Source organism: Castor canadensis, chromosome 5, assembly GCF_047511655.1.
Source record: "Castor canadensis chromosome 5, mCasCan1.hap1v2, whole genome shotgun sequence".
NCBI classification, from domain to species: domain Eukaryota; kingdom Metazoa; phylum Chordata; class Mammalia; order Rodentia; family Castoridae; genus Castor; species Castor canadensis.
In genome coordinates, this window is record NC_133390.1 from 16284543 (window position 1) to 16428721 (window position 144179).

Here is a 144179-nt window from a genome sequence, read left to right on the forward strand (position 1 = left end):
GCTTTCACAGTCTATCTCCTGCTCCAGTCTCAACTGTATTCTACAAATGTCTTACGCTTTTCCATACCTCAATGGATCAATTATCTCCTGTTTCTCAAATTTTCTTTTTCATTTCCCCTTAATATTTTTGTTAATTAATTCACCATTCAACTCTATAACTGGATGAAATGAGCAAATACTTTCTAAGACTTTAAAATATCTTTAGTTTGCTCTACATATAGATCACAGATACAAAATTACAGGTTGCATTTAATTTCCCAAGAAGTTAAGGCTCCATTTTCTTCTAATTTCAGAAAGGACAAATGTAATGATTAACACCACATTGATGATCTTTCATCTGCAGGTATCTCTTTTTGCTAACTTTTCTAAGAGGTTGCTAAAGTCCTTTTACTTCAAGTCTTCTGTTTGCTTCCTAGTCAGGTAAATCTCTTGCACTGAAATTCTTTCATAAGTTTTCCCCTTCCATTTCATTTAGGCTCTTTGTAATCCTTTGCTTTATTTTTGATTTGTTGTTTTGTTTAGTTTTAGTTTAAGTTTTAGTTTTTATGGCAGCCTTCACATTTTCTTCTATTTGTTGTTAAAAGCTACTATATTTGTGATTCGACTCCATGTGCTCTGGATATATTTGATTGGTATGGGGTAAAAATGTGAATCAAAAAGGATTATTGAGTTCCTGGGATTTTTAAACACAGTACTTGAAAAATGTCTAAAACTATTTTATTTCCAGAGACTGAGTTTTAAGTTGTTTGATGTAATGTTCACACTTATCACTATGCAGTGCAAATTATGACGAGAAGTAATGTCTCCGTCTTCATCTATATCTGTATGAAATCAGTATCTCTGTGAAATGAAGATCCATGTGCATATCTACAGCAGTCAGTTTCGGTGGCAGTATTGTCCTCAGTTCAAACTGAGATATCTCAACCAAGTGACTATTCTGGCATGCAGAGGGAAGAGGCCAGGAATGTGATAAGCAGCTTTCAGGTCAGTTCTTCCAACCAAGAATTATCTAGCTCCCAATGTTGCCAAATTCCAGAAACCCATATCTAGAGAGATTCCTTATGAAAATGAAGTCTCGATTATTTTCTACACTTAAGTATTATTCACTTCTTTATTATTGTTTTCTAAAAATACCTCAATGTTATTAAAACCCACTTCTATTTCTGTTAAACTAACTTAGTTTATCTTGGTTCACCTGAACTGAGAATATAGGAACTAATAATGACATTTATGTAAGCATTTTAGTCTTAAACAGCAGCACGTTAGGCTGGGGTTGTAGCTAAATAGAGCACATACCCAACATGTGAAAGGCCTGGATTTTATCTCCAGCACCACAAATTAAGTAAGTAGAATAATGATAGATAGATAGATAAATAGATAGATAGATGATAAGTAGATAGGTAAAGATAGAATGATAGATAGAATGATGTATGATAGATTGATAAAATGATAGATGATAGAATGATAGATGATAGATAGATAGAGGCAAGTATCTTAATGACATTGTTCTTTTTAAATTGTCATACATGCTTATATGTGAGATTTTACCTATTTTTGCTGGTATTGAGAAATTAGTATTGAAAAAGACTTCTCTGAAGGCTCTCTGGTATTGTGATTTCTGTTTTCAACTTTGGGCATTCTAATATTTTTCTTCAAGGCATGAAAAGAATATTTTTAAAAAGTAAATAAATAGTGAACAAACCTAAAAATAAAGCTGAGTATAAAACTTATAAATATGAAACTCTTTCATTTCATGACTTAATGATTATCAGCAGCCAAAAGGTGTTCTGAATGAGAAAATAATGTTTGATTTTTCAGCCAATATTTTTCCTAAAATGGTATTTCTGAAATCTGCATTTCTCAAGTAAGTAACAAACCTTCTCTAAAATTAATAAATATGGGATGCTCTTACTGTCTGAGAAGGATGCACAGATGAGTAGATGTGAGTATGAGGGGTGGGAAAGACTTACATATTAATAGGTAGAATAGTGTTGTGCCCTGTAAGATTGAAAAACAAATACACAACTACTCTTCTAAAGTTTACCAAGGCATTTCTCTATGTTTTTTTTAAATTTTCAGCTAAAATTTTAGAACATAATATCTACAAATTAACTATTTCTTAATTTGAACAAGCAACTCACTTTGGTATAAATTTGTAATGTTCATATGCAGCATGCAACGCTCAGGCTTTACAAATCTCAGAGCGATGCCTGCCTTTCTTCTCCTTTGTACTTCTACTCCTGCTTTGAGTGAAGATATGGCTTCCATGGTTCAGTTATTGAACCATCATTTCACTACCTAGGATTGTTCTTGATATTAACAGCAAGACAATTTGTTTCTATCCCATGAGACTATTCATTGCCTGCTAATGAAGCACTCTGACTTTTCTCCAGTTTTTTATTAGTCTTTTCATGGGTTGAATTAATTTCTATGTGCTTTCAATGATACACTCTGGCCACTACAGAACACCTGGGTGTCGTTGTACTTTCATGAGATTCTTCAATTTGCTTCCATGAGGACATCTTCATTTAGTCATAGAAATGGGAAAGGGGGGCAAATGCTTCACCCATACGCTCACCATACGGCCAGGTATGGTGGCACATGCTTTTAATTCCTAGCTGGAGGCTGGCCCTGGGCAAAAAGCAGAGGTGACTTATTCTTTAATAAAACTCAGAAACTCATAATTAATAATTCATAAAGTAGTAATTTTAAAGTAATGATACTTTATGAATTGTGTAAAGGAAACTGATAAGTGAAAATTTTATCAAAAAGAAATAGATCCTTTCATCAAATCCATTTAGAATTACTGACTCTCTATTCCAGGATTTCGTCCTGTCACCTACCTTTGATAGTTGCAAGTGCTTACACATTATTGATTCCATTTCCTTAACATACATACATTTATTTTCCCTTATTACTAGAGAAATCTCAACTTTTCATTCTCTGCTTCACTTCCAACTATGTCTTTGTACCTCTTCTACCTTTTCTTTCACTGAGAGCCAAGTAATAAAAATGTAACCTATGCGTATTATTTTACCTTTTGTATTCCTGTTTAGCTCATCCCACGTTGCAACTTGCCTTTCTTCCCAATAACCTCTCTAAATCTGGAATAATTAGCTCCATGAGAACCCCCTTTGTGTCAACCCAAGTTCATATCGAACTTGGTCTCTTAGGCATGAAACAGCACACACTGCTTTGCAATCTGTTTCTTAGTTCCTTTCAGTTACATCATGCTTATTTTCCTTTCATATTTCTAATCTATTCTGCTCTTTTTGCTGTTCTATTGTTTTCTGGCACTGATATCTCTCCTCAGTGATTGATTATGTCATTTCACCAAACTTTGTCTTAGGAATTTCCTTGTTCTCAATTTTTATACTTTGCCTAAACAATTTCTTCCATGTTAGTTGTTTGAACTACTATTTACTTCAATTTTAACATTGAATTACCTCAAAATATTTTCATTTCATTGGAAGTGAGGCCCAAGCAGTAGAGTACCTGCTTTGCAAATGACAGTACCACAAAAATAAACTTCATTTCACTAATCAAATTGTCTAAGGCCAAAATCATTTCCATCATTCTGTTTTCATTCATTCATATACTCATTCAACAATTAATTGCTTAGCATCTTCTATATGTCAGATAGGTGTTATGAAATGAGCTATGAACAAAAAGTCAAAGTCCCAGTTCCAATAGAGTATGATAAAGAAGATTGCAGAAGGCACACATCTGAAAGTGAATAATTTGTGTTAATCAGTTTTTGGTCACTGTGACAAATGACTGAGAGTACAACTTAGGTGGAAAATTTATTTTGGCTTATGGTTTAGAGTTTTCAGTCCATGGTCGCTTGCTCTGTTGCTGTAGAGCTGTAGTGAGATAGAACCTCATGGTAGAGGAGCATGGTATAGCAAAGTTGTTCACCTCATGGTGGCCAATAATCAGAGAGAATGAGACAGGAAAAGCCCAGAGGCAAGATATGCACCCAAGCATGCCACCAGTGAAGAACTTCTAACAAGGCCCCATCTCTTAAAGTTTTCACCACCTCCCCAAATAGCACCACCAAACAGGGACCAAGCATTGAATACATTAGCCTGTGAGGGATATTTCAGATTCAAACCATAACGGGTTAAGAAGAAAGAAAGAAATCAGTGCTTAGATGAACTAGAAACCAATTTTAGAAACACTGTTACCATTTGAGTAAGGCAAATTCTGAGAATTTCTATTTTTGGCAAAAAGGAAGATACTAATGAATGCACTGATATATTTTTTCCTGTGAAATGAGAAGAGTTTATTTAGGGTAGATTAAAGAAAATTTGGAAGAGGAAAAACTGCTAATTAATGAACATTTTATTGTAATTATTGTGGTTAAAAGAACCCAAGAAATATGTAATAAGTGAAGGAATACATGAAATAGAGTGCTGTTTTATTTTTATTTTATTCTTAAGATGTGTGAAGCAATGAACTTGACTTAATGAATAAGTGGATGATTGGTAGGAAAACTATGGAGATTCTGGAGAGAAAAAATAGTAGGAGCAGTGTTCATGAGTAGGCAAGAGTGAATGGGGTCTAACACACAAGTGGTGTGATCAGCTATAGAAAGGTATATGAAACACTCCTTCACAGGACTAGGGGAGAATACCAAAATGGACTCAGATATATTAAGTGTTTCAGTTCATTTTTCTGTTGCAATAACAGGATACCCTGAGATTGGGTGAATTTATAAAGAAAATATATGCATTTAATTCACAGTCTGTAGAAATTCCACTTTGGCTGCATTTAGTAATGGTAGATGACATCATATATATAAAGGCATGCAAGAGTATTTTCTTGCAACTCTATGGTTATGACTTGCTCTAGACCTATGATAAGGTATGAGCACTGGAGTTAGAGTGAAGAAAGGTGATTAAAGTAGAGATGTCAAGGAACCAAGGAGCTCAGAGAGTAGAAGGATTTTCTAAGTTAACATTGATTACAAAGAACTACAAAATGAGACATGCTGAAAAGCTTGAAAATAAACCAAATGAAGAAATCATCATGAAATAAGCCTTCCATGTGAGACAAATAATCATAAACACTTACAGCAAGGAGCTGCAGTTGGTGGTATAACTGATGATATAAATTTTCAGAGTTTTAGAGGAAGAAGGAAGTGACAAATGGATGGAAGACATTATCAAGAACAAATAGGAAATTTACTTACCTCCATGTCTACTATTATATGACTATGCAAGAAAAATGCATAATTCTAAGTAAAACAGTTCCATAAGAAGGGGGAAGATGAAGATTTTACTTAGATCCAAAAGTGAAAGGAATGTTTGATTAAAAGAACAAAAGAACTTTCCCTCAATAACACATCAGGAGGGCTGATGGTTTCAGATACGAAAAGTACATTTCTGTGCATAAGGTGGTGATTTCAGGTAACGTGGAATCTAGGACACAAGCTTTTTATATTACTGATATAAATAGAAAAATAGGGTGTGATGGATTATTCCTTTAGACTTTTAGAGGGATTGTGGAAATTAAACTGTATTAGCAGATAGGAAATAGAAGGGTATAGCTGGAATTGCCCATAGGTCTGGGACTTTTCCCACCTAAACTAATGCATAAAATAAAATGAATGAATAAATCCCTGCCCTCTTTGCCTTTCCTACAAGTAGATTTCTAACAGCTTGAGATATGAATTGATGTCTTTGTAAACCATCTATATTCCTCCACATTAAAACACCATTCTATAACTGCAGTCTACAACAACAAATTTACATTTTAAAATCACTAGAAGAGTTTGCAGTTTCACAACACATAGAATGATAGTGCTTGAGACGTTAGAAGTGCTAATTACCCTGATTTGGTCATTACCCATTGTATTTATTGAGAAAATTATAATTCTGTACCACCCAAATAAGTGCAAATAATATATAAATTACAAATATTTGGCACCCATTTCTGCATCACCATCCTCGACCATGTGTTCAATCTCTAAGCCTACGTCCCTCTGTTTATCACTTTGGCTTCATCTTCCTCTTCTCTTAGCATCTTGTTCTCCCCCTAAGCCATTCACCTTCATAGTTCTAAAAACAAATTATACTAACATTAAAAATCTGTTGATCTCACCCTCAAGTTTGAAATTCATATTAATTAAAAATCTGAACACTTTTCACAGTAGTTGTGGCATTTTATGATCTGGCATATAACTTTCATTCAAATGAATCATTTTTAAGATCAACTTTTGTTATTTCTCTGACTCACATCTGTACATACTCCAACTTCTTGCAATCCTCTCTGTCTCTCTCTCTCTGTCTCTGTCTCTCTCTCTCTCTCTCTCTCTCTCTCTCTTTCTCTCTCTCATTTCCTATGTAGCTGAATGCAATTCAAACATTTATTCTCAAGTGGGGTCCCTGCTTATTCAAACACAGATTAGCTGCCTTCCCAATGTCATTTTGTGGTTCTCTAAGACAAAAAAAATTCTATTTCTTTTTTAATTTCCCACTGAAATATCTTAATTAGACAGTATAATCCATTAGGAAATATCCCAGTTTTTTTTTTTTTTTTTTGTGGTACTGGGGTTTGAACTCAGGGCCCACACCTTGAGCCACTCCACCAGCCCTTTTTTTTGTGATGTGTTTTTTTTTTTTAGATAGGACTCATGAACTATTTGCCCATACTGGATTCAAACTCTGATCCTCCTGATCTCTGCCTCTTGAGTAGCTAGGATTACAGGCGTGAGCCACCGGTGCCTGGCATCCTTTTTTTTCCCCTTTGTTTTTAATTAATTTTTACTTACTTATTTTTTTGAGAAGTGGTCTTGCTATATAGTACAGGCTGGACTTGAACCAGCAAGTGCCTCTGCCTTCCAAGTGCTGGATTGTACACATGTGCCATCACACAAAGCCCATGGCCTTTATTCTTTTATTTTCTATCTCAAAAACAATGACCTTCTATTAGAGACTTTCAGTATGTATTTTTATGTGCACAAAGTTACACAAAGAACAAGATAACTTTAAACACCGTTATGTATTTCACTTAAATATGGTCCTTTTTTGTTCAGAAGTAATAGGTCAAGGAGTGCAAAAGCAATCTCTAAAGGATTTATTAGAGATTTATGGTGAACATTAAAATTAAAAAGGTAGATCCACTGTTGAAAAATGGAAATAAATATCTTTTCACTATTGATACAAATTTTCAACTGATTCCTACCCCACCATTATCAATATGGGAGGGAGACTTGTCTCGATTGATAAATTCTGATTCTTTTTTTCCTTGTGATCATTGGATCTGCCAATCCAATTTGGGTAAAGCAGAACATGATAAGTATTTTGATTTATACTGTTGGAATCTTAGCAAATTGACAAGTTTACTGCCAAGTGGATATCCTAAAACTAAACAATCTGTTTTGTGTAATGGAATTATATTCTTTCCTGGTTTTTCTTCTATATTTTAAGAAAATCAAACAGGTATGTGTGTGTGTGTGTGTGTGTGTGTTAAAGGGAATTTTCTATGAATTGTTACAAAGTGTCCTTGGTAACTGAAAGTACAGAACTTTTTATCTTCCAGTATTTGATGTCCTTCACTGATTGAATGAGCTATTTGGTAAAATATAGAAACTCATAAGAATATGAAGTGTATTTACAATTCAGGTTTAGGTTACATATCATTCGATGATTTCATGTTGTTGACATTCTCATTATAGTAGTTATGATTGTAACCACCAGCTAAAGTGGTACATGACTATAATCTTAACACTTGACAGGCTGAGGCAGGAGGGTTGTGAGTTCCAAGTCAGCCTGGCTACATAGCAAAACCCAGTCTTAATTTCTTAAAATTTAAATAAAAGTAAATATAGAATAGACTATTGGTTTCACCAAATTATTTTTAAACTTGTACAGTAGTGAGTTTGGCTGGAGAGACTATTGTTGGGGCCACTTATGAAGCTGGTGAGAAAGATGTGTGGGTCTTAACTAGCACATATATGTGATCTATATTAGAATAGGTAATGCTTTAAGTTGGTGGAACTAATTGGAGAACAGAAACAGTAATCAACAATTTAAGATATGTGAACCAAAGTTTTATTAAAAATGTTCATATTCATTTAGATCATAAAACTTAAAAGCAAATTGATACTTTATTTGTAGTAAAACAGTTATACATATTAGCTTCTAAATATTTTTAAACAATTTTAATGGGTTATCATAGGAGAAATCTCTAAGATGATTTTGTGTACCTTTTTTGAAAGTTCTTACTAGTTACAGTTATGAATTTTAGTATAGACTGAGTCAAAATTGGAGTTTTTCTTTTTTTTAGTAACTTGGTTTGTTTGAATGTAATTTAGTGTAAAATCAGACTACAGAACTTTTTCTCTCTATAAAAGAATATTGTTTATAACTTGACCTTGCCCTGCCTATGAACTACTTCCCTATTTCAGCTCATAAATATTTGTAGCAGCAACCTACTTAAAGGAAAGCTCAAACTTCATGACAATGGCAGGTTGCCAACGTCACATGCAAGCTACGTTTGTTACAATAGGATAAATGCTAAGTGACATATGAACACTGGGTTTAAGTCACACTTAATTTTTTAACTTCATATGGACAGCAATATTCAGAAGTTTCCTTCAAATTTATTTACTTATCATGCTAGTGCTTGGAAAAAAGTCAAAAAGTGATCTTAACCAATAAAAATCTTTTCCATCCAAATGTAGGAAGAAAATAGCTATCTAATAGGTGAAGCCAAAGTTCTTAATCCTAACTCTCCTGACACACCCATAGGCCAAGGTTTTGCTGACCTCTGATCTGCACATATAAAATACACATTTTCCTAATTTCCTTTTGGAAAATATATTCAATGGCCCTATTATTATCAAATGAAGTTTAGCATGTTACTTATTTAAAACTGAACATATAAAGAAAGGAAAACTTGTTCATAGATTCATGAAATTTATATTCACAGGATTTCACATTTATTTAAGAATTCTACTTACAATAAAGGTTATATAACATTTCTTTTGGTTCTTTGAATAATGCAAGGTAGCCCAAATTAGCATAATAAATCTTAATCAATAACATGAATATATTTTAGAGTTAATTTTAAATGTTTCATGTCTATTCATTTGACTGTCTTGAAATTTTAACATGCATGACAAATTCTGTCAACACTTTTATTTAGTGAACTTGTATAAAATTGAAACAATGAAAATGCACTTAAAGCATGTACTGTCTTTTATTTTCTCTATTATGTTTACCATCAAAACTGCAAAATTAAAAAGAAAGTGATTACAGCTCTAGCTCCAAGTAAACAACTTGGATATTGTCTCCACCCTTATAATCAGAAAAAAAAAAAAAGGCCAAACTGAAAACTAATGACTTTTGCTGCAATCATAGAAAACTAAGTTACAAGGAACACTACCATCCTGAAATCTGAAGAGACAGCAGATCTAAGTCACTGCTGAGATTTCTTAATCTAGGGCAGAAGCTACAGCAGTAGTAAGGACACTTGAATGGTATTGATGATTAATCACTGGAGGCTGGCTTTGGGCTCACTTGAGAGTGAGAGACTCCTGCAAGCCTCAGATGGGGGAGCACTACACTTTCATAGGTTCAACATCCAGTCACCCCACCAAGTATTTAGAATAAAAATTCAATAAATAGCTGCATGTGGCTTGGGGAGGCAGAGGGGAAGGAGCAACGAATGCAGCAAGCAATAAATTCTTGAAAACAAACCACTACGGAATATGAAAAAAGATTTTCGCGGAGATTTATCCAGCAGAGTGGGAAGGATATTTGCCCTCCTCCAGCATTCCTGTGTCACCTAAGAGGGAAATAAAAACTCAGAAACATTTGTGAAGATAACAATCTCAATGAAATGCTAAGATTTAATTAGAATATTGCAGAACACTCCCTCCTTCCCCCCATTCCAACAGGACTCTAGATTAATAAAGTGGATTACAGAGGGAAGTGCTGCAGGTCAAAACTCCTTAAGAAGAGTTCCCGGCAAGTCCTAGAGAAAATAAGAACACTGAATCAAAGTCTCTGGAGCAGTCTGAAGCTTCCACAATCTACACCTATCACAAATACTAAGTGAAATCCAGCTTCTAACCAGATTAACACAAACCATTGCCCTGAATGTCTGTTTACTGCCACTCATGTCATACTGTGCATCAAGTGGAAATCTCAACACAAAAATGGAATGCATGATAAAAGACAACAAAAACATATTAGAAAGACAGAACAAATATCAGGAACAGAAACAGACATGATACAATTGTTGAAAATATCAAACAAGGAATTAAAAATAGGTAGATTTAACACATTACATACTCTAATGAAAGAAATGGCAACGTGGAAGAACAGATAGGTAATGGAAGCACTAAGAAACATGCAGAAAAGAATTGAAAGGAATTGCAAGAAACAATGCAGCACAGATGATAAATGGCTTTGATCATTTCATTGGTAGACATAGCTAAAGAAACAATCAGTGAACTGGAATATATGACCTTAGAAACTACCCAAAACGAAGTGCAAGGAAATAACAGGAATGTGAGGGGAAAAAAAGGAGAAGGAGGAGGAAGAAAAGAGAAGGAAGAAGACAGAATATCTAAGAATTATGGGAGAATCTCAAAAGGCATAATATGTACATAATTAGGTTATCAAAAGAAACTTACATAGAAATATATAAGATATAAATGAACAAGAATTTTCTAAAATTAAGGGCAAACACTAAAAAACACAGATTAAGAAAGTTAAGAGAATTTAAAGCTAGAAAAAATTCAAAATATACATGTATACATAAAGTACTCAAGCTATAGAAGACCAAGACAAAGATAAAATCCTAAAAGAAACCAGAGGAAAATAACCTGACCATAGAGGAACAAGAATAAGAATTACATTGTATTTTTTATCAGAAACCATGAAAGGAGGGTCTGGGATGAAGTATTTTGTGTATTTAAAAACAGAGGTAACTACTTAGAATTCTTTATTGACCAAAATTATACATCAGAAATAAAAGATAGGAGTCTGGTGGAGTGACTCAGGTGGTAGAGCGCCTGCCTAGCAAGTGTAAGGCTCTGAGTTCAAACTCTGTACTGCCAAAAGAGAAAAAATAATAAAGGTAAAGATTTTCTCAAAAAGACAATAAACAGCAAATTCGTAATTATTAGCCTTGCCCAAGAAAAACGCCAAAAGAAAGCTATTCAAAGGGAATGAAATGTGTATATAGACCTTACACCTTCAAAAGTTAACTAACAATGTATTGGATACCTAAAGTTAAATTGAAAACTGTAAAACTCCTAGAAAAATACACAGGAAAACTCTATATAGCCTTGGGGATTTTTGGATGAAATTTTAGATACAACATCAAATACACCATCCATCAGAGGAAAGCTAGATAAGTTACATCTCACCAAAGTAGAAAAAAAGTTATGCCCTGAGACTGTTAAATGAAAATACAAGTCATAGCATATGGGAATATATTTATAAAATATATTGTAGTAAAGGACTTTTATTCAAAATGTTCAGTGAATACTTAGCATCAACAATAAAAATGAATAACAATATAAAATAGAACACATAATGCACAATCATTTCATCAAAGAAAATATATAAATGCCAAGTCAGTATACAAAAAAATGATCTACATCATTTGTCATAAGGGAAATGCAAATGAAAATAATGAGATGAGACAACAGGCCTTATAAAGACCAAAAATCTTAAAAAATTTGACCATTATATTTGATGACAAGGAAATGGAGCAATAGTAACTCATTAATTGCTGACAGGACTGTAAAACACTATACTATACTCACTTTGGAAGACAATTTACCTAAAGAGCTAAACACAATCTTACCAAGTGATTCAGCAACATCATCTACAAATTTCCTGACTGACTTGAAAATATCTCCACAAAAATAACTGTAGAAGCGTCATTCATAAGCAAAAAAACCTGATAGTAACCATGAAACCTTTTAACAGAACAATGAATAAAAATTTCGTATGCTTCTGTACAATGGAATAGTATTTAGTAATAACAAGAAATGAGCAAATGTGTTATTCAAACTTGGAAAGAAGCAATAGCTATTAAATGCATATTGCTAAGTGAAAGAAGCCAGTCTGAAAAAGGCTACACAGACTGCAAGACTCCAATTTTATGGGAGTTTAGAAAATGTAATAAAGACAATAAAAAGGTCAATGGTTGGTGGGATTCAATGGGAGGTTGGTAGCAGGTGATGGTAGCTAAAGCACAAAGAAGATCTCAGAGCCATCTAAATATTCTACGTGGTACTCTAATGTCAATACATAGCACTATGCACTTGTTAAGTTCATAAAACTTAACTGTGCAAGAGTAAAAATTAACATTCACAAATTTTAAAAACAATTCAGGAAAGCAGGGGAACATGGTAAGGAACACAAAATGTGTCTGAATAAGGTACAAGAAGAGGGAAGGTGCTGAAATAAGCAACTTTAGAAATGGGTGAATTTTATAAGATTAAAGGCAAAAGGAAGTGTGCATCTCTACTATAATCTAATTGATCAAGTTTGTTTCCCACTGAGGTACGCATTAACGATTATGGGACTTTGAAACCTGTGGAAGTCATTTTAAGACAGGGAAGTCATTTAAGAATAATGGAATGGATGAACCAAACCAGTGCACACTGTATGGAGTTATGGAAATGTCACAACAAAATTCCCTACACAACCACTGTATACTAATAAAAATGCTTAAAAAGTAAATAAATGTAAAAAGAAACAATTATGACACCACTATACATGCATAGTGGAATTGGACAACTGAAATAATGGGTGGGAACAGGGGCATCCAGGTTCTCACTGTTGGAGTGAGGAGTAACAAATAACCAAACAGAGAGGACTGGAATGCACCAGACTCGCATCAGCACCAAACTCATGGACTTAAAGGGTTACATGTAGAAATGATGATGAAAATGTCACTGTGACAGGTGCTCTCAAAAATTTCTAGAGCTCTGGGAAAGGAGGCGGCTTCATAAATCACACAATGCTCTTAATGTTCCAAGGGCAGGGTCCCAGAAGTAAATGGAGAACACTCTTTTACAATTCGTGCTTTATGTGTTTGAATTAGTAAGTCTCCAGTGAGCACCACCTACTTACACAAAAAAAGTGTGCTGCCAAAGTTAATGAGGCCTGGAATATTTGTATTCCATATGTTTTTAAGATTTTCTTAACTAAAGGGTACTAAAGAAAAAAATATTATCTAATTAGAGACTTTTTTTTAAATTAAGATGTTTGTTGTATTATTTCAGTGAAAAAAAGCATCTTGATGAGAATCCTTATGTATAAATAATTCTGCTTTTGTAGTAATGTTGTCTTACTCAAACTCCCAATAAAAAAAAATACGATCTCTTTGTCTTAAATGAGAGAGAGGGGATGAGAGAAGAAGTTAACTTGGACATGATTTAGCAAGTTTATTTCACTCAAATTAAAATAACTGAATATATGGACAATGTCTGAGATCCAAAATACTATGTGTGAAGTGTTCAAGGGGATGTCATTTCGTAAAAAGTTCCTTTAAAAGTGAAACTTGTTGCTAACAAGTAAAAAGGGGCCCATAGTTTTACTACTCTGTTGCCAGATGAAAATACAACCACTTGAAAAATATAGACGTAACCACAAAAATTAATATAAGCATATGTACATAGAGTATTCTAGAGGCAAAATATATATTGCTTAACTTTATAAGGTACTTTCTTAAAACTCCAAAGTTATTATAAGGAAGGAAGTTTGTGAATCAACCTAGAGTTTCTTAAATCTAAAATGTCCCTTTTTATATTCATCTTCCCGGCACAGCAAAGAAGGGGCAATTCCAGTGGAGGGCACATTTTCTGGCATGACAGAAAGATTTCTACATAAATGAGTCTTAGAAGCTAGTAGATACCTGCATTGAAACGATTTGAGAAAACTGCCTGAATTTCCCCTGTTGTATGTGACCTCAGACCAGAGATGTATTGAGTGCTGAAATTTTGTAGGCACTCAGTAATTTCTCATGTAAATATAAACAAAATAGCAACCTTCCATCACAGTTATTGTGTGCTGAGTATCTGTTAATTTTTGTTGCTTTTATTGTTCTCACTCCACGGATGTTTCTTTATATTATATGAGTTTCTTTATTTTGAAAATAGGAGGAGAATTTTTGTTGATTTAACTTATTAGCTTGACTATGACCCCTGTTTGTATCAGATTTTTTTTCCCAATGAATGGTAATTATGGAAAGTTTCATGAAACTTACAGACTTTCTGGAAACTAATTAGCTGTAGCCACAATTTCTATATTTTCATAACCAGTGGCTGGATACTTTTTGTTTGATATTATTGTTTGGATGGAAAATTATGCAAAGAATATCAAATGCTTCTTTCTTTTGCTTAAAGGACTGCCAGATATTAAGCAATAGTTAGGATGTATTTCCTTGGGGTTAGAAAACACACTCATGCTCAAGTAATCATTACCACAAAAGGAAGAATACTAGCTTGATCACACCCTTTAAGTAAACACATCCAAAACTCAAACATATTTTAGAAAAGCACATCTGTTCTGGAGGTGATACTTTTGTCCTCCTTGTACTATTGCCATAAGCAGAAGCTAAGCATTTATAGCTATTTTAAGTGTTCAATTTTATAGAAACATTCATTGGAGAGGTACCTGGAATGACATATTTTCTAAATACATTTGAAAAATAAGTTTCCATCATATCATAGCTGGGCAAAGATTTCCAAAATTTGGAAACTCAAATCCCTCAGTAGAGGCCATCAAAAGTTTATCCAAGTAAGAAATTGTTGAATTGGCTGAATCACCCTTTTACCTTCATGGAACAATAATTTAGAAAGAAAACTCCTTGAATATTTCAAGGTATTTTGAAAGATATTTTTCCTTGGGAAATTATTTTAAACTCTGAAAAGAAAATCAAGCTTAGTACACTGTCTCATATACCCTACGAGGAATGGTATTGTAACCAATGTTATCCTTTTCCCTACTCTCTGAGGCTTTCGAAATGGATTCCAGGTCTCCTAATACATTGTATTTCTTCATTGAAAACTCAGAAAGAACCTTGACCTTCCTAAGGATATATCACATATCAACTATACAAGAGAAGAGCACTGAAAATAACTCCATGGCTTGTATGTCCATCAAAAGATTATGTAGAAGTTCTGAAAATAAGAAAAAGCTCCAGCAAGAGGATCCTTCAGTAACGAGTGATCACAAGAAAACCATCACCGTGGCTTACAGGGTGGCCATCTGTGTGTACTGGAGTTTACAAGATGATGACGTATGGACGAGTGTAAGCCTGTTCTCTGGGCTTCCAAAACTGTTCTCATATTGGTGTTTATGAAATGGTCAGAAAATGGTCTCTCTTCTTAACAACTGCTCCCACACCATGGAGAAATTGAAATGTAGTTATTATAGTATTTCCTAGAACACATGGTAGTTTACATAGTGTTTTAAAAAAGAGCATCATGTGCTTTGAAACACTAGAGGACTTTTAACCTCTGTGCCAGAGACTCAATGACACATGTACTTAGAAGCATGACTTTCTTATCAGTGTGAACTGGTTGATGAGTTAGTCATGGAACAAAAATAAGCCCCAAGCACATGGGGAAACAGATCCAGAGAAGAATACTGTGAAAGCAATTGAAGAATTCAGTGTGTGTAAAGTAGGACAGGGTTTGTGAAGGAGCTACCCATGTTACGCAAGTGAGTGCTAATATTGTATCAAAACATGGTTGACAAGTATTTTTTCTGAGCTTTTGTTTTAACAGATCAATAGGTAGAAATATGGAATTGTAAGGAATATGGAATGGTAAGTCAATGAATGAGAAAGTGTTAACCAATGACAAATTCTATATATAAAGAAAAAATGAACCGGAGTGAAGTATCTCTGAATAGGCAAGAGTGTACATTATATCAGGTAGACAATAGAACTCCTAGGAATTAACAACTAAAACCAATCTGAGGGACAATAAGGTGTCAATCAACCTCAATCATTAAAATCACATTTCCCAAAGGAGGAATGAGGTATTGTTATTGTTACGAGCTTGGTTTATTCAAGAAGCAGCAAGGACAGTGCTAGAAAAAAGTGGCACAGAAAAGTGAAAGTGCTATTTCAAAATAGTTGTGAAAAATTGAGAGCTTTGGCAGTTGTCTTACCAGGGTGCATGTAAAAATCAACAACCAGCCTCTCACCACGTCCACTACTACCAAAATTAGATATATCTAAAATTAAAACTAATGAGCTGGATTCAAAGTTATGAAGCAGAGAACAAAAAAGGAAGAAAATAAGTAATTATTTTTGTAAAAGAAGTTTGAAATTTATTCCATTAACCTAAAATTACTATCTAGGTTGTTCAGAATCTTGATTAAAGTAAAATCTTAGTTTTTCTAATTTTCACATTTTTAAATTTAATTCAAAGATATTTTTTGAAGACTTATTATTTCAAGATAAGAAGAACTGAGTATCAGAATCCTGGAAAAGTGAATCAGAACAGACCTTGGATCTGAACCTTCATGTTATAGGGTGGATTCAAATTTTTCACTTCATTGAGGATTGAACAGACTCCAGAAAACTAAATTATTTTAACCACAGTTATAAATCATCTCTGAATACACAAGAATGTCAAGTGTACTTGGGAAAGTGTACTTGCTGCAAAGTGCTTAAGAAGACACATTTCTAAATATGAATTATATCCAGAAGTGCTACCTTGACTGTTTAGGTGAGATTCATCTACCAAGATGACCAGAAAGAGGACCTATTGGACATTGAAACACATAGTAAAATTGTTAGCTGACACTTATGCAAATAACTTCATATTTATTTACCTTTATTACACAGCTATTTAAATAATTTATCCTAGAAATGTGGTCTTTATGTATTTATTGAAAAGAAGACTGCCTTTTTTATAAAATAAGTATATGTCTCTTAGTCCCCTAGAAACATGAAAAATGGCTGAACATATCCTTCCAAAAAAAGAAAAATTGCTCAGAAAATTCTGGGCTTGTTCTATGTAATATTTTTGGTGATAGAAAGTACTATTAAATTTGTAAAGGAGAGTATCAATTGAATTTTTAGCATTGTAATGGCTAGTCTCTGGTAAATGACCTGAAATCAGTACTTCTGGTCACTATTTAAGTCCTTTTCCATACATTCTTTACTGTCTTTAAATCTTTATTATAAAATCCCCAGAATCCCATACCTCATTTTTTTTCACTCACTTCTTTGAGGCTTATCTCTAATTTTCACTTATTATTGTTCTATTCCAAGTGCTTGAATGGCTTACTGACATCTTCCATGACTCTGCATTTAGAATCTCTGTCCTCACAAATTGAGCCAAACGTTGATTGCATCATCAGTGTTTTTAAAAATGTATTTCATTGCACAATTCCTTTTAAGATTTCCAATTTTGGTATATCTAAAGTAAAATAAGTTCTGGCCCATTTATCCTGAAAATTCTATCAATTAGTGGATTCAGGAATGTAGTGAGCCAAATGGCCTCCTATAGATGTCCACTCCCTAACCTTGTGAATATGGTATATTAATGGCAGAGATGTATTTGTAGATATAACGAGCAACAACTAAACAGGGACATTTTCCTGCTTGATGCAGGTAGGCCAGTTATAATCACATGAGTCCTTAAAAGCAGAGATGAGTTGAAATCACAGATTCCAAATACGAAAAGGAATTGACACACCGTTTATATCTCTGAGATAATGAGCTTAGATGCAAAGATCACATTGAGGCTTCTAGAAGCTGTGTGCATCCTCCCATTTGACATCAGTGAGGAAACTGGGACCTTGAATACGTAATTATGCACAATGAACTGAATTCTGCCTACAACCAAAATGAGCTTGGGAGCAGATTCTCTTCCAGAGTTTCTAAATAAATATCATGGACTGTTAGCACCTTGATCTTGGCCTTGTGAAATCCACAGTATAGGATCCAGTAGAGCTCAACTGGACTGCCAAGCTACAAACTGGTGAGACGGTTAATTTGTGTTGTTTAAAACTATAAGAGGACAGGGTACAGTGGCACAAGCCTGTAATTGTAGGCTCTCAGGTGGTGGAGATTATGAAGATCACTCTCTGAGGTCAGTGAGACTCCATTTCAACCAGTTATATGGGGAGCCTAAATATGGTCTGTGCATAAAGTGAGACTCATCTCAAAAATAGCCAACACTAAAGGGGCAGGCAGAGTGGCTCAAGTGGTAGTGAGCCTGCCTAGTAAGTGCAAGGCCCTGAGTTCAACCCCCAGTAATGTCAGAAGGAAAACAAAGCAAAAACTCTAAGTGATAATTTATCATAGCACTAAAAGACATAAAAAGACTACTGTTTCTAATCATTCTCATTATTAAAAAGATTATCTAGAGATGAGAGGTGCTAAAACCATTAGTCCAGAGTGGAGGCTTTTCGCTATGTGTACTCAGAAGAATGTTAATGAATGTTGAAAGGAAAAGAAGTTTAATGAGAACCTGAGTATTGTTTAGAAGTTGTTTATATTTAGAGCAAATGTCAACAGCAGTTTTTAGTGGCTAAAGTGTCTGGAAAAGATTTCCATCAAATCCAGCAATTACTTTACTCTCATTAAGAACAATCATGGTGAAGCCATGTAACCTAAACCTCCACCTTGGTTCAGCAGAAATTAGTCACTGCCAGTGGATTTCAATTCTTAAATTCCAACAAAAAAAATGTTAACTACTCAGCTAACACACTTTTTTCCAAGTAAAAGAATAAGTATTTTATTTCAACCTAAAATTCTACTACAATGCATCAGTCTCCTTTTCAGAACTCCAAAGATTATAATAAAATAAAAGCTTAAATAATATTTAATACTTCATTATTCCAAAGAACTTTTCATTTCAACTTCCTGTTTTCCTAACGTTTAGTCAGTTTCTAACTTGAGACTATCTCTCTTTTAACCATTTGTGAAACAACTGTATGATACCACTCCAATCTGTTAAAGGAAAAAAAATCCCAAAGTCAACTGTGTCACTCAGCTTTCCCTTGCTGTGACCAAATACCCAAGAAAAATAACTTAAAGGAGGAAAGGTTTATATGGGCTCACAGTTTCAGAGATTTCAGTCCATGGTTCACTAGCTCCATTGACTTGGGTAGTAGACGGTGTGGCACAGAAGATTGATATCTTCCTGTGGCCAGGAAGCAGACAGTGTGGTGGGGAAGAGGCTGGGGACAAGATATACCCTTCAATCGATTTTCTGCAACTAGGCTCTACCCCCTAAAATTTCCACCACTTCCTCATAGTGCTGCCAATGGGGGAACAAGCCTTCTGTACAGGAATCATTAGGGGCCATTCCAAATCCAGGTGATAACATAATGTTCAATTATTTTTAAACGTTAGGGTGATATTTACAAACAAGAACAATAAAAGAATTTTGTCATCAAATAAGATGACTTATAGAAAACTGTTTTGATATCCCATCAATGCCTAAATTACCATGTCCCTTTATACAAAATTTTCCTTTCCTATCACAAGTGAAAATTATTCTAATTAGGCAGTTATTCCTTTATGCATTTTTCAAGTAACTTGTTCTTCTATTGCAATGTCTCTGAAATAAAGCAGATCATTAAACATATTAATAAATGCCTCATTATTTAGTGTATGAAAACATATACAACATGAATCTTTTAACATAAAATCTATAGACTTTCTGTATTATAACAGAATATCATTGAATTACAGGTAGTCAAAAAGTGAATAAACAATTCTATATTTTCATATATTGATAACAATAATTTCTATATGTATTTTTGCTTCCTAAATGGTTCTAATTCTTGTTTAAGAAATATATATTAATATATATATATGTATACTGAAATTAATTGTGTTATATTGTCTATAACTTACTGAGTGATTATATAACTTTTCACTTATTTGTTCATTCATGCATTCAGTGTAGTAGCCACTATTCTAAATTCTGAGGATGTACTAGAGTGAAAATATGACAAAAAGTACTATCTTGTTTGAAGTCTCATTACAATTGTCAAGGAGAATCTAATGAGTGTCTAACAAGATGACATATGCATATTTCTATATTCTTGACCTTCACTCATTCAATTATGGCACTTGTTATATGTAAATCTTTAAAAGGTAAAATTGAAGTCCCAATTCTCCTTTAAAATTGTCATTAAAAAAACCCTAAAATAAATAGATTAGCATACATGACTAGATATATCATAAGAACTTTTGCAAATGCCACAATGTACCCCCAGTACAACAAAACTTTAAAAAAAGAAAGGAAAAAAAAACATATATGAAAGCTAGCACAAGTATGTTAGGAACAACTTGAAAACTGCTTAACTTGAGTAAGCAAATATTTTTTCTTTCCCATTTTTCAGCCAGAAAATGAGGGACAGGCAAATGTTAAGTCACTTGCTTGAGGTCATTCAATGAAATTCAGTTGAGTCTGAGCTCCAACTCACATGTTCCCGATTCCCTGCAGTTGGGCCACAAGTTCATAGCTGCTGGCTCACAGCATCTTCCAGAACAAACCAGGAGTTTTCCTGTAAGCCCTAGAGAGTTTTAGGATGCCACATCAACTTAAGTGCCCTCAGAAAGCAGGCTGCAAGGAAGGTCAGCAACTGTGCGTTCTTACTGCTTTAACCTTTCCACCCACATTGAGGAAATTCATGTCCAGGTACGTCTTGCCAAAAGAAAGAAACAAGAAAGATAACTCAGAGGAAAATAGTGTGACCTAGTAGACATAGAGGAAAACTCAGAGAGCACAAAGCCTGGGAAAATTAACTTTTTTTCTACAGTAGAAATCATGAAATAAACTTTAGCATTCCTGGCAGTAGTTTGCTGAAAATATTTTTGCTTTTTCACATATCCCAAATGAAAAAGTACTAAACTCCAAGTGAAAATTAGAGCCAGGCCAGTCAATGACTGTGACTCCAGACACCAACAGGCTGAAAGCACTATATACTTAAACAGTTAAGTCTGGAAGTTTGAGGACAAATCAACTTGGATCCAGGTAGAGCTAAATCAAATCCAAATACTCTGGCACACAAAATGCTGTGTTTCCTCCCTTGATGAATTGTGGTGCACTTGGGTGGGCTTAGAAGCTGGAGAGGAAAACAAAATTAAATGCTTTTGAATCAACTCAAGCAGTTGGATCGCTGAGGGTAGTGATATTCAGAACCTACACTAAAGAAGATAAAAAGTTAGCAAAATATAAAAAAATCTGTAAATAAAAGGCATATTCAGGTTCTGATGATATGACTCAGAGGTAGAGGGTCTGTGCAGCAAGCATAAATAAACCAAAATTACAACAAAATAAACATACTCAAAGGACTTGGTTCTGCAAGGAGAAGGGACTCTCCATGGAGGTCACTGAGCTGCTTCCATGGCACTAAAAGAAGTGGAACAGGCATTCATTTCCAATGAGAGAAGTAGTTCTTTAATGTGCACCAACTCCTAGCCCTTACTTTGGCTGTCAGGTAGACATCTGACATATACAGCTCCACTTAACAAATATTTAAGTGTTGAACTATTTCAATTGGAAGTGTGTCTTCCCATCCTCATACAATTTACATGTAAGTTGTATTAGTAAACTGGAGTTAGATAAGATGATATAAATCACCTCTCTCAAGAGAGTTGAGACAATGGTAGCTACAGAATTGGTATATCAGACCTGGGAAGGGTGGTGCACACTTGTGATTCCAGCACTTGGGATGCTGAAGCAAGAGGCTCACAGTTTAAGGCCTGTTTCAACTACAGAGCGAGACCATGTCTCAAAGGGAAAAATTAAAAAAAAAAAAAAAGAATTGCTATATCAGAGATTCAGAGTTGTTGATTGGTGTTAGGAGGTGTTGGCCAGGTTTCCTTTAAGCTATCTATAAAGTGACTTCAAGTGCTCCACAGAGATTTAAGTTTACTTTGGGTAATTGAGTGAGGATGTAAGAAGAGTGGTAAACATTCCTGAGTTTCTCTGAGCTTATCACTGAATATATTCAATCATTTTACTCATTCACTTGGTGAAATAGAGTAGCTTTATTATATTTTATTACTTAAAATATTTATTTTATTACTTAAAATTAGTCCTTCTGTAAATTATATTGACAGGGAGGGAAATTATCATTTATCAAATTGTATCACATATTTCTCTTTTCTTCTAGAGAAACAGAAATTTTGCTTTTTAAGACAGCTAACATAATCTGACTGAAAATCCAGAAGTCATCATTCATTCATTCATCTATGTTCACTCAGCAAGTTGAATTACTGCTTTTTGCTCCATTTCTCACCACACATATTACTTAAGTCATGATGACTGATTACAAATGACATCTGATCCATCTTTAGGATTCTGGGTCCTGTCACTATAAACCATCTTGTCCTGATAATTGTCCTAACACATTCATCTCATCCTTAAATCTCTCTACCTAGAAAAGTTACGTAATCATGATTGAATGAATTGAATCTAAACTCTTCCTCCTGGCAGTGATCTACCAAAGCATGTTGTCCCTTGACTATGCACTTTCACGCTTTAGTGGAGGCTCACTCATTCTTTCACATCAACCTGGACTGTGTTATACTAGACTGCCTCTGTCCCTCCTTTTAGCCCTTCTATCATATTTTTTTTCTTTTTACCTCTCTATTTTCTTTCTTCCATTCTCTCTGTATCTGTCTCCCCCATGCCCCATCTGTCTCTCTCTCTCTGCCTGGGTTGCTTCCTCTTTTCCTCTTCTTTCTTCCCTTCCATCCTTTTTTTGTCCTCTTCTCCTAATCAATCCCAGTGTCATTCTTTCCCTCACTCCCTCTTTCTCTCCTTCATTCCTTTCTTCCTTCCTCCTTCCTTCCTGTCTTTCTTCCTTCCTTCATCCTTGTCCTTTCTTCTGTCCATCTCTCTCTCCCTCCATTGTTGCATTTTTGTCTTCCTGATGGTTCACCTCAAGTTCTAAGTCATCTTAACCAAGCTTAATATCAAACATTCTGATTGAAATGAAGGAAAAAATAACTAATACTTCCAACTGATTTCTACGTTTTTGGCTTAGTAAACATCAAAAAGCTCAGTGTCCCTCTCAGTTGGAGTGCGGTACTATTATAACTAACAAGAGAGTTCATCATGTAGAAGATAACTTGGTAGTAATGACTGAAAGAAAACGCACATGGCTCATTCAAAAGCAATTCCATTCTTAGCAATTTGTTCTACAAATTCAAGTACATATTTGTGTATATATAAGTGTGTGTGCATGTGTCCATATAGATACATATATGTATACACATATATACTCATAACACTCATGAATGCAACAGAGAACATAATAGTTTTTCATTGAATTTGTGTGTGTGTGTTTGTGTTCTAGCAATTTTCCATAAAAACAACTACCTAAATTAATTAACATCACACGTGGAATGTTATCCACATAAATAAGTATGATGTATTTATTTGTTCAAAGAATTAAGTAAAATTACCTTGACTAAGATTAAATAAGACTTTTATCAGTAAAAAATCTTTAGATAATGACGTAGAAAGCTGCTGGTGATAATTGGAATAAAAGAAAAAAAAGACAAGTTTCCAAAATTATATGTATGCACAATTTGTGTAATAAAAATGCACAAACTGAAAGTATGTACTTAATGTTACTTTTACAGGTCTTTTCTGAAATTGGACATGAGAAACTGGAAATATTGCCAATAAGGAAGTTAATTGGGTCAAGACTAAGAAGAAACCTTTTCATTAAATGCTCTTTTGAAATTATGAAGTTCAAAAACTTATTTTTCAACAAAAAGTGTTGACTAAATATTACCACTGTTTTTCTCGTCATAACCGTAAGTTTCAATCACTTAAAATAAATGTGTTTTTCATTACTGAGCACTAAATGTGGTTTCAGTATGATGGTGACCAAAGAGTAGTTCAGCAACTTGTTTCAAATTGCAAGAGCTACACATTTTAATGTCTGGAAAGGTTTCTAGACAACTTAAGGGATTTTCAGTGTGGCTGTAGCTCAGACAGGATGTGGCATGCAGTCTGATGGCAGACTTTTCAAGTTTCATGGACCATTGTGTGTGTATCCAGGAATCTACCTCATGTCAGAGAATATTTCTTAATGTTGGTAATTTTATTTTTGAGAATGACTGAATACTGAAGACACATCAGTACCTCTGAAAATCCCCCAAACCCATAATGCTTATAGTTTCCAAAAGAAATAAAAGTAAGCATTGCAACCAATAGTGACAGCGTCTGCTATTGCATCTGTTATGATTATAGTTGTAAAAGGCAATACATATTTTTGTTAATTGCAGATTGCATGTACAGCTAAAAATTATTTCTAGATATGAAGGGAAAAACCTGATATTTGCAATAGCTATTTTTTTATTTTTAAATATACTGTGAAACAAAAATATTTGTGGAAATAAAAATGTGAATTATGTTTATTTATATTTTATATATTTTAAACATGCACTCTTTCAAGAAAAATCTTTTTGATTTCAATTTCCCATTTGGACTGAAAGATCCATCTTACATTTTTAATCCCTCTAGCAAACTTTAGCAATATGTATTCCTTTGCTTGGCATCATAGAAACACTGGGAATAGTTACTGAATACTAACCAAACCACAAAATTCTACAGTCGATGGCAAAAAGAAATTAACTCATAGAAACCCCAATATGTCATGGGTTTGTATACAATTTCTGATGAATAGCTCATGCTCTTATACACGAGTTTCATTGCAGTAAGTCTGAATGCAAAGGTACATCCGTGCAGTGAAACAGGACATGACCTTTTATTTTAGTTGGGAGGGACACTTAAACTACTTACTTTTTTATTTCATTAGAGTTGAAATGGAAAATACAGGAAATATGAAATAATAAGAAATATCTTGATAAAATGTGTCTATAAGATGCTGTCACAAAAGTACAAACATTAAGATTAAACATTTTCTGTGAGTCTAATGATTTTATCGCAAATTGCTCTCTCTATTGTGGCTTGCTGGCTAGTGTTGAGAATAGTTTTAAAGATCTGTAAGGACATGTGTCTGTCTCCTATTTCTTGTGACTAGTTTTCTTTTTCTTTTTGTCTAGGCTGAGAAACATAAAATGTGGAATATCATAATTGCTTCCTTTCACTTTGTTTTTGTGGTACTGAGTATTGAGTTCAGGGCCTCATACTTGCTAGGCAGGTGCTCTACCATCAGCTCTTTTGCCGTTAGTTTGTTTTTCAGATAGCCTGCATTTTCACTTTTTTTTTTTTTTTTGCTGTGCTGGGTGGGGGTACATTGTGGCAATTACAAAAGTTCTTACAATGTATTAAATATAACATGTTTGAATTCACCCCCTCCATAATTCTGCTTTATCCTCCCACCCATTCCTGGAACAGTTTCAACAAGTATCATTTTTCCATTTATGTACATGTGTACACAGTATTTGTACCATATTCATCCTCCCACACCCTTTCCCCACCTCCTGCCCCCTCCCACTGGTACCAACCCCCCTCCACATGACCTATTTTGTCCTCCTGTTCTGTGATTTTGTAAAGGAAAAAAATGACATTTTTGTTTGTTTAAGATGGTTCTACAAGGAGTTTCCTTGTGACACTCTATAGATATATGTGTGTGTGTGTGTGTGTGTGTGTGTGTGTGTGTATTATAACCCAAATTTGTTCATCTCTTCTATTTTTCCTCTTTCTACTTTAGTCCCCTTCTTATGGTGGCTTCAAAAGGTTTAAAAATTGTATATTTATTCTTGTAAAGGAGTACATCAACCATATTCACCTTCTTAACGCCCTTCTTTTACCATCCCACAATCTTAATGTGGCCTCCCCTTAGCATGACCTGTTTTTCATAATACTGTTATATTTGTGTTAGGTCTATATTCCACATATGAAAGAGAACATGTGGCTTCTGGCCTTCTGAAACTGGCTAACTTTATGTAAAATGATGTTCTCCCTAAATAAAATTCCACTGGATATAAATACCACATTTTCTTAATCCATTCATCAGTAGTGGGGCATCTTGGTTGTTTCCATAGCTTAGCTATTGTGAATAGTGCTGCAATAAACATGGGTGCTCAGGTGCCTTTATTTTAATCTGACTTACATTCATTCAGGGATATCCCAAGTAGTGAAATTGCTGGATCATATGGCAGTTCTATTTTTGTTTTTTTTGAGGAGCTTTCATATTGTTTTTCATAGTAACTGTACTAATTTTCATGCCCAGCAGCTGTGTCTGAGCACTGTATTCCCTGCTCTTCCCTGCACTAGCTTTAAAGTTTCAGATCTGATGATTAAGGTCCTTAATCCACTTTGAGTTGATACTTGTACACAGTGACCAACATGGATCTAACTTCAGTTTTCTGTAAGAAGATATCCAGTTGTCTCAGCAATATTTATTAAAGAGATTGTCATTTGTTCCTTATATGTTTTTGGTGCTTTTGTAGAAAATCAGGTGGGAGTAGCTGTGTGGATTCATATCTGGATCTTCTGTACCACTGGTTTTCTATTTGTTTTTGTGCCAGTACCATGCTGTTTTTATTGGTATAGCTCTGCAGTATAGTTTGAAGTCAGGTATTGGGATACCTCTAGTGTTGCTCTTTTTGCTCAGTATTGCCTTGGCTGATTGTGGTCTTTTGTGCTCCCAAATGAATTTTAGGTTGATTTTTCAGTCTCTGTGATGAATGTCATTGGAGCTCTGATGGGGATTGCATTGCAAACGTAGATTGCTTTTGGTAATATAGCCATTTTCCCAATATTGATTCTGCCAACCCAATTTTATTGATTTTAACTATACTTCTGATTTCAAGGATAATTAAGAATTTCTGAAAATAAACACTACCAAATAACATTGCTTTTAGAATCAAAAAATAATCCATGCTTTTAAAATGTAAACACGTTGTACGTTTTAGAAAAGTGGTGACATTTGAGAATCTTTGCGTGCAGTAGACAGTACAATCGTAAGACAAAGCATGTTTGGGTACCTCTTCAAATTTCATGCTGCAACTGAAATCATGCACTTAGGAACTGGGATTATTTCCCACCAGTGTTGAGATTCCCCTTCATTACCCTCTTCTTTAAACAACTTAAAAAATGTTAACTACTGAAAAAGAACTAACTAGTGTATATTTAATTCTCACAGGTGTATTTAAAGGCAATTTATTACTTTAACTATTTCCACAGACAGGGTCCTTAGCCTTGGTGCTGATCGCCTGTGCAAAACACTTGCCATCACTAGTACTGTCTCATTCTAACTTTTGGGACCAGCTGTGCCATCAACACTAGAGCATTACCTCCCTGTTATCTCCTCTTTCTCCCATAAACTGAAATTTGATGCCTTGCGTCTGATACCACAGAGCTCCAACCTTGGTCATGATCCTTTATTGCCCTCTTCATGGCTGTGGCCTTGCTCTGAGGCTCAGAAGCCCAGTTCCCCAGAGCTGAATCTCCATTTCTTATAGAGTAAGTTGACTGACACCAGATACCACTTTATCCAAATCTCTCTGGAATGGCCTGGTCCTCAATGGAAGAGACTAAAAGAGAATTTGAAAGAAACTTAACCGGGAGGTTGCTGACTATTTCACTAAGAGTCTCAGGATTATTCTGTGACTATGGTGCATCCCACAGTATTAGTAGAATTGAGATTTCTGACAGAGCCAGATATTTTGTCCAATTTGAAAATGCAGTAATTTAGGAGGCATTGTTCAAATCCAATAGCTATTGTATTGTCTCTTTTTTCCCTCTAGTACATTAAAAATGAATTCAAAATCTTAGGAATACACACATATAAAAATCAAAAAGACATGGGATCTTTGATTTAGGAAATGAAATTGATTATGAAAGTTATATGCTTCCTGTTATTCACAGCAGAAATATCAGAAAGCCAAGATGACCAAAACTTGTAGAAGAATTTTCAGATTTATATGTTGATTACTGAACCACCCTTGTGGATTAATTTATTTTATTTATAGTTCAAGTGTCTTTGTTTTAATAACATGAACTCATCTCTGGTGGAAATAACATTTAAGAAATATTTGCAGTTACTAAATAAGCAAAGTGAATAGCCATCACTCTTGAAATTGATCTTATTAAACTGTGAACATTTCTGTAGAATATAATTCACAAAACAAGTGAAATATTAACAATGAAAATAAATTTTAGCTTAGCAGAACTATCATTTGAAGATAAGCAGAAATGTAAGCTTTATGTGTCTGCATTTGATAGAACTAAAAGATGGGTTCTTTTCTGCAGAAAAGATCGCTTCAGTAGGAGTGATCCAATCCTTTGCTTGTCCAGGTGTGAAAACTAGCCTGCCCTGAGACTTGGGTAGAAAATAGCTCTACCAAATCATGAGACATAAGAGTAAATCCATGTTATTGCCTGAGGTGATAGTAGATGTTAACTGGACAAACAGCATGTCAACTAAAACCTCTCCACTAAGAAATGAATTAAAACCAAACATATTCAAAATGAGATTGCAAACATGCTAATGATGGTGAAATATAATTACTCTCTATGGATTCATGCCAAAAATAGAGTGACTGAAAGTTCAGTCATATTCAGTGAAGCTATAGGTGCTATGTATTATTTATATTTTTAAACTGAAAGCCAACTGAATTCTTCATGCTGTGGTGTTAAAACACACTATTTCAGAAACTTTTTCAAAGAAAATTACAGGAACAACACATTCATATATATAAACAGATATAAAGGATACCATAAACGATGTTTTAAAACAATTTTGTATTAAAGTTTTCAGAACTTCAAGGCTGGTTGCACTTGTGTGTGTTTTTGTTTAACTTGTAGAATAGGACTTATAGACCGAAGCAAAATATAAACCCTCAAGGCTGAAGACATTTATACAGTTTACATATATGTTCTAATTTTATAAATTATATATATTCATACATGAACATGTATATGTTTGCAGCATTAAAGTTATGTTTTAAAAAGATAGATTGACTATCGAAGCCAAGTGTTGGGACAAAGAGGAGTTCACAGAACTGACTTTGTTGAAAACTTTGAGGTGTTAAAGCTTCCATGACGTCCTGCCATGAACATGCATCATTAAAGATGTGTCACAGACCTAAGAGTTTCACTTTGAGTGACTCACAATTATATGCTTCAAAGTAGAGACACATACTCATTAAATAAATCTAAATTCCACCTCTAATTTTATATGAAAAAGGAATGTGCAAAACACCACATAACTAGTACTTCTTTATACAGATGACTCACAATAAGGCTAAGTAAAATACCATTTCTAAGTCTTGTGAATCAGTAGGTGAAACTTTCAGATATGACATTTTCTGTATAAGAATGGCAAATACAGGAGCCAGACAATAGACCATATTTTCCCTAGTGGAAGTCGTAAACATAATTACATCAGAGATGTACTGTGTGAGTCATAACAGAAATACTTAGTTTCGTGTCATTAAAAACATTTGTATAAGATTTTAAGTACTTCTAAAAATAGGCAAACATTTTCATTGAAGTACATAAAGCTTTTGAACTGGATTGTCTTCTTAATAACTGAGGTGCTTCAATATGTAATTTTCATGCATAAATTAAAGGCCTAAACAATACATAGTGAAAAACATGTGGAATGTACAAAAACAGAATTTTGCAAGGAGTAACAAATAGTATTTTTGTTATTGCAGTTGCATGAGTTGCACATTTTGTAAGAAAATACAACTAATCAAAGAAAAAAAATGAAATATCTTCCTGACAACTACAGACAGACATAGAGAAGGCTACCATTTCAATACCTGTGTTCAAATTTTACCAATTTATTTTACATATCAGCTCTACTTCCATAGCCATCATATGTTAGAAAATGACTTTCCTTCGTATTCCAAGGGGAAAAGAGATGTTATAATCTATAGTCTGCCTCTATTTCTGTTTTTCACTTCTACAGTCAGCTCTGTAGTACAATTACTGCTTCAGGAAAAGAAATGCCCCTAGGAAAATTCAACCCTAATTTGTGTAATTTTGGCTTCCATCTAACTGAGATTATCTTTGTGCTTTTAATATTTTTCCTTCCCATGGCTCAATTCTTATAATAATCAACATGCTCAAAATAATTCCAAATGAAAAAGTAAAAATCTACTAAGTAACTCTTCTATTAACCTTACCTCTACATCATATCTTAGTCTTTCCTTCCCCATTTCTTTCCATCACAAACTAATTTCATGAAGGAATTCAGAATCAGATTTATGCATTCAGTCCCAGGAAGCAGTGGCTTAGATTGGTTTCAACCTGCAGCAACCACCTAGATGGACTACAAAGTTCATCTCATGACCTTGAGTAGCTGAGAACTGTGCTATCTGTGATCAAAACACAAGAAAGGTGAGCAAAGCATGCAAATCCTGAGGGCAAACTTGCCAAGCAGGCCCCAGTGATGTTCCATTCTGGGAGTACTCTCCATTAGGAGGGATTGATTGGGAAAGAGGAAAAGACCCTCTACCCAAACTCATGCTTATGTTTTTGTTCTCATAAGCCATTGAGCCTTCCCACTAAAGCTGAAGTCAGTCAAAGTTTTGGCTTTTGTAAAGAAATATCTAACTTTGTTGGAAGATAATTTTTAGAGGATTTTTCACCTTGAATCCTCCAATAAAAGTTTCCTAAAAAGCTTTGCCCAAGGATGATCAAATAAAACACAGAAGATGAGAATATTTCCTTTCCTGGAGATATTTTAGAACAATGTTTCCTTCCTCTTTCATCAGGAGAACTGCCTCCATTATAGGGCAATAAGCCTAGAATTTCCTTCTTTCTCTTCCTTAGAGATTTGCTTACTTTTCAGGGTAGTGAGTAATCTCTTTCTGGAAGGAAAACTGTCAGGTCATCAGCAGCTCTGACAAAAGGGTAGATTTTCCTAATAATGGGGTGTCAGGACTGTAGTGCAACCCACTGCATGCCCAGATGAACATGCCGTTATCATCTGTGTCACCGTGAGGTGGTTTGGGGTGCGAGAAACTGAATCAAGATACTACTATAGCTATGCAAACAATAAATCATCTTTGTCATAGGCCCAGGGTTTTGCAGTCTTTGGTCAGGATATGTATGTGCTATAATGGGAAGCTAGTGCATTAATGTGCAACTATGGTCAAATCTGAGTCCCTTCAAAGTTTTTGACTTAACAATTCATCTGAGGAGCCCAATTTCCTCTCTCATAAGGATAGTTTGCAAATTCCAAATGGCAACTGTTGCCACTTTAGGTATACTCATGGGAAAAGATGAAAAATATTTTATTTTAAAAGGCTGACTGTTTCTTAAAAGTTGGTGATAAATTTATTTTTTTCAATATTTTAAAAAATCATAATATTTTTACACTCTTTACAATTTTTCAATATCTTATGAGCCACAGTATATTTTACTGGCCACCTGGAAGCCAAAAGATCTCTGAGGATGAATCGTTAGAAACTACCACAAAAGTCTTTGGAGAAGAGGTGAGTGTGGAAAATACCCATTTAACACATGAAGTTGTGCGTGTCTTTCCTCACCACTCTTCACAAGAGCTACAAGAAAACCAATGATAAACCAACATTAATGGCTGGGGTATTTAACAGAAACATCTTCACAATTCCAGGTTTGTATCAGTGATTAAATCCTTCAAAACAAGAAACAAGAGAAGTAAATTCCAATAATGGTTTATGGTTTCAAGAATAAATGATATTAAATAAAAATTTTGAAGACTCATTCTGTTAAAGATGAAATTACTGAGAGTGAAAGTTACTATAAATTTGGTTTTAAAGTTTAACATAAAAATAATTTTAGTATTGAAGACAGCACTATTATATATTTTGAAAGTAAGGTTATTCTAAAAACGATATCTATTAAATTAAGAGCATAAATAATTTGAATTTTGTAACAGTGTATTTATAATTTTTAATATGTCATAATAATTTATGAAATTGTAATAGTTAAACTGAGGGTGAACTTCTTGGCTTGGTGAAAATTTATAAATATTACTCAAAGTTGATAAATAGTTTACATGTTCTTCAAGTAACTAATGTACAATACTTTTGTGAAATACTGATTTTAGAAAAGACAAACTGAGAATGCAGTAGGTACTTTGTATCTATCAGCAAATGCTTTGGAACATGCACTGAAGTCAATTGTATATGTTCATATACAAGTTTCCTCAACTTTGGTTGCATGGAAATTCAAAATTTGGTACCAAATAATTTTGAAAACTTTACACAAAATATTCCACAAATGAAGAACCAAAATACTTCATCTGACAGGAAATTGAAGTTAGTTTTTAAAGATATAAGGTAAGATGATATTGACTTTTATCTCTAAAATTATGGGACATAATTGAACAATGTAAATTATGAGAGTTCAAAATGCATTGAGAAAAGGATCTAAGAATTGTATTTGTTAACTAGATATTCTTTTGTGTTCTGCTGCAGTTTGCAGAAACTCAGTTCATGGGAAAGACTTATGATGGAGCTCTTAGTGCTGATTGGATATATTTATATTCTATACTGCCATAGAATGAAACTGAGAATTTCTAGCATTTTAACAGCATCAAATAAACATATATAAGATAGAAACATGCTCCTACTTGAATTTATTATGGTAAGCATATAATTCATAACTGTATCCTAGTATGTTACAAAATTGAAACAAAAGCACATCTTGACTTTTTTTTTCTTTTTCTTTTTTTTTTTTTTCTTTTGGTAGTGGTACTGGGGTTTGAACTCAGGGGTTCACGCTTGTGAGATATGCATTCCTTCACTTGAGCCATGCTTCCAGCCCTTTTTGCTTTTGGTTACCTTTGGCATAAGGTATTGATTTTTGCTCAGGCCAGCGTGAACCACAATCCTCTTAATTTAGGTTTTCCACTGTAGCTGGGTTGACAGGCACACACCACTATGCCCCAGCTCTGATTGAGATAAGATGGTCTCAAATTGCAATCCTTTCAATCTCAGTCTCCCAAGTAGTTAGGATTAAAGTTGTGAACCACAAGCACTTAGTCTTCTTCCTTTTTGACATGGTCAATACTATAAATCTTATATAAAACATACTAATATTTTATATATTGTCATAGTAACAACATAAAAAAATGTTGTAAAAAAAAAGAGTGAAATGAAGGAAAAATTTTATGATGAATCTTATATTTTGAAATATTTGTTGAGGAGGACTTAAAGGCAGGAAAGACTACCATCTGATGAAGTATTTTGAGGGCTGGAGGTGTGGCTCAAATGGTAGAATGACTTCCCAGGAAGAGCTTCACACCCCAATGGCACAAAAAATTATATATAGTATATAATATGTAATATATGAAAATTATTGGGGCTCACAATAAGTCTTTTAATAAATAAATAGTAGAATTGAAAATATCCTCAATCTACCAAATTTTTCTAGAGAGAAGTTTTATTAAATCAAAATATTAGCATCTGCAGAGAATAGTCATTTTAAAGTGACTTTGTAAAGCGAAACTTTGATGACAATTGTGGAAAAATTGATAAATTTATTATAGTCTTTAAATCATAATTCAAAATAGGAAAAAACTTCAAAAAGTACTAGTGAGCTGGTATTTTGAGAGAGCTCCTTCTAAGTCAAATACATTTATGAATATGTGTAGGCACCAAGGATATTTATTCTGATTATATTAGTTTATTTTTAAATGTTCAATTAATGTGTATATTTTGAGGAAAAAGATTTCTTTTTGTCAGTGCTTTAGAAAACAAACATATTTCTAATACAAAAATCAATTTGCTTGTCAAAATTTTTAAAAATTACCTAACTTTAATGATTTTTAATATGCCCTATTACTCTCCTGAGTATCCAATATGAGCAGTGTATTTTATGGTCACCAAACTGCTGTCTAGTAACTTCATCTATACTACCTTAGGAGTCTGATTTCAAGTCTATCTCTGAGGAGAACTTTCCTCTGCTTCTTGTTATAAACCTACATTCAAAGGGGGAAAAAATCTGCCTTGAACAAAAGATTCTGTGGCCAATACTACCTTCCTAAAAATGATTAGTTACTATAAAATGTTCTTGATAGAAATTCCTTTAAAAATCATAACCTCTAATTCCATCTTTCATGCTGATACTCAACTTCCTAACATGCTGAAAAGACCATCACACACACACACACACACACTCTCATGAATTAGTGCAAATTCACTCATGGAGCCTCATCTATCTCTGTCTCTCCCTTCCTTCTCCCTCACTCTGTTTTTCTTCATTGTCTTCCCAAAATGATGTTCCTTTGCACAATTTATGATGATGTTTCAACCTCCCTTTCTCCTAACTCCATCTGGCAACCTCTTTTTAACTTTTCAGTTCCCATCTGTGCAGTAAAGCTTCTCTTTTCTTCTCTAAACCACATCCTCTGTCAATACATTATGCTTTTCCAACACTCTTGTGTCTCTCCTGTGCCTTGAGATGTCTGACACAGAGCACTGAAGTTGGTATTAGTAGATTGGGTGGATCGTATCTTTAGTACAATTTAAATATATATCATACGTTTGATAATGCACAATGCAGTTTGACCAAGATAAAAGTCATTTTATTTAAATAATTGTTACAATACCTGTTTTACATTTACCTTGCAAGTTATTGTACAAAGTTCAAATTCTATGCTTACTTGTTAGATATAAGATTGATATCCATTTTTGATAAAATATTAGGAAAATCCTGATGTGAGAGTTAGATTCTAATTGTCAGTTATGCAAACTTACTTTTTCTTTAAGGCATGAATTCTGACTAAAATCTTATTTAGAAATGATCTCTTTATTTTCTACATTTAAGTCTTCATTTATTAAAAGTCTATTATTATATGTTATTATAGGAGAATATTATCACAATCAAAACCACATTCCTTTTGACAATAGGTAATTTCTCATAGACTCTCTGAGTATGGAAATGATGGAACATAAAATTTTAAATGCTTAGCCTGTGTTAATGATTCAACAGAGTATTCATTGGAGCAAAACCACTTTGGAAGTCATTCCTGAAAAATTAGCTCATCTTTGAAATAATGACTCATTACTGAAGAAGTCCCAGTGTTTTAGGAGGGAGAGTTGATACAAAAATGTGGTAAGAATGGTTTGGGGAACAAGGAAAGGAAAAATACTGTCACTCTACTAAAGAGCAGCTTTGGGAGGTGGTATTCCTGAGTATGTTGTCACTTGGCACAATCCCTGTACCCCCTCCCACACATAATCTTTTTAAATTTATTTTTTGATGAGCCATATTGAACCATTTGGAGAAACTAGTACATTTTCCCAGAGGTGGGCATAGTCTAACTGTAGAAAAACGCAATCAGATTTAAAAATTCATGTTTATGTTCTGTAGTCAGGTAATTTCACCCAAACAAGGTGAATCCCTTGTGCAAAAGTTGGAGCTTGCCATTAAAGCAAGGTAGGCACTGCAATGACAAAACTTTAGATCAATAGTCTCCTACAGCATGTGAAATCATTGCAGTTGGGTTGGAATGGCCTTGATTGGCTCCTTCAGTTGTATGGGGATGTCTATTTTTAAGTACATTCATTTCTTTATAAAATAATAGCACACATAATTCTCAAAATTACTAATTGTGAAATGTTCCATTTTCAAGCAATAATAAAGAAGGAATAATGGGGGGTTTATAATAAATACTTTAAGGAATATAATTAGCCTTTCATTATAAAAAAGCCTATGTTAAAATTTTTTGTTTAAAAACTTAAGAGCTTTAGGGAAATTGGGATTAAATACATGTAGGTTTTTATCAGTTGTCCATCTCATTTTCTTTATAGACATGGGGTAGAGGGAAAAATACAAAAATTTAATAAGTTACACAAAATCACCAGATTTTAAGATGATTTGCTCAGATTAGAATAGGTAGGTAAGGGCTAGACTGTTCCTTTGCCAACTGGACAGAAGCAACAGCAGCTGTGAATAAAACACTTATTCACATACTTGAGGTTCTGTCACTCATTCTTCAACAATGTCAAGTTTTTCACTCATGTAGCTTATTTTGGTTTGTTGTTGTTTGTATCCAGGAGACAATTTAACTCCCTGGTGAAATATTCTAAATATACAGAGACTTCATCATATAGAGTAAGGGAAGTCAGTATATACAAATAAAAGAAACAGCAATCATTCAATAGAACCAACAAGTTTAATTATTTTATAGATGATAACTCATTGTATCTGAAGAATAATATCTAAAATCTCAAAGAGCTTTAGGGGGAAAATTGTATAGCTGCCTACAGTTGAAAACAGTTAAGCTGCCTAAGCTGTAAGATGATGGAACAAATCAAAATAAAATGAAGAATTTCAAATCAACAAATTAATTATTTATAATTTTTTCAGTGTGGATTAGAGGATTATAGAGAAATTAGGAGACATAAAGAGAAGCCAAACTAGTTAAGAGAGTTAGTGTAATCTTACAAATCCTGTCAAATTATGACCATATATTGATTTCAATCTTAAGATCTGGTTTAAAACTTTGAATTCTATACTGATGATCATGGAAAACATGAAATTCAATTTGTTACTAAATTAACAATGTTATCTTTTAATCTTTAGATTATGGTAAAACTACATTACTTTACACTCATCACATAAGAGATAAATTTAGTTATTAATGCTGAACTTGATGCTATCAAAAATAACAATAAATGTACATCAAAATGTATAGCACCTCCAGAATTCTAATGACCAACAACACATGAGTTAAAATTCTAATAGGTTGATGGGAGAATAATTCATTAAGGAACTAGATTTAAAGAATTCCTTTTAAAACTTGGGCATGTAACTATGAAAAGATTATATCATTTACCTTTTGTTACATAATTCACTGTACTTAACAGCCATAAATGCTCTGTTCTTTGAAAGTATCTTGTGAAGATGTTGACAAACCCAGAAATAAGGAATTGCTGTTAGCTTTCTGGTAAAAAGGTAAAACAAGCATGGAGTGAGGCAAAGATGACTTTGGCATCAAGCTTCTTCCTCTTTTTGTCCCTTTTCTATGAACGTTCCAAGTTCCCACTTAGTTATGGTAGCTTAATGACATTTTCTGAAACTGCTTTGAAATCTACCATTGTATTCTATATTAGTTTCTTGTGTTTGCCATAACAAAGTACAACAAACTAAGTGACTTAAAGGAACAGAAATTTATTTTTTCACAGTTTTGTAGGGCAGAAATCTGAATTCAAGGTGTTCCCAAAAGTCACTTTCTCCCAAAGGCTCTAGAAGAGACTAGCTTCTTGCTTCTTCCAGCTTCTAGGGGCTCTGAACATACTTTGTTTTATGGGACAATAACTCCAATCTCTGCCTCTATCTTCAGGGTTCTTTATCCCTGTGTCCCTTCTGCTTCTAAAAAGGACACTGATCTATGAATTTAGGGCCCAACTAAGTCTAGAATGATTTTATTTCAAGATCCTTAGCAAATTATAATGGAAAAGACCCTTTTACCAAGTAGAATCATATTCTGAGTTTCTAGATGAGTTCAAATTTTGGAAAGCAGGACTCAACTTACTATGTGCTATTAATTTTTCCCTTCTCAGTTAATTCAGCAGAATTCACAGGCTACCATGTGTAGCTCCAAGCCTTTGTGGAAAGCTAACATCTACCTTTGGTAAAACTACATAAAGGTATTATTTTTACTTTTTTATATTTTAGGGGGAAAAGGCTTACATTTATTTCATCTCATACCACTGTACGAATATTAAGCTGATGTTCTGGATTCCAGATCCCAAGAATTCCTGTTGTCAGAAGGAATGTGCCAATTGGCAGGCCTGTATAATTGAAGATCCCAATGTAACAGCCGCAACTTGATGTCTACCTCTGACAAAAGAGAGGTTGAAGAACACAAATTTTAGCTACTTCCAAGGTAAACTAAAGGAGGCAATTAACATAATTGGACATGGAAACTTGCTCCTCCTGTCATCAAATAAACGAGCATTCTATCTGCTTGGGCCCCTGAACATGCGTTTGATGGAAGAGTGTTGAGTCAAAAAAATAGAGCCTAAAGCCAAGTTTATATAGTCACACATTAGGAATGTGTGAAATGTCAGGTCAGGAAAGGTTGAAGGGGAAAAAATAATCATCTGAAAGATGTTGTGTTACAGAGCTACCTGGAAGACAGACGTAGACTACCTGTACTTGAGCATTAGTATGTCCTCCTCCAAAGCTTTACTGCTGTGTTGCTGCAGCACCATATCAAGTTATTTACACATACTAGATTACTAATCCATGTAAAAACCTCATGAAATGGGTACTATTATTACCTCCAATTTACAGGTGAATAAATTGAGAATTTACAAAGAAAGAATTTAAGTAAATCATTTAAGTTTACTCAGATATTAAGTTTGGAATAGGGATTTAAACTCAAGTGATCTAAATAGAAATTTCCGGTTTTTTCAATTGATATTTTCTCTGATAATGTGGATTAGTTGACATTTGAAAAGAAGGTTAGAATCAGTAACGCCACCACCACAAGAGCACATGTAACACAGAACAGAACTAAGGATACAAGGAAAAACTAAATATTCTAAGGATAGGGAAAGGAAAATATAATATGAACTTGGAACATCATCTAATACAATAAAGTCAAAAGAAAACAGCTCATGTCAAAGGAATCCAGTTAACAGCAAGTGAAAAACAGAAACGAGCGGTAGAAAGGAAGATCTGATGATGTTTAAGGATTTGATTTCTGGTTTCCCTAAGCTGAGCTTCTGTTTTGTCCTCCTTATACTTTTCTTTGTGACCTATGTAATCAGATATTTGGGTGAAAACTAGAAACCTTCGTTTGCATAAGTTTAGCTTATCATTTGCTTATTTCCATTAACATGAATGCATGCCTTAGACAACACTGAATATATGTCAGAGATACTGTCATGCCTCATCCTCGGTTGCAGCAATGGAACCAAATTTGAGTTTTATTCAATTGAAGTCATATGAGGAGAGTGTAAATTCTTAATCTACCAGATTATTTGTTCAGATTAGCAGATATACATAGGTTCTCATCAAGAAAACCAAGCACACTTTCTTTAGAGTATCTAAAGTTCAACTTCAGTTATGTTATAAAAAGAGGTATGATATATTCTCATCTTTTTTCTCCTATGCCAAGCACATTCCTAAATTTCTTTGTGTAGACATAATTTCTGATAAAAATAATACAATAGTCGATACAAGTCTGAATTAGTTTTTGAATATTTTAACTTTAATTAAGCCCATATAGACATAATTTTTTAATCATGACTTAGATTAGGAGAAAAGTTTAAGTGAATGTCAGTGAGTTGATTAATTTAAATATCTAAACTGGTAAAAATCTCTTTCAAGAACGTAAAGTGAAGCCAGACATAGAAGAAAGCTATAAACTCATAATAATCTCACAGGTGTACTTCTCTCTATATTCATTCAAATTAACCGTGACCAGCACAGAGTCATTTCCGTCAACTAGAAATTGAAGACTTCCTTCTAGCTTTATGGTCATGGCCCAATGACTCCCAGACAAATTCTCATACAAATTTTATTCTTGGTTCTCTCACATTATCTAAGGACTATAATCTTTTCTTCAGCCCCTGGAACTTTGAAATTTCCATTTCCTTTTGAGGTTCAGAACACACATACATAGATTGTGGAATATTGAAATACACTATGTCACATTTACCTCCAAAGCTTCCTGTATACATCACGTCTCTATTCTGCCTTATTCTGTTGTTGATATTCAACTTTCTATAATTCCAGAACTTCCCAGCCAATCATTATTCAACCAAAATAGAATGTTCTGGAATCTTCTTTCTGCCACCAATAACCTTTTTACATTCATCACAAAATTTACTCGCTGGGCACATATAAATAAACGAAAAAATATATAAACTATAAAAAAATTTACTCACTGACCAGGAAAATTAGAGTATCTAATGTATAGCTTAATTCAACTTAATTTGTGTTATTTTTTTCACAAATTAGGATATTAATTTTATTTAAACTAATGTGATATATATGTTACTCATCTATAGCTATTCACATAGTAAAAAAGTAAATTGCAATTGCTGAAATCAGTGGTCCTCAAACTTGACTGAACATCAGAAATATCTGGAGAATTTTCAATACTATCAATACCTATATAACCCCCTCCAATAGATATTCTGCTCTAATTGATCTAATGTACAGACTTTACATCCTGCTTCTTATAAAAACACCCCTGGTGATTTTTTAAAATTTTAATTTACTTATTTTTATTAGTACTAATAGTTGTACAGGGAGTTTCATTGTGACATTTCTATATATGTGTACAATGTACTCAGGTTTGGTTCCTGCCCTCCATTATGCTCCCTTTTCCCCTTCCCCTTTCCTAAAATGGCTTCCATGGGTTTCAATGTTCCATATTCACACATGTGTGGAAAATATATCAACCATATTCACCCTCCTTATTGTGTAAGTATATCTCTTCAAGTGGGATTTCTAACCAATAACCTTATAGGGATTTTTGTTCATTTAAGGGGTTTCTGTAGCTCCTCAAAGTAATTTAGGAAGCTGCATCTCCTGACAGCATAGAAGATGAGCTGTTCTGGAACTTTCCTTCTTTTTCTTCCCCATTTAATTTTCCCCTTTGAGATTGATGCCAAACTAGTCAATACTATGGTTAAGACTACAACATTAAACTTTCCCATAATTCCAGTGCTGTGTGTGATATTAAGATCTGGGTTATATATGAATATGAGTTTCCAGGAGAGTATAGATGTACTTGCATCGATCTTTGCCTCTCTTATGTCTGATTGTCTCCAGGATTCAAATTTGGTCCAAGGCAAAGAAGGCATAAGGAAAATTTTGTATTATGAAAGGAGACTTACATGAGTTTTTCCTCACTGTTCCAATAATCAAAGTTGCCTACACAGGAAAAAATTATTTTGTAAAAATTCATTCATTTGTCTAGAAAATATTTACTAAACACCTACTATGAAGTCCATATATAAATCACTAGGAACACAATAAAGATAAAACTCCTGGATAGAGAAAGTTTTTGGTCCAGGAGTGAAGGGTAGCAACAGGGAAGGAGAAAGCAACCAGTCAAGAAATAAGAACTTAAATAAAATTATGATGCATATTAGATGAAGAAATTATATGGGGAGTTGTTATTTGAGGAGAGTGGAGGCTTCTTTGAGAGGTTGGTGTTTATAGTGAGAATTTAAAGGTAAACATGGGGCAGAGAAGTTAATGCTGAAGAGGGGGAAAATCTAGGCAGAGGAAATAAAGGTGTTTTAGATTCAGAATTCTATGTAAGTGTGGTCATTAAATGAAATAATTAAAAACAAAAGTGATACAAATAAGCCATTACAACAACTTCAGAACCCTTAAATCAAAGGTTTGCATTTTATCCTAAGAAGAATTAGAAAGAACTCATTTTTATAAGAATATAAAAACAATTCTATCAAAATAAAACAGGATGTAGAGAGGATATTATTTATTTATTTCTCATTTGCTCAAATCTCACCTTCTCAAAGAGACATATTCTGATTCCTCTATTTAGTATGGTCACCTGTCCCCATCTTCATCCCTGCCCTTCACAATCACCCTTTCTCCACTGCAATTTTATTTTGCCTTCCACCTGTCATTTCATTTACTCATCATGTGTGTTGCCTGGTTTCTGTCTCTGCTCATGAGGACAAGCACCATGAAGGTAAAGCACTGTGCAGTGTTTGTGGCTGTCTTGTACTAGTTTCTTAGAGCCGCATCTCGTATATAGGAGAATGTGTGTTCAAGAATTATTGACTCAAGATGTGAACTTCCCTTAGCTGAATTATGTATGAAATCTTTTTCTGTAATCAAAAATTCACACTACACTGTTTAAACTTAATTAAATAGCACATAAAATAAATTGTCTCTTTTTCCTGGGAACTTGGTAATGAATAACCTCAACATTATTTATTTAGCTCTGTAGTAGACATGGTCACATTCTCAGCAGAAAAGTCATGAACAAAACATTCTCATCCAAGAAGATATTTTCTTTAGATCCGACTCAGGAGGGACAGTATTAGCAAGGCCGTGTGTGCAAGATTTTTCTGGGCCTGTTCTCATACATATCCATTCACATTCCATAGCATGGACTTCTCATTTATAGGAGGTGAATTTTAAGTTCACAAATATGTAGCTAAGCTCAATTGGCCTGTACATTCTATTGCAGAGATCCAAAAAATTTTTAACTCCTGAGATAACAGATCTATTGGTGCCTGGAAAGTGGCAAGCTTCTCTTCTAAAAGAGCATGGCCATGTATCTCTAGAGGGTTTAAGATGCTGACCAGTAGAGGGCGGCTGTAACTCTTGAAAATAGCCTTCATGTTTTAGCCATCAACTCACACTGCTCTCTAACTTATAGTTACTATTATTGCCATCAGCGTATTCTTTCCCTCATCTGGTATTACTTATACAAATATAAGTAACATATACGAAATAAAATAAGGAAACACTGATATTGCCATTACTCAGAGATAGCATGACCATTGTTATGTCTAATTGTATTCCATATTACTATATATGAATAAAATGGGACCATGAGTAAAAACTATTTAATTATGTTTTTTAAAAATAGAATAAATACACAAGATGAATCTGGAGTTGTAACTTGAAGTGTAAGACGTGCCCAAATTAAGGGAAAAAAGTGATGCTGATGGTGTATATACCAAAGGAACAGAGGAAACAAAGAGTTCAAGATTTCCACAGCTGGAACAAGTTGGGCAATAATAACAAAGTAGTAGTAGAGCATACTCCAAGTTAGAAAATAAATATTAAAGTTCATATGGATATAAAAGCATGAATAAATAATAGAGAATAAATAAATCTGCTTTATAGAATTCCAAATAACCAAAATAACTCCAGTTCCTCAAGTGTGGGCTATGAATAATACTAACCTTCTGAAGAGTATGGAAAGAGTAACAGAGTAACTTTACAGTGGAAAACCTTCATACCACCTTACCTAGGTGGTCAATTTCTGGATCAATAATTCACATTGATGGGATATACCCTTGGCAAGTCGTGATGAAAGCAGCCCTTTACTTCTGTGATATTCCTCTAAGAACTCTATAATCTGGAGGAAATAAAGACCTGAAAAGGCTGAAGGCTATTTTAAAAACAGGCTCAGCTACATTTATTGATCCGTGAAGTGTGTGGCAAGAGAGGCACGATGGTTGAAGTTGATGAGAGTTGACAACAGGCACGGACACACATGCATATGTTGGCTGCAGTTATGCAATTGTTAGTTTCCATGGGAGTGACTGCTAAAACCATTTGATGGATAGAGTATTCAAATATCCTTGGAGATCACCTGAGTCAAAACAAAAGGAGACTATCTAGAAAATTTGGTTTTGCTATCTTTTAAGTGGAAAATATTATCAGATTTTGAATTAGAAAAACTTAGAATCAAAATCTAACTCTGCTGTTATAACTTTGGCCAAGAAAAAGAATGTGCAAAGTATAATAATACCTAAGTTGGTCAGTCATAATGAGAGTTGACGACTTTGTAGAGAGACTGAAGAAATTGTGATGTCTGTCACACACTGGGACCAGAGAATTCATTATAATAATTACAGTTGTCAAGGACAGCAGACAAAAGCTGTTACCTGGTTTCCCATTAATAGCATGATGAAAGATAACTTATATCTCCACATAACACTTGCACCATGGAGCAATAGCTAAATGTCATTACCAAATTTAATAATTCTAATTTTAATTCTCTGGTTACTAAAATGTTCCTGATCAAAAAAAAGCAGAGACTAGCAACAGTAGTCCCTAGCTTAGGTTATCCAGGTAGGACCAATGTAGTCAGAAAGTGTTTTAAATTTGAAAGGAGATTCAAGACTCGATATTAGAGTGATACAATGTGTGACTGACTTCAGAGGTCACTGCTGACTCTGAAGATGGAAGGATGTCATGGGCCAAGGCATGTGAGCATACCCTAAAACCTGGAAGAGCCAAGAAAATGATTTCCTTCCCAGAATCTCCAGAAAGGATCATAGTCCTGTTGACAGGTCAGTTTTAATCCAATCAGATGTCCACTTCTGACTTCTACAACTGTAAGGTAATAAACATGTTGGCTTAAGGCAGTAAGTTTGGAGTAATACAGTTCAACACAAATAGGAAAGTAACATACTGGTGGTCTTTGTGACCTCATAATGAAGTATTCTAGTCCTCAAATCAATATAGAGCTTCTCTGTGCTGTTTTGCACATAACAAATAAAGTTATTGCATAATTGCATTGCAGTTATTAAATATGCACAGACACAGAATCTTTAATTGAAGTACTCTGGTACATCCTACTTAGTGTGTGAGAAGTTAAGGGGCAATTGATTTCCATTATTAAAATAGCATATTTCCTGTACTGTATTGTTCAATGCTATTTTTGTGTCCAGCTTTTATAAGATTCTGAACCAATATAGTTATTTTGTTATTAGCAAAATCCTTCCTTTTTCTCTGTGAATAACTTCTACTATCTATAACACTCAGATCAGGTCTAGCCTACTCCAAGCAACATCCCCTTGCCACATATGGCTGGTGTAGTTGTCGTATATATTTTACCATCATTCCTCTCATACTGTTCCTTCATTCTCTCTATTGCAAGTAAATCTCTTTGTGGAAATTATCTACATTTTTCTTGTGTTTATATCAACTTAATGATTCTCAGTGCTATCTTTGTGGATGGTACTCAGTAGTGTGTCAGTCAAACAGAATTGTGAATGCATGAGTGATTATCCTTCTCTTGAATTTCCTTAGAACTCTGGGCCAAAAAAGAAAGAAAAAAATCTCTTCTCTAGTCTTTCCTTTTCATGTGAAGGCTGTTCCCTTATCTTACACAAAAAAAGCAATACTAATTCTAAAGTATTTTTCTCTACTTTTAATTTCTATTTAACTAAATTCTCTTTAACCAAATTCTCATTATCAAGCTTAAAAGAGTTTTCACATTCAGTTCTCTCTTTATGTCATGAACTTAGCTCTCATACTTTTGTAAAGTTGCCTTCTTCTATGGTGAATTAGTTTACTAAAGTTTCAATAACAGAAAAAAACAAAAACTGTGTGACTTAAACAAGAGACTTACTGCCTTTCAGTTCTGAAGGCTAGAAGTCTGAGACCAAGATATCAGAAGATCTGTTTTCTTCTAAAGCCTCTATCCTTAGCTTATAGGTACCTGCCTTCACATTGTGTCCCTATCTATGTGCTTGGTCTTTCCTTTGTGCACACATACACTCTTGGTGTCTGTTTTTGGGTCCAAACTTAACTCTTCTAAGTATACAAGTTGGATTGGATTAAGGTCCATTTCAAGAGCTTTATTTAACCTTAATTCTCTTGTTGACCTTATCTCCAAATATACTCACATTCTGAGGTACTGGGGGATTAGAATTTCAACATGTGTATTGGTGTGGGGAAGGGGCAGTTCAGTCCACAATATGAACAATTGGTCCATACGAAAGTGCATTAGTGACCCCATATTGTCCACATACTGATAGTAGGTATTGCAATTTCTGACAAGAATTATTGGTGTCTTGAAAAATCAAACATTCTCTTCTCCATGGAACATTTTTTATTTCTTTTATCCATGTTTTCTTTGTCACTTCCAGATACTCTAAGCCCCTGTCCTCTATCTTTCCTATATCAATTTCCTAAAAACTTATCCAAACATTTTCTTCCCTATTTTGTGTATGCTAATGAATGCTAACTTTCAATATCAGCTCTCACCTGTCTTCAGCACTTTATTTATATATTTAAATATCTCCCAAATGTCTATTGCTAAACACAGATTATTCAAAATAAAATGCACTATACTTACTTCTTGTTCTTGCACTTTCTTTTACATCCTTATTTGCATGCATGAAGCATCCATTTGCCCATAAGTCCAGACTAGACATATCAGTATTTTCCTAAATTCTTGATTTCAATTCCTACCTCCTGTCCTTACCTCTGACTTGTGCTTTTCTATCCCTTCACATTTTATTAAGTCACATAAAAACTCTTCAACTGAAGACATTCATTGTTTGTGTCCTAAAATACTATAATACCCTTTTATCTAGCTGTTTGGCTTTGGTCTCACCTGTTCCCAAACCCTATGACTGATTCATCAGTTATGTTTTTTCATGATGATATTTCCAAAATTATGGTCATGTTACCTGGAGGCTTGAAATTCATTCATTTTCCCCAAAGTTTTCAGGTTAAGATTTTGGTATTTATTGTAAATTCTCTCATGGTCTGGCTTTTTACTAAGTCTCCAACATCATATCCATCCACCCCACTAATATCCCTCATCAGCAAACCAAACCACCTAACAGTCCACATGTGTTTCATTTGTTTGTGGTTTTATAGCTTTTCTCCCTTGAAAATGAAATTTCCTGCCTACTTTACCTGCTACTACTTACTTCATCCTTAGCTTCCAACAATCAGATTATTCATTTCTTCATTCAGGAGACTTTTCTTGCTTTCCACATTAGACTTAGATGTCTGTCTTCCATCTTCCATAATGACCTATTTATTTTTCTAACATTGTGTTTATTTCACTTAACCTTGGCACTGATCTTTAAGGATTTCTCCTTCTACCAGAAAAGATAGGAGTCATATTTCATTTGTTTATTTGATTTATTATCTTCTTTTAGTATTCTTGATACTTGGAATGGTATTTAGAAATAATTAAGTCTTATTAAGTAGGTGGGTGTCTGGTGGAAACTGCTGAGCTGTAGCAAGAAAGATTAGTGAAAAAGGCATGAGAATACAAACAGGATACTCTTTAAGAAGGTAATACAGTAGCTCAGAGAAAGTTCAAGTTAAAACAAGATCAGCCATGCTTACCTCACAAGATTTGTGTGCTTGAATGTGTTTGTGTGTGTGTATATGTGTGTTCAAGTATCTAATGAGATAATGAATTTGGAAATGCACCAAAAGGGTTTTGCAAAGTATCAGCCAGATGTTGGCTTTTGTTCTGCTACTGCTATTGTTTCTAGAGTTATGTGGGTAGAAATGCGAGATATCGCTGAAGTGAAGATCAACTTTGAATGCCAATAATAAAAAGAAATTGTAGTTAGAGTATAAATGAATTTATCTTTTCTGAATATCTTTTGCAAGCTTTTATATAGTTACTCATTACTATCTAATAAATCAATCATTCATAAACACAAACACTGGGGAATAATCTTTTTTTTGGAATGTCAGAAAAAAAGAAAATTGTAAGTAAACCACAGTTTAGGGAGTCTTCTTAGTCATAATGTGAAGAGGATAACATGGTATACTCCTCTCCATACTCTATCTCCCTATTTAGAAGACATCTGCTCTTCTATTTGGAAATTAATTCCCCAGTTTTAGGTTTATAGATTAAAAGCATAAATTCAGAGGACAGAAATTTTTGAGGGAGATATTAAGAGTTACATGCATATCTTTGATATTTATTTCACAGTTACTACATGACAAGCAGTATGTGCCAAATACTATTCTAAACACTTTAAAATCTCTATGTCTTCAGGGTTCCCAATAACTCTTGTGATGTAGGTTTTGCTATTGTAACAGGTACTTAAAAGCTGCTTTTCTTCAAAAGCACTTATTCCTATTGCCTTCCATCAGAGAATTCTCCTGACATCTTTCAATCTCATAAGGAAGGAGCCAACTAACATGACACCCTATTTCAATAGACACGGAGGCAAAAGAAATTGACCGTGGGGAGAATGTTAAAGGGTCAAACATCTGAATACGGCTAGTTACAGTTTTATAACTAAATCACTTCACTAGCCAGCTAAATTTCCCAATTGCTCAAGTCTCATTTTTTCCTTTCCTTCTTTCCCTCCCCTGTTTCTCCTCCCCTATGCTGAGAAATTCAAGACTAATGTTCTTGCAGTCACCTACTGAGCCACCACTTGCTGTTCTATCATGCCCCTTACCTCTAGAGGAAATCTTTTGTTTTCCTTATCCCAGTTGGAATGGAGCTTGGGAGACTTCAGTTTTGGTAACACTATTCCATCCTAAAAGTGAAGAGGCTGAGACATGAGGTCACATTGATTATAAACATTGGAGTTAGGGTTTGAATCCTGCCTTTGATTATTGAGCATAAGACTTTCCCTAGATAACTTTTCTTTATTTCTATGAGTGATGATGCTCTCAATTTTCTATTTCTAACTCCACACACATTTCTACACAGCCTGGAAATAAATATAGTGGCACCGAGGGAAATTTTAGTAAATAATTGTCTCTGCATTAGGCTCATTCCTGAATTTCAGTTACTAAATGTCAACTTAGCTAGTAGAACTAACAACAGTTAGATGGAAAGCAATATGGAAGAATTCAACATCTTTTCATGAAATTTTGCAAGCAAAAGAGTGCTATACATTTTAAACTATGGAACATGGTAGAGAGTTTTTATTGAAAAAGTGAGATCGAGTTAAAATAATTAGAATCTGAATTTTCTCTATAAAAAATTTCTAGCAAAGACAATAATACATGTAATAAATAGAAACAAATTGTTGATTTACTCTACAACATGCATGGATCTAAAGGCATTTTTGGGTTTTTGGGGGTGCTGGAGTTTGAACTCAGGGCCTCATATTTGCTATGTTCTACAGCTTAAGCCACAACTCTAGTTCTTTTTGCTTTGGTTATTTTGGAGATAGGGTCTCACTTTCACCCCAGTTCAACCTGGACCAAGATCTTCCTATGTTAGGCTTTCTACCACTGGTGGGATGACAGGTGTACACCACAATACTCAGCTTTTCTCCATTGAAATGGGGTGTCACCACATTTTTTCCTGGAGTGTCCTTGAACCATGATCCTCCTATCTCAGCCTCCAAAGTAGCTAGGATTACAGGAGTAAGATAATGGCATCAAGCCTTAAATGCACTTGTTAAGTGAAAATGTAGCTAGACCCAAACATCTGTATATTTCATGAATCTGTTTACATGAACTTTTGGGAAAGAGAGAGAGAAAGAAAATAAGAGATTGATCCTGGTTTTAAGGTTTGAGAAACAGGGAAGAATTGACTGGCATGGTGGTACATGCCTGTAACCCCAAGAGAAGGTGGGAGGCAGTAGGATAACAACTTCCAGTGTTGTCAGAGGGTTCACTGCAGCTATCTTGACTCTTGTGTCCTACAAGAGAAGACTTTGGGCAAGACATGAAACATAGTGAAAGTACAGTTTATTAGAATAGAAAAGGCACTTTCAGAGTTGAAAGTGGGTGGTCTCCAAAAGAGAGGTGGAAAATGACCACTATATGCAATTTGGCCTGGGTTTTTATTTAATTTTAGGACCTTGGAGTGTCACTTCCCACTCCAACACCAGACTACAGGGAGATATTGACAAAAACTGTGGAAGAATGAAGATTCTATGTCTCAAGAATCACTCTGCACATGTGATTACCTATGACCACTTCCTGAAAACTCCCAGGAATGAGGGGAGAATTTAAAAGTACAATGAAATTATGACATAGCAATGGGCAAGATGCATCTCCCCGTAAAAGTAGTCCACTGTAACCAGATTACATTAGAGCTTTTATTTCTTCACTTGGAACCAGGTGCAGGAAGCCATAAATGATGCTAGACATTCCAGAAGAGCATGGTTAATTTTGAAGAAGATCTAGCCATTTCAGTCCTTAACAGTTCATACCAGGCCTTCTTCCAATGATCTTACTGGGAGTTTCATAGGTGTTTCACAAGGCCTTGGAGCCAGAAGCTTAGGTCTAGAGAAGTTTCACTTGTAGCATGTAAGGAAGACAGAGAGTGAGGAACAGGATTGTCAGCATACACACCAAACCAAAGGTTCTCCATATTAGGATTCCCTTTGCATATCTGCATCGCTCATGTCTAACTGCTACCTCACAAGGCCAACCCTGGTCAAGTTAGTGAGACCCCATCTCAAGAAAATATAAACAAAGGTGGGCTGGGAAGAGGTGCACATAGCTCAGTTGGGAGAGCACTTCCCTAGTACACATGAAGACCTGGGTTCAGTCCATAGTACTGAAAAGAATTGACTATTAAATGGTATCATAAGAGGTTTTTGGGGATGATGCAACACTTCTGCATGGAAGTGGCTACATGCATCTACCCATCAAATACACTGTGATACCACAAAGAGTAACTATTACGTAGTTTAAACACACCACTCATCATATGGAGATTGGAAGCAGTTTGTCAGAAATAAATCTAGCAGTAGGAGAAAAGAGTTACATTATTACACTGAAGAGCACAGGGAAGAAGGGAACTATTCTCTGCAACTTTGGAAAACTGCATTTTCACTAAATATTATAAAGTTAATGACAAATGGACTATGCACCATCACTGTATTCTAACTGAAAACAGATTGCCAATAGTTAAATCACGTTGTTGAAAAATAACAACGTGAATACCTCATCAATAATGATAGGTAGGTTTCTTAAGAAGTTATAAATTAAAAAAAGAATAGAACAAATTCTCTGGTGTTGGAGTGAAGTGTGTGTGTGTGTGTGTGTGTGTGTGTGTATGTGTTGGCAAAGAAGGGAAAGGATTGAGGAGGGTTCTCCAATTAAGAAGAGAAGGAAGAAGAAATACTCCACTCAGCTCTCAGCTTTGCAGTTTCCATACAAATCACAGGAACTTAAAATCAGCAATGAAAAGCTTTTTTATGGGTTTTACAAAAAAAAAAAAAAACAAAGAAAATTCACAAACAGAAGTTTAGCAAAGATTTATTTAGCTAAACAGGATTAGAAAATGTAAAAAGTAACCCCTGACATATCCCATCCCCATCCCAGCTGCTTCAATGCAGGAGGTGGAGAAAAGATATTCCAGATGACAGTTCTTATACTTTCTGACCTTGGGTGTCCATCTTGAATCCTCATCTAGACATGTAGTAATGTCATTTAGCAGCCCCTAATCATTTTTCTAAGTTTGCAAGCATGGAGACAGTGGGTTTAGAAGGGGTCTATGGCCCAAAACATGACTAAGATGAGTTTTATTATTACTCAAAGCATGGGGTCAAAGGTGTAGTGTTTAGTGAAAACATTTTCCAGATAGGCATTTTATTCAGTGTCTCCTTATTCATTCAAGGAGAATGTAACTTAGTTAACATCTAAAAGAAAGCTTGCTATTTGCAGCCTCAGTTCCTGGTTCTCATTTATTTCCTGAATCTGACCTTTTTAATAATTTTAAATTAATTTTAATTTCCCTGTCACCTCATTTATCTATCCTGCCTCATGTGTATGTGGATAGATAGATGACAGACGGATAGATGACAGAGAGACAGATAAACAGATATAGATATGTGTGTATACATGTATTAATGCACAGGAACCTATTTCCTGCCTCTAGCATATTACTAAATATTACTAAAAGCAGTGACACTGCACTTTGTAACCAATGAGCACACATAGCACCCTGTGCTTGGTCTCCAAATATTATTCTTCAATAAAAGGAATCAAGAATTCTTGGAATGATATGATTCTGGAGTTGGGTATGCAAAAATGTAAAAGAAGTGTGGAATATCTTACAGTGTTCAAAGTTAAGCAAGCCTTCAAAACAGACAAATAAACAAACAAAAAGATGAGAACATGTTGCACAAATATAGGAGTTAAACTGAAAAAGCTGACTTCATAGAGTTCTGTTGTTGATGTAATAATAAAATATACTTCAAAGAATAAAGCAACCATGCATGATATCATTCTGATACTAGAATATAGAGTAAGTAATAAGGGAGAAGGACACCTTTTCAGATAAAATAATTATAACAAATAAAATCACAAGAAATGATGGAAATAGGAAATTGCTTTTAACAAAACAACATAATTACAGATAAGACACACTCATGAATGCTGAAATTACTGGGAAAACATTTAAGTTGAAAGGAGATACTTGCATAGAAAATCAAATTGTCTCCCAATCTCAATGCAAATAGTTAGACAATACCAAGGGAAATTCAGTTCTTTCAATTGCAAAAAATTAGTAGACCTCATTTTAACGAAGTAATTAAGATAAATTGTTTTAATTAACCATGTGTCACCAGTAATACATGTTACTATATATCCACTAATATGATACAGAGAGAAAAGCACAGCATCTTCATAATATCACTATCAATAGTGCATTACCAGTATAATCAGGATTAAACACCAGGCAGGTGCAAACTGAGAAACATCCCATAAAATAACTGACTAACATAATCAAAAGTGTTAAGGTCATGAAAGACAAAGGAAGAGTGAGGGACTGTCACAGACTGAAAGAGCATAAAAGGCATGTAAATAAATCCAATGTGGGATGCTAGATTGGAACTCTTAAACGAAAAAGGATGTTAGTAGAAAAGCTGGTGCAATTTGAATGATCATTTAATTAATATAAATATGCCAAAGGTATGTTCTAACATTTGTTTTATGATTATGAAAGATGTTAACATAAGCAGAAGCTGGATGAAAGTTACACGAGACTTCTTTTTGCTGGTTTTGTAATTTACTTGTAAATAGAAAGCTATCTGAAAATAAAAAGTTAAAATATTAACCCCAAATGATTGATGTTTTAATTTTTTCATCTTTGAAAGCACAGAGATATTTCAAAGACCTATGTAATAATGTCTTGAAGATTAATAGAATATTTATTAACTACATTAAATATAAACTGGGCTCCCAAATTATGTAATAAAAGTATTCTGAAATTTCTCTTGTAACCTCTAAGTTAAAGACCACAGAAGTAACAATAAATGATAAAATGAATACTGACAATGTAAAAATGTACTGTTAGTAATATATTCAACTAACCTTGAAAGTGACATTCAGAATTCTTCTTTCCCATGAATTTTGTACTTAGAAAACACTTACATTACAATGAGGCCAGGGGTAGGGAGAAGAGCTCATTTTCAAGGGTCTAATAAAAAAGTTACCTGTGAATTACATCTGGTTTCATTCTGAGATTGGGGATATTTGAATTCACTGTATTAGTTAGAATGGCGATTTTCTCACATTTGTGTAAGAGAAAATGTTTTTAGTAATAAGTAACACACTGTTGCAGACATAGTTAACAGTTTTATGGAAGTGTTCTTTATTAAGGTGTTGCCCTATTAAAAATGGTGTTTTAAGATTTACCCAGATCACTATTTAGTTACATCATGAGACAAACACAAAAGTAAAACTTTCATCTATTCAGAATGTTTTCCTGAGCAAAATTAGTATATAAGGAAGCACTACGACAGAAGTTTACAATAATAGATAACAGACAAATACTAGAGAAGAATGGTACAAAATAGTGGTTCTTAATTTTTGGGTGGGTCAAAATCCATTAAAAATTCTGATGAACAGTATGGATCATCTGATTTCTTTTTAGCCCCAATTACACAAGATTTAGCTCACCAAAATTTCAACATTCAAAAAATTTCATAAACACACATCCTTATAACTAAGCTGAAAAATGCGTGGTATAAAGAAAGTTAATATGGCTTTAAAATATTAATTCACTTTTGGGGGTAGGCTTGATGGTAGTGAAAAAATTGTCTGAGAGAGGAGAGGACTGCTCTATTTCTTTCTTGGCTGACACTTCAAGTGGTTAAGGGTACCATAATTGCCCTCTTTAGCTATGCCCTGTGGAGACTTGCATTATCCAATAGGCCTTTGTATGTCTGTGTTTTTGAATGTGGTAGCCACTAGGTACTGGTGGCCATTGAGCATTTGAAATATGGTTACTGCAACTGAGGAACTGAGTTTTTAATTTTACAAGTTTAACTAGCCACGTAGGGCTGGTGGAGTGGCTCAAATGGTAGAGCACCTGTCTAGCAGCAAGAATCCCTGAGTTCATACCTCAGTACTGCCAAAAAAAAATTAAATAGCCATGTAAATTCAGGTGTTATAATCTCCCTCAGGCTATTCTTATTGCTGTGTTCCTGGTGAACATTTTCTGCATATAGCAATACTTTCCCTTCCACACAGGGAGTTAATAAGGATGTGTTAGGCCAGTTTGAAGGAGGGGTAGGTATAGACTTAGCAGATCCTGCAATGGTTCCTACCTCTAGTTGGTGCTTCCCATCATGAACAGTGGGGTCCAGTAGACCAAATGATGCCCAGCAACTTTTCAGGCATGCAAAATGAAGACTATTGCATGGATGTCAGACTCTTGGTTCTTTTTTTAAGAGGAGGCTATGACTTTCGGTATGGGGCTAAAAAAAGAGGCAAATGAACCTAGTATAGTAACCTTTTAATGTAGTATCAGCATCTACTTTTTTGTGATAGATTTGTGATATATTTGGATATAAAATCTTTATTGTGTTTGAAATTATTATTAAAAATGCAGTGAACTTTAAAAAAAATTTAAAAATAAAATAAAGTATGAATTCAGAACTTTGTAAATTTTTTGTATAAAATATTCAACTCTGAGTTCTACATTGTTTTAGCATGTTATCTCAATAATCTGAATGGTGGTTCAGCTGTTTGAGCTGGCAAGATGAACGTTTTATTTTCATAAGTGTTCAAATTTGCAACATAGTGTTTAACATGGAGATTGGCTATCACTAATATAATAGAATCACTATTTTTTTTGAGTGCTTCTCAGGCACTCTACCACGTGAGCCACTCCGCCAGCCAGAGTGGGTCTCTCAAAGTATTTGCTTGAGCTGGCTTTGAACCATGATCCTCTGAATCTCTGCCCTTGAATAGCTAAGATTACAGGCATGAGCTATGACACCTGGCTAGAATTACTTTCTGAATAAGGACATGTGTCATATTTTTTGTGTTTAATGGGTTTTCCATTTAAATCTTTAGATTTTTAGTGTGTTTCTAAAACTTATTGACCATACATGAACATTTTAACTCCAAGTCTGAGAAAAAAGGGTATTAGGCATATGATAGGCTTTTTACATTTCTCTATTTTGTGTCCACATCACTTGAAGGTGTATCTTTTTCACACAGATACCTAATATTCATGTAAGATCAAAACATGGCATTAGTTCAAGTCTTTTTTGTGACTTGGTTACATTTAATATTATCATAGTAACTATGTCCACTGACAGTTGAGTACATTAAATAGATTTTTTTATAGAGTATGTGCTCAACAGCAAAATGAGGCTCCAAGCCAGGTTTTTCAGTGTATTGTAACATACTTGTTGACATTTGGCTGTACAACATACACAGACAAGGCAAGCCACACATTTGGCAAATATTCTTAAGATCTAATTTTAGCAGGCACTTCAGCATAATTTGGCTTATGATCAGGTTTTCTTTAGATTAGAAACATGATATATGTTCTGTGTTTTACTTTATATCCCGAAGAAGGTAGCTAAAAAATACACTATATTTTGCCATGACAGCCAAGGATATTATTAATATTAATATCATGAACAATTTCAGATAACAAAACAAATACTTTTCCTTTAATATTCTTCAGTATCTACTTACTATCAAGCCTCTAAAGTATACCTCAATATAGGAATTCTAAAATAAGTTACATATTTATTAGATCCTGTGGTCTGCTGGTGAATAATAAAAGTACAATAAACTGAGAAACAAACAAAATCTTTAAGAATAGTCTTTCTATAGCAATTAAACACTACAAGTAAACTTCCAGTTTTGAAAACAATAATCTCTTAATGGTAGACAGCATGCAATTGCATAGCTTTTATTTTATAGTTAAATAATAATAAGAAGAAATAAGATTGGCTTGGTTCTTTAAAGCTGCCATCTTTATATTTAAATAGGAAAATACAGTGTAACACTTTGAGTTTCTTTTATAAACCAATGTCGTCCATATCTTGAGCATTTTGAAGGTTTTATCTAGTTGAAAACCAGACATCGTTTTTTGTCTCTTTATTTTTCACAAACAAAACCCCTTTTACTTACTCTCCTGATGACCTAATGTAACGGCTTAGTAGGGAAACAGGTCCATTTCTAATCTTTAATTCTAAAAATTATTAGCCAGAGATGAGTCACATGCCTTCCATCTTATTAAAGATCCCCTGGTAACTTACTACTATATTTGGAATACACATTTTCAGATAAGACATGGGATGACAGATTTGAACGTGTAGCCTGTCCTTTAAAAGGTAAATATAGCCAAGAGTGAAGTAATTTGGCCACAGTTGTAGAATGAGCAAAAGAATTTTAGGGTCTATTTTTTAAAATAGGGCAATACTGAAAGTATAACAGTAATTGATGAGGAAAGTAGAGTGCCCTTTAATAAGCATAAATCACACTAATTATTAAAGCTGAATCAGACAGGAGGTGAATGACATCATTATTCATGGCTCTAGTGAACAACTAAATATGAAAGTTTAAAGAAATTGTGGAAATAAAATTATTCAACAAGACAAAAGATATATTGTTCAATCCAGCTGATGATTTGTCCTTTCAAACAATTAAAAGTGTAGCAAAGCAAGATTTTTGAGTAAAATATTTATTTTTGATTATCAAAGTTTTCTCAAAAATTCAAAATTCATAAGACTAAGATGATATTGTCCATTATCAAGGAACACATTAATTCTTCCTTGAATGTAGATGTTAATTATTAATAAATAATTGAAGATTATTTGCCCCTCATTAGTGATTAGCCTGTTTTACATAGCACATGCTTCATGGGTAGTGGTGGTTTAGTTTATAGTCCATTGTGTATTGTATTTCCCAGTGGAAAAACTTGAAGATGACAAGATTGTCTTAAACTGTACAAGTTAGAAAGAAAACAAATTGGCTCAAAGACTGAGTAAAGTGATAGTGAGAGTATTGCCTATACTCTCTCTTCAACAAAATTAGAGATAAGGGCAAAATAGTTTATGCTGGGAATTGAGGGGGTAGGGGGAGAGGGAGGGGGTGGAGTGGGTGGTAAGGGTGGGAGTGGGGGCAGGGGGGGAGAAATGACCCAAGCCTTGTATGCACATATGAATAATAAAACAATTAAAAAAAAAAGAAAAATGGATTGTGCTCTGCTCATACTTGACCCACAGACCTGCTCCAATTGTTCTATTTTCAAGTTATCTAGGCTGACCTAAAGTTTAAATACATTTTTAAGCTTAATTAAATGAAACACTTAAATTAAACAAGCATTTAATACTTAGTTGGAAGTTGGAAAACAGATACCATGAAATCCCTAGGTATAAAGAAAAATCAGACAACATTTGCTAGTCCCATTTCCTTGTCACATGGGATATATGTGTTTATAAAGACTCAAATCTTTAAATAAGTAAATGCCTCCAAAATGATTTTTTGACTTTTGCACAGTATTGCTGATCAGTAGACAGGACTGGAGATGCTTACAGAGCTAAAAAAAAAAAGTGATAGTTTAAAAACTATGTCCTGATGGGGACTTTTTTTAACTATATGCATTTGAAAGTGGCCATGCTGAAAATAAATACCCTAGGATAAAAACCAACCAGGGCAAAGTTGATATCAACATGTAAACATTCCAGCTCATAAATCTAAACAGCCACTGTGCATGAGTGGGAGTAAATTGTTACACAGTCGTAATCTAAACATAATGTGCTTTGTTCTGATCCTTCTGGTTAGCACTCATTTCTTTGACTTAGAGAGGTCTTTGCAGCTTTCACTACACCACCATAGGATCCTTTCAAACAGAGCCAATAGCTGAGAAGAAAGGAGCTGAAGGGTCAACAAAGCTGAGAGGATAAGCAAAATGAACTTTAGCAGTGAAAACAATACCTTGGTCTTATTTTCTATTTATGTTTTATATTTTATAATTGAAGAGACGGATGGAAAAATTCAGAACTAGGATACAGAAGTTCAAATTTTTAATTGAAAGAATTATCTTACTCTACTTTTAACCTCTTTTAGGTGAATAAATTGCCCTCAACAACCAGAAGAAAATTTGATTTTCTAGCACAACCCTAGGTGTGTCATTCCTACACATTAAGTTATACCAGGATAATCAGAATGTCAGTCTGCTAGTTCTTTCTCCAACCACTTCCTCACCTCCTTCCTTGTCTTCTCCCCTCTCTTTGCCTTCATTATTCTGTGAAGAACAGGGTTGACATTTACTCTTATAATCCCAGCTTTATTAGTTTGTTTATTTAATCATAGTGGTTCTAAAATCCACATCTGCTTTGAGATAATAATTTTTCATAATTGCTGTAAACTGTCTGAACATACTTGGAGGGAAATAAATGTCTTTAATGTAGTTCTATCCATGCAGTATAAGTAAGGAAAGACTTCAAATCTCTATTCCTCATGATTAAAAGGATGGAATATGAAAGGAAATACCAATTCCTGACAAATGCATACTGTTAGCATCAAATGCCACCCCCCCACACACATATTAATATGTCGTTGATAAGTTTAGGATGAGCTTAGATGAGTTAATTGACCAAGTAAAGATATAATCCTTTACTAAAATAGAAGACTTGATGTAGAAACCAATGTTCTAACTAATAAATATTCTAAGATGACTAGCCAAATATATTTATAAGACAGTGAAATAAAATAGGAATCACACAAACATATACCCTTATCATTCATCCTGATTATGACTATTGGAAACATATTAGCGCTTTGTTACTAAAAATCAAGTGTGGTGGTATATTTTTACATCAAACAGATTAAAAGATTAGAATATTTAAAGTCTCTAAAACTATTTGAATTTTCTTTAAATTTTTTGAAATTTTGAAATATTTGCACTCACTTGAACGTGATTCACACTTATTTTGCTTCCTTTCATTATCTGCTATATATTATATCAAATCTCTTCAAAATGAGTTCAAATGAGTTCAAAAGTGTGTGACTTTGAGTCACTTTCAATTACAAATATGTCTTTTTAAAATATAATTTCTGTTGGTCTTCAGGGTTCTAAACTCCCAATCTAATCCAAAATGCCAAGCTTATATCTAACTCAAGACACCTTCTCTCCCCTTTTGAGACCTAATCTGTAATAGGAGAACTCTTTGTGGACGTAGTTTTGGTTCTCTGTTTGTTTTGTTGTCTATTTCTTTTCCTTTTAACCTATGGAAACTTTTGAACTGAGAGAAAAAGAAAGTATTTAGAAAAAGAAGGTGGCAGTGTCTGTAGATCTTCCTTCATTCAATGCTTTGGAGTGTGATAAGCACTTAAATGTTCTCTGTTCCAAGGGCTATGTTGTTGGAATCTTCAGAATTTCTACTATAAGTATATCCACACTGAAAGTCCCTAAGACTATCTGTTACTGTTTTATATACTACATATTTATAGCTCCTCCTTCCAGATGGAGGCAGCTCAGGAAGCTAACCCTCTTTGGTAGGACCACTTAAAGATAGCTCAAGGAAAATTATTTTTCATGTCATCTTCTTGACCAGGGAAAGCCCATAGTTTCATGCCAGAGTTTGTGGGGTTGGTCCTGTACTTAACCATTGAGGAAATGTCCCTTGGTGTTGTGCAGCAGGGTGACTCTGCTTGTCATTATAAACACTGGAAATGCAGACAACTTCTTGTCATTTTAAGAAGCTCCAACAATCTCCCACCTTGACTGTAGGGAGAAGGAAGTAAACATAGTTAAATTAGTGAATAATTTAGATTGTCTTTGTGGGATGTGGTACCTTAGTTATAATTTAGCAAGTACTGCGTGCAAATGTCTACCTATACATCTCTTCACAATATTGGTGTGGTTCTCCAATATTCTCATGACTTTGATACTTCCATCAAAACTCTTATATTTTGAGAAAAAGAGTAAGTGACTCATTTGCATTCATCTACTTTTATAAGTCAACTTTATCATTTTGTATAGTCAAGTTTTATAGCATGCACATGTTTTATTTAAATCCACTTCATGATTTTAAGCTAATTCCTCAAATATGCCTCCATTAATTACAATGTTCACTTCAGGTTTTAAGCAATGCAGTTTCTCAGATTTGTGAAGTTTCTTTTGATTCTTAAATTGCAGTTTTGAGAATTATAAACTGGTATGGTTTTCATAAACTTGCTTTTTTCTATATCTAGTTAGTTGACATTTGGATTTTATCCAATAGGTCTATTAATGTGGAAAATAGGATAAAAATTTTAATGTTACAAGTGCTGTTAGTTGCAGATAAAATATTAAGTAAAAATAACAACAACTGAAGAATGTTTTTTCTTCCTGTAGGAGTAACTTGAGAAAAGGAAGCAGTAGAAAGGCAACTCAGTTGTCTACATAGAATCCGGAATTCAGGCTTCTCCCTCCCATCCCCTTTTCTTAAAGGTTTTACTTGGTGCTCAAAAAACAAGTATAAATTCATTTTACATTATATCTTGCAATATGCTTACTATGGTTTGAATGCGTCCTCCAAATGTTCATGTGTTGTAAACTCAATGCCTTTGTTAGCTTTGCACTGCTGTAATGCAGCACTTGAGATACTTAACTTATAAAGGGAAAGGTTGAGGCAGGGGTGTAGCTCAGGGGAAGAGGAAGAGTGTTTGCTATAAGGGAGAAAAAGAAGAGAAGGGGAGAGAGAGAGAGAGGGAGAGGAAGAGAGAGAGAGAGAGAGAGAGAGAGAGAGAGAGAGAGAGAGAGAGAAAGAGAGAGAAATTGAGAAATTGTTTATATGGGTCCCCATTTTTTGCAGGTTCCAGTCCAAGATCGTGAGGATTCACTGCTTTGGGCCTCTAGTTGGTGTACTGAATGGCAATAGTGATGAGAATATGGCAGAGCAAACTGCTCCCATTTTAACCAGGAAGCCAAAAAAGAGAAGGGAAGGGGTTGGAATCCCTCCATCCCCTTTGGGATTACCCTCATAATCCCCTCTTAAAGTCCACAGCACATTCTAATAGCACCAACCTGGGGACTAAGCCCTTAACACATGGACCTTTGGGGAACATTCAACATCCAAATAGTAAACAATTCCCTAGTTCATATGTTTTTTGTAATTGGAGGAAAAGACTTTGAGATGTAATTAGAGTTAGAGGAGGTTATGAAGTGGGGGCCCTATGATGGGGTCAGTGGCTTTGAAAGAAGAGAAAGAGACTCACACTTGTATTTTTCACCATATGATGCCTTCTGCCACATTTTGATGCATCAAAAAGGCAATTTTGGATTTCCAAGTCTCTGAAGCTGTACATAAATTCCTTCTGTTTATAAATGACCCAGTCTGTCGTATTCTGGTGTAATAACATAAAATAGACTAGGGGAATGACCTAAAGTATTTGCTTGTCTTTCAGAAAACTGATTTGCTAGCACGGCTAGATAAGAAAATCCTCTATAAAACAAAACAGCTGATTTTGCTTTTTTTTCTTTGGAATGAGATAAAAGAAATATTCACACTTCTGTCTTTGGCATATCCAGAATAATACTGTGTGACAAACAGGTCACAGCCAATTTAACCGTGCTCCTTACTGTTATTGTATATCAACTAGCCAAGTAATTACATGGGGAAACCAGGCTGGAATTAGATGAACTGAAGTGTTGAAGTAAGGACAGGTAACTAACTGACAGGAAGAAACAGAAAAGTACCCTGGTGATTAAATGTACTTCACATATCATAATTCAGAAGACAAAGTTAAACATGCATCAAGATCAAAACACTACAGATCCACTGGTATCCCAAAGTCTAGTTCTTTAAAATATGTTATCCCCTCTTATAAGGAATGTGCCTTTGCATCTGTTTAAGTCTATTTTCCATTGCTATACCAAAATATTTGAGTCTGACTATAAAGACTATTGATTTATTTAGCTCAGTTTTGAGGGCTGAAAAGTTCAAGATGAGGCTGCCTGATCAATTTGACTTGGGGGGAGGGCACTAATGGTATATGACATCATGATGGGAGCTATTTGTTGGAGAGATCACATAGTGAAACAGGAACCCAGAGACCTGGGAAGGTCCATGCTCACTCACTTTTTTATAACAACACTTTCATAAGAACTAGCTAGGCTCCCATGAGGACTGTAAAAATTCCTTTGTAGGGCAGTGCCCAGTGAAAAAAATCATGTTACACTAGGCCTCACATTCTAAAGAATCAACATTACTTCCCAACATCTCCATACTGAGGGTATACCTTCAAATACATGAACCCATCAGGGCCACACTTCAATCATATTTATACTCCAACAGCATCTAATTTAAACAGCAACATTTAAAAATAATTCACTTACTATTTCTCTCAAAACAAACATCTTTCTCTTAGGGGGATATGATAAAAGCTGAAACATACATTTCACTGTTCATTAATCAGGAAAAAAAACAGAGCTACTCATTTTCTTACTCATTTTTGACAATTACACATGATTTCAAAATAAGTTCAAATCACAAAGGGTTCCTACTCTCCTCCTTTGTGAACTGAAGGTCAATGTATTCCCAGGTTGGATTATTAGCTTTCTTGCTCCTTGTGTAATATTTATCATGATAGAAGATTCAACTTTCCTTAAATGCAGATTGACATTTCACCTGCCTCATTAATTTACTTGACAAGTAATTTTTAAAATATTCTTAAGCATAGACAATTGATATTGTATGCAGTTTTCAAGGCCAAACTTGAACACTGCATCCTTTCAGAACAATTTCCCCTGTCTTCTCTCTGCTTGCATTTCTACTTGATATTACAACCTAAGGCAAAAATTACATTTCAGTGAGAGTAAATCAGCTTATACCAACCACATCAGCAGTATTCTATTAAGCAACACAGTAAACATATTCTGATTTGCCTGCCTGTCTAACATAACCCATTCTCTATTCCAAGCCAAATACATTCTCTCTCTTGAAATTTTTATGTAACTAACACAGTTGATTACCCAGAAGAGCTGAATTTGAGTATTATAGAATTAAGGGTTGATGTTACAGGCTACCTCCGTAGGATCTGAGACTCAAAGAGGCAATAGGATCACAATCTGTGGCAGCAACTTCATGATTTCCATATCCTTTATTTTTAATCTAGGCAGTCTTAGCATGAGAGAACTAACTTGCCTGTGCTCTTAGTACTCTTAGGAATCCTATAATTCCATTGAGGAGCAGTTGACCCTTCCTTGCATTTATTCCCCCAGCTCTAGAGATGGGCCTCTTTGTACACTGCCAAAGATGTCCTCTGGATGTCGTTTTGCCCTTAAAATTATCTTTCAATTGAAATACCTGTGTAAAATAAAATATTTCAATCTTTTCAGACTTGTTAAAAATAAAGCCCTCAGTCTTATGTTTAGACTAATACTTAATCATGTTTTCTTTTAACTCAACAATGGTTTACTGTCTTATTTTGAATTCTTAGGTCTTTCTACAATTCATTTGTGACTTATATATAAGATATGATACATGTAGAATGATCAAGCCATGATAATTAATATACCTGTCACTTCAAACACTTATTTCTTTGTAGAGAGTACTGTTCAAATCCATGCATTTAGCTGCTATCAAGTATACAATGTATTATTATTAACTGTAGTCATCACACTCTGCAGTAGTGATTTATTGGACAGGAGAAAGAAAGAAAACTAGAAGATCATGTAGCAAGAGCCTTAGATTACACTGATGCTCTGAGACAGTTTTCCATGGACAATTGGAGAACCCAATTACAAAGATTGCCAGTCAGAGGCAGAAAAGGTCAGGCTCAGGTACAGTTCTCTGCACAACCATTAGCTGGGTTGGTAAAGCAGCTTAAGCAGGTTCTTGCAGTCCAAAAAGTCCATCAACTAACCACACTCCTCTTGAAGAGAAATGTGAGCAACACAAGTTTATGAACACACCACTTACACAAAATTGTACACAGCAAGGGAATACTAGAAAATGAATATCTCTGAAATGATCAGGTCAAAAACCAGAATTTTACCAGTATCTTAGAAGAGCTTATGTCAGCACGATCATATGAACACTACTCCTTTTATTCTTCCCTACTGTCCTGACTTTCAGCCCAATATGCTAGTAAGAGCTGTTCTGGAACTTTTTATATCAAATCACTATGTGTGGACTTCTGTGTTGGCTGTTTTTACTCAACATTATGTTTGTGAGATTCAAGTGAAACAGAATATTGATATGAACAAATTGCTGTGAAAAAATATTTTCAATAACTCAATGCACATATGCCCATATCTTTCATTGGAACTATTTAGTGGAATTGCTAAGACCTAAGGAATGTATGTTGTAAGTTGTAGGTAATATCAAAATATGTTCCAAAGGAATTGTGTGCCAGCTACTTTTCTCTGGCAATGTGTAGCAGTTGCTTTATATCTTTAACAATTTGGTGAGTGAATAGTGGTATCTGTCTGTGGGTTTTAATCATAGTATTAAGAAGATAGATATTTTATATAGCTATCTTATAGTTTTTTTCTTAGTCTTTGATTATTTCAATCTTTTCAGACTTGTTAAAAAAGAAAGCCCTCAGTCTTATGTTTAAACTAATACTTAATCATGTTTTCTTTTTAATGCAAACAATGATTTACTATCTTATTTTGAATTCTTATGTCTTTCTACAATTCATTTGCTGCACAGAAAACCTTTAAATTTTCCCCTAACCAGTTTTACCACATTATTCTTGAAAATACAGTTTGTCCCTCTTAAAAGTTCTTATGTAAGCTAGCTTCAATTTCAAAGCTATTTGCAGTTTCAATGATACATCTATGGTTCATTGTTATGCAATTTTTCTTTATTATAGTTTTGAAATATACTTTAATATTTAATGTTGTCATATAAGTAGTATTTGCTATATAAAGTCATACAATCCAAATGTCATTATTTTATGACCACTTAAAGTAATTGTAAACTCCTTTACTTTTCAATTATTTCATAGTGCTCATTCATTTCATAGTGTTCATTCTGTGCCTCATATTTCTATATTGATTCTGTGCTTCATACTTTGGAAGTACATTAAAACCTATTTTGAAAAGTACTTTAATACTAAATCTTGACATGCACACATTTCTAACAATATTCTTGTCTCTCTTTCTTTCTTTCCTCCCTATATTTCTGCTTTCCTCCCTCCCTCCCTCCTTCCCTCCCTTCCTTTCTCCTCCTTCCTTTCCCTTCCCTCCCTCCCTCCTTCCTTCCTTCCTTCCTCCCTTCCTTCTTTCCATTATAAGGCTATAATTATTACTTTAATTTGTTGTAAATGCTTATCCTGTGTTTTTCTTATTGAATAGTTTTCTCTATATAATAGTAGATTTTCACTGTCTTAAATTTTCCAACCTTTTCTGCTGAGATTTAAGCTCCTCCTTTGCTCTTCTTGGCATATATTTAACATAGAAAACAAACTAGGCAACCAAAATGTAGTTCTTTAATGCTTTGGATGGTGCCCTCAAGGCAAAATATTATTAGAAGAAATTATACTAATTGTTAAAATTTACTAAGTTATTGCTGTGTACTAGACACTGCAATAACTGCTTTACACCGACCCATTATTTTATTCATCATGCTCAAGAACATTTCTCTGGCTGGCCCTGTTTTCAGATGCAGAAAATTAAGTATGGGAAAATTAATTATTTTTACAGGGATCAAATAGGTTAATTGCCTTTCTATGGATCATAAAAAACTTGGAAATTTTGTATTTCAAAACTAAGTAGACTTGGATAGTCTGCATATTTTTAGTCAGTCCACTAAGTGTTCATTTTGTGCTTAAAAACATGCACAGAGCACAGATCGAACTAATGATAAATCCCTAATGATAAAGTATGAAAAAGTACTAGAAGAAAGTTAGCTAAACTTGACTTAAAAAAAATAAAACAGGAAAAAAGAGGAAAGATTAAGTTTTAATCTTTAATCAGTTGAGATCAGTTGAGAATGAATGGAAATCTATCTATGTATTTAAAATGTGATCATCAGTTTGCTTTTTGATCTGAGCTCTCAGATGGAAAAGAAAGTCAATAATAATCATAAGAAATTGATGCACAGTTTTAATATTATGTCCCAAATAATCTGGCAGAAGAAGAAAGACAGGATGATACATAAGTACTTTAGAACTATTATTCTCAACATTTTTTATCTTAAAACTTTTGAGAGAGAAAAATGCTGTCCTTTTAGAACTTTCAGAAGTACTCTAAACCATAATTCTTAAGGTGAGATTAGAAAAAAAAAAAGAAAAACAATTTAAAAAGAGTGAGATCTATGAGAACTGGGAAATAGCTAGCTGGATTAATGTGGACACAATGTAGGAGAAAATATTCCCTTACTGGATTTGAGGGGCTATTGAAATGGTGCACATTTTCTTTTCAAGAACTGTGGCTGTCAAAATGTACCCTCACCCAGCACAACAGTAAAAAACAATGAATCTTGGTTGTCAAAGTACCTGAATAGAAGCTGATATTGAGTAGGAGCAAGAAAGTAACACAGAAGGCAAGGTTTGGGTAAATAATTGTTTCAGTAACCTTTGTTCAAGATTTTTAGGATTTTGTAGTGAAGACATTTCCCTATATACGACCCTTATTTTTTTCTTTGTGATTCTTTTTTCTTTAGGAAAAATTACACTGCAAATACTGTCCATGTTTTTATATATGGAAGCATGACCTTCCATATGTAAGGTGGGTAATGGCTATTACCTTCTTCAATGAATTGATTTGCATCAAGGCAAAGGAATGCAGACACCATATGGAATTCAACTCCATTTCAGCCCCAGTTACCTCTTTAGTTAGTGATTAAATGGTATTCTGCCAACAACACTCCATGAAAGAGGCCATGTGATACTGGTTCAATTTTCCAGCTGTTTCCCAATTGAAAGGAAAGCTAGATCTTATTGGATGTTATAAAAAGTTTCTATAATTGTTCTTTGTGCTGATATTTCCTTGGGCTCTTCTGAAATTATGTTTCTAAAGGTAAAACATACATATTTAATCAGAATATCTGTAAAAATTGATTTCAACCAAGTTCTGAAATTCTTCAAAAAGAAATAAACATATATTGCATAGAATCAAACATTCATTGTATAAAATGCAGAGCAAAATTTGGATTTTATCTCTTTTTATCATTAAACATATATACATATACATATACAATTGTAAATTGTACAAAGGATTATGAGTGAATATCAAAAGAAATGACTCCCTCCTTCCTAGATTACCAATGACTCAGTTAAGGCAAATTCAAGACATAAAGCATGGCACTCAAGTTCATTTGTGTAAAAATAGGTTCCAAAAGGCAGCTGAGTTACTTGTAGCTGTCTGAATTTACCTGGAATGTGATATGTACTTATGTCAACCTTAACTTTTCCAAGTTGAGAAAAGTCATTGAACCAATGGCTTTTTGACAATTTGATTTAAGAAAATCTCTCTATGATATTTAGAGAAAGCTGAAATTGTTCATCCAGAAAATACTTGGAGGGAGAAATGAGCATAGTTGCCAGTAATATTTTAAAGGTAAATAAGAGTTATCTGTGCAAATAACAGAAGAAAAATGACTATAAAATGTTCTTAAATATTTCCAACCTTCAGTATTCAAAAAATTAGGGATAGTTTAGTTTTGCTATAAATATGATTACAGATTAGGTACATTAATGAGAGATACAAACTAAGTTCACAAACACAATGAACCATAAACATTATAATAATTTCCCTTATCTTGTAGTGTAAGCTTTAGGCACTTCTGGCACAAAATCCTCTGTGAGGAACTACTGACTTTGTCTAAAAGGGAAAACAAAAATTTACCCCTCCTGTCAAAGTTCTTTTCTAATGAGAATTATATATGTTCAAAACAAAAAAACAAAACCACTTTATAGTTTCAAATATTATCTTTATGGGGCACAGTTTGTTTCAATGTACTGCTACTTAGCTTTCCTAAATAGGAAGGGAGGAGAAAAGTTTTAGAGCTCTGTTCTAAGCAACTTCTTCATGATTCTTCTCCATTAAAAAATAACACAATGACTCTTATTTGCCCATCAGAGTAAGTGCATGCCTGCTCACCTTAGCATTTAAGATTCTACAGCATGATCTCCTACTACTGCTACTGCTATGAATATTAATTAGCAGTGAGCAAGTGCCTTAAACTTATTATCACATATGATCTTACTGGCACCACTCTCAGATAAGTTCTGTTATCATTCCTATTTTATAGGCATCAGAGGCCCAAATAGGTTGAGAAAGATAGTGGATCATAACCTAGTGAATGACAAAGACAATTGGAATCCAGATACAGTTGGGATTTGTTTCACTATGACTCTGCCTTTTTTTCATGCTGCTGCATCTCATTGCCAAATGTCAGCAACATCTCCGGGAATGCCCTCATTTTTTGTCTTTGCAAATGGTTTCACTATCTACCACTGTGAAGATGTTTCTCATCTCACTCTAACAATCATTTGGACAAGGTTTGCTTTATTCATGTCCAAAATTATTTGGGCTATAATTCACATCATACTGCAATAAGAATTGGCCTAAACACTTATTAACTGATTAAGAAATGAAGATGGTTAGCTGTATATCACTACCAAGGGTCCAGCTTCTTTGGCACTTTCACACCATCACCCTTCTTAGGATGTCAGTGATGTCTCTGCTTCTTCTTCAACTTAATCAACTTTGTCCATGGGGACATGTAGTGTATTCTAGACTTTTGGTAGTTCTTAAATTTGAAGTTGATTTATTTTCTCCATTGAGAAAAAGGAAGTATTCCATCTTGACTATATTCCTACCAATCCTTCTTAGTATCCATCTGTATGCTAAACTTTACCATTTTCTAATCATTCCATCTTTACCTTAAAATTCACAGGCCCACTGACTTCCTTGACAATTTGACTAATTCCTTATTTTTTTGTATCACACTGTTTTCATTTACTTTTCTTCTGTTGCTCCCCAAACATGGTGGAAGGGCCTGACAGCTGTCAGTCAAGCAGCTGACATGCTATGTCTGACAGCATTAGTCACTGAAGAGGAAAAATATTAAGAAGTGCTTACAACAATGACCTACATGACATTAACATTATCTTCCAGTGAACTTTATCTAATGATGCTTAACCTTTAGCCGTATAGCCTTGGAGAAGGTTGGGTCCTATTGAGCAGTCTCATAAACACTTCAAGGTAGCCAAAAATGAAGCACGCTACTTGGTCAGGCTAATGTATTGTATTCCTTCTTTAATATTTTAAAGAAATATTTAAAGTACAAAGACATCAGTGCAAATGAAGGGGGAAAATAAAACTGATATGTCAGGAAGGAATATCAGAAAGCGCAGAAAGCTTCAGCCTTCATCTGGTTAGCTTCAGTTGCCCATAGTCTTCCTAAAACAAACTGCCATTTGGATGATTTGTACACGTACATCATTGTTAGATTTTCTCATTACTATGACCTGAGCAAAACAACTTAAGGGAGCAAGGGTTTATTTTAGCTTAGGATTTCAGAAGTTTCAGTCCATCATGGCTGGCTCCATTATTTCTGGGCCTGTGATGAGGTAGAACATCATGGTGGCAGGATCATGTGGAGGAAGAGTTTGTCTTATGTCAGACACACAACAGAGTGCAGGAAGGGATGGGGAATTATAGATACCTTCAAAGTTCCTCCCCTAGTAATCTACTTCCTTCAAGTAGGTCCTACTTCCAAAATTTTCCCAATCCTTTTCAAAATATCACCACCAGTTGAGGACCAATCATGCAATCCATGAGTCTGGAAGGTACATTTCATGTTCAAACTCTAACAACACCTCTGTTTTCCCACTGTTTAGTGTGAAAATAATAAGTTATAGCAATTCCTTCTTTTAGGGATTACTGACATCACCAGTAATGCAATCTCTTCTACAAAGGATGAAAAAAGTATAGGATTATTTTATATTTGGTTGCTACAACTTCACTGAATATGATAATTTATTGCTTATTTTCTATCATTTCTTTTCTGTTATGTGCCATGTTTGTTCTCAGAGTCTTGGACTTGGATAATTTATGTGATATTATTTTCTGGAAAAGCATCTGAACTCATAAAACCAGAAAAATGCAAATCTGTTTCATTTTTCTTGGTTATCCAAACTATTTATTTCTTTTACTCCTCTGGTACAATTATTTGACCCCTAAGTTTGTAACACAAGAGATGTTGGCGGGGTATATACACAGTGACGTCATCCTCTAAGATCTGAGACATATGTTATCTCTCCCCAGTTGAAAACATTATATATTGCCAGAGGAAGATTGAGTGTGCTGGATTTCCCAAGTATGAGTTTTTATTTTCTCTCATGTTCTTCTGGTGGTTGGATTATGACAGAAGAGCTTCTTGTATTCTCATGCGGCATTGGGTAGACATCATAGATTTATAAGGTGTTGAAGTGGATACAACTGACATTTTTTTTTTTCATTTCACGATGAAGACAGTATAACTAAAGAATGTCTTTCCAAGTGCTCATAAACTGGTAACATGTGACACAATGCTGTCCCTTTCACTTACTTGTATCTATATAATTGTAGTAGAAAACAGTAATTTAATAACTAAGTTTAGTAAAGTCATTTTTTATACTTTATACACTTTTCTTAGTTTGCAATGAAGTCTCAGAGATGTAAGAATTGCACATACAAATCATCAAAATCCAAATTTTCTCTTACTGTATGTATATTGCCCCTAAGCATACCTTGAGATGTGTAACTGGATGGATATTTTAGACTTATTGGCCATTTCTCTCTGTTACCACTGAGCCAATGTTTTAAGGAGTTGTAGGTGATTTGCACTAACCTTAAGCTATTTCTACACAATCAACTTATGTGTGCAATGCTGTGGTTTGAATGTGTCTCCCAAAGTTCATGTGTTGCAAACAAAACCCCTGATTCAACACTGTTGAGTCAGTGTTGAAAGGTAGGATGTTTGCAAGGTGATTAGGTCATGAGGCTCTGCCCTCCTGTGTGGATTTATGTCATGATCACACAAGTAGGTTTGTTGTAAAAGTGAATTTGGCTCTTCTCCTCTTTTGGTGTTTTGCCTTTCCACTTTCTGCCATGGGAGAGTGCAGAACAAAGACCTTGAGAGTATGTGACCTTGGATGTCACAGTTTTCAGAGCTGGAGGAAATAAGTCTCTGTTCTTTACAAATTACCTACTCCATGCGATTACAGAAACACAAAGTGAAATAACACATGCATTTAGTCACTATACCTAAGCATCAGGTAGAATATTTTGGCTTTTTAAAAAACATTTTAAATATTTTATGAAGACTCAAATACTGATTAATCATTTCTGTTTATATGGTTGATGATGCTAGCATCTTTTAAAAGATTATATAACTATGGTCATATGAGGAGTAGAATAAAGCTACTTTGATGTACTTATTGGTGCCCACCTTTTACCTTGATTGCTTCCTATGTAATGATCTGTTCTCATCTATTCTTACAATATTGCCACATCTTATCTTCATAACCCAACTGACCCTATGACAGAGGAAATCTGATGATATGACAGCTCTGCAAAGCTTTTTCATGGCTGCAGAGGGCCTTCTAGATAAAAGCTGGATTCTTACCAAGACCTGAGATATGTGGGGATGGTGGAGTGGCTCACATGGTACAACACTTGCTTAGCAAGTGTTAATGAGGACATGGAGAAAATGGGATCCTACCCATGTGGTTGGTGGGAATATAAATTAGTACAGCCTTTGTAGAAAGCAATGCTCCCCAGAACTAAATGCTATTAAACAAAAGTTCATTATAATATGCTTATAGATGGTATGGGTCAGGAATTCAGACAAGGCAGACCAAAGATGACATTTTCATTTCCAGAATGATTGGGGATCCTATTGTGGTAGACTGAAATAGCTGAGGCTGGAAATATCTAGAGTCTTTCTCACTCAACTGTCAACCACATGTACTGTGATATTTGAAGCCTGGGTTCACCTGGACCCTTTGACCACAGCACTCATGTGCAGTTTCTCCTGTGTACCCTCTTACTTCATAGCAGACTCAGGGTATAGTGACACTGCCAGCCTGCATTTCAGTGAATGAAACAGAAGCCAATTGCCTTTGACTACCAAGCCTTAAATCATGTAGTGTCATTTCTGCCAAACCTTCTAGATTGAAGAGCTAAGGACACAGATGCCACCTGCAGGCAGCAGTGCTTGTTAATGTGCAGCTGTGTTGCTGAATACTCACATGCTTCTAGACAACAGTTTCAGAAGGTATCACTTGTGATGAAATTGGCACTCCATGGCTAGAGTAGTATTTTTGTTCTGTGGCATATGTTCATGCTGTCTGGAGGCAAAATAAATACTAACACACAGGTTTGCTGGTAGAATCAAATGACATCATTTAACTAAAAGCACTTTGTGCTTGGACATAGCACATTAAATGGGAATAGTTCTTTCAACTAAACAATACAACTCTCTTTTTAAAAATGAATGTTATTTATGATCAAAGATAATGACCTAATTCAAGTGTTCAAATATCCAAGCCATCATTGAATTCATATTCAAATTAAGCTGATTGTGATATCTAAGACTACTTGACTTTGCATATTTTCTTTGTAGATTTGAAAGATCTCACTGCAGACCAAACTCACTGAAAAATTAGTTCTTTCACTTCAATTTTCAATTAGACTTTTACTTGAAATGAAATAAATTTCTGCATCATAGAAAGCAAGGAATGGGCACACAGACTATCTTAACTCCATTAAAGTGTGGTTTTTATTAGTTAACTGCTTGTTTCTGAGGTTGAGTATGACTGAACCAAATAGATTCTTGATTTATATTTAGGTTGTATGCATTGGTGACAAAGTATTTTCTTTGTCATGGCTAGAACATTGTAAAGTCTTCATTCCAAATTGGAAATTGGTTGAAGTTTACAGGATGAATTTAGCATGTATATATTATCAGCCAGGTTCAGCACTGTTCTTAATGGTGGACACAGCTGATTAAGGCTGCACAAATAGCTGGCATCAGGTACCACAAGGAGCTTTCTTATGGAATCTGAATTTTTGAGGCAGTGAATTATATTTCTAAGAGCAAAATACCTTGCACTATATTTTTGCATCATTAAAGTCTTTCATACCATCTGGAAAGGAAAGGAGCAAAAGGTTTAGTAGTAGGTGGCTTATAAATGTCTTCAGATATTTAGTGATTACATGTAATGTTTAAAATATTTAAGGCAACTTTAAAGGAGCCATTTGAAGTATTCACCATGATTACCCCTCTGACTTACCAAGAATTCGCAACATTTGTTTTTTAACAAGCAAGACAGGTTTTGATTTATGAAGTGTCAAAAAGGCACCTGAGGAAAAAAAATTACTTGAAATTTTGACTCATTTTAAAGACGCCTAAACCACACTTTTGTAAGAAAGAAAGCAAAAAAATATATAATTTTAGGGTTAATATTTGACATGCGACTTTGAGCCCAGAGTTCATTTACACAGATGTTTTATGAGTCTTTAAAACAGTGACTTATAATGGAAAGAGTGACATGATCTAATTACAACACGATGGACAAGGTATTATAAGGAGCAAAGCTATTTCTCTCAACATGTATGTTTTTTAGCCTTTGGTGAAAAACTGTTTTCATTGTGATTATAATACTCCGTCTAGATCCCAACTCACCAAGTTTCTTATCTTAGCAACTATGATCATCGTTTTATTTTTCTTCCTCCCAGTGGTGAAAATGAAGCAACAAAATATTCATAGAAACATGAGATTTCTCTTCTAGGTATAAAATGATAGTAAAACATTATTGGGCAGTATGACATACATAATTCAATAATAAAACTACCATGTAATTATTTTACAAGTACCAATTTTATCTTCCAGTATTAAGGTCTGGCATAACATTGGTATAGCCTTCTCTAAAAATGGACATCTGTCATATAACAGAGTTTTGCCATAGTAGCAGAAATGTTGTGAGTAGTCATAATTTCTAAGGCCCTTAATGTACTGAAAAAGGAAGGTAGTCAAGAAAAGACACCTTGCTTTTTCTGTATTATTATTATTATTATTGTACTGGGGTACATTGTGACATGTACAAAAGTTCTTACAATATATCATAGTTGAATTCACTCCCTCCATCATTTTCCTTTATCCTCCTTCACCCTTATTCCTGAAATAGTTTCAACAGATCTTATTTTTCCACTTACATATACTTGCACATAATATTTCCAACAGTTTTAAAGTAGAAGAAAATCTCCTTTGGTCAATTCATGTCTCCACTATCCAGGACACAGAGAGAAGTGATAGAGAATGTCTTTGTGTGGTCAGTACCTGCTGAGTGTGTGTGTGTGAGCATGAACACACATGTGTGATTTAAACTAGATTTCACAGCACATAGTAGGATCTTAGTAAAGAACAACAGTAAGTGTGAATGTCAGAGCAGAGAAACTATAATAATAAAACTAGCAGTATTAACTTCCATAAGCTATAAATATTTAAAGACATAGTAATGCACTTCCTAAAATGTGCCCTTTTTATTATAAGAGAGGCTATAAGCAATTCCTATAACTCATACAATAGAAACAGTGTTATGAGCACTTTGGTATGAAGATATTTGTTTCATTTTATTGAATAAAGCACTAAAAAAGTAGCATTATTTGTAAATAATATATTTCCCTTATGTATCATCTAGAAATATAAATAAAAATGTCAACATGTTAATAAATTGCATGCTCTATACAAATCAGAGAAGTGATTGTGTGTATAAAACTCCAACAATCAGAAGTTTATTCAGAAAAAATTAAAAAAAAACTCAAAAACATTTTTCTTGCTTAGTTTGAAGAGTAGCATTCATTAACAATTTAATTTCCACTCAATGCCCTAGGCCATTTTTTAGAACATATTCCATTTCCTTGCTCAAATTATTTAAATGTATCTAAAAGAAATTATAATGGGTTGCATAATCAAAATATAAAAATATTTCTGTCACACAGGTTATTGTTTAAGGTCCTTAGAAAACAATGGCCATATTATGCATGGCTTAAATAGGGCCAGTCTGCAACAGGAAATGCCCCCAATTTAGTCAGGAAGAAAGTAAACGTGGGAGAATCAAATAGGTTGTCTGGAAATTTGTAATTCACAGAAAAGTTTGTTAGTTACTGATTAACATCACAAAATTAAAAGAAAATAGTTCAAGACTGGAAATTTTAAGAGAAAAAAATTCACCAATTTATTAAAAGCAAAAAAAATTAGATAGTCATGGTTATATTTTCTTATCCCCACCTACTAGTTTTATGCATTTCACTTGAAACTGATGTGTTGTCATGAATTTTACCCTTGAAAATAGATTTACCTTCAATATCTACTTTTTGTCAATTGTAGTGAGAGGCAATAGAGATACAAAATTAAATTAAAAAAATAAGCCAAATCTCTATCACCAAATGCTCAGATTACTATGTGAGGTTATAGTTGTGTAAACTAATTTATTATGATAATTATTTCACTATATAAATGTATACCAAATAAATAATCAAATCATATACCAAAAAAGGGGAGGGTATGTAAACAAACTTCAACAATACAAAAGCTTTAATCAGCAAAATAAAAAGCACTTTTAATTTTCAAGAGATCTACATGTGAAACACTAAATAAAGTTACTAATGTCAATGTTGAGTCTTTATCTTGTGTTTTAAGAAAAAGAGTTTGTTTTTTCATCTCCCAATCCTGAGAGCTAAGTGGACTCTCATGGGCCTTCTCACTGGGCCACAGCTGAAATCATAGAAGGAACTTGCAGGTGGCTGTGAGCTTTGCCTGAGTGTTTAGCTGAAACTACTACCCAAATTGTTTCCTGTGGTTTCTGCCTGTCACTTGAACTTCTCACAGCATGATGGAGGAGTTCCAAAAGATAGTATCCAACAGGCAACCTTCAGGAAGCTTCCACAGCCTGGATCTAGAAGCTGGCTCAACCTCCTGTCTCTCTTACGGCTTTGGGGACTTTTCCAGATTCAGGAAGGGTCACAGAGCCCTTCGTTGCGATGAGAGGAGTGCAGAAGATTTGTGACCATATTCATCTGAAGTAACCTAATTCTAAATTTTTTTGTCACCAATTCAAACTCTCAGATTCACTTTTCCTCCAGCCACTGATAGGATGACAGTCAACACCTGAGCTCAACCACTTTTGCACAGGCCAACTTGGCAGCATCTCTCTGCAAATCTCTCCTTTCCTTACCCAAGCTTTTCTGGAACAAAGGAAGGGAACAGGGGAGGCCAACTCGACATGAACCCACATTCAAAGTGTACAGGTAGGATTGTTAATATTCTGTGATAGGGTGTAGGAGCCAACAAGGGACTTTATCCCTGGCTTCTTCAGCAGGTGGAAATGTGAGCAAATACATTCATGGTGTTTCAGCTCCTCCTCCCCCCCAGTTCTCCCAGTCTACAGTATTCTATTGTGGAAGCCTGAGCTTGTTTGGAAGAAAAGACCAAGTTGTTGAACAACATTTGATAAAGAAATTATAAGTTTGACTCATGGATTTAGTCAGCCATTTCAGGACTAGAGATGGGATTATATCAGCAGAGATACTGGCAATTTGAAGCTAGAGGTGATAGAGAAAGCAGGCTGGAAGGATGGAATGAAGCAGAGCTATTTAACTCCTTAGCTTTTACAAAGTGGGACCTCACAGCTATAGGACTGTAAAAGTATGCTATTTATAGTATATTGTAAGAAGAATAACTCCTAAAATAACCTAAATTATCATGGCTGTCACTCCCAATTCAGATACAAAGTTCCAGAATATGAAGCCTTAGCAGACAGCCTGGGAGGTGCAGACAGCACCCCAGATTGAAGGGGTAGAGATGGCTTGCAGAACTGGAGGGTTGATACCACTCTAGTGGGGCTTGAGGGCAAGAAATCAAGCTGAAGAAGATTACTGATTTTGTTCTTGTTTTTTACTTTTGTTTTGGCTTCACTAAAGGTTGAATTAAGTTTTCCTGCTTGCTAGCCATGCACTCACTCTACCTCTTGAGCCACATCTCCAGCCTTTTGCTCTGGATATTTTGGAGATAGGGTTTTTCTTTTTGCCCAGGCCAGCCTAGACCACAGTCCAGGTAGTGTTCTTGAAACCATTCTATCTGGCCTGGCTCCACAATTATCTCAGTCTCAGATCTCAGCCTTCCAAATAATTAGCATTACAGACATGAGCCACTGATGTCTGGCTCACTTTACTCTTCTTAAAGTTTTTGTACAGTTTTGAACAAAGACACCACTCAAATCCTAGACAGAGTTCATTCTACCAGTGCTTTCCTGTGGTTCCTAGTTATTTCCAAGTGTATGTTTAGCATACATTTATGGTTACTATTAGAGGAACCAATTTTCCATAGCAAGATAAAGTGCACAGAACCACACAAATCCAATTTCTAACTTTCAATCTGAATAATTGAAGACTAAAAATGCATGACTAAGTTCACAGTACAAGTTAGTGTCAAGAGGAACTCAGATACGTTAGGCTTTAGATCAATGTTATTTGCAATGCACAATTCATTCTTCCTCTATGTCCTGGATTAGATTATAGTGTGTGTGTGCGTGTGTGTGTGTGTGAGAGAGAGAGAGATAGAGAGAAACACACATACAGAGAGAAAGAGAAAGAGAGAGAGAGAGGAGAGAAAGGGAGAGAGAGAGTTAAATAGCTATGTAATTATAGGGTTATCTCTGTGTGGAATTCGGGCTTTCCCTTACCATTTGTCTACTTCATTTTACTTCTTGGATTTCAGTATGTTAAAGAAAGGAAAGCATGGATTTATGTAGTACAATTCTCTTATGATATAATGAAATTCTTGTTTCTAGATTTTTGTACCTCATTTCTAAGAGGAAAAATATGTGAAAACAAGTATTAATGGCACTTAAATAAAACAGGATTTCATTTCCTGTGCAGCTAATATCTTGCATAAAGATTAATATTTTTACATGACTTATTAGTCATGAAAACAAAGTAATTTTAAACAATAGGAGAGTTATGTTTATATGGAAAAGTGGTATGTTCACAAATTTTCTCTTTTCTCTATCAAAAGTCATTTCCTGCCAGACGTGGTGATTTACCTCTGTAATCCCAGCTACTCAGGAAGCAGAGTTAGGAAAATCGTAGTGTAAGGACAGTCAGAGCAAAGTTAGCTCCATACCCAATCTGTAAAACAAACTAAAAAGCAAAAGGACTGGAGATGTGGCTCAGATGGTAGAATACTTGCTTAACCAAGTAAGTCCCTAGTTCAACTCACAATACAGAAAAAAAAAAATAGAAAACTAGCAATTACAAAGAATTCTAATATATCATCTTTTGAATTTACAAATATTTTGATGGTAGCCAGATGATATATGAGACAGACAATATGTGTCACATTGAGCTGTGTTGTTTTGAGTCAGGGTTCCTAGAAATATCTCATCTTTATCACTTATAGATGTCTTTTGGAGATATTGATCAGGAGATACCTAGCACACCAGTGTAACCTCACCTGTCTCAGATGTGCCACTCTGAAAACCAAGCCATGTATCCTATGATTTATATTGTAAGTTAAAAGATATCCAAACACATTATCATATTACGCCCAATTCTAAAAGTAAAGATCCAGGCTCAAAAAACATGTTTTGGATGTTAAATACACTTACTTATTCCAAGCCATCTATCTCATTCATTATTAATCATAAGAGTCCACATCTTTTTCATTCCAGATTTCAAGTTAGAACTGCTAGGAATAATGCCATCTTTACCAACAAAAAAAACCAGATTACAAAAAAGTGTGTCAACCTCATGTCAATAGTGAGTTTGGCTGAAAATCTTTGAAGATTTGAAATATTCACAAATATCTTCTGAGTCCTTTAGCAACAGAACTATTAGATATAATTTCACTTTGTTCATCTGCCAATCATATTTACCTAGCACTTTTCTTGGAATAACTCCAAAAATAATAAAATTCTTAGCATGCTTTAATTTTTATGTAGTGCTATATAACACCATCTCTTTCAAATTAAAAAAAAACAATGCTGATAGAGATTTCAGATTTTTGCTCATTATGCAATTAGTAATTTGGACATGTTAAGACCTTGTATTTAAAGGCTTCAAACAATCCTTCAAGATTCGTTACTAACAATTGCTGGTACTGTTTAACGTACACTTATTTCACCTAAGAGATATTTAGTTATGCTTTCCCTCAAGGTTCACAGTGCACTGTTAATCTTTGTTTCTGGTCTTTATCTGGGAAGATATAACAGCATTGATGCTACCAAGGAAATGTAATAGTCATTGGGTAAACAAACAAATGAAAAAACAAGCATATTCATAAACCTATCCAAGAAAAAAAAAAGCACAAAAAAACAAAATAACATCATATCAGTGTTTCTGAAACCTGTATCTATCTCATACTAAGAGCGTAAGATTTTTAAGATCCTATTTGAGGAGCTTTGGAAACATTCTCTAAGCAGACACCATGAGATAGTCCTCCTCAGTGAGGTAAGGCTGGTTTCTTTGTCACTGAAAAGTTTCAAAAAAGATCAGAAGCCTCTTTTCCATACACTTTGGAAGATTATTTGCTTGTCAGTCCAACTCAAAACTAAAATCATTCTGAAGCATTTTGAAATGTTTGTAATGTTGATCATCTTATCAATATATTTTATCTATCAAATAATAACATTTTTAAAAGAATTAGTGAATTCTTTTGAAGATCTGTTTCCATTTATTGATTTTCTGTATGGAGACAATTCTAACTTTATAATATTAAACACATAATCCTAAAGATTTTATTTCAATGTGGTTACTTTTTATTTTGTATATATATAAGTACTAAATAAATTACTTTGCCATTCATGAGTTTGGAATACTTTAGTAAAATGTTTTAGTTGAGCTCCCAATCTTACTACCATTGATTACATCTCTTACCAAATCCTAAAATTTGCTATGCTAACTTTCAGCTAGAAGTCTTTTTATTAAATAGGCCCCATTTTCCATTTTCAGTATCATCTTCTTTTCTACTTTTTCTCTTTCTGGCAAAAGACTTTATTTTAATCCTCATAACTATGTCAGTTTCCAACCAAATTCCTACTTTGACTCCTTATTTTCCATTAATACAGGGAATTAGCTGCTCAGTTCACAATGTCACAGGTTCTTTGAGATTTAGGTAAAATCTTATCCAAAAAAATAGTTAAAAGAACTTCAGACATAAGGCTACCCATTATTCTCTTATTAGTTGCTATTGACAATATTCCTTATACTTATAGATCATTTATATATCCATATCTCAAAATATGTGGAGTCCATAAAATTGTGTGTTAGAAGGAGAACTGGTGAGCTAATTACTCCACAAAGACAGTACTTTTAAGTCTTCCATTTATAATAATAGCAGGAACTAAAAGAAGTCACTGAGTCACCTTCTGGTTAAGCAGCACAATCACGATGAAGAGTAAATCATATTCTCTGAATTTATGCTTCTAACTTGCAAAAAGATTAAATTTATAACATTTCTCTTTAGTGTCAAATCTATTTGTTTATCTTCGGAGAAAAACATTTTCTTGCCTCTGAGTTTCACCCCAGAATCCCTTTGGAAAATTATTGGATCAAGATGATACATTCTTGGTAAATAAAGCAAAATCCATAGCTAGCATATTTGAGGTTTGGTTTACATCCAGGTTTCCATAACTAGCTCTTAAGGTAAGTCCTGCCCTCATTTGTCCAGAGGTCTTTTTGATGGGCCAATGCGAACATGTTATACATAGCTGGGTAATGATGCTGGGTGTAGGTGGTTCTGACTAGCGTTGGCACTAATTGGCAGGAAAGAAGGTATTCCTGATTTTAAAGGGGTTTTACTCATGGAGAATTCTTATAAAAAGAACACATTTTTTCCATATTTTCCTAGAGATCCCCTTTAACCAACTCTACAGAAAAGAGTCTAGCAGTTGGTAAAAAATGACAAAATTATGTTTAATGAATGAGAGTGACTTTAGCACACGTGTTATATCACCATAGTTAAGTCTATGTAGCTTTCTTGCAAGGCATGGAAAGTGTGCCCTTAGGGTTTTAATGCTGAGCTTCAATGAATATCTTTACACCTCTCCCTTAACATATGCTTTGTTGCTTGTTTCTCTTTCTCTAAACCTGAAATGGGCTCCCCCAGGGACCTTGTTCTTAAATTAACTAGCAACCTAAGTGTTTCTAGTAATGAGTTAAAAATAAAATGTCTGCCAACTAGCTGAGAAGGAAGACAAATTTCTCTAAACACAGTGGCCATCTGTATTCTTAATTTCCATTATACTTTTGACCTTAAGCTACCTTTTTGTTGCTGTTGTTTTGTTTTTGAGCACACAATTATAGACAGTGGTAAATGATTCATCTGTATTAACTTATTTTATCTACTAGTAATTCACAGCTGAAGGAATTAGAGCTTAGAGCTGGTAAGCAAGTTCCACAGTTGTAGTTCTGACATCTGTCAGTGTGGAGTTCTACTCCGGTTTGATCATATCCCCAACATTCATGTATTGGAAACTTAGTCCCTAAATCATGTGGTAATGACATTCAAAGTTGGGGAAACTTTGAGGTAATTAGTCTTAAATGAGATCATAAAAATGGGGTCCCATGATTGCATTAGTAGCTCTTTGCTTGCTGTGTTTCACGAGGTGATTCCTTCCATTTTGTCATGACCACTAGGAAGGCCTTCAACCGATGCTAAGCAGACACTGAAATGGTGCTCTTGGACTTCAATAATTATTAATTAAATAAACATTTACTCTTTATAAATTACCAAGTCTTTAGTATTTAGTTATAGTAGCATAAAATGGAAAAGACAGGCTCTGTTACCCAAACTTACCACTTATGCTTGGACACATCTGTTAAGTTTCCTCTAAGTCTTTCTCACTTAATGAGATAAAATATTCCTTATTTTAATCATCAACTATTGTTTTCATGTGTTTATAAATGTATAGATTACTTCAATTGGCCAGGGAATTTCAAATGAGTTCTTTTGTTGCTCTAATACTAATACATCAAAATACTAATGTATGTCAAATTTATTTTGAAATGTAATTATGCATTGGATTTGCTCAAGGTGGTCATGTGGGTTCAATTTTTTGAAGTAAGACAATATGTATTTTATTATGTGAAATGAACCAATACTCACCTGAAATAATAATTGCTACATCTTAACCTAAAGTAACCATGTAGAAGGTATAATAGTATAACCCATAACTATTTCAGGAAACTTCAATTTGATTGAATCAAATTTTCCTAATTGCTCTTTATTTGGATTTCTGAGAATGCACTAAGACTTCAGTTTGAAAGCAACTAAATTGTTTGAAAAATTTGTTTACACTCTTTGATCAACAAAGTTAGTTGCTAATTTTATAAATATTTACACGAAATCTAGCATTTAAAATACTTCAATTGCAATTTCTCATGCAAAATTATAGCATAATCTTGGGATATTTCTAGTGCTAAATAATGTCCTATAAAGGCAGTGATCAACATATGTAATTGGGTGAACTCTGTCAACATAAAAAGAAATACAGTGAGTTTTTCACTTTTATGCGTGCTTTTATTGTTAAATGTTTGCCTTGCTTGTTTGAGTTTTGACTTTTCTGGTTTTGGTCTTATTAAGACCTAACAGAGGAGTGACAATCAATGTGCAGAATCATTTTGAGTATACAAAATGTAACTAGCCATTGTCCTTGATAATTGTTTTGAAATTAGGAATATTTTACCTACCTCTCTGATGAAGAGTGCTTTTAATATTGTGCTGGAACTGTAGTTGGGGATAAAATGCTTAATTAATTTAAAAACCACATCACATGTGATTTTAAGAAAACCACAATTTACTTTTAACTTAGTGTTCTTATCTTCTATAAGCTCATCTATGCTTAGTAGAAGTATCCTAATATGAGATATTGCCTTATGCCTGATGCTAGGGAAATGTATGTTTCATTATAAACATGTTTCATTATTAACTGTACATGTTTCTATACTAAATCAAACAACTTCCACTCTAATCCTATTTTTCTAAGAGTATCATGTGTGGATGTTGAATTTTGGAAAATGATTTTTCTGAATCAATCCATATGATTACATGATGTTTTATTTATCCTGTTAATATGATGGATTACCTTCACTGAGTTTTGAATATCAAACTGATATATTCTTGGAATAAATGCTGCTTGGCCACAATATGCGATTATTATTTATATATTGCTTAAATCAATGATTTGTATATATAGTCATGAGAGATATTAGTGTGTAGATTTTGTTTGTTTGTTTTATCTTTGTCTAGTTTTAGTATCAGGAGAAAGCTAGCTATAGAAATGGATTTAAATATGTTCCTTGCTATTATGTTTCCTGGAAGATACTGTGTAAAATTCAGTTTAACTATTTACAGATTTGGTGGAATTTTTCATTAAAACTATATAGGTCTGCATAATTTTTATTTTGGCTTTTAAATTATGAATTCTAAAAAGTTTTGAGACTGTTTAAATTATGTACATCATATTGGGAAATTTTTGGTACCTCATGCTTTCCAAGCAATTCATCCATATCTCCTAAATTGCCTAAATTTGTCTGCAGTATTTTTCATAGTATTCCATGCTTATCCTTTCAGTGTCTGCAGGGTCTGTAATAATGTCCCTTGCTTCATTTCATTTGGTAATATATAAAGCACATCTAAATACATACACACATCAAGATCTGAAGTACACCTTCTGGAGAGGTTTCGCTACGAATAGAGGTGGTGGACCTGCAGAGTCTCTGCATTTTATTTTGCTTTGAGCCTCAGAAGTTACATATACAATGTAGTAGGTAGAGGACTGGAGATGGATGAACCATTGAGTTTGAAATGTGTTTTCACCCGTCTCCAGTACTTGGATTTTACTTTCCTATACCTACTACTACCACACATACATCAGAAGGGCTTGTTGGATGGAAACTAAGAATATGAATATGGTTGATATACTCTCCGTGCAAGAATGAATATAGAATTGTTAAACTGATTGAAACTACCAGAAGGAAGGGACTAAGGTAGATGAAGAAAAAATAGAAGAGATAAACCAATTGTGGTTATAATGCACAAATACAAGGAAATATCACCAGAAAACTCTCTGTTTGTAGCTACCTTTATCACAAACAAGCAAAAATGACAGTTTTTTCTTTCCTTTTTTTCTTCTACAAAACTAGGAAGGCAGAACAGATCCTACCAAAAGGGGCAATAGCACCAGTGGGAGTGGGGAGGTGTCAGGGAAATGGGTAGGAGGGTGAATATGGTGCAAAAACTGTATATATGTAAATGCAAAAATGATTCAACAGGAAAGTAGTTTCCTGTTGAAACTATTCAGGAATGAAGGAAAGGAGGGATAAAGGAGAGCATGGAGGGAGGGTGGAATTCAAGTATGATATATTTGGTACATTGTAAAAACTTTTGTAAATGCCACAATGTATCCTCACCCAACATAACAATTAAAAAAAAGAGAAAGGCTTGTAGCTCTTGTAAAAATCCTACAGTCAAGCGTTTTATAATTCGGTGTTTTGCTATAGTTCCTTCATTATTCTATCAACTTCAGAAAATCTCTGAATGTTTGGGATGCTTGCCTTTCACTATGAAAGTATCTTTAAAGACACTACAGAGGCCATATATTCTTAATTTTAATTTGTCCTGAGAAATATCACAGTGATACCCAAAACAGTGTTACTTAGATGATGATCTAACAATAATAATAAATCACACAACTATTAAGGAAAGTTCTATACACATAAGCCACTGTGCTTTGTGAAGCTGAATACAAACTCTACCCTGAGCAGTTATTAACAGCAGAATGGGAAACAAAAACAGTCACATTTTATTTATCATTCACATTATTGTTTTTATAGCAGTCATTTATTAGACACCTCAAATATGTTAGTCTAAGTTTTGAGGATAAAATAGCAAATACGAATAAAGTATCTTCCCTACCACACACCCATAAAGTTGATACTCTGGTGGTGAGAAAAATAGGAAAAAAAATCTGCGTAATATTACTAGGGAAGACATAATTTAAAACATATTTGTTAGCACATCTTTATGTGTAATCTACAGACTATAGCATTTAAAAATGATCAATGCTTCTCCCTAAAATGACACATTTGCAAACTACCACTTGGAGCTCCTGATTTAGGATTTCTGTGAGCAGGCCTGGAAATATTCTCATTATAAGTTCCCAAGAAAATTGTGACTCACGATACAACTGAAGTGCTCTGTCCTAAGCAATGTACAGAAAGTAAGTAAGCAGTAGACAATGGTACAGAAAGCCAGGCACAGCTAACATGGCCTGCACAACATGTTAATACAAATGGCTTTCCATCTTGCTTCACTTTTTTAAAGTAGAGTTAATGACATTCTTTCCACATTGAGTTATAAAGTGGCCAAGACTATTTCAGATCAGAGCAGAATTTGTTTTGAGTCTGCAACATTTTTAATCTCTGGAAGATTTCTGAAAGCAATTAAGTTCTCCCAGGAGAAAACATTTTCCACAGGAAAGCATTGTGGAACTTAATATTTCCAACAATATTAAGAAATGTGTTCAAAAATATATTATTGACAGCCACATAGAATTTTGTAACACACTGCATTGATTAATATAAACAGAAAAATGTTCTTAAATGATCATCCTAACTAAGACTGTTAGAGTAAATAAAATTGACAAGAAAACTAGCAAAAGTCAATAGCACATTGGATAAAGCAGAGAGGGAAGAAAAAAGTGGATTGAAATAGAATAATTTAATTTATAAAACAAAATTTAATTAGTAGTGAGTTATGAGCCTTAGAAACTGTAAAAATGAGAACTATCAGGTCGATGATAATTCAATACCCTTTCTTAATAAATGGAGATAATACATCAAAAACTTCATTTATAATACAAGCTATAAATAAATCTCTCTGGCTTAAATTAATTACAGCTGCAAAGTAGAGATTGAAAGCATTAATACACCACTTTTGAGTCTTAAGCAAAGAGTCATTTATATTGGTGTTATAGTAAGATAAATTGACCAAGATGAAAGGAATTTGGATTACTATATGATATACTACTGAGAGCAATCAGCAAGCCAAGTGAACCATGGTCAATTTCAGAATCACTTTTTCCAAATGAATGTAACAATTCCTAATCAAGGAGAAACATGTTATGCACAAAAATTACCATGTATTCTATCCATTAAAATAAGTAACAGTCCCTCCTCCCAGAATTAAGGAATAATTTGGGTGGGTCTAGCAAAAGCCAATCAATTTTATGAGGAATTGGCTAAGCTGTGTCTTTAAATTCTGGTTTATTTTTACATGGGAATCTGAAATTGTTGGGGGAAATTCTTAGTGTTAAATACAGACATCCACATATGTTTTTAAATCTAGTGATGTGGAAAATTACCAACCTATAGTAACAGGGAGATGAGAGGCTGGGATAATAACAGAGACTTTTTGTGAGGGGTGAAACACAATTTAATGAGCTAATCAAAAATTATTTGGATGACTCTAAGTAGAGCATTTCCTTTTCCCACGTTTTATCACCCAGTGTCACATCAATGGCTTTGACTTCCTCTCTACATAATGTCAAATTTAAGACCCACTCCCTGCTTTCAGATAAGATTAGGTTCAACAACACAGTCTACCCACCTTTTTTTCTCACTGTCAAACACCACTTTTTCTTCTATTCACACGTTTGACTTTAAAAATGCTACTTCTTTCAGTCATGGCAAAAAAAAAATTTTTTTTTTTGAGTTAACTTCTCAAACATTTTCTCTCAAATGCTAGGTGAATGCATATTATTGTACAATTCATTAGAAAATAAAAGAAGTGAAATTTTTCACATTAAAGTCATGTTTTAAAGGATTAAAAAGCTGCCAATCACTGACAAGTATAAAACAGATAGTAAATATATCTTAATCTCTTAATATATAGATATGTTTGAACTTCATTTTGAACAACATTCCAATTTACATAAAAGGTATGAACAGTGATACTTTGTTTTGAATATACATACACTTATATTCAATTTATACACACATAAATCACAATGTCATTCGTGATTATTTTGCTAGAAATGATTATTTTTTCTTGAGTTCTAAATTTATTCTTTAAAAATTTTACTTTAAGAAAGCTTTATTTTCTACTTTTGATGATAGTTTTTCCTACAAAAAGTCATGCATCATATATCTTCATAACTTGATATGAAAAAGTTTTAAGTACTATAAAGAATCAAAAGTAAAAATATAGCCAGGCGCTGGTGGCTCACATGTGTAATTCTAGCTACTCAGGAGGCAGAGATCAGGAGGATCACGGTTTGAAGCCAGCCCAGGCAAATAGTTTGTGACACTATCTTGAAAAAAATCCATCAAAAAAGGTCTGGTGGAGCAGGTCAAGGTGTAGGTCCTGAATTCAAGCCCCAGTACCTCAAAAAACAAAAAACAAGCAATAAAAAAAAGGGTAAAAATATAGTCTTCTTGCACTTCAAATTCATGGCCCTGAAGTAATGATTCTAGTCATTCAATACACAGTGGCTTAGATTTTGTGATTTGTTACTATATGTGTTTATTATATATTTCAGCCAAAATTAGGTCATATTGAGCATTCCAATTTGACATTTGCTCTCGTTATTTTTTTTGTAATGAAGAATATCATGGGCATTTTACCAAGTAATTATAGCATATTGATTTGCTTTACTGTTTCCTTTTGCACAGTTACTGCCATCTGTCCACTGTACAGATGAAGAGGATGAAGGAGAAAGCAGAAATTAGGTACAGGTAGTGGAAGTGTGAATTCATACACCATTCAGCAATATTTAGTGCTAATTAAAATGCTTAAAATTCTAATTCTGTATGCATTACATATGTACATTTATATAGTTGTTAGGACACATCTTGAAAATAAGACCCAAGGTATACACTTATTAAATACATAAGCCATATTCATGATTGTATGTAAGTACCCATGGAAAGGTGAAGGATAGAATGCAAAGGTAGACACACTGGACAACTAATTTCTGAATTTTTAAAGTGTATAAATAAGAAGGGACATGTTAATGTACACACACCATAAATATTAAAACACAATATACTAAATATTTAAGTGATTCCCAAGTTTGAGTTGGTAAATGAATTTTATGTCAATATATTTATTAAAAAGAAAAAATGTTTTTAGTTTGCATATTGAATTTAATATCAGAAAACATATTTCATAGTTCAACTTTTCTTTTTGTGGTTCTGGGGTTTGAACTCAGGGGCTTCACCTTGAGCCACTCTACCAGCCTCTATTTTTGTGATGGGTTTTTTTGAGATAGAGTCTCATGAACAATTTGCTTGGGCTGGCCTCAAACCTTGATTCTCCTGATCTCTGCCTCCTGAATAGCAAGGATTACAAGTGTGAGCCACAGGTGCCTGGTTCAACTTTTAAATTATAGTAAGGGAATAGAGTTTCAGGAATGAAAGTTGGGTGTTTTTCCTATGAACTAGAGTGATTAGTTTGTTTTTAGAGAAGGGGAGAAATAAGTTATTATTTTGTTGTCATATGTAATAGTTTTAAAGCAAGGTAAATGAAATACATAACAATTTAAAAACAAAACATATCTTTATGATATCACAACTCATTCTCTCATGTACGTTTATGCTGTTTCTTCTCTGTTCATAAATCAAAGAAGTAATTCAACACAGAATCTTTGGCCAACAACAGAGGAGAAAAAATTTAATTTTACTTATAAAAATGGATTTTATTTAAATGGCAAGTGAAACATACTTAAAGTATTCTTAAAATCCATTCTAAAGTTATTTACTTACCTACTTGTTGTTTATATTTACTTTGTAAATATGGAACGTTTCAGTGTTTATAGTATCATCAAACAAAAGTGGTTTAGATAATGGCACACATCTTTGCTTCCCACAAAATTCTACTGATTCTCTCTGTAGTTTGAAAGAACCAAAAATGAGTATACATATATATCATTATATATTCAATCTTATACATAATATATACTTTGTAGTATAAAAGTATTATATATGTATGTTTATATATATGTGTGTGTGTGTATATATACATATATATGTTATACTTCCATTCTTCATTAATCACAGTGATCACAAATGCAAATCCTTTTTTGCCTTTGAATAATATCACTTGATGGAACAATTGAAGAAGAATAAGTTCTGAAGTCATGATCTTTTAGTTTGAATAGTTTTGTTTTAATCAGTTTTGAGTATTACTTCCAGTCTATCTTACTAGACATACATCTCTAAGAGGAATTTAGAAGTGTCCTCCTGAGAAGGGAAGGGTCTTTGAAACATTTCAAGAGTATGAACTGGAAGTTCTGTTAAGTGAATGTGCATTTTTTTTGTTGGAATTCATATGAGCCAAGTTAAGGTCAATTTGCTTTTTCTTTTCTTTTTCAGTGATGCTATTCTAACTCTGTTCTGGCCATCAAGTAGCTACTAGCTATGCCATTAAGGCCCATAGAAGAAAAATATGCTCATAAACATCAGGAAATAAAATTCCACATATATCTACTTAAGAAATAAAGCATGAAGGCTGTCCTCCAAAACATTTTTAAAGTCTGCTTCAGTCACAGCATATACCAGTCAAAAGTAAGTCAAACCATAAAAGTAACTTTTCATTGGCAGTTCTAATACAGCTGTAACATAGTTAAAAATCATATTTAGCTGAATGTGAACCAGCTAAATAAGGTTCTAATATAGCTAAATAAGGAAAAGATACATGATTGGTGAACACAGTTTAACATTTGGAACCTGATAGTACTCTTGCTATAAAAATAAACACCCAGTGCATTCTCTGCTCTTTCTAAATCACAGTTCATTGCTCAATTGAGATTGCCAATTCAGATTTCATAACTAAGACAACTTTCCTTATGAGTGCAAATTTTCAAATTGTATTTTCAATCTAGATACATCTTATGAAGGGAATATAAGTTTTCCATGACAATGAAATTAATGTACACCTACATATTTTGGTGGGGAGTCTCTACTAATTATATTCTCTGTAAATTAATCTGATTTTATTTTCTACCCATGCTTTAAAACATTAGGTTCTGTATTCCTTCACTCAAAATTACTACGACATTAAATGTTGCTTAATTCCAATGTACACAAGAGGAATGATATATGTTTGTGTGAATGCACTTGGGACAGTACTGCCAAGAAGACGACACACATTTCACAGGCAGAGTTGCTCCAGACAATGGCAGCACTGTGGGATGGCAGAACTTCACTGAATCCTTGGCTGAATCATGAAGAAAGCTGCTAGAATTCCCCTAAAGGTTCTAGTAAGTCTATGTGTATATGGAATGCCTGTATGTACAGAATCAGAAATTCTGTGAGCAGAACCCAATTCAAGTCTGTGCTAAACCTCAATTTGCTTAGAAATGGGCTTCCTTCCATAATGATAATAAACTTATTGTCATTTATTTTATCTTGAGTATTTTCCAAATCTTCATGGCTTTCCTTATCTGAGAACTCATTCCTTAGCAGTTCCAAGTCTTCCAATGTTGAATCTCTCAATCAGGTTGATGGCTAAGTCAGTAATTTAGATCTTTCAGGAAAGCACAAGTACAATAGTGAGCCTGCCATTTGACTGCTTCCTTTTTAGCTATCCACGTTAACGCTGCTTCCCAAAGACTCTTTCCTGAGGACCTTTACTAAAATCTGTTACTAATTAGCTGTATTCTTTTGTTTCTGCTATTGCTCTGAAAAATTTATAACTATAGTTATTTTTTCTTCATTGTCTGGTTTCCATACTTGCAAATAAATTCCATAAATATGGAGGCTGGATCTGATTTGTCTACAATTTTAGGACTAGTACCAAAACTTAGAATTATATGTACAGTAGAGATTTAATAAATATTTATTAATTTAATATACTATATAAATTTTATCAAATAAAACATTTATAGTAATCAAAACTTATAGAAAAGCCTCAAAAGATAAATTCATACTTTTATATATACTAAGTATTAGTTTATATTTAAAATGCATTTTTTAACAATAAGTGTATAAACTATTCAATTTAATGAACTTTGAGGTCATGAGAAGGGAATTGACCAGACTAAAAACAAACATTAATTAAGAACCAAGCACAATAACAACACCACAATAGAACTGCTGAATGAAAACAATTCTGATAACTGGTTCTTTCTTTAAATTTTTTATTGTTGTGCTGTGTGGGGGTACATAGTGACATTTACAAAAATTCTCACAATTTATAAAATATTTCATGCTTCCAACTTCCACCATTCTCCTTTATCACTTCTCCTCCCACCATTCCTTGAATAGTTTCAACAGGTATCATTTTTCCATTTACATATATACGTACACAGTAATTTACCCTCCCAAGCCCATTCCCTACCTCCTCCCACCTCCCAATGGTACCAGGCAGGGCATTTTCCTCTCTTCTATTCTCTGATTTTGTAAAAGAAAGATATAAAAATCACATTCATTGTGACATTCCTGTGTATAGATAATCCTGAATTGATTCATCTCTTCTATTTTTCTTCTTTCTACCTTATTTCCCTTCTTATGGTGGTTTCAACAGTTTTAAAAATTCTGTATCACCATACTCATCTTCATAACTTCCTTCTTTTACCCTCCCCCTCTTGTATGTGACCTCCTCTTAACATAACCTGTTTTACATAATATTGTAGTATTTGTATTAGATCTGTATTCCACATATGAGAGAAAATGTGACTTCTGGTGTTCTGAAGCTGACTAACTTCAATTAAGATGATGTTCTCCAGTTCCATCCATTTACCTGCAAATGACAACATTTCATTTTTCTTTGTGGTTGATAAAATTCCATTGAATACAAATACCACATTTTCTTAATCCATTAATCAGTAGTGGGGCATCTTGACTGTTTCCACAGCTTAGCTATTGTGAATAGTGCTGCAATATACATGAGTATGCAGGTGACTTTATTCTAACCTGACTCACATTCCTTTGGGTATGTCCCTATGAGTGGAATTGCTGGATCATATGGCAGTTCTATTTTTAGTTTTTTGGGGAGCCTCTATACTGTTTTCCATAGTGGTTGTACTAATTTACATTTCCTTCAGCAGTATGAGAGTTCTTCTTCCCCACATCCTTGCCATTTGTTGTTTGTGTTCTTGATGGTAGCCATTCCAACAAGAATGAGATAGAACCTTAATATGGTTTTGATTTGCATTTCATTCACGGACAGGGATGCTGAGCATTTCTTCATGTGTGTTTTAAGCCATTTGTACATCTTCCTTTGAAAAGCTCTGTTCAGTTCATTTGAAGACTGATTCTTGATTAACAATAAAATATATAAATCATTCTAGACACTACTACTTTTGGAAAAAAGGAGAAGCAATTTCAATGCACAAAGTAAAATGATACTATAGCTCTAATGGCACAAATTAAAATAATAGTATGTAAACAGCATGATGGAATGTAATCTATCAAATACAATGAGTGCCTAGTATTCTAGGGAAATGTAAACACTAATGTATCATTCCAACACATGAAAATAATTTTGAGAAAATTTAAAATTTCCCTTTCCTGCCATTTTGACTTAAGTGGCCTGAGTAAGGTAGAGCATTTGTATTGAATTTGTGAAATGTCCCCGGGTGACTGCACTGGGCATCCCACATTCAGATTGTTGTTCTAAAGCATATGAAAGCAGAATATACCACACAGTATACCAGTGTAGTAGAATAAACACAGAGATATTGATTTTATAGATGATAAAATTGGAGAAACAGCATTAAATGTTGTGCGGATATTTTATGGATTGAAGGATTACAAAATTTGGGAAGATTTGAGACATTTGCTAATGGCTGATTCACTTATCTAATATCTGGATTAGACTCTTTACAATTTTAAAATATGAAGAACACAATAAACAATATAAAATGAAAGACTTCAATAGAAAAACTGGTGAGGAAAATAAACATACTTGTTTCCGTTTTTGCTGCTAAAATAGCATGCTTTAGACTGGTTCTGAAGAGTGGAAGTTCAAGATCCTTGTTTCACAAAGGTCAGAGTCTTAGCGAATGTATTCTTCCTGGTTTTAGACAGCTAGCTATGTCTTCACATGGAAAGAGAGCAAGTTCTCCTATTTTTTTATTAAAAGGCATCGATTCCTTTCATGAGTACTCCTTCTTGTTTAACCCCTCATAATGGCTTCACCTCCAAATACCATCACCTTGTGAGGGGGTAGTCTTTGAACATATGAATTTGTATGAATGGATGCATCTAGTTCCCAGCAATGCTATTCCCCAAAAAGAAACAAAATGAGACAAAGTCTGCATTTGCTTTTTGCAAGCATACCCATGCTAAGCAGTTTGGGAAAGTCTGATGTGGATGGCCAGTTTGCATGTCCTAAGTGTTCAAAGTATTTGTTTCCTGCACATTGGTTATGCAAAGAGACTCTGAAAAGTTAGTATGAAGACAATGGACTTAAGCATTTTTAGTGCTTTTGTTTCATAATATTTATGAAATGAGTTAGAAAGCCTAGTCTCAATTATCCAAAATTGTGTTGTTATAATTGACTCTTTGAAACAATATTTTACTTGGTAAAAGGAGTATTTATTCAATATTTGACTGAAATATTGAAGATTAAATTCAAATGGATATCATCAAAGCACAAGATGCATGACATAATTCTGATATTTAAAACTGAATGATAGTTTTGAAAATATGATTAACTACTAAAACTCAGACAAAGGCATTAATCACGTGTGTGGAATGTTGTAGCATTTCATTCAGTTTATATCAAAATATAGACATAAAACATGCTTAGGGATATGCTTAGAAGATTTGAAGGAGGAAATCTTCAAATATGAGGCAGAGATGTGAGGGGTGGTCCAGTTAGATAGAAGGCACTTCTGTCTACAAGTAGAGAGACACAATAATTGAGAAGCAATGATACATATCTTACATTTTCAGTGTGTTTGTTAAGAAGAACTCATCCTTAAAATTACCTTACAGCCAGTGAGGTCTTCTAATTTTCTTTGATCTTGAGAAGCTGAGGACTCAAAAATGGAGAATTTCGATGTTTCTGATTCAAAGAGGAGATCATTAATGTTCAGAAGAAGAGTGCACATAGGATGGATCAAATATTTGGATTGCTAGACTTTCATTTAGTTGGAGATGTGGTTGGTCATAGTCTAACATAGAATTATTTATCTTTATTTGAACATAATCTAATTCTTTTCTAACATTTTTCCTTAAATCATATTTACTTTCAGATCACTCGGTAGCAAGCGGTATTATTTTCTTTTATGTTTTCTAGGATTTGGGTTGATGAAAGTGCTGAAGGTGAAAGAGAAGACCATAATAGGGAGAAAACTGCCTCACCAAAACTAAGGTAGCACTCTAAAAGGCAAAGGATTGCTGTTGGACACCCTCCTTGATGTTAGTAAGAATCTAATTGATATCTGGTTGAGGACTAGGCATCACAGGGCATTAATGGGTACATAACTTATTACTTTTTTTTTTTCTTTTTCTTTTATTATTCATATGTGCATACAACATAACTTATTACTTAATGAAGATATTAAAATCAGTCGAGCTCACAATACATTATGTACCTTACTTAAAGCAATTGTTTGCCAGCAACACATTTTACTTTGTACTTTAAACTCATTCTATAAAGTAATTGTTTAGCATTTTGAACTGCAAAGTGTTTGGAACAATACAAAGATGTAACAGAGCAGAGCTACTTCTTTTCTAGCAGAAAATAGTGTGAAAAAGGAGTAAGGTACTTGGCATATAAATATGTCATGTAGGAGGTATTGCCATTACATCAAGTACTATAGTATTTCAGAGGATTAAGGGAGTCTCTCCAAATGGTGAGGCGGAAGGAGACTTATAAGTAAGATTTTTTTTATACTTAATTTGGTGTAGTTTTTTTAATATTTATTTATTTATTTGTTTTAATAGATTTTTTTCATTTATTCACATGTGCATACATTGTTTGGGTCATTTCTCCACCCTTCCCTTTCCCACCCCTTACCTCCTCCCCCACTCAGTTCCAGGCAGGTCCCTTATCACTAATTTTGTTGAAGAAATGACATAAGCATAAAAAGGAAGACAACTCATTTAGTTGAGTTAAGGATAACTATACAGAGACATTCCTACTATTGCTTTCAGGTACCCATGTGTTACGACCCATGTTGATTCAACTCTAAGATTTTATATAAATCCTTGCTACCATTTGAGACATAGAGGGAAGGAAGGATTTGGATATTTAGTGATGAAAGGAAGAATATTATATATAGAAAAAAACAAAGAAATTCAGGGTGATTTACCAGAAAGATTTGCGTGTAGGCCAAACAAAAAATAACAGATCCGTAATACTTAGGACAAGGACATGTAGACATACATACCCAAAAAATCCATATCCATAAATCTAATATAAACCTAGTGTTGATCTTAACTTTGACAGGGAAATAAAAAATCAAATGATGGTGATTTGGATATTGAAGTCAGGAAAATTGAATAGATCTGCCTCAATGTAGTTCTGTGGTGATTTTAGTGCTTTAGGCTGCCTAAAAACAGACAATGCTTTAGTGAGACATAGTCACTAGAAAGTCTGACTCTGAAGGTGTTTGAATGTTCAGAGCAAAAGTGACCTGAAGGAAAATGAAACTAATAAGGTAAGACACAGGGCATACACTAAAAGGCAAGAAGAGAAAACTTATGTGTGTGTTTTTAGAGCAATCATGGGCCACGGCCATGAATATCCAAGATTAGGAGGTGACAACAGGAGAGATACAACTATTTGAATGTTTGATGTAGACCTGATGACTTACCTAATGATTAGATATAGAGAGCAAAATGAAAAAAAAAAATTGTTCAGTGCCCTGAGGGCTGTCATTAATTAAAAGATTTAAAAAAAAATCCTTCAGGAATAAAAAAAAAAAAAAAAGAAAAGCCAAATGTTCTTTTGCTAATAACCTAGGAGGAAGCAATGCATAGATGAAAAGATGAGAAATTTAGCTTTCACATGTTTGAAAAATCTATTACAGCTCTTGGTTGCCTGGAGATAATCTATGAATAAATGTTAAAACACATTAATTATGTTAATAATGTACATATTTATGATATATTCTGGTATACTGTGTCAATTACTCTAATACATCTATGTAACTGGAATGAACACTGAAAGTAATGGAGTTGGCATATAAAGGAATATAAATTAAAAATTAAATAAATTGGCAAAAAGCTGAAATTTTAACTCATAAAGTTTACTTAGAATAGTTCACTGTGGACATTCCTAATTTCATAAACCAAAAAGTCCCCACAAGCCTGTGGGTTTTCTAGTTTTCCAGATGGTTTTGCAGACATTGGAAAAAACCAAGATTGAAGAAAATGTGCCAAAATCAACTTTATAGTCTCTTAAAAAATGTGAATGGATTCAGCAATATAAACAGAGAAATGTAAGGAAGGATGAGTAAGACCTGAGCACTTATATTCAACCAGATGTAAGAGTGAAAAACAGCTACATTCTCCATCTTGTCTGTTGGAAAGTCTATCTTTACAAAAAGATAATTGAAACAAAAGTAACATGAAGTATTGAATGTGCATAATGTCAATAGGTCATTTTAACTACTTTTCTTTTGTCATTGAGGAGGATGATTAATAGCCATTTGTGGCAAAATTACAGATAATGAATTCCAGAACTATCACTTTTATGGTGGTCTGCCCTTGATTTCATAGTGAGATTTCGATGTAATTATTCAGCATAAAATTTTCCTATCAAAGTGCTGCTATATGATAATCTCCATTCATTCTGTGATACATCTGTAATAATCTAAAGACTACAGTGCAATTAACTGTTATATAAAGTTGTTTCTGCACATTTTAAAATTCTAAATTCTCATAAATATGTATCATGAGAATAAAAAGTAAGTACCTTTAAGTATACAGAACTTAAATGACCATCAACAAGGCCATCAAATAGAAAATTGTAGGATAAAAATTTGTAAAGTCATGAAAAGAAATAAAGAATAATCAAAATAATTTTGAGAACAATGAAAAAGTACATACTCACTATAACCATCTTAGAAAAAAATGAATTTAGACTTGAAAATTTATTGTACATTAAAAATAAGATGTTATTACATTTGCCAAATATTGACAAGTAAAACTACTTTTATTTGTTAAATTTCACATCTCTGATCTAATATTGATTTAATGAAAGATAATTGATGTATGTGTTTGCATATTATAAATTATATACACGGTATGCATGTAATATGAGGAACAGTGAAGATACAAGCAAACAATGAATATTTCAAATAAATAATAAAAAGTCTACTTTGTAACACTTTTATCTTTTTTCTGCCATAAAACAATCATCACAATATTAAAAATCAAAGGGAAATAAGCCCATAAAAATAAATTATTTTCACCTTTAAATGGAACACTTCCCTTTTATTCTTATTGTCCTTCAGTGCATTGATTATTCCACTTACTTTTTCAAAATTAAATGTGTTTTTGAAATCTCTTACTACTTTTTGAAATAGATTTTAATATTACAACAAAATCAATTATTTTTTCCTCTTTTTTCCAAAGTATTTTTTTAAGATCACCATGTTCTTCTCCGAATAACACCATTTTATTGCTGGGTGAATAAAATATAGGAACCTACTCATATATAATATGAATGTTGAATATCCATGTGTTAAAGGCTTGGTCTCAGGATGGAAACTAAGATGTACAGCCTACTGAGAGATCTTTAGGTGAGTGGGGTGTACCATTCCAGAATATTGTCTGAGCCTGTTCTCCTCTTCTTTGTTCTCTGGCTTGTGATATAATCAGTTTTTTCCTGCCACATTCTCCCATGATATGTTGCCTCACTGCAAGCCCAAAACTGCAAGGTCAATCTATTATGGTCTAGACTTCAAAACTATGAGCAAAATAAGCCTTATCATCTGTGTGTGGTGGCCCACTCTGTTATTGCAGTAATCCCAGCATTTAGGAACCTGCAGTATGGAGAATCATGACCTTGCAGCCTGTCTGGGATACATAATAAGACCCTGTTGCAAAATAATAGTAAGTAAATGAATAAATAAATAATTTTTTTCTGAATATGCTTGATTATTTCATGTTTTGTTACAGTAATGGGAAGATTAACACAGTATATAGTTTGCATTCATTAGTGATCTATCACTGTGTGTCAAAATATATTTCCTTGAGTTTATATGAGTTTTCAGTGTGTAAATATATGGAACATATTAATTTTTAGTTTTGAGATTCAAATAATGGCATATACTTACCCTGCACAATATTTATGAGATCATCTGCATTCATTCCATATATATGCTAAACTAAGGCAATTTTGACTATCCTTTGTATAGGGCATTGTTTAAAATATGTTTGCAACTAACCACAGTTCATAAAACAAAACAGTCCTTTCTAACAGCGATTGAGTTTATCTTATTTTCTGACAAATATGACATCTGACGACAGCATATGCTATGTGAGATTGTAGTGCTATATGAGAAATTCTGCTCAACCAGTGGCAGACAACCCTTTCTAATCACACTACTGAAAGTAACATTATATTTCTACTGGCTTTATCTGAGTAAAAGCTTCTGAAGGAACCTAGTGACTCTCAGCATTGCTTAGGGTACAAGGAGTCCTTCTCCTTCTGCCCTTTCCTCCCCTCATAAAGGACCATGAACATCAAGCATATTTACCCCAAGCCAACAACAGGGATAAACCACATCTGTAATGTTGGTCTGTATCACAACCACTCCAGATCTTTCTGTATGGGACTTGAATTCTGTCAGGAAAGAATGTCAGGTCTACTTTTAAAACAAATTTATTAGGATATATTCACTATACAGGATGGGATTCATAGTGACAATTCCAATTATGCTTATATTGTACATTTGTTAGATCATCCCCATCAGCTTTCCCCCTCAACCTCCTCTCTACCCCACATAAAGCAATTGCAAGAGGTTTCTTTGTTCTATTTTATATAAGTATATGAAGTCCATCAACCATATACTCTCACCTTAATCTTCATTCACCCTCTCTCCTCCTACTAGTACCTCCCCATACACTGTACCTATTTTACACCTTGTCTTTCATTATTAATATTAAGGTAGAGGTTCAAAGGGGTTTCTGTATGTATCTCCATTGTGGGTAGACTTTACTTTTGTCCATTCAACCCCTCCTGTTTCTCTTCCTTACTCCTTTAACTCTCATCCCTCCATTTTCAAGAGCTTTCACTATACATTCTTATATCCTCTACCTTCACAGATGTTCTATTTTACAATATTACTGATGCTCTATTATTTTCTTTTCTTTTCCTTCTTTCCCCAAGTTCCATAGAATAGTTCCACAAACATGTTCTACTTATTATTTGTATATGATCATACTTATTTTGTGTATGTTTATCATTTGGAGCTATCTTCCACATATGAGAGAAAACATTTTGTCTTTCTGAGCCTGGCTTATTTCACGTAATATGGTGTCCTCCAATTGCATCCATTTACCTTCAAACAACACGACATTATTCCTTATGGCTAAATAAAATTCCATGGTGAAATGGAATTTCTTGATCCATTTGTCAGTTATAGAGTATCTGAGTTGTTTCCATAGCTTGGCAATTGTGAATAGTGCTGTGATGAACATCAGTGTACCGGTATCTCTGTTGTATCTTCACTTACATTTGTTTGGGTAGATGCTCAGGAAAGGTATCACTGGATCATATGGCAGTTCTAGCTTTAGTTTTTTGAGGAATCTCCATACTGCTTTCCATAGTGGTTGGACTAATTTGCATTCCCACCAGCAACGCATAAGGGTTCCTGTCTTGTAAATTACAGAAAGAAAATAAAAGCACATTATATTGTTAGCATGAAAGAAAAGCATACTTGATTTTCAGGTGCTTAAACTTGTTGAGCCCACAAGTGGGAACATCAGTTACCCAGCCCACTGCCCCAGCTACTGTAAAAATACTTTTCACCTCACCATACAACCTGATGCCGATGACTTGATTAAAGATGTTAATCTCTTCCTTTTACATTTTTTCCTTTAATCTTTCTTTCTTTTGTTTATTTTTGTGCTGGGTGGGAGTACATCACGCATTTACAAAAGTTTTTACAATGTATCTAATATATCATTCTTGAGTTCACCCCCTCCACCACTCTCTTTTCTCCCCCTCTCCCATTCTTGGAATACTTTTAACAGGTATTATTTTTGCATTTACATACATGTGTACACATTTTTTACACCATATTCACCCTCTTACCACCTTTCCCTGCCACCTCCCCCTATCTGGTCTAGTTTTAAAGACTGTGGACTAATACATCATCCCAATTGTCTTTGTCAATTATCTATATCTATCTGTATCTATACTAACCATACTATCATCTAATTGTTTTCTCCCAAGTTTTATTCAAGCATAATTGGTAATAAAACTCATATATGAATATATTTAAGGTATACAACATAAGATTTTGATACAAATACATTGTGTAATGATTATCTCAATCACCTAATCAATGCATCCATCACCTCTCAGTTATTGAGTACGTACGTGTATATAGTGAGAATGTGAAGATATATTCTACTAGCAAATAAGTGTGCACAAAAAATTATAAACCATAGTCACCATGTTGAACATCACATCTCCAGAACTTATTTATTCTGCATGACCGAAACATTTTATCCTTCACCTAACATCCCTCCATAACCCTCATCCCTAGCAACTTGCAGCCACCATTCTCTTTTCTGAGTATGACTTTTTTTGGATTCCACAAATAAGTGAGATTAGATGGCATTTATCATTCAGTGCCTAACTTATTTCATATAGCATAAGGTCCCTCATCTTTTTATTACTTTCTTGTATCTAACACAATCTCTTACTACTTTCTCAACTTGTTTTTCTCATTTGACTGTCAAAAATAAATTATAACGTATCTTTAAACATCACACCAAATCTTTCTCTATTAATCAGTAAATGATTTTGTTTTGTTTGACTGATGAAAGATTAAATGATTTTCTTTTTAACAGAGGAAAGGAAGGAAGGAAGGGAGGGATGGAAAGAAAGAGGGAAAAGAAAAGAAAGGAAGAAAATTGGAAAAGTTAGTGGAGAGATGGAGATGGGATGGATAGACAGATTATCTTCAGTGAACAAAGTCAAGCTGTCATCTGTCATACTATTAAACAAGCCTGAATGGAATAATGCCACTGAAGTTGGAACTCTGAACATGGAATTTTCAGGCAAGTTACAACCTGTGAGGACAAAGACATGTAAATACAGATCTGCTAGTATACTTTTAATTAAAAGAAAACAAAAACTCAACCAAACTGGTTTATGCAAAAATGTAACAAAGAAAGACAGATAGATAAATGCATTTTTTTACTCTTTTGCCTTGAGGCAGAAGTCACATTTAGATTAATAGTAATAACTGGATGCTAAGTCTAAGGCTACCTCACATATGCAACAAATGCCATTTCTTCAACTTATGTAATTGCATAATATCTAAGTTACATTATGTTGGATGGCAGAAATTAATTGAATTAATTTAGTGTCACTTTCCTCTTTCCCTCTCATGATACCCTTTAATTCTAAGTGCTTTATATACACAGGTGTGGGAAAGGTGTCATGTCAGGTGTCATCTGTCTACACTCTGGCATCTGATGAGACACCTGCCATCCCATTTATCCTAACTTATTCATTCCAGGGAGGTCTTTGCTTCATGGTTGTTGTTTTTATCACCCACTCTGGTTTCTTTGGGACTAGTTCTATCTCACCCATTTCTAGTGCCATTTTAGATTAGACCTTATGATGTGGTTCAGGAAAGCCAGATATCTTAGGCTCTTTCTGACCAGACATGCATGCAACCTGAATTCTCTCTAGTCTCACACTATTTCTTCAGATCCATTTAATTTTTGGCATCTATCCAAGCCAGTCTTTCACTTTGGGTTAAGTTTAAGTTTGAAGGAAAGCAAGAGCCTTTTCTATGTTTCTACTCTTATAATATCGTTGAGTCAGTGAATAACATATAGTTCAGCTGCACTGAAAAGTTAAAGAAAGTATCAGAAAAATGCCCATGTGACATCACAAAATACCATTGTGTCACATGTTGAATCAGGTTCATTATCAATTTAGTGAACTTTCCATAGAAATTGTTCCTTTCTTTATATAGCAAATATAATATTTTTATGCTTTGTAAATAACAGCATTCTGATGTAAAGTACACATAACTACAGGCTGAGGTGTCCAGTGTTCTTTTTGCAATATAAATTGATTTACAGTTAGAAATATTCCTCCACAGGACCGACGTGTATTGCACCATTACTTTCCAAATTTTCTTTCGGAACACTGTTCAGGAGGATAAGTAATCAAGAGAATTGCACTCCCCCCCATAAATGTAACTATAAAAAGTAAGAGAATTATACTGTATACAGTTTAATCTTTAATGAAAAAGTATGTCTCACATATAATACTACTTAAGATGGAATAAAGTGTGTGGTCTATTTTCATTCCTATTGAAACCACAGGGAAAAATTAATCTTTACATGAGGAACAAGGTTTCAGATACAAAGAATATAATCTACTGTTACCTAAGCTGTTTCATGAAAGAGGAACAAAAGGATTTTGTCCTTTCCTGGGACGTGGAAAAAACATGTGGTTACACCAGATAATTCCCCCTGACAGAGGCTGAAACTACCAAGCACATGAAGGCCTTCTTGTGGTTAGCTGGGAAGTCAGGGTTCTATTTTGTTCATGGCCTTCAAAGCAATCACCTTTCCTGAAGTGAACTGTGTTCACTCCCTATTACACACACTTTTGGCATGAGCTCTAACAAAGTTTTATAAATGCTATAACCCTTCCTCAGATGATTTCACCACAAATTAGTTAATTCCTAAAAAGTATACTTGGTGGCTTGTTTGAGAACTTGTAAGCTGACCTTTTGGTCATGAAGCAATAAAAAACGTTTCGTTCTACTGAGATAAGGGAAAGATAGGAGTGATCTATAAAATGAAATATTTATGAATAGATAACATGTACACATAATGTGTATATAAATGTATTTTATAAATATATGTACATATATACATACGTTTATATCTTGTATGGTACAATATGAAAGATCTTGTACTATGCACTTGAATTACCTTCTAGTATCTCTATAGTTCTATATGTTATAAAAAGAACCACATAGTTGCTATTATTTGAATGTGACCCTCAAATTCATGTGTTAATCCCTAACACAACACTATTGAGAGCTGGAGTCTTTTGAGAGGCGTAGAGTTCTGAGGCTCTGCCCTTATAAATATAGTAATGTAATTATTAAAGAACGTGACAGGGAAGTTGCCCAATTTTGCTCTTATACCTCTTGCCACATGAAGACACAGTGTTTCTCTTTTCAGATGTCACATGCTCAAAGTGCCATCGTGAAGGCAGAGACCAGACCATTACCAGATAAGCCAAACTGCTAGCACTTTCTGAGACTTCTGAGCCTCCACAACTGGGAGAAAATAAATTTCTGTTCTTTATTAATTACCCAGTCTTCAGTATTCTGTTCTAGCAGTATGAAAAAGACCAAGACAATAGTTACCTTGTAATAACTGCATAGCTACCTTACACTTGTTCTGTCTTAAATATGAGAGGCATTGTTCCACATTGTTAAGTTTTAAAAGTTCATATTTTACTGAATACAATATTGTATGATTTAAAACTATTAAAACAATTTATTTATTCATTAACTTGAAAACTGAAACAATTTATTCCCTCATTAACTTGAAAATTGAAACAATTTATTCTCTCATTAAGTTTAGTTACCCTTGAATACCCTGTTGTCCTCAAGTTTAGCAACAATGGAAAATTTCCTTTGTCTTAATCTTCAGTGAATTCAGAATTGAAAGTAACTTGTGTGTGTGTGTATATATATATATATAGTGTGAAATACTGAGCTTACCAGCAATATTAATAATTTATGAGAATGTATTGATTATTTCTAGTCTTCCCTCTTTGATTTGCTAGTTTGTGATCTTTAGCCATTTTTATTGTAGTATTTGCACTTTACTTAATAATTCAAAAAATATTTTGTGTATATTAAAGTCACTTACAACGTGACTTTAAGAGGTTCACACAAATCTCTCCAATTCTTGACTTTTGTGTGACTTTTGCCTTTGTACTTGATTTGGTAGGCTATGACAGAAAGAAGTTTTTTTTTTTTTTATTCTTTTTTCTTTTATTATTCATATGTGCATACAAGGCTTGGTTTATTTCTCCCCCCTGCCCCCACCCCCTCCCTTACCACCCACTCCACCCCCTCCCGCTCCCCCCCTCAATACCCAGCAGAAACTATTTTGCCCTTATCTCTAATTTTGTTGTAGAGAGAGTATAAGCAATAATAGGAAGGAACAAGGGGTTTTGCTGGTTGAGATAAGGATAGCTATACAGGGCATTGACTCACATTGATTTCCTGTGCGTGGGTGTTACCTTCTAGGTTAATTCTTTTTAATCTAACCTTTTCTCTAGTTCCTGGTCTCCTTTTCCTATTGGCCTCAGTTGCTTTAAGGTATCTGCTTTAGTTTCTCTGCGTTAAGGGCAACAAATGCTAGCTAGTTTTTTAGGTGTCTTACCTATCCTCACCCCTCCCTTGTGTGCTCTCGCTTTTATCATGTGCTTATAGTCCAATCCCCTTGTTGTGTTTGCCCTTGATCTAATGTCCACATATGAGGGAGAACATACGATTTTTGGTCTTTTGAGCCAGGCTAACCTCACTCAGAATGATGTTCTCCAATTCCATCCATTTACCAGCGAATGATAACATTTCGTTCTTCTTCATGGCTGCATAAAATTCCATTGTGTATAGATACCACATTTTCTTAATCCATTCGTCAGTGCTGGGGCATCTTGGCTGTTTCCATAACTTGGCTATTGTGAATAGTGCCGTAATAAACATGGATGTGCAGGTGCCTCTGGAGTAACAGTCTTTTGGGTATATCCCCAAGAGTGGTATTGCTGGATCAAATGGTAGATCGATGTCCAGCTTTTTAAGTAGCCTCCAAATTTTTTTCCAGAGTGGTTGTACTAGTCTACATTCCCACCAACAGTGTAAGAGGGTTCCTTTTTCCCCGCATCCTCGCCAACACCTGTTGTTGGTGGTGTTGCTGATGATGGCTATTCTAACAGGGGTGAGGTGGAATCTTAGTGTGGTTTTAATTTGCATTTCCTTTATTGCTAGAGATGGTGAGCATTTTTTCATGTGTTTTCTGGAGGAAGAAGTTTTTAAACATTCATATCCATTGGCCTATATTCCTTTCTCATTTTGGTCTTTGGTATCGCATTAGGCAAAGCTCACTAGTTTGCATATGGTTTCAGTTTTTTATGTTTAGATTTTTGATCAAGTAGGAATTTATTATTTGTAGAAGTTGAGAAATAGGGGTATATCTTCCCAGTCATAGTGTGTAGTTGACTTTCATAAGCCCACTTATTGAACAATCCATGCTTTCTTCATTTTTGAAATTCCGTTCTGGCGCTTCATTGATTTTAATATATGCAGCTGTACTTTTCTGAAGTCTTAATTGATTATAGTGAGCTATTTGTCATTTCTCTCTTAGTGCCAGAATGTTTTGGTTATTGTGATTGAATCTGGTAAAATAATTGCCTCCTTAACAAACACAAGTTTAACAAATATTTGAAACTGAACTCTACTCAAACCACTGAAGGGATAAATTATGTATACCTACCATGCATCAAGAACTGCTGAATAGAAAAGTCTTTGGCTCATGGATTTTGCATACATATAGAAGGCTTCACTCTCTTACATTACTTTTAACAAAAACCAATAAAACTTCCTTATACTTCTATAGAGAGCTTATGCTGATATCAAAAGTTTTTTTAATAATAATAGGCACCTTTCAGATAAAATTATAAATGTACTTTTCCTTAGCAAATATCTATTAATCCAAGAGAAAAATAAAATGTTTTGTAATCAACAGGATCAGCCACTAGAGGAAGTATGTGCTTTGCATTGTTGTGCAACAGCACAGAAACTGAATTATGAGAAAAATCATCATTAAAATTTCTTTCTCCATAGTAGAATGTCTGGAAGCTTTTAGACTGAATTTAAAAGCTGATAGCTACAGCAGTGTATATGATTATATACTTTAAAATAACTACTGTATTTCCTAAAGGTAGTTATTAAAAGTTCCTCATAAAATGTAAAATATATCAACTAAGTCATCTATATTCAATTATTTAACTAATCTTTTCCTGTTAAAATATTATAATCACAATAGCATATCATGAATAATAAGAAAAATTTTTGTTTCTAAAAAAATGAAAAAATAATTTGTGAGGAATTGACAAATAGCTTTTAATTGTAAAATTTGCTTTGTAGAAATGACTGTGGTCTTAAAGACATTTGAATCCACCTCAGTACACATGGTATATAGTCTTCTGCAAACTGAATGAAGATGAATAAATATGTACTTCATTTTTGTAATTAATTGTTTTGTTATAAAATGGGAATCATATTCTAATTTAAAAGTATATTTATTCATTTAATAAATATGTAAGTAGCTCCATTTAGCATCTCCCATGTACTAATAGTTGTGTAAGGTACCTAGTACATTGTGCAAAAGAGCACAATTTATTTGTTCATTCAACACATATTCACTACATGACTTTATGTGCTGGACTCAGTTAGAAGGGCATGCTTTCCCTAAGCACTGAGTATTGGGCAGGTGGATTTCTTTGTCTCATGGTTTCTCATCAGTCACTGATATACTTTATTTATTTTGTGTGGTTGTTCCTAGATGACATCCTAGTTAAACAACTATAGTTAAATAGTTAAATATCTACTGCTAAGATATCTCCTTCATTTTTAAATTAGAAGTTGTGTTATGATTGCAACACTCTTCACTAGATTGCAATTTTCATGAGAGATTCATTCATTCAAAAACACTTATTGAGCACATACAAAGTACTAGACACTGGCCTACTTGCTGGGAATATAGGAGTTAAAAAAATATAGCAATAAAATGGAATGTAATGGGAAAAATACTTTTATTATGCTTAATAGAGCAGAAGTCCTCCCTCTGTTTCTTGCATTATATAAATTGGCCACATGGATTAGCATCTTATAGAGTATTAACAAGCACATTCCTGGGCCATCCTCCAAAGTTTGTGTCAGACTATATGGTGATGTATCTCAGAAATCTGAACTTTTGTAAAATGCCCCAAGTGGTCAATATACATCCTGAGTTGCAGATCCACCAGTCCTTAATAATGGAGAGACTATTGCTTGCTTTTTTTACCACCATGTATGTAGCATGAGGTAGAGCACCTGGCACAAAGTGAGTGCCTATTAATTATGAGTTGACTGAATGAATGAGTTGCTGACAGCCTCAAGTGGTTTATATAACCCCATACCACAGAGCAGATACTACAAAAGTGAATAGAAGTGCATGACTGATACATTAGAGAGATCAGAAAACAATCACAGATTTGGTGGATGGTGTATATAATGAAGGATAAGAAGATGTCAAAGCTAAAAAAAATGCAACACTGGGAGAAGATTGCCAACAGAAGGCAGAAGGGCTAAGGCAAAGAGTATGAAAACAATTGTGTCTAGAAAATGTTGAATATTTGTTGAATGTGCATAGCTGGACACCAGATAGTCAGGGGGGAGGTTGAGATGCAAGGAAAATCTTGTACTCTTTGTGACAATGAGCTATTTAAATAAACAAATCTAGTTCTAAGTAAATCAGTGTTGACAATATTATAGAAGATAGATTGTCTGTTAGGAATCTATAAAAGAAAGCATAAGACAGGTTATCATAAATTGAATGAATGAAGAGCCATAAAAGGAAGAAGGACAGCATGGAGAGATATTTGTGAATCAGATTCTACCAGATATGATTATCTTTCATGGGGATATAGCAAGTACAACTTATGTCAATATTTTCATGAAATGCTAATAATGCTAAACTTAAGCCTGAAAAACTGCTATGACCTGATATTAAAATAACAAAGAATTCAGTGTTGGATCTTCACAGTGAGTCTTCAAATATTTTATGGATCTAATATAGTTTTTAATTATCTAACAAGGAACTTTCAGAGTTTTATTATATAGTTATATTAATAAAAGAATCAGATGTAACTAAACTCTGTTTACCGAAAGAATCATTCTAATTTTCTATTATTCATTGTGTGGACACTGGTGATTGATTAATTAAAATCATTATTTTCTCAATAATATTTGTCATTGAAGAGATGAGAAAAAAGACTGTTATATTTGACTGTAACTATCAATTTTAAAATCCTCAGTAAATATAGGCCTTTTAGAAGTGTTCTCCTGTAAAACCCTTGTCAAGAACATATTTACTCTGATAAAACATCAGTTCTGTTGGATGAGAAGTCAGGAACTCTCAATATTATATTATCTTCAGTTTCTCTAGATGAAGTTGACTGCATGACTAATTTTCACTGATCCAAAAGTGAAATTGCACAGAAATAAGTATTCTTCTGTTCTCTTTGGCAGACAGAATTCAGGTATCCTTGATTAGGAGAGGAATGATAATCACTGTTTAATCCACAAAATAAATGGAGGCCAAAATGTTGTAACCACCTCTTTTTCTCATTGCTGTTGACAATGTGCTGATTTCTCTTTGCAGAAGGTGCTGAGTGCAAACAAAAAGGCAAAACACTTCAAGACTGAATCAAACAGAAAACTTTAGTTGAACACTGTCACAGGTATTTCATTAAGAAAAAATTTGCAATTATTTTTCTAGTGTACTTCTCTACTATTAAAAGATAGTTTTAAAATATGCTTTTTCAATCTCAAGAGAATAAAACTGCTGGTGTTGAAGACTATGCCAATATTGGAAGAGAAACATGTCTTTTATACAAAATTGTGGATAAAGGACCATTCTCTCAATCTTTCTCTCTCTCTCTCTCTCTCTCTCTCTCTCTCTTTCTCTCTCTCTGACTCTCTCACACACACATACACATGCACACTTACATACATGCACACTCACACACTTATGTATACATAATGTAATGATGTATGTATACATAGATATATGATATGTTAATAAAATGCTCCACAAAAGAGTGAAATTACAGACATTTCATTTCTCAGCACTTTGGAATGACTTCAATCAAATGGAAAATATCCCACACTGAGAACAGAGACTGAGGAAAAGATAACAGGGCACACTAACAATTGTTCTTCCATCCTCTCTAGCAGGGCTGCAAAACTTTACACTGACACATTGAATGAGTCTGTTCTATCTATCTTGGCTCTGATACCTGGTTATTGGATCTGAAACAGCTAAAGTCGATGGAAATCAATTTGTTCATAATATCCAATAGATATTCAATACTTTGAATCCACATTCTTCCTTTACCTTAACACATAGACTGGAATAGATAATATATTTATTTGAAGAGATGTCACTCTAATAATTCAAACATTTTTATTCAGACTCTTTCATTTAATAGAACCAAAGTAATGCATAAAAATGATGTATTTAGATGAATGTTTTCTGTTTCTCAAAGAGCATATGAAATAAAAAAGTATTTTTTCTAAGCATTCCCATATCTATTAAAGGATTTAAGAAAATTCTCCACCATAGTCAAAAATATCACCTGCTCATGGAATAAGATTGACATTCACTTGTTTTGGAACATGTTTCTGGAAGCAATAAACCTGTAATTTAAATCTTGGACTCACTGGTTTCATGACTCCAAGCAAGTGACTGAAGATTTCCCTGCTTTCTTGCTCTGTGTTAAATGAAGACAAAATAGTGTTTATAGTTTAGGAGTGATATGTGCAAAAGTGAGTTAATATTCACAAACCATTTCCTGTCTTATGTATCATGTCAGATTATCTGAGTTTCCTCATGCCTGAGCTCCATGCATCTCCCTTTCACATTCAGTTCTCTGGATCAGCTGAGGCTTGGTCCTATGGGACCAGCTTAATATCCACACACAGACATCCCAGAACAGCTGGGAAGTTAATGCACTGCAGTGTGCAACTTCACAAAGGAGACTGGAGTAGCAAGTAAATTCCTTTCCCTTTGGCTTAATAAAGAGGCTAGAAATGCTGCAGTACACCACACTCTTAAAAGATGGTTTTGGAAAACAAAGTACTCTGATATGCTTAATCAAAAGTGGTAGCCAGATCAGGAACAACCATTTTATTGCCTTGACCTTCTCCTCTGCCTCACTCTTTTCTTTTCAAACTCCGCCTTGGGGTGGCTCTCTGTAATGAAGTGTTAGAACTTAGGAGCTGCTGGAGCATCTACTTTCTGTGGGTTCTGTGCTGATGAATTGCATGAATTACATGTTATTGCTCAAATGCCACCTTATAAAAAAGCCTCACAGTCCATATTATCAAAACGAGTACCCCATCTGATCATTCTTTCTCCTCTTGACAGCCCCATCACCTGATACACAACATAAGTCACTAATACTGCCTGTCACCTCTCTTATATAAACAGTGTGTTCTTAGACTGTTTCCTTCACCATATGCCCCCATCAGCTACAATGAATTTGGCAGTCCATAATATGTGGCAGGTTTTTTCAAAGGTCTAAAGATCTACCCAGAACACTCTATTTGAAATCACAACCCTCCCCTGAGCCTTTCATACCCAATCTCTTTTGCCATTTCTATTTTTCCACAGTACTTAGCGTTTTATAAGTTCCTTTATAATTTACATAATTTATTTTTGCCTTTGAATTTATTGTGGCCACCTCTCATTAATATACAAGTTTTGTAAAGTCAAGATTGCTTTATTTGTGTGGTGTCTCAATCAGCTTTGGTTGTTCATTCCTCCTTGTATCCCAGTCCCTAAGCAGTGCTCCTCACACGGTGGACCTTTCATTAACTGGTAAAAGCATGTTAAGCATGATAGGTGTATAATTGCTCATTGGTCATAGCACCCACTGAACTAGAGAAACTGTGAGTTAAGCTCATGTGAAATGATTTGTCAGGATCAGATTCATGCTTAAAGATCAATTGAATTTAAAGAAGGTAAAGCTGATTCTGCAGAAGCTGTAAAAGCATGTCAAGGTAAATTTTTCTTACCACCCGCAAATGCTCTTCAAGAGTCTTCTTCAAGTGTACTTTTAATTCTTTGCACATCTCACCTATGTGTAGCTCTTGTGGTTCAGCTCCCTCCATAAAATCACCATAGAAATGATACAGAAGTGCAATGTAATGAATACTTTCTTCATTTTTGAAGAATTCAAAATAGTCTGAGTTGCTTTCTTTACTTTGTTTTCCTTGCATGTAAGTTGGAATAGAATTTTGTGTGGTGCTGGAGGTTGAAACCAGAGCCTCACATGTGCTAGGGAAGTACTCTACTAAGCTTCAGCCCCCGATCTAGCATATGTATATACAATGGCAGAATACACACTGGCTCAAAGATCTAGAAGTTTTCCTTCAAAAATTTTTTACTGTGTATAGTATAATATAAATATTTTTCCAAGTCATGAGTAAATTCTTATCATTACTTTCTCAATAGTCTACTTCTTCACCCTTTGATGACCTTCTGTTCTGTTTCTAGTAACACTCTGGACTTCAAAAACTAGTCATTTGTTTCTCTGTCTACACCCAAATCCCACTTGCTCTGACCCTAATTTTGTGCTTTGTATGTTTCTTTAATCCAAGCAGGACTAGTGGAAATTTCAAGCTCCCTGGAGGGTAGACCACAAACCTGACCAGGTGCCTGGGCTCTTGGGTCAGATTTTCTCACTTCAAACATCTAAATAGACCTGGTACAGCCAACTTCCTCTCTGAGTAATCTCTGGCCTTGAGCATCAACACCCCCAATCACCTGAGAGAATTCTACATATATGACTTCATGTTTGGGAATTTTGTATACTTGGTTTTTCCTGTCATTATGTTTGTGATAGAAGCTGCTAGTTTTGAAACTGCCTTTTCACTACCATGAGAGACCAACCATAGATCAGTGTTCAGTTTGAATAGGTATAATTTCCTGTCACATTAACTCAATCTTTGAATCTCAAATGCAGAGCCTAAGATTTCGTGTTACTGGTCTAACACTCTGCCTACAATACAGATTGAGTGGTCCATCCACAATGTTGACATCAGGATGAAGTGTTGAAGACTTTCCTTTCTAATCACAGCTGAAAAACATAAAAAAATTCTCACATGATTTTAAATAATGGGAGAATTTCATTTCTGTTTGTTGAGGATTAATTTGTCTATTGATAACAAGGACAGGAGAGTGTTTCTAATGATATCTTGACCGAGGAATGTGATAAAAGTTTAAATCAAAGACTTTTACCTCCTATGCTAACAGCAAAAGCAAAAAGAGCACACACTGTGGGAGTGGTTGCTTGAATTAGCCATTGTAAGATAATTTACCACTAAGAGAGGTGAGATGAACACTTCATGACAGCTCAACCAGGTCATGATGAAGTTTGAAGGAAGGTGACTTTAGAATTGTCCTAATCATTTTGTTTTAGGAGATAAGAAATGACTTTGGGAGAGATTCCAAGATGGCGGCTAGAGGAAGGAAGCAGAAAGCAAGCCTCCTATAGTGAAATCTTTGAGAGACACTGGAGACACACTTTGCAGGCATAATCACTGAGAAGAGAAGAGGCATAACTTTGACCCCTCACACCTCCAGCCGGTGCAGAGAATCTCCACTTCACGTTAAATGGACAAACCAGGAGGGCCCCCAGGCTGCCAGTTGCCCGCGCCCAGACAGTTTGGGAAGACGCGAACCAGGCAAGCTTTGCGGTTCTGCAGTACTCCCACAGACAAGCCTGGGGCAGAGCAGCATAGCCCCCTGGACAGACTGACCTCCACCCGGGGAAAAAAGAGAAACTGACTAATAAGCAATAAAAACAATAAAGACACATGGGAAAGAGGGTGGGGCACACTGAGCGCTGAAGATTGGAGAAAGGGAATCCTACCTGGGACTGTAAATAAACAAGCTGGGCGGCTGGAGAGCCTCTGGTGGAATGGGGGCAAGCACCCAGCAACCAGGAGCGGGAAAGCTTGTGAGAGTGGCGGAGGGCGGAAAACTCCACAGAAGAGGAGGGAAGACCCACCTCCCACATGAACTGTAAATAAACATGCAGGCCTGAGAACGCAGGTGCAGTGTCATCTTTCCCAGTGTGCTTGGAAAGGGGAAAGCCTGTAGCAGAGGCTTACACACAGGAGAACTTTGAGTAAACAAAGCTTACAAGAACAGGTGAGTACTAAGCTCACCCCAGAGATCTGCATAAATAACACCTCCAGCAACAGCAGGCTGACAGCAGCGGGCAGGCAAGCCACAGCTGCAGATACCATTCTCAGAACTGTCTCTGGACTGTTTTTTTTTCTTCTTCTCCCTACCTTTGATGAGAGAACAACTGAATTACACCTGCATGCTGAAAAGCTTACTGAAACTGTATTGCATTTGAACTTGGGACACTTGGTGGGGGTTTTTTTTGTGTGGGTGCATGTAGTTTTGTTCTACTTTATGCATCCCCTTTGATAAGACAACTACAGAACAACATCTGAGGCACCATCTCCAGGATTGGAGACTGAGACGGACACCCAAATTATTAAGACTGAAAATTCATTGCATTTGAACTTGAAGGTTTTTTGGTTTTTTGGTTTTTTTTTTTAATTTTCTAAATTTCATTTTATTTTAATTTATTTTTATATATAGATATTTCTTTCATTTACTTATTTTTTATTTTTATTCTTATCTTTTTTTTTATTTTCAATCCTCTCTCTACCTCTCTAATGTCTGTTCAGCTGTCGATTAGTACACTAATGCTCCCTGTTTATACCTTTGAAACTTTCTTGTCTGATTCCTTGTTCTGTTTTCTTTCCATCTCAGCTCATGCTTCCATTCTAAATATTACCATTGTTATTATTACAAGCTAGAAAATACTTAATTGCACACAGTACAGGGACAGTAACAACACCAGAGACAATGACGGGAAGACAGAAAAAACAGGAAAACCAGTTTCCCCACAGCAAAAAATTAGTACAGGAACCAGAGGGGAATGAAGAAAACAGATACTCAGATTCAGACTCAAAAAAAAAAATACTTAATTGCACACAGTACAGGCACAGTAACAACACCAGAGACAATGACGGGAAGACAGAAAAAACAGGAAAACCAGCTTCCCCACAGCAAAAAATTAGTACAGGAACCAGAGGGGAATGAAGAAAACAGATACTCAGATTCAGACTCAACAAAATGAACATAAACTATGCCAAAGGACCCAATGAAGCCCACAAGAATAATTTAAAAGAGGACATGCTACAGGTAAGCAATGAGAATTTTATAGAGATGATACTGGATAGGGTCAACCAAAATGTACAGGAGACACTCAAGAAATTCCAAGACAACAAAAATAGAGAATTTGAGACAGCAAAAGAAGAAATAAAGGAAACCATAGAAGCCCTGTATAAACACCAAAGTGAAACAGAGAACATGATGAATAAACAGATAAATGAACTCAGGACAAAAATAGACAACATTAAAGAGGAAACCACCCAGGATATGGAAAACCTCAGAAAAAAGAACAAAACAAAACTACAAAACAAAACGGAAGGCCAATCCAGCAGAATAGAACAAACAGAAGACAGAATCTCAGAACTTGAAGATGAAATGGTAGTTAAAGGAAAAACCAAAGAACTATTAATTAAACAACTCAAGACCTGTGAAAAGAAAATGCAAGAACTCACCGACTCCATCAAAAGACCAAACTTGAGAATCATGGGCATCAAAGAAGGAGAAGAGGTGCAAGCGAAGGGAATGCATAATATATTCAACAAAATAATAATGGAAAATTTCCCAAATCTAGAGAAAGATATTCCAATACAGATGCAAGAGGCCTCCAGGACACCAAACAGACCAGATCAAAATAGAACTACCCCACAACATATCATCATTAAAACAACAAGTTCAGAAACTAAGGAAAGAATATTGAAGGCTGTAAGAGAGAAAAAACAAGTAATATACAAAGATAAACCCATCAAAATCACAGCAGACTTCTCAACAGAAACATTAAAAGCAAGAAGAGCTTGGGGAGAGATCTTCCGGGCACTGAATGAAAATAACTTCAAACCCAGGATACTCTATCTAGCAAAACTATCATTCAAAATAGATGGAGCAATAAAAGTCTTCCATGATAAGCAGAAACTAAAACAATATGTGATCACAAAGCCACCACTACAAAAGATTCTTCAAGGGATTCTGCACACAGAAAGTGAAACCCAACTTAACCATGAAAAGACAGGCAGCACCAAACCACAGGAAAAGAAAAAGCAAGACAGTAGAGAGTAACCTCAACTTAGGTACACACAATGAAACCTTCAAACAACTAAGACAACTAAATGACAGGAATCACCACATACCTATCAGTACTAACCCTTAATGTTAACGGACTTAATTCATCCATCAAAAGGCACCACTTGACGAAATGGATTAAAAAGCAAGATCCAACAGTTTGTTGCTTACAGGAGACCCATCTCACCAACAGAAATAAGCATAGGCTTAGGATGAAAGGCTGGAAGAAGATTTACCAAGCCAATTACCCCTGAAAACAGGCAGGAGTAGCAATACTTATCTCTGACAAAGTGGACTTCAAACCTACATTGATCAAACGAGATAAAGAAGGACATTCCATACTAACAAAAGGGGAAATAGACCAAAAGGAAATAATAATCATCAACCTGTATGCACCCAAGGTCAATGCACCCAATTTCATCAAACATACCCTGAAAGACCTAAAAGCATATATAAACGCCAACACAGTGGTTGTGGGAGACTTTAACACCCCATTATTATCAATAGATAGGTCGACCAAACAAAAAATCAATAAAGAAATCCAAGATCGAAAATATACAATAGATCAAGTGGACCTAGTTGATGTCTACAAAACATTTCATCCAACTTCTACACAATACACATTCTTCTCAGCAGCCCATGGAACCTTCTCCAAACTAGATCATATTCTAGGGCACAAAGCAAGCCTCAGCAAATATAAGAAAATAGAAATTATACCATGTATACTATCTGATCACAATGCAGTAAAAGTAGAACTCAACAACAAAAGTAAAGACAAAAAAACATGCAAACAGCTGGAAACTAAACAACTCATTACTTAATGAAGAATGGATCATCGATGCAATAAAAGAGGAAATTTAAAAATTCCTGGAAGTCAATGAAAATGAAAACACAACCTACCGGAACCTATGGGACACAGCTAAGGCAGTCCTGAGAGGAAAGTTTATAGACATGAGGGCATATATTAAAAAGACTGAAAGATCCCAAATCAATGACCTAATGATACATCTCAAACTCCTAGAAAAACAAAAACAAGCAAATCCCAAAACAAATAGAAGGAGTGAAATAATAAAGTAAGAGCTGAAATCAATGAAATAGAAACCAAAAAAACCATACAAAGAATTAATGAAACAAAAAGTTGGTTCTTTGAAAAAATAAACAGGATTGATAGACCCCCGGCAAACCTGACTAAAATGATGAGAGAAAAAACCCAAATTAGTAGAATCAGGAATGCAAAAAGGGAGATAACAACAAACACCATTGAAGTCCAGGAAATCATCAGAGACTACTTTGAGAACCTATATTCAAATAAATTTGATAATCTTAAAGAAATTGACAGATTTCTAGATACATATGATCATCCAAAACTGAACCAAGAGGAAATTAATCACCTGAATAGATCTATGACACAAAATGAAATTGAAGCAGCAATCAAGAGTCTCCTCAAAAAGAAAAGTCCAGGACCTGATGGATTCTCTGCTGAATTCTATCAGACCTTTAAAGAAGAACTGATACCAATGCTCCTTAAACTGTTCCACAAAATAGAAAGGGAAGGAAAACTGCCAAACACATTTTATGAAGCCAGTATTACACTTATCCCAAAACAAGGCAAAGACACCTCCAAAAAGGAGAATTATAGGCCAATCTCCTTAATGAACATTGACGCAAAAATCCTCAAGAAAATAATGACAACACATCAAAAAGATTATTCACCACGACCAAGTAGGCTTCATCCCAGGGATGCAGGGGTGGTTCAACATACGAAAATCAGTAAATGTAATAAACCACATTAACAGAAACAAAGACAAAAACCACTTGATCATCTCAATAGATGCAGAAAAAGCCTTTGATAAGATCCAACGCCATTTCATGATAAAAGCTCTAAGAGAACTAGGAATAGAAGGAAAGTACCTCAACATTATAAAAGCTATATATGACAAACCTACAGCCAGCATTATACTAAATGGAGAAAAACTGAAACCATTCCCTAGAAAATCAGGAACCAGACAAGGATACCCACTATCTCCACTCCTATTCAACATAGTACTGCAATTCCTAGCCAGAGCAATTAGGAAGAAGAAGGAATAAAAGGAATACAAATAGGTAAAGAAACTGTCAAAATATCCCTATTTGCAGATGACATGATCCTATACCTTAAAGACCCAAAAAACTCTACTCAGAAGCTTCTAGACATCATCAATAGCTGTAGCAAGGCAGCAGGATATAAAATCAACATAAAAAAATCATTAGCATTTCTATACACTAACAATGAGCAAACTGAAAAAGAATGCATGAAAACAATTCCATTTAAAATAGCCTCAAAAAAAATCAAATACCTAGGTGTAAACCTAACAAAAGATGTGAATGACCTCTACAAGGAAAACTATACACTTCTGAAGAAAGCGATTGAGGAAGACTATTGAAAGTGGAGAGATCGCCCATGCTCATGGATTGGTAGAATCAACAGTAAAAATGTCTATACTCCCCAAAGTAATCTACATGTTTAATGCAATTCCCATCAAAATTCCAATGACATTCATTAAAGAGATTGAAAAATCTACTGTGAAATTTATATGGAAACACAAGAGGCCACGAATAGCCAAGGTAATACTCAGTCAAAAGAACAATGCTGGAGGTATCACGATACCTGACTTCAAACTATATTACAAAGCAATAATGATAAAAACAGCATGGTACTGGCATAAAAACAGACATGAAGACCAGTGGAACAGAATAGAGGATCCAGATATGAAGCCACACAACTATGAGCAACTTATCTTTGACAAAGGAGCTAAAAATATACGATGGAGAAATAGCAGCCTCTTCAACAAAAACTGCTGGGAAAACTGGTTAGCAGTCTGCAAAAAACTGAAACTAGATCCATGTATATCATCCTATACTAAGATTAACTCAAAATGGATCAAGGATCTTAATATCAGACCCCAAACTCTAAAGTTGATACAGGAAAGAGTAGGAAATACTCTGGAGTTAGTAGGTATAGGTAAGGACTTTCTCAATGAAACCCCAGCAGCACAGCAACTAAGAGACAGCATAGATAAATGGGACCTCATAAAGCTAAAAAGCTTCTGTTCATCAAAAGAAATGGTCTCTAAACTGAAGAGAACACCCACAGAGTGGGAGAAAATATTTGCCAACTATACATCAGACAAGGACTGATAACCAGAATATATAGGGAACTTAAAAAACTAAATTCTCCCAAAACTAATGAACCAATAAAGAAATGGGCAAGTGAACTAAACAGAACCTTCTCAAAAGAAGAAATTCAAATGGCCAAAAAATACATGAAAAAATGCTCACCATCTCTAGCAATAAAGGAAATGCAAATTAAAACTACACTAAGATTCCACCTCACCCCTGTTAGAATAGCCATCATTAGCAACACCACCAACAACAGGTGTTGGCGAGGATGCGGGGGAAAAAGGAATCCTCTTACACTGTTGGTGGGAATGTAAACTAGTACAACCACTCTGGAAAAAAATTTGGAGGCTACTTAAAAAGCTAGACATCGATCTACCATTTGATCCAGCAATACCACTCTTGGGGATATACCCAAAAGACTGTGACACAGGTTACTCCACAGGCACCTGCACACCCATGTTTATTGCAGCACTATTCACAATAGCCAAGTTATGAAAACAGTCAAGATGCCCCACCACTGATGAATGGATTAAGAAAATGTGGTATGTATACACAATGGAATTTTATGCAGCCATGAAGAAGAACAAAATGTTATCATTTACTGGTAAATGGATGGAATTGGAGAACATCATTCTGACTGAGGTTAGCCTGGCCCAAAAGACCAAAAATCCTATGTTCTCCCTCATATGTGGACATTAGATCAAGGGCAAACCCAACAAGGGGATTGGACTTTGAGCACATGATAAAAGCGAAAGCACACAAGGGAGGGGTGAGGATAGGTAAGACACCAAAATATTAGCTAGCATTTGTTGCCCTTAATGTAGAGAAACTAAAGCAGATACCTTAAAAGCAACTGAGGCCAATAGGAAAAGGGGACCAGGAAGTAGAGAAAAGGTTAGATCAAAAACAATTAACCTGGAAGGTAACACACGCACAGGAAATCAATGTGAGTCATCTCCCTGTATAGCTATCCTTATCTCAACCATCAAAAACCCTTGTTCCTTCCTATTATTGCTTATACTCTCTCTACAACAAAATTAGAAATAAGGGCAAAGTAGTTTCTGCTGGGTATTGAGGAAGTAGGGGGGAAAGGGAGGGGGTAGAGTGGGTGGTAAGGGAGGGGGTGGGGGCAAGGGGAAGAAATGACCCAAGCCTTGTATGCACATATGAGTAATAAAATTAAAAAAAAAAAGAAATGACTTTGGCAAGAATTATGATAGTTTAGTGTGAAGTGCTCCCATTGACTGAGTGGAATTTCATGCCACTGAATGGAGAGAAATAAGAAATTTTAGAGAATGTATATTTTCATTAGGGGTTGCATTGGGGAGGCTTCAAGATACTGCTATATATATCTGTGCCATTTCCATCCTGCACATTTTACACCTTGTAATTCCTTAAAAATCAAAACTTTTATTTCACAAATTTATTTAAAAGATTTAAGAAGATATATTCACATGGTTTTCAATTCTCTTGTAGGAATCAAAAACAGGGTGTTATAATCATCAGTGATATATAGTATTTTGGAACAAATAATTTCTGAGTTTCGGGTTAGGAAGGAAAGTCTGATTTTGAGGAGGGGAAAACTAGAGCCCATTATAATTGCCTCTATTGAAGACCAAGAAATATGTAGAGTTTCATATCAGTAATTTCCCTTTCAATATTAGTGATGCTTGATTTCACTATTTTATCAAGAACAAAGATCATCAGAAATCAGTATTTATGGCAAAGAATAGATAGGATCAAGCCTGTCACACAATTTAATGTATGGAAATGTAACAACAAAACCCCTTTGCACAAGTAATTTACACTAATAAAAAGGAAATGATTAAAAAGTCAGGACCGAGCACATTGGCTCATGTCTATAAACTTAGCTATACCAAAGGCAGAGATCTGTTCAAAGGCAGCTCAGGCAAAAAATCTGTGAGACCTTATCTCAACCAATGAGAGCCGGGCATGGTGGTGGATGCCTAGCACCCGAGCAACTCTGATAAATAAGAAACTTATGGACCAGGCCCATCTGTACATAAAAGTGAGACCCTGCTTGAAAAATAACTAAAGTACAAAGGGCTGGTGGAGTGGTTCAAGTGATATAGGGTCTTCCTTGGAAGTGCAAGACCCTGACTTCAAACCCCAGTACTGCCAAAAAATTAAAAAGTTTAGAAGCATTTGTACTACAAAATTAGTTTACACTTACGGAATTTATTTTTGGTAATTTTTCATTGTACCTTAAAAGTATTTAAGGGTATCTTAGTCTACTTTTAAAATAGAGAAACCACAGTGAAATCAATTTTGTTTTAAAAAGTAAGCTTAATATATTTAAAACATCATACCTATTTTAGAATTTACAAAACTTCCATCTCAAGAAACATTTATTCTGTGTTTATTATGATTTCCCTAATATTGTGAGAGCTACTATTAAACAGTAAAATGTAGTAACTGCATTCAAGAGACTTAGAATGAGAAAGGAGTATGAGACAAATAAAGAAATGACTAGGACACAGGTTGTATAAGATAAGTGCCTTGAAATAAGTCCAAATGAAGTGCATTGGGTTTTAACATCTCAAGAGATAATTTAATGCGGGGAGGTCAGAAAGATTGTATAGATAAAGTGTTGTCTGAGATGAGACTTGGAAAGGTTGCAGCAAATGAAGATGAGGTGGGAGGAACATGCTAGCCAATGTCAGAAAATAAAAATATGAGAAGGACACAGTGTAAAATGTTGTATTTAAAGAGTAATGAATAGAAGGTGTTGTCTAGCAATTGAGGTATACATTTGAGAGAAAGATGGGGGTGGAGAGATAGAGAGACACTAGAAGGAGGTTGGATGGCCTCAAGAAGTCCAAATTAACTAGATGTCAATAGTGAATGCTTATGTTGCCAAAAACTAAACTTGTTTTAGAAATATTAGAAGAATCATGATAAAATTACCACTATGTTGTGTGAAAACAAAATCTTTAAAATAATACTTACAGTGATAAATCTCCTATGAATAATATAAATATACAACATGACTATTTTCCATGCACCAAGAACTGTGCTGGTCATGATAAAAGCGAGAGCACACAAGGGAGGGGTGAGGATAGGTAAGACACCTAAAAAACTAGCTAGCATTTGTTGCCCTTAACGCAGAGAAACTAAAGCAGATACCGTAAAGCAACTGAGGCCAATAGGAAAAGGGGACCAGGAACTAGAGAAAAGGTTAGATCAAAAAGAATTAACCTAGAAGGTAACACCCACGCACAGGAAATCAATGTGAGTCAATGCCCTGTATAGCTATCCTTATCTCAACCAGCAAAACCCCTTGTTCCTTCCTATTATTGCTTATACTCTCTCTACAACAAAATTAGAGATAAGGGCAAAATAGTTTCTGCTGGGTATTGAGTGGGGGGAGCGGGATGGGGTGGAGTGGGTGGTAAGGGAGGGGGCGGGGGCAGGGGGGAGAAATGAACAAAGCCTTGTATGCACATATGAATAATAAAAGAAAAATGAAAAAAAAAAAAAGAACTGTGCTGGAGACACTGTATGGATCATCCCATTGAAACTCAAAAGCAATAGCTACAAGGGGGCAGATTCCTATAGTCCCCACTTTGTAGACAAGGAACAGAGAAGTTTAAGTTGCTAATCTCACAGAGAAAGAGAATAAAAACTTAGGCATTTTAATTGCATGTCTGTGCAGCTCACCTCCAGGCCACTCTAGGTATTGGAGAGGTAATGAGAGTCAACTCACACAGCCATGAAACTTGACGTAGGTCATATGAAGAAACATTGAAAGAAACTGCTAGTTTTGTCTGGGAAAGAAAAGTCTTGGGTGGTGGGGAGGGCACAGTGCATCATTGTTCAGAAACTTCAATCTTCAGAGTAGGGTTTAAGTAGATGACGTTGATAGTCTATTTAAATTCTATTTTACATAATCATAAGAATATCAATTAAGGGAATGATGTCCCCAAATAACTAGACAACAATTTTATGGGATACTGTCAATATGAACAGTATTTACCTTCAAGGGATATTTTCAGAGAAATAATCTAGGTAAAACATTAGATATATTGCCTAACAAGTAGCAAGTACTCAATGAATATTGGCTAATACTATTCTTTATATTAACTACTATTATCATTACATTATCTTGAATAAGTTAACTTTTAAGGGAGCAGAAATTTAAGAAACTTTTCTATGCTATTCTATGCTATGCTATTTCTTTAAAAATGCTAATGCATGTGTGATTCAATGTTAATTACATGCATACAAAGTTAATATGAAATCCCAAATAGGATGTTTCTAAAATATATATTAATTGATCACGCATTTTAATTTTATAATTGGAAACTATAAAGAAATAATCTATATTCATAATGGAATACAGGTGGTGCCAGATAAGACCATGAAAAGCATTTTTGTGAGCTTCTTTGATTTCATACTACTACTTATTAAATTCTATATCATTTTCACCACAGAACTAGCCAAGGCACACATATCGAGAAATATTAGACTGCAGTCCATGAGGATATTTTTTGTGATAAAGTGGCTTCAAGAACAATGTGTGCATTATTTTGCAGCCAAAACCAGATGGATCCATGTGCTACAGTGAGAATGTCTGGTATTTCCGTGTCTCATTGATCATGTCATTCCCTGGCCCATTCACCTGTGGTCTACCATTTGGAACTGGAAAATCTTGTTCTGTGTGATGACTATGCTTCTGTTCATATCTCGGTCAACTATTGTCAAGAAAAAGCACAGGAACCAGATGTCAAAATCATATGTGGTTAATACACATGTACAAATGAGATACTATCATAGATATCTATCCCTTGAAGTTTAATGTATGTATAATAGCACATGAATAACTAATAAAAATTACAGCAACAGCTAATACATACCAACTACTTACCATTTACAAACTAATGAGAGAAATTCTTTTTTATACAGGTTATTTCATGTATTCCTTGAAAATAAAACTATGAAGTAAATGCCAGTCTACACTAAGAGTAATATTGTAAAATTCTGTGTAATTATTTTGAAAGAATATATATTTTTTATTTAATTGTTACACAATTATGGAAATTTGGGATTTAAATTAAATATAAGCATCATCTACTTGAAGCTTTAATGTATGGCTTGAAATTTTCTAAGTTTAATTTTGTTCATATTTAATTTTTGTTCAAAATTAATATTCAATCATGGAAAATTATCTCTAGTGATATCAGGTACAATGTCAGGCTAGGATTAAAATTTTGAATTAAATATCTAGGGTAAGTATTGGTGTTTGGAGAGAAAGGAAAAACATATGTATATGTGTATACACATAATAATATAATAATATAATAATCATATAAAATGTGATATTTCATATAGAATGGCTATAATTTTCAAACATAAAAGTAAATAATTCTTCCATGTGAAGAATAGTCACATGGGAACAAAACACATATTTAGGTCCAGAGGGGTGATTTATTTATTGTACAAAATAATAGCATTTACTTATATGCATACTATGTGCTTTGATCCTGTTCACCCCCCCATCACCCTCTCTTGTCTTCCTCCCCTTTTCCCAGTCCCACTCTGACAAACAGTCCTCCCTTAAGGTTCATGTCTTTTTGTTTGTTTGTGTTTATGGTGTAGATTTCACATGTGAGAGAAAACATATAATATTTGTCTTTCTGAGTCTGGCTTATTTCATTTAATATGATGATCCACAGTTCCATCCATTTGTCTGCAGATGACATAATTTCATTTCTTTTGATCTGAATAATATTCCATAGTGTATATATACCACATTATCTTTATCCATGCATCTGTTAATGGACTCCTAATCTGATTCCGTAACACAGCTATAATGAACGGTGCCACAGTAAACATGAATGTGCACACATCTCAGCTGTATGCTCTCTTGCATTTCTTCAAGTCTATGCCCAGGATTGGTGTAGCTGGATCATATGGTAGTTCTATTTTTTGAACTTTTGAGACGCCCCCATACTGATTTCCATAATAGGTGTACATTCCCACCAAGATGTGTATAAGGGTTCTTTTCCAGGCATCCTCACTAACAATTGTCCTTTGGCTTTTTGATGACAGCCATTCTGACTGAGATGAGGTGGAATCTCAGGTTGTTCTGATTTGTTTCCTTTACGACTAAAGATGTGGAGTATTTCTTCAAGTGAACATTGACCATTTGTATTTCTTTTAAAAACTGTTTAATGCATTTTCCCATTTATTTATTGGGTTATTTATTCTTTTGTTTAATTTTCTAAGCTCTTTATATATTCTGGACACTAATCCCTTGTCAGAAGAATAGCTGGCAAAGTTTCTGCCATTCTGCGTGCTGTCTTCACTCTGGCAATTGTTTCTTCGATATGCAGAGCTTTTTAATTTGATGCAATTCTTGCTGTTACATCTTGAACTATTGGGATCATCCTCAGGAAAGAATCACAATCTATTTATCAAAGTGATTTTCTGATTTTTAACTCTAGCAGCTTTAACGTTTCTAACCTTACATTAGGACTTTTGATTCATTTTGAATTGATTTTTTTTTTGTATGGGATAAGAGAGGGGTCAAGTTCCAGTCTTCTCCATGTGAACATCCAGTTTCCCTAGCACTGTCTGTTGAAGAGACTCTCTTTTCTCTAACTTGTTTATGGCAATGCTGTTGAAAAATTTATGGCTGTAGCTGTGTGGGCTTATTTCTGGGTCAGAAGGATGATTGAGGAATAATAAATACATATTAGATATAAAGTTGATTCTTGATGAAGGAACTATAATAGGTTCTAAATTTTAATCATATAACTTATGAGGAAAAAAAAAGAAAGGAGGAAGGAAAGACCAAACGATAGGAACGATTGCATTATGAGTTGCTGAGCTGCAGCAGGTCATTCAGGTGTTAGAGCCTGCCTGCCTGTCTGTTATGAAATGAAATAGTTCTCAATGGGTTGAATTAAGATTAAAAACACATATACTATCCTTTGGCTATTGAAAATACTAATATAAATTTGCATTAATACTATTAAAATCTGGACATCTTTGTTGTCAAATAAACAACCATTTACAAACAAACATTTGCCCACTTTAGGATAATTAAAATTGTAGGTAATCCAAACTAAAGGAATCAGTTACTTATTTCTTATTTATTTTGTTTTTATGTGTTCCTGATGACTATATTATCAATTGAGTTGGTCTTCATTATGTATGCCATGCATGCATGTATGTGTGTGCATGTATGTATATATGCATGTATGTATGTGTATAAGTTTATATATACACATATTATATGTATGTATATATATATATATATATATATATATATATATATATATACAGTACCAACAATTAAATCCCAGACAGAGTTTGTTAGGCAAGCATTGTACTAATGGATTCATGCCCCTCCCAGCCATTTTGGTTGTATTTTGTTGTTGAAATAGGGTCTTTCTGGCTTTGCCTGGCCTGGCCCTGAAACACATCATGACTCTTTTGCCTTCACCTCCTGAAAACCTGGGATTACAGATATATGCCAAGGTGCTCAGCTTAATATTATTTAAAATCACTCGATAAAGACACAAAATGAAAGAGAAAATTCTTAGCACTGATGTTTTCTTGGGTCAGATCAGCAGAGTGTCAAGCAGGATGGCAATCACTTAAAAGAGAAGTCTAGAAAAAACAGTACTCATGTTCCAAGTTCACTGCCAGATGATTACACTATTTCAGGTAAAAATATGTAAGTGGTCAATAAATTTCTACTGTCTTGAAAGATTATTTAAAATAATTATTTAAAACTTAAAATTGAAAAATTATTTAAAAGCAAATATTTCATGAAATTCTATTAAGCTTAGTATGAAATACAGCTAGACATTTAGCCTTAGGCACACATAACTTTATATGAAAAATGCAGAGCACCACTAATATCTTTGCAAGCTCAATCACGTTCCTATTTATATGCATGTTTCAGAGTTCACATAGAAAGAAAGCAATTTACCCAAACACTGAGGTCACTCATAGGACACAATTTCCTCTTGAGAAGTTCTGTATGCAGATGAAATACGATAGTCCACTAAAAGTGAAGCGGGGTGGGGAGGCTTCTTTATTGTCTTGGTCTTCAAATGTGTCAGTAGGGAGGATTTAAATCTTAGGAAATTATTTTCTTGAATAGGAAAAATCAATATTGGATCTTCATTTTCAGGAGTGAACTTTCTGTTTTTCTGATTTCAGTGTTATAAATTTTCAGGTATTTTTCTGAATAGTGGTATTCTTAACAAGAACAGAAATAATTTGCTAAAAGTAAAAATTTATACTTGCATTTTGAAAAAACTGGATAATACAAACTTATACAATATTTCCCAGACTGGAGAGTCATTCTCAGAATTTTAGTTCCAGGAGGAAAGATGTGTTAATGCATATAGCAGCTAAGAATTGCCAAGTTATTTATAGATCATGACAGTCCTGAATCTATCCTCCCTCATAATGTGAGTTATAAATTACTCTCTATTATCAACTGCTTGAATTAGTGCCACCTAATACAACTTTGTGATATTAAAGAAATGATCTATCTCTGTGTTATACAACTTCTGAGCCACTAGCTTCATGTATTAAGAACTAGAAGTATGTTTAGGATGTCTGAGAAGCACAATTTTTATGTTGATTATTTTATTCAATTTTTAAAGTAAATATCCATGTATGATTAGTGGCTGCCATTTGTGCAGGACCTTGTTGAATACAAACGTGAATAGCAAAATGCAAACAGCTCCTCCCATGCAATGTTTTCCACGTACAATCAAGTCTCATTGGCCAGTGGAAATTTCCTTTTCTGCATCATAAACAATCATCCTTACCACCGCACATCAGTAGGTTTATAACTTAGAGGCCAGAGATTCTGGTATGAGGAGGATTGCACTGGCATTAAGCTTCAGAAGTAGAATTTTTGGCCTATTATTATTCAGCTACAGTGTAGGTCAGTAGGCAGTCACACTTGGTCTTCAAGTCTTAAGTCATTTCCAACATATAGTTCACTATTTTAAAAAGATTCTCAAATATTCCCAGTTCCAAGTAAAACTTTGCAAACACAGTTTTGTTATTACCTGCTTCATATTTGTTTATTCAAATCAATTCTATTTAATGTATCTTATTAAGGTTCTTGGAATATATAAGACTATATGGTAATCACAGGCAACGTTGAATAGTATTGTCCTGGATCTATTTTGCAGTGGTAAATTAGAACAAAAGTGTGAAGAGGCCAATGGCAGAGATAAGTTAGTTTGAAGAAAGTGTTTCAAATGGATGGCTGAGAGGCTAAGAGAAGAATTAGTGTAGAGTCTTAATTTCCCAGAGCCAAGAGTAAATAGTATGAGGTAGTGGAAGTTATATACATTATAATTTATTCCTGACTTTATTATAGAATAATGAAAACATTCTCTATGTATGAATTAAAAGTGAAATTACTTTTGAATGAGTCAGAAAATTGTGTGTATGCATGTGTGTATCCTCTAAGTCATAGGGGGCAAAGATTTCTTGGAACTGACAGATATAGAATTAATTGCCAAATTCTAGAATTAGCACTAACTAGAATCACTCAGGTTTTTAACCTCAAAAAATTATATTGGGAAGAGGCTATATGAACAACTGTGACAGGAATAAGCTCTGAACTGGGAGTGCTATTTGGGTTTATCAGAAGTAATGAATTATATTGTTCTTTTGGGTGAGAAATCTGGGTAAGGTTCAAAGTTAAGACTTAGGTCCTCAGCAACAATGTTAGCCCTGTAACATCTACTATTTTTTGAATGCTATACTGACATTTAATACTGTGCTAAACTGTATTCATAGTTTCAATTAACTTTCACAACAAATCTATTGGGTGACTTCTACTCTACTCATGTCCATTTGAGAGTTAATTAGCTTGCTGTAATTAGCATGGACATGTTTATAAAAGAATGAAACTCTTTGAACCCTAAAGTTCATACTCTTAATAAAGCTATCTTATCATTTCTTTTATAAATGAAGTCTAAAAAGAATCATGTGAAATTTTCAAACTGAGGACCTAAAAATAATGGCAGTTTCACATGGCTTAAGCTGATAAAAGTAGTCTGAAAGAACACAAATGTTGTGGATTGGTATCTTCCCTGGAAGATAATTTGTTATGGTTATAAGAACCGCTGGATAAAGACCACGCCACGTGTGGAAAAGATTTATTGAAAGTGCAGACTGCTGGGCTGACCCTCGGGTTCAGAGTGCAGGGGTTTGGCTGGAATGGGTAGTGGGCTTTATAGGAGGGGCCAAGCCATGGGGGAGGGAGAGAGTCTCTGGTGTCCTATTACCTATGATCACCAGATGGAACAGGTCCACATGCCTGGCTAGTTGAGAAACTGGAAGTTCCTGAGGATTTGCAAGCAGGGGAACAAGCAGGGAAGTTTGGCAAGTGGTTATAAATCAGGGGGTCTGGTTTCAGTGTTAGCCTCTGGACCTTCCACCCATCCCAAGAATGCCAGGGACCTAACAATGGTCATCTCAGATTTATCTAATCAGTTTTTTTTCCAAATGAAGTTTTCTTGAGTGATAAAAATGTTAGGCCAGCTTAGGCAGGTTCTGACCTGACGATGAGAGGTAATCTAATTCAGCCAGCGATCTGATCTTTGACATTATAGAAGGGTATGGCCTCCTGGCTGAAATTACAATTCTGTTATTGTCCTAATGTCAAGGCTTTACCCTGGTCAGTTTATTACTTATTTACTTTGTTGTAATGTGAATGTATCAGTCTTCTTTCTTTAACACATTTAAAATTCTAACTTTAGATATATAAGTATGGAATGAAAATCTTTGTTACAAAACTATGTATCTTGTTCACCAGAAAATAAAAAAGATATTTCCAAGGGAGAGATGGTGAACTCCTCATAGTGATAGGCTTGATAAGGCTATTTATGAAGTTAAACAAAGTCTAATCTTTAATTTCCCAGAAGGATAAGAAAACCAGAAGGTATCATCTTGTTCAGACAAAGCTAAAGTGTAATGAAACAAACTATACAGATAAGAAGCAGAACTGGGTACTACTTGTCTGTGATCTTTGACAAGTCATTCAATTTTCCTGAGATGAATCTCTTCAAAATTAAAATGGGGGTGATAATAATAACTACATTTCAATAGAGTTGTGAAGCTCAATGACAGTGAGAAACAAAGAGAGTTGTAAACTACATGATTTAGATCTCAACTAAAACCTAATATAAATGAGTTCAAATAGTAGATATTAAAATTCATTAAAAATAATTACATAATATCATGTTTTATAACAGTCTCAACTGTATTACATTTTCTATAAATTTAAATTGATTTTCTCAGTAAACACATATCACACATATCACTAAATAAATACTTGTTTAGATAATTGCTAAATGGATCTTAATTTACTTCAAAAAGTACTTAAAACTAGGTAGTTAGTAGAACAAATTATCTTCACTGATTGAACTGAAATTCAATCTCTGATAGTCTTTGCATACACTTTAAAGGAATATTTCAGTTCATACTTTTGGTAGAAATGACAAGCACTTCTTTCTCACGATGAATTTCTTCAGCAATTAGTTATTGCATTATTTTTGGTGTGGCTTAGATAAATATCCTTTGAACTTTCTGCCAAGGGAACTTTCCTTTATTTCCTATCACCTGAATTTGCTGAGTAATATGCTTGTTAAGAATGAGTATTGTCTGATTTCAGACTTTCAGTCTATTTCATCATTTAATCAGTCTCATATACCTTATGAAAAGTCATTTTAAAAGTCTCCACATTTCCTGTAATTGTCTGAACCATCTATAGATACAAAGATAAATTTCATTAGAAAATTAATTGCCTATTTCTAATTTCTCTGGTATTAATGAGTCTCTGAGGGTGAAACAAAAGTATGAGTCATCGGGGTCATTAATTGAGATGTAAATTACTTACAGGAACTACTAAGTTGCACCTATTTTATTTCATGATTAACCGAGCTCCTTCTTTCCAGGAAGTTCTCCTGATAGCACAAGCAGCAACAATTTACTGATCACCCTGTTACAATTATTCATCTCTTATCTATTTTCACCAGCAGATCTGAAAACCTTTGAAAGTAAGCAGAGTGTGTCTCAATTTAGAATATCAGCCATTATATATTTAAATAGCCTGCTTAGAAATTACATTTTATATGAAGCAATATGAATTTGGTATTAAAATAGCTTGTATAATTATACATCTTTAATTTTTAAAACTAGGTTTTTATTTAATTTGATATTGGCTTTGTTATAAACAATTACAGAAAAAGTTTTCAAGAAAATATGTTAATATACTAATGTTAGGAGTAGGTAGATAAGGACATTGGCTGTGATACTATATTGCACTATTATTATTTATTTACCAAATAAAGCATCTTAGTTGGTTCTATAAAAACTACAGCATATTTATGCTAAATTGATGTGAGTAATGTCAAGTTTGATTCCTACTTTGTATTTAATCACTAAGACATTTACTATCAAATTAATATGGCACTGGAATACCATGGGTCTTTAAATGAGTCTACAAGGAAAAAACTGTTTTCATAATAATAGTCAGAAGCTATTTGTCTTTTTCACTCTTACCCTCCTACAAATATGTTGTGATTTTCTAGAAGTACCATGACATGTGGCAATGTCTTCACTAATGGAATGTGCCACTTGAGAACTTTTGTGTTTAAAATATTTGATAGTGAAAAGCAGTCTCCAGGACAAAAGGCATGAAAACCTGCCACTTTAGTAAAAATTTTAAATCGATGGGAAATTCCGTACAAAAACTTAGTAGAATACTTGTGTTATTTGACATTTACTTCCTACTTTTGTAGCTACATGATCCTGGTCTTCTAAAATTATCAAAGTTAATAATATCTTCATTTTTTTCCTCCCTTGCTTACCTGTAACTGACAGTGGCCAGATGATTTTAATCAAAACTATAAATGATCTTGATCAAAAATTGTCTACCAAAATAAAAATACAAATGCTAAGGGAAATTATATTTCTTATATTTAGTATAGATTATAACATTCTCAAATTAATAATGTATCTTTTAATTCAAAATGATGCAAGACAACTATGTCATCTTGCCAACTCCAAACCAACAGATGTCTATCACTTACTGTGGCCTTAATATTATTTTAAGCATTATCATTTTTTTTCAAAAATTAAAATATTAAAAGCACTTTTCAAACAAACCTGGAACAATGATTTCTTTCCCACTATTTAAAATATGTTCCTTCAAAAGAAGGGAACATCATGTCCAAATCATTGGCTGCTTCATAGTGAAAAATTGGAAAGGTCATTTTTTTCCACGGTGATAATATCCAGATAGGAGTTACTTCATCAAAGAAGTGGGTCCCTTGCCATTAGCCCAACTAGACTGCTCCAAGTATCACATCCTGAAATTTCAACAAAAAAAGCACTTCTTAAGAACATCTGAACACTTTTGGCTATACTTTCAGAGTTATATTTATTGACCAATAAACAGGCATATTTTTCTCCAAATAAGTTGTGAAATTATTATCAAAAAAGCATAAAACAACCAAACTCGCTTTTGTTTCTAATGTTTAAAACTTTATTTTATTTTATTTTATGACTACCAGTCTGTTTTAGTTGAAACTTTTATAAGTTCTCATTCTCAAAAACATCCATAATTAATGAAGATTTGTTGAAGGATATTGTTATTTTCAATTATATAAATTGATTTAGCTGATTGGATGGTAATTAGCGTTGTCATACCTATCTTTCACACTGGTTCAGCCACTATGATGACAGGAATGGTTTTCATAACATCTTGATATCTTTACAAAGTTGCCTTTGGATTATTGGTGTTTGCTGGGAGGTTACCCCAGTCCCTACTGTTGGCACCATTGACTAATGACTGACATCATTTTCAAAAATCCCTGATCCCTTCAAAACTTCCCTGTGATTTACACCCTACTATAATCTCACAGAAGATTAGGTATGGCTTCTAAACAAGACCAACCCACAAAAATGGTTAACTCACTGAGTATCCCAGCATAATACAGCATCCACAATGATGCTAATGAATTAGCCAAGAGTTTACTGTGCTTCTATCCACACAGTGCATAGTGTTAAGTGTTGGCACAATGGTAGAACAATCAGAAAAGATCTCTAGCCTCTTGGAACTTAAATTCTAATGGATGAAATAGATAAAGTTCACAGAAACAAATAAATAACATAAGTATCAGTTGTGATGTGACATAAAGGAACCTAACAAGGTCCTGGTTAATAACTGGGGAAGTTGGCCTTCAAAAGAGAAAAGGACACCATAACTACCAGAGCAGAAAACTCATTTAATGTAGGAATTTTCCTTAGCCAGATTTGTTAGGTTTGTTAGGTTGTGAGGATATTTCAAGTCCAAGCTATGAATAAACACACAAAGTATGATTAAATATTAGTGATAAGGCTAGAAAGGAAGGAGGGAAGAGAAAGAAAGGGGAGGAAAAGTGGGGGGAAACAGTGAAGGAAGAAAGGAATCAAGGAAACAATAAATTTGAGTCTAGTTTTCAATGAATTCTAGTTAAGTTTACATGCTATTTCAAAGGTAATTTTACCTCATAAATTAGTTTGTGAACTTCATATAATTCTTCATGGTATTCAACAATTCTATTTAATTTTGAGTAAGAAATGTATTAAAGAGCTGGTGGGGTGGCTCAAGTGGTTAGGTGCCTTTCACTAGCAAGCAAGAAGCCCTAAGTTCAAACCCCAGTACCACCAAAAAAGAAAGAAATGCATTAAAATAATGTTTCTCATTCTGTCTTTATTCACTGATATTTAATACCTTCTAAACATTAATGCACCTTGTATTGGAACTAACTTCAAAAGTTCCAGTGACCTGATAATTTCTGTTTATTAACAGAATGATTTAACCTTTTTCATTCTAAAGAAGAAATTAAAGCAACTGTCATGCCATTTTCATTAGAAATCACTGTTTCTGACAAGAGTTATAACAGTATAAAACCAATCAGTGTTAGCTTTATTTATTTCAATACTTTAAAATGTCATTCATTGCTTTATCCTGTTAGTCTTCTGCCAGCATCATTGTTAAAGAAAGCCCAAAGGCAAAAATGACTGTTGAACAGCTTATGAACTTCATCACGTACATAGGAAACAATAACTGATTTAGTCATCGGTTCCATTTCAGCTGTTGAGATATTATGATAATTAATTTTCAATGTCAGTTTGACTGTATTGAGGAATACCTAAATGGTATGTAAAGTATTTTTTGTGATTGTGTCTATAAGGGTATTTTCAGAGAAGACACTTGTGATTTGGTGCGAGTTGGTAGATCTCGTAGGGAAACATATACCTCACCCTCCATTGCATGTGGCACTGTCAATCAGCTGGGAGTCGTAGTGCAACAAAAAGGCAGAAGAAAAGTTAATTTTTGCTCTTTCTGTTCCAGAGTCTGGACACTGTTCTTCTGCCTTTATATACCAGAACTCCAGATTCTCCAGCCTTTGGGCACGAGGAGTATGCCAGCATAGCCCCAGGAGTCTCAAGCCTTCAGCCCCAGAATGAACTGCACACTTGGCTTCCTTTGTTATCAGGGCTTCTGACTTGGATGGACTGAGCCAAGCTGTAAGCTTTCCTGGTTTTACAACTTGCAGATAGTCTACCATAAGATCTCTCAGTATCTACAAATGTGTTAACCAATTCTTATAATAATTTTTTATTTTATATAGCTATCATCCATCTATCCATCTATCTATATCTATCTATCTTGTCCTATCTTATCCATCCTATCTGATCCTATTCCATTCTATTCTATCATTTCTCTCTCTGAAGAACTGTAATTAATATAAATACCACACCACAAAAACAAAAGTACCACAAAATTCTCCAATATGCTAGCAATTCTACATTTCATGAAGGTGAGTATGTAGTGAAAGGAAAGAAAAATCAAATTAAGTAAACAAAGTCATATATCACCTGTATCCAAGCATCAAGCCATAACTGCAAAGAAATTTGGAGACACTTCAACTTCTTATATCAGTCTCCCTTTATTCCTCATCTGATGTAGGTACATTCTAGTAACTCCCATGGATGCCTCCACCTTCACTACAAAACCCTTTTTATATATTATGTTTTTCATATATACCCATTATAAAATTTGATTTATGAACTACACACAGTAAGAGATTAACAACATATAATAATAAAATAGAACAATTATAATAATAAAATAGAACAATTATAATAGTATTTTTAAGTAAAAGCTATCTTATTATATACTATGTATATACATTTTATGACCATGTGAATGATACATTGCCTACACAATGAGATGAGTCAAGTGAATGTTGTAGGCATTTTAAGTCACTCTATGAAAGGTACTTGAACACAAGCACTGTGATACCTCTGAGAATTCCATGAATGATCTTATAACCAAGACGTCTACTAAGTGATTAATGGATGGGTAGTATATATAGCATAGATACATGGAGGAAAGTGATGAATCACATCTTGGATGGATGGAGAGTTCTTTCATCATGCTGTTTGGAACAATGAACAAGTTAAAACTTCTCAATTATTTCTGGAATTTTTCTACACACACACATATAAAAAATGTGTATTTTGTCAGTACATGGGTTTGAATTCAGGGCCTTATGTTTGCTAAGCAAGCATTTTGTCACTTAAGACATGTCCCCAATCACTTTTTATTTAGTTCATATAGGTCTTATGATTTTTCCTTCACTAGCCTCAGACACTGCTTCTTCTATCTCTACTTCTTGGTTATGTGGGATTACAGGCACCATTTCATACTTTTATGTGATTGACTCCATGAAACTGAAACTGCAGAAGGCAACACTGCAGAAAGCAAAAGTATAGATAAAAAGAGACCACTGAATTTGCACCAAATTAGTTTTTACGTACTCTCTTTGTTAATATTTTGTTTCTGTCTCTTATTATTATTGACATTTTTTGTTTTGTAATCATTCTTTAAAAAGTTATATTAACAAATAAAATTATTTGTACTATTCAACTACATATTTTCATTCATTTATTAATCTAGAAACATCTACTGGAGATCCTATATTTGAATTGGAAATAATAACTGGATAAACTTTGAAGTATATTTCTTTAGAATAAGTCGAGTGTGTTTTATATATAAAAGAGGAGAGCAAAGGAATATTAAAATCCAATAGAGTGGGCTGTAGTCGAGATAATGGTGCTCACACAGCACTTTGATTGTCCATGTGTATTTTCTAGTCACCTTGAGTGGATCATACTTTTCTCCAGCTAACAAAATGTGAGCAAGCAGGATATACACCACGTTGGAAGTGAGGTGTTGCAAAGTTTCTACATTATTCTCCATTTTCTCTTTCTCTGGAGGTTATTGAAAGGCCATTTGTTGAAGATGGTGAGTTACAAGATGGTAACTACAGTAAGACTGTGTGTTCAGGACAGTGAACGAGACCCCATGTGGGAAAAGCCAAATGCTTATACGAATGCCTAATGCAGTATGAAAAAAATATTACCTTCTCTCTGATTTAGTCACTAATATAGTTGTTAGCATAACATGCAGAAGTCTATATTGAGAAATCAGATACTATCTAAGTTCCCAGACATTAATTCAATTTCATAGGAGATATAAACATATGCATAGTTTACACAGTATATATACATATTGAGATTCTAGCTACATTTACTTAATATATATTTATAAAGGATATATGAATAACAGAAATTATATTAAATAAAGTAGTACTAAATCTTAGTAAAAGATGTTCATTGATATTTGTTTCAATAACTTGATCATGCTAAATCAATCAAATAAATTTCTATTATTTTCTATAATAGTGACATACATGCCAATAAAAATTACAAATATATCATTTACTTATTTCAATGTTATTATTTTGAGAATTATTATTTAAACGTGTTCTTTAATTTTGGTTCTTCAGGAAGAAATCAGCAGTTGTAGCTGACCATATTTCAGTAGAGAAGATTTACTTCATGGGATATTTCAACATTAAAATACTCAATTCCAGCTTCTATTTCCACTACTCAGTGAGATGGCTTTGGTTTCAAAGGGGTATTTAATTAATTCCATATTTCCTCTAGGCAAAAGAAATGGCAAGTGTAAAGACACTAACCTTCCACCTGTCATCTTATCATTTCAGTTGATCCTTAGAAACTTGGCTCTCATAAAGCTAAAATTTCTTGGTTACACTTCAAGTTCTTTTAGTTAACATTGTGTCTGCTACATGTTTAGACAATGTCTTAGCAAGAATTTATGGAAATGTGTTACAAGATAGGTCAGAAACTGTGGGATAGAAGAGAATAAAAATCCATGGTATTTATAGGGCAGTGAAAGAGCTCAGAGTACAAATTGTGACAAATTACAAAGATGCTGATTTTTGACACTCTTAAAACAATTCACCAGCCAATAGGTTACAGAAAGAGGAAGACACAGAACCTGACTCAAGTAGAATGAGAAACAGAGCAAGGAGAGGGAAGGAGGGAAGGAGGGAGAGAGAGACAGAAAGAGAGAGAGAAATTGATTGCAAAGATTTGACTCCTGTATCATGTAATTATGCTAGCTAGAAAAGCCCAAAATTCCATCATCTGCTCATCTGCAGGGTTGGCCATCAAGAAGGGCAGGCTAGATCCCCTAGGCACAGACTGAAGCTGCTGTTCATAGCAAAATTTCTCCATCTTCCAGAATACTTCAGTTCTGCTCTCAAAGCCTTTCAGCACATTGACATAGCTCCACCCAGATTATCTGGAGTCATCCTCCCTACCTAAAGTCAACTAACTATGAACTTTAATAATATTTCTAAAATACCTTCCCAGAAACACTTAGATTAGTGTTTGATCACAGCGTAGGCGTAAAGATACATCAGAAAGACCAACTTGGAAGTGTTACACTGCGAGGATACACCAGCCTGTGTGCCATAAAGAGCTAAGGTTGCTGCTACCAATGAAGGCAAGAAGGACTTTTATTCTTTCTTTTTTTCTTTCTTTTTCTATTTTATAGATGTAAAATATTTTCTTTGTAAATGGTGATCTTCTAAATCTGTATCCACAAGTTCCAAAGCCCATAACACTCTGTACACTTAAAAATTCAATTTTTGCAACATTAGATACTACTATACAGAACAGGAACAACAGAAACCTGGCAGGACAGCTAGAATATCAGAATATTTTTCAAGAGAAGAAAAGTTTTTGAGAAACTAATTTCATACAGCTATTTGTCAAGAGAAAAATACATGATTGATTGATTTTGTAAGATAAAAATAAATCATGCCATATACATTGGAAGTTCCAAACTGTATCACTGAATCTACCCTTTGAATTGTGCACAGAACTTCATTTATACGAACCCACGAAGTGTCAGTACCAGAATTTGAAGGACAAAATAAAAATAAAAAGCTAACCTGCTTCAATCAAAATGCTAAAAATAGTTCATACAAATATAATTTAAAATTACATCTTCAAAAAACCTTATTGCCACAGTCCTGCAGCTGTGAGTGTAATCACCACTCTTTTTTCCTTTTTCAAATTTTTGTGTTAGAAGGTGAAGTAGTTAGGATCAGTTCCTGCTACATGATTCTATTATGTGTACGTGATTCTCTGTGGTCTGCAACAAAGTTCTAATCAAAACTACTTTGCTGCAGAAAAATTCATCCCCCATTTGGATGTATTTTTAATCAATAATTCACAGTTGTCACAATTTGAAGCACAAAAAACCTGATTGAAGAAGTAGGGATGCAACAATACAGTATGAAAAAATTAGTTTAAATTACCAAAACAGCTATAAACTTTGTAGTCAAAGCATACTGTCTGTCAGAAGTTAGGTATATAAAACAAATATTAATAGACATGGTTTCCAAAAACCCTAAACACTCTAAGGCGAAATTTTGGTTATTACATAATTGTAATGGCATCTTTAATCACACAAAATTATATTGTAACATCCCTAAGACGTTTTATAAGTACCTGGGCTGCTGCGGAGCCTGGTAGTATTTATTCAATAACTATTTTTATGCTGTATTCGTTCTCAAAATATTTACATATTTGTACAAAGTAACAGGTTTGTGAGTTCTGCAGATAACAGCAGCAGCTTGGCTCTCTTCTAACTTTTATTTAAAAATAGCTTCATTCACCTTTTCAAAAATACAAAAAGTTTCTCTTGTTTTACAGAAATCAAAAACTACAATAACTTATAAGAATCAAATATTTAAATGTATTTAGTGCAAGTTTTTGGCCCTTAGCTCTGTCCATAAAGAAGTACATTCCTTCTGCAGTGGTGGCCGTTGCAGTTACTTGAGGACTGCCCTTTAGTAAGGCATGGTCAGCACTCTGGTCACCCCTCTTGCTGGTGGTTTTAGTATTACATTCATAGGAAGGCCCCCATCCTACTTTCTGAATCTCAGGCATTCACTATGCTATTTATTGTTTCTGATACTGATGCTCCCAGTATCATTGTTTCTACTCCCACTATTAATTGTAAGAGGATGTTTCACAACAAGACAGCTCAACAAATGTAAAGCAATTAAGAACTTAGATCCTGTGAGAATAAAGGTATCAATTATGCAACTATGGAAACAACCTATGCAACCCAAAATGTTGCCTGAGGGTGAGGGAGATCTTGAAGACACAGTGGAGAAAGTAAGATTATGGAAACCATTATCAGGACCAGTTTCTGGGTGAGAATGGAGCTTATTCGCAAAGTCTTTAGTGTTAAGACTTTAGGTCATACTATAGCTAGTCTGTAGCCCTGAAGACCTTGTGAAGGATTGACTTAATTGAACTCATGGAGGGATCAGAGTAGAAAAAGGATGAATCCTATAGGATGACTTTGTGTTTAGCATCAACTTCTCTTAATCCAACAGTACTGCAACTGTAGCAATAAGATGAACAGAGATGTACCTGACTTCATCTTGCTTTAGTTCTGCCTAGCCTCTCTTAGCTACTTTCCCATATTTTTAAAATTTTGATTCAAGGAAGTGAATATGGTTGCCATACAGCTTAAGTGAATTTCACCCTCTTGGGACTATTATTGATCAATGCAGATCAAGGTGAATGGATAAAAACATTGCTTTTCCCTTTCCTCATGCAAACAACATTATGGTGCTAATGTATGGTACCTCAGTTGCCAAAAATCTCAGGTCATAACTTTTGAGATAATTTCTGGTTTCCGTTTCTTTGTGTCCCACTGCTTTTTGGAGGAGATATTGGTATAACACAGAGAAGCAAAATTTGAGGTTAAACAATCATACCATGTACTAAATATTATGCATGTTTCATGGGGTGAAAAACTTTCTAAACTAAGGTACTACTCTCAAACAACAGAGAATGAAATACCAACATTGAAGAATTTTATTTTTGTTGGAAAATGTAATAAAATAACTCTAAATTAATGTATTCCTAAGAGGTCATAATTTGAGCAATGCACAAGCAAGTTAACCAGAGATTACATAACCTAAATTTATTTGTAAGAAAAAAGCCAACTGTTTAACTAGAGTCAGGACCTGGTAATGTTAGAAGTTTAGAAAACATTCAGATTTAATCAGATTTACCTCTATTTTCATATATGCAAATCAGTATTCAATGGAATTTTTTTCAGTTACTAACATAAATCATTTTTATTTTGGCTTCAGTTTAGGATATATTCAGGATCATGGCAGAATTTTGTCAATTCTTTTACTTGTAATGCGTTATCTTATAAAAAAAAGCATATTCCATCTTATTTTAGGGAGCAACATTTTACTACCCAGATGAAAATAAAAATCTCAAGTGTAATGTAGCATTTACTAAAACCATTGTGTTTCTCAAGAAATGTACTTTTTCAGCAAAGTGAAGTTAGCTTAATGTATTTACTTCAGCTTGTTTTAGGATATCCTTGAAACCTATGCTATTTTAAAAAAACTTCCTGGAAAATACAGTCATTGGTAGACTATTTAAAATAGTTCATTTACACTCAAATGTTGCCTTGAAATTAACTTCACCCTTGGTATTATAAAGAAAAGGTTCTCCCTCGGGACGTCTTTTTGTCTCAGAAGGAGAAACACTTGATTTTGTGAGATTAAATTTGTGCATTTTTATTGCTTCCCTTTCTGCTTAACTCCTACCAGAGAGTTAGAGAAGAGAAATCCTTTAGCAAAAGAGATGAGTAGGTTATAAGCATCATAGGGGGAAAAAGATTATGAAGATTCAGATTGTACTTTATAGTCTATCTGATTTGGTAATTATGTTCTATTCTTGAAATTCATCCAATTGGAAATGATTCTGCTTTTAACAGTCTAATCCCTGACATCTAGACCACAGGTAAGCACATAATTGTAGGATCTTCCTATTTCAGTAAAGGAAGGAAACTGCTCAGCCAGATGGACGTCAATGAGGCCGGAATTGCTGTTGAATAGAGGCTCACCTTAAGTGGGAAGGAAAATGTGCTGTTGCTAAGCTACTGATAGGCTTTGCCCTTCCTCTGCTTAATGGCTAGTCACTAGGTCAAGGCATAAATGATGACGTTAAAGCTGGTTTTTCTTTCTAATTGAATGGTTACATAGGAAGTGGCTAACATTTTCCTCTAAATTAGCTGTTACTCCTTTCTATTTTCTGACCTTCTTTCCTAGGGTGAAGGGTGGGATACAGGCAATTCCTGAAGTAACTGGAACTTGGGAAATGCAAGGGATAGGAAATTTACTAAATAGTGAAATAAGCAAATATTAACAATGCATTGAAATAATATGATTGCATAATAATAACTTTTATTATTGAAAATATCTTGTAATAAAAGGCAGAGAGACTCAAATACCTTGGTCTTTACTGTTCCTGATTGATTGTCTGTGTAATTATTCCTAATGGCAAAAGATTACAAAGCTTATCTTTGGGAACTTTTCCCAATTTATCCTTGGGCATTTGTTCCAAACTAAAATGTCATATTCTCCTCCTGGGATTAGAGTAACAAGAGCAGCTTCAGAAATTAATAGACATAATCCAGAGGAACAAGACACAAAGCCTGCTATGGTTAAGTTCAATAAATATCATCTTCATTGCTTGTCTCTGGCCCACTTACATGTTCTAGTGTTTAATTAAACTAAAAATCTGCTGTTATCAAAGTCCTAGACTTTCTCCCTACAAATATGAGCTTTAATTTACCCCCAGGCTTCTGGGTTACTGAGTTAATTTTCATCAAAGAAGTACTTGACAAAAGAAGTAAGATGTTTCCAGTACAACTGAAAAGAATGAAATAAATGGAAAGTCTCTGTGATTTTGATCATCTACTCTAGGCAGGCCTTGTGTTTGGTGTTGGGTACACAGAGGAGCTATAGAATTACTGCCACAGTATTTACAGTGACTTAAAGTCTGAAACCGTTCTCAGACTAGAGCCACCAGGCTGATGTATCACTGGAATTATATGATGAAATATTTGGGGAAAGTTAATTATTGAGATACAGGGACTGTTCGATGTTTGTGGAAGCTAAGTAGAGTTGCATTTTCTAACTGTGTGTGGGAAAACAGTATTTGTACTTTATTTGATTTTTTATTTTTATTACTTAATCCATTCATTTATGTTTTATTTTATTACATTTGAAGGTTACTAATAGTTTGTTCCTGTAGGTGGACATAGTTTATCTTGCAGAAACTTTCTTTTGAAAGTTACTCAAATGGTCAGTATAATACCATTAACTATAAAATAAGTATTTTCCTAAATTTCAAGAATGGGTGAATATATTAGGGGCTAGATTCTGTACAAAGGGAGTTGTGCTATCTCCATATTCTTTTGTATACATACCGTAACTCTTTCTGTGCAAGCATTTTCAAAATTGTTTTAACCTAAGGATTCATATGGGATATAGTGGATTGACTTTCTTTTCTTTGTGGTTTATGGTTATTGAAGCTGGTGAAGATAACTGAAATAGTTTTAATGTCAAGAAAATAGAAGGTAAAACCAATGAAGTCAGCCAATTAATGTACACACACACATACATATCTCACATTCTAGGCATTGATAAAAGCATGTTTTGATATTTGTTTTTACATTCCAATCCATTGGTTTAACAATAAAAATTTATAACTTATATGATAAAGAGACAAGCATCACTAAATGATATGAATAAATATAAAGCAGGGAAGAGAATGATGTGGGTGAAAGTCAGACAGATGATCAGTTGGACAGATGGTCTCTGAAGAGGTGGCATTTGAATAGAGATATAAATGAAAGAAAGGATCCTGCCATTTGAGTGTCTCAGTGACAATTATACCAGAGAAACACTCATTCAGGAAAGAGAGGGGAATTCAACTAGAAGATAATAAGCAGAAGTGGTGGTGGTTGGAAATGAGATCGGAGAAGTCAGAGGTTAGATTGTGAATCAACAGAAGTGTTTACATTTTCTTCCTAATAGTACGGCAAGCCCAATGAAGGGTTATATTTCTCGAAACAATATAATTAATTATTCTTGTGGAGGAAAATTGATAGTTAAATCACAGAAGAAACTGAGGGAAAAGTTACAATAAAACTGTAGACAAAACAGGTACTGAAGATTCTAAACTTCTTCCCACAAAGTAGAAGAGAACTGTATGGACACATGGGATTCTGTGAGACTTAAAGAGCAGGAGAACACAAAAGAACAGTACACATGCTGGGGATGGGGTATCACTTCACAGAAATTTGCTAAACTATAGAGCTTAAGCATCTTCACCTCACCTCCCTACAGTAAATAATTGAGATGATGGACGTGTTAATTAACTTACTTGTAATAATTCTACAATGGGTTCCTATGTCAATCATCACATTGTATATTTTGACTACCTAAAAATTTATAATATAAAAATTAAATTAAAAAATAGAAGATTCAAAGAGAGAGTAATATATGGATATTCTCTATGAAATAGAGATAACAATTTTGTTCATACACTAAATAAAAGAAAATTATTTTCTAAAATATTTATGTGATAATAATTTAGATAACAATTTTGTTCATACACTAAATAAAAGAAAATTATTTTCTAAAATATTTATGTGATCATTTCAAACCTATCAATTGACTTTCATTGTTGATTGGGCATAGTGGTTCATATCTGCATTCCCAGCTATATTGGTGGCAAAAACTGAGGGAATCAAGGTTTGAGGCCAACCTGAGGGTAAAGGGGGGAATTTACTGAAACCCATCTCAACAAACAACCTGGGCATGGTAGTGCACATCTATTATTTCAGCTAACCTGGAGGAGGATCATGGTCCAAGGCCAGCTTGGGCAAAAATCAAAACCTTATTAAAAAAAGAAAACTTAGAAGAACTGAAAAATAAATAAAGAAAAAAGGATGAGGGGCATGGTAGAGTGGTAGAATTCAAACACGAGAATCCCCTCCCCCAAAAATGCCATCATTATGCAAAGAAGCTGTCTGGGACAGGGAACAATTGTTCAGTTATTCTTATTCTCAGTTGATACAGATGTTCTCTGTAAAGGGAAGCAAGAGAACTTTATATGTGAACCAATATGGAATTCTTAAGTCTTACTTATAAAATATACTTATTATGAATGAATTACAGGGTGCTGTGTTGAATTCCTATTCTAAACATCAAGGTATGCTTCTAAGGTAACAGAAATAGAGACACAAGCAAGCCGTAGACAGCTGCAGCATCTGCTTGCTAAGCTGACACTGCAGAAGACAGGGATAGAGTTCAGATAGCAGTTAGAAGCAAGGTTGGCCTTTCTGCATTTCATTGCCAAATAATTTATTGAATGTATGTCCAATTAAAATAAATATCATAAACTATATATTATATTCTAATTTAAATTAAAAAATTCTACCATTGCTGTTTCATCAAAACTACTAATTTTCAGTGTATTCCTACATAACAGTACACACTAAATATTTATAATGCACTTATGATTTAGATATAAAATGTTCCTCAGAGATTCATGTATTATAAGCTTGCTCCTTAATGTGGCAGTATTCAGGGGTGGGGGTGTTTGATAGGGAATTGGATCAAGGGAGTCTTAGCCTTATCAATGGATTATTCCATTGATGTCTTTGCAGGGTGCCTTTGAAGGGTAGATTTTCTCACCAAGCCCTGCCTTCTCTCTGTGCTCCCTCTTTTTTCTCCTCCCCGCTCTGTCTCCTGTCTAGTTTAGGTGACCAGCTTTGCTCTACCATGCTCTTCTTTTTCTTTTTTTATTATTTTTGTATTTACTTACATGTATCTACATTGTTTGTGCCACCTCCTCTCCAACTCCCCCAAA